We start from the raw sequence: 119,789 nt of genomic DNA, 5'->3' as shown, positions 1-119,789 counted from the left end.
CTATTATCAGATTTTTCGAGTCGTGGAATTATTGAATTGGCTTCACCTGACAGGGGTCAATTTTTATCAAATATTTTCGTCGTTCCGAAAAAATGGATCATTCAGACTTATTTCAAATTTGACTTGTTTAAACAAACATGTTCAAACATTATCATTTTAAAATGAACTCTTTGAAATCAGTTCTTAGTCCTATGACTCCAGGTTGTTTCATGGCCTCTCTTGATTTGAAAGATGCCTATTATTCTGTCAATATTGCTTGAAGTGATCGGAAATATCTTCGATTCATTTGGAAGGGTCAACTTTTTTCAGTATACCTGCCTTCCAAACGGAATTTCATCGGCGCCAAGAATTTTTTACCAGGCTTCTGAAGCCTGTTTTTACTCCCCTTCGAGAATTGGGGTATAATTCCGCAGATTACATTGATGATATTTAAATGCAAGGAGATGACGAGCCTTGTTGCGATGATAATGTATGTGTTACAGAAAAACTATTAGTAAATTGTGGTTATGTTATAAATTCGGTTAAATCGGAAAAGAAATCTAGTACTCAGAGAAAATGGATTTTGGATGAGTTCCATTACTTGGAAAGTTTTTCTTGGCCAGGCCAAAGTCCATAAGGTTGTGAATGAATGCAGATTATTATTAGATACTTCATAACCTTCAATACATCACATAGCCAAAGTTGTCGGAATTTTGGTTTCTGTTTTACCTGCTGTTGTTGGGGTGGAAACGAGTTGCCGGAAACCATAAAACTTGAATATTTTGTGTACAACGTGATTTTTGCTAGCTTCTATATTGAAATCACCGATAACTACAATAGGAACATTCATGAATGGTGTTGCTTGAATGAGTTGTTCAATGAGATACTTTGTTACATGGAAGTTACGAACTTGCTCTGGAGTTATGTAGACAGTAGCAATAAGTAACTGCATAGAGCTAGTACGGGTGCAATCAAGTATTCCAGGTTGGGAATTGGTAGATGCTTAAATGTGAACATAGGTAACGTGTTACGCCAGTAAAATGCAATACCACCATGACATTTCCATTTCCTTGTTGATTTATCCAGAATGTGATTGTTGTAGGAGTCGATAGGGTCAGCACGTGATATCAGAAAATGATTGAGGGAATAGAAATTGCCGTCGTCTGAAGGACGACTCCAAGTTTCTGTGAGGGAAATCATATGTGCATGTAGAAAAATATCGTCATTCTGAAAATCATTGATATGGGCAGCCTGCGATTGTATGTTGAGATAAGCAATAGTAAAGGCCATGTAAGAAGGTTGCTGTAATATATGTGCATGAGGAATCTGTAAACTGTTGTACATCTTCATATCAGCAAGATGGTTCATAGTTTCCTGATAAGCCCGTAATTTATTACTATCAAAATCCAGTAAGAAAATACCCTGGGGGCTAGAAACTCTGCTTAGAACTACATACAGTTGGCCATCTTGATATCGACCTTCACAAGATATCACTACTTCAGATTAAGTTTGACCTTGAACTTTATAGGTCGTACATGCCCATGCTAGAACTAAAGGGAATAGGTATCTAGATAAATCTGCTTTAGAACGTAAATTGAATTTCCCTTCTTCACGCTTGATAGGGACAGCTGATCTGTTATGATGGAGGAGAGCCATTTGCAATCTAGTATGTGAACCAATGTTGGGGTTGTCAAACTCAATGAGAATGTATTTAGGAGAATAAATACTTCATCTGAGAAATCAATTGGGATGGGAGGGATGAACCCAATAACATTACCCTGTGCACCATTTACCAGTCCATCTTTGACATTGACATTTTTGGTAAGCATAACTCTAGCATTCAGGCAAACTTCTAATGTAGTCGGCAATCCAGCTGTTGCTGCATGGGTACCACGATCAATTGGCTCTTTGATAGGAAGATGAGTATTTCCCTCTTTGCAAGTGTCTTTTGCTTTAACAGTAACAACAGGAGTTTGCGTTGCATAGACTGTATTAGCTTTTTATTGTGGGTCTCAACTCATTTGTTCGTCGGGAAAATGTGCAGAGCCTCTCTAGGTTAGGAAATATCATCACGAGAGATCAATCTCGAAGAAATCATATTGTGATCATTATGAGTTAAAGCATTGACTCTAGTCCGGTTAAGTAGCTATGCAAAAGACTTGTCTTCTCTTTGCCGCATTATTTCGCTGAGTTCAATTCTTTTGAAAATCGAACCGTAGCATGGCGCAAGATATGAAGGATTGGCTTTAAAGAGACTTGCCTGAGCATCTGGGGCCAATTGCAACATATCACCAATAACAACTAATACAGTGATGCCACCAAATAGAGAGTTGTTACCTTTTATTTCCATTAGGCGTTGATCTATATAGAGAAGCATGTCATAACCCACCATAGAAATCTCATCTATTATCAAGATCTTGAGGTTAGCAAAAGCAACTTGGAAAGAGTGTTTGGTTTCAGGAGGGTAGTAGGTTTTGAAACGTTGATTCACTGGCAAATGAAATGCAGTATGAAGAGTTATGCCTTTGATGTTGAAAGCAGCAGTGCCAGTAGGAGCAGTCAACAACACAGTAATGTCATCTGATAATTCATCTGTGTGATGATGGAATCTATGACTAGCAGTATGATAGATAGTTGTTATCAAATGGCTTTCCCCTGTTCCACCTGGTCCTGAAACAAAAATGCTAAAGGGCTCAGGACATGGACAGTCAGGGTTTTTCTTATGTTGAGAAAATTCAGTTCACCAGGTGACGAGCAGTTGGAAGATATTACGTTGTTGGAAGTTCAACTGCTGAGCCATGAATCTCAACTCCTGTAGAGCAGGGACATTATCTTGAACATGAATAGATACATGGGAGGAACCTAAATCTACAGACTGTTGACCATGAGGTTGAAAGGCAATTAAAGCTGGAGATAAGCCTTCAACCATAGCATCGAAGTCTTCTTGTTGTGATTAAGAAGCCAGAGCATTCCAAGGGTCATTATTCGGACCAATAGTTTCATAAGCATCAAGAGCATTATCTATGTCAATAAACCATTTTACAGTTGCTAGCCGCCATTTTGTTAGGGTACTTTTGTCCCGTATTGTTGGGTCATTTTTTTCTATTTTTTAAAAACTGTCCGTGATGTGTGTTGTATCATATTTCATCTGTCCATGGATGGATTTTGACAACTTCAGCAACATTCAAACTGCGTGAATCTCTAGTTTTCAGTTATGTAAAAATAATTTCTCAAATTTACAACAATGCGACATGAGAGCGATATAAAAATCGGTGGTCAGTTTTTGCCGTGCGCATAGAAATCAAGGGTACTGAACTTTGAAGTTCGTTATTTTCAGAAATAATTTTCTAAAAAATCCTAGCATTTCAAGAACTATGCGCATAAATGCCCCCTTTCAGGTGAACTTTGAAATTTTAAGATATCTTGCCTAGTTTTTTTTCTATGGCACTTTAACTGCAGCGCGTGTATTGTCATTCCGAGATTCGGCGCTGTTTTCTTTGCGTGTATTTCAGTATATGGGTGTTATTTTTTCACTTTTACTACACTTGTCTCTACGGAAAATGGTTTTAATTGTTGGTACGAGTATCAGGTTTTAATATTACGTCATTTATGCAATATAATAGATCGAAGACATTAGAGATGTTGGAGTTAAAGGGATTTTTTTACCAGTTTTAGCAGCGAGACTGAACGGCATTTTGATCACGTATTCGAAGTTGCGCGCGGGAAGAGAATATATGGGCCTATATTGAGATGGAAGAAGAAAAGAAATATAACACACAAAATCGAGTATGATGACCATTTAAATCAGTAGTCTATCAATAAATTTACATAAAAATCTACTGAAATTAGATGGATGGAGAAGTGGTCAAAAAGCTGGACAAATGGGTTGGGGCAAATATTCAGCTACTTTCTATGAATACTTTCTATTAAGTACACACAAGATTGATTAGATTGGGAAGAAAATATAGGAGAACGTTTTCTTGCTTTGGTGGTGACATATCAAGTATCAAGTCCTAATGTCAGACACCGGTGATAAAAAGTAAAAAGTGACATCTACCATCACAAAAACGCAAGAAGTGTGTGGATTGCATTTACAACAAAAGAGTGATATTTTGGGTTTTCTTGGGTGCATGTACGTAAGCCTCTGCCTGCTGTAAAAGCGGCTACCAATACAGCCATTACGAACTAGCGCCGGAGAACGGAATACAGTATTAATGCCGTAATATTAAAACCTGATACTCGTACCAACAATTAAAACCATTTTCCGTAGAGACAAGTGTAGTAAAAATGAAAAAATAACGCCCATATACTGAAATACACGCAAAGAAAACAGCGCCGAATCTCGGAATGACAATACACGCGCTGCAGTTAAAGTGCCATAGGAAAACAAACTAGGCAAGATATCTTAAAATTTCAAAGTTCACCTGAAAGGGGGCATTTATGCGCACAGTTCTTGAAATGCTTGGATTTTTTAGAAAATTATTTCTGAAAATAACAAACTTCAAAGTTCAGTACCCTTGATTTCTATGCGCACGGCAAAAACTGACCACCGATTTTTATATTGCTCTCATGTCGCATTGTTGTAAATTTGAGAAATGATTTTTACATAACTGATACTAGAGATTCACGCGGTTTGAATGTTGCTGAAGTTGTCAAAATCCATCCATGGACAGATGAAATATGATACAACACGCATCACGGATAGTTTTTAAAAAAGAGAAAAAAATGACCCAACAATACGGGACATAAGTACCCTAACAAAATGGCGGCTAGCAACTGTAAAATGGTTTATTGAGTTACGGTCAAACTGTTCACGATGTAATGTTACAATATCCAGGTATCTAGGCATTTTTCCATGAAAGTTGAGGTGATTAGGTCACTGTCTTCATGTCTCCAAGGAAAATACAGCATCAACCTACTATGATAATACCTCTCAGGTTATTTCTGTACTGAAAATTTATGAGTTCGAATTACAGCAGGCTTAGCGCGTTGAGTTATGTGAATTTGTTCAATACGGTCGATGGTTTTAATAAACTGCTTGCTTTCAGGGTTCCAAGTGTGTCGAAAACCTTCTATAGAACTATAGTATGATTGATGATAGGTTTAGCATGGTAAAGATGAGACGCAGTGTCACGAGTTCTGTAGGTGATGTTAGCTGTCTGCAAACTAAAGTTTTTGATGCTGGGGGCTTTGGAAAGGAGAATCCACACTTTTTACTTGTTTTTCAGCAGGATGGTGAATGAGTGTTTCTCGACTAGTATGACCAAAATAGACATTTGTTCATCATCATCAGGGATCGAAGCAGTGATGTAAGAATCAACATATTTCTGTACTTCTTCATCGTTTGAGTCAGATAGATGTGAAGTATTCTTTATCCAGAAAACAGCATGAATATGAGGAAAACTGAAATGAGGATATATGAAAGTAAAAGATGCAATAATCACAGTAGGAAGTGTTAAACAAGTAAAAATTGAAGGATAACAAATATCAGTTTCATTGGAAATGAGATTGAATAATGGTGTTTGAGAAATCACCTCGCTGTAAGAACTCAACTCTATATGTATATGCTGAAACTGTGCCAATAGGACCATCATCTTTTAGTAGCAGATGTTTGAAAAACAGCTGAACTCTGTAATCAAAGTGACGAGCAGCTGTTACAGGATTCTGGCGCAACCACTTATTTTCTTCTTCCCATGTCATAGCATTGACATCATCAACAGACAGATAAGACCCATACTGAGCTGCGATGATTTGTATTACATAAGGCCACTTGAGGTCAGCAGCAGAAAGTGTCAGAAAGAAGGTAAAGATGCCTAGTTGCCGAACCATAGCCAAAAGGTCATAAAACATCTTCTTCAGTAAGGAGGGGATCCGTGAATATTTTTCAGAAACTGATAACCATCATCAGATGATAATTTTAGGGTTTCTGGCTTTTTCAAAGACCCAGTCCTCACATCTGTTTCCAGTGTTACTTGATTATTTCTTCAAATGGCTATAGATATACAATCATTAATTTGCTTCATCTCCGTTACATGTTGAGCATAGAATAGGTATGGTATACACCTGGCAAATCATTGATTATATCCACACAAGCGTGCTTTGAAATATTGCTTCAGTGATAATATTAAGAGGCTTTTGATGCATCATGACCAAAAACTCCATTAGGGAAGAGTTGTGGGAAAGACAGAACATCACTGGCAGGATCATCGAGGATGCTCAGAGGTTTCTGTGCTTCTCCTGGAGCAATTTCTATAATTTCGTTTCCTTTATCGGTAGATGTTGTATCAACATTAACTGGAACATTGACAACTGTTTCAAGTATTGCATTTTGCTTTCCTCTAGGAAGAGCCATAATCTTCATGAAAGGAATTCTTTGTGATATCATAGTAGCTTCCAAATCAGATAAACCTTTGAATTCATCACTTAAAGGTGGAAGATCTAATTTGTTGGCCTTTGCTCCTGCAGGCATACATCCCCTTTTAATACTGTTATGGCAAGTATGGCAAATATATGTCAAGCCATCAGAACTAGGCAATGCATAACGGATAAGACACTCCTGTAATAATGTATCAGGAGTGTTAACGTACTTTGAAGCACCAAAAGGAATGCAGGAAACTTTATACATCAGCATATGACAACAAATGCAGACTAAGGTTGGTCAACATGAAACAGAAGTTTCAAAGGTTCCCATACTAGAAGAATTGAACGTATTAATATTTTGTCGATATGAGCTTTGAAGCATGTTTTCTACTTTGTCCCGTTTACCATTCTTTAAGCTTATTTTCTTCGACTGTAAGTGTAGTTCCTTTTCCTTTTTTTGTTGAACAAGATCAGATCTGGTAAGGTTTTTACTACGTAGTTCCACAATGCGTTCTGCTTGACGTTTAGCAGAATCAGATCTGGATGACTGCCGTTGTTGTTAGTCAGCCTTTTTCTTTTTCGCATTTAGCAGGATCAGATCTTGTTTTGTTTTTACTACGCAGTCCGATGACACGTTCTGCTCGACGTTTAGCAGGATAAGATCTGGATGACTGCCGTTGTTGTAAGTCAGCCTTTTTTCGTGTTTAGCAGGATCAGATCTGGTTTTGTTTTTACTATGCAGTCCGACGACACGTTCTGCTTGACGTTTAGTGGCATCAGATCTGGCTTTCATTTTACTCAAAAGCTCAATTTTTTTTTCTTTTTCACGTTAAGGATCATTTCGAAGTGTTGATCATTTCGATGTGTTGATCGGCGAAGTTTGTCCAAAATTGTCTCCCTTGTTTTATAATTGGTATCTAAACGTCTAATCTTTTTACGTAGGGCATCTTTGGTACAGTGATTATCTTGATTCTCTTGAAAGTGCATTGAAGTACTGTGGGCATGTTGTAATTCCAACTGGTCTGTAGATATGTGCTGAATGGCTTGTAGAATGCCTGAAAATTTAATGAGGGACATGAAACTTAGAATTTCAATTAGTCGATTTTGTGTGCAGGTATGGAAAAAGACAGATTTTTTTAGCTCGAATACATGGAATAAAGAAATGTGAGAAGAGTATCACATATTGTTCTAACAGGATATGAAGCGTCGGTGCAAAGATTTTTGTAACAATATGGCAAGAAAATGAAGGCAATGTGAATTGATTGATATTGAACAAAGATACAGCTGAGATTGAGTTGTAGATGTGGAATTTGAGGTGTTTGGTATTATGTACTGCATCATTTGCCTAAAAGAAAATAAATCAGTAAACTAACTAGGAAAGACCCATATGCAATCTATGAGGACAGTTATTTCTTATATTTACTCAAGTTACTATTCACAGAGAGTACCAGTACATTAAAAGAAGTAATAAAAACGTAGGATGCTGAGATGATAGATGACAGTGGTTGATAATGTGTACTATCAATATTAGTTATAACCTTCTCTGGGTAAGTAAGATAAACCTTGAGCTAAAAGAAATCATCTTATTCAGAAATCATGATTCAGTAGGTTCTATAATGGGCATAGTGGTAATGGAAAGAATAATGAGTTACACTGATATTGCATTGAACAAAAAATAACTGATAACTTACTAAGAACTACCTGATGCTGTTTTCGTAATTTATCCTCTTCTCTTTTTTACGTGGGCTTTTTGATTTAAATTTCGGCATCGTTGCTGCATGAAGGTTGAAGAAACTGAAGTGGAGTAGTTTTGATTAGTTGTGCCTTAAACCAAACTACTGTATTCTGTAGCGTTAAGCTATTATCCATATAATTTCTACCTTTCTAGGCACATGGTTTAACTTCACATCACTATAATTGGGAGGTGCAATGGCAGGTTTTCCCGCCAGATGGCGTGACGAATACTCAGTGTTTCGATGTCAATCAAGATCAGTTCATATTTGATGAACTTCAAACTGAAATTTTAGGCTCCCGAATCCATACATTATCATATGACCCCACAAATATACTTAATATTCATTTTCCTACTTAGATGTCGGTGTAGTTTCCATAATATCTGATAAGAGAAAAGTCCATTCGGTTTTCATTGAAAAGTAGAAGAGCACGAAAGACCGAGTAACTACTAGCGAAACCGGCGGATTCTTGCTTGTCACAGGAGTGCTGGTAGTTCCCCATTGCTTAATGCCAATGAATAGAGTAGTTAGGTATATTGACTGCCAGAGTAATGTTATAAAAGTTAGAGAAACTTATGTGAAAGTCATCATTACATGACAATCACCCCGAGTAATGATGACTTGCATGCACCACTTGTCATGCATATGTCAAGGTGGCAATGCAGACTTGTATTATCACTGCCACAATGCAGACAGAAGTGTTGCATGATCTTACTTAGAAAATATATATATACTAAATGATCTGAAAGTACAATTTATTGTCAAAACCTTTTTTGATCGTACGAACATTAATACAAGAACTCTAACACATTCGTTCTTCGGATATAGGCAAGTAGGAAACTTTAGCAACTTTTGAATGTAGCATTAAGACGAGATATAATAACAGTGGTAGACATAATCCTACACTTAAAGTCTAGCCGAATTGACTAGACGATGAAAAAGAACATTTGAAATAATACACGAAACAACTAAAGTGCCCTGTTTAGCGTTTGTAGTATTAAGCTTTTGTAGGCCTAGTCGAAGTACTGTCAGTACTTGCAACACAATTACAACATCTTAAGTCTAGACAAATTTTACTAGACTATCAAAAGTTATATAAAAACACAAATGAATTAATGTCAACAGATAGGAAGATATAGCAAATACATAAAACATGTCTACTATGTATGCACTTGTTTATTCATTATAGTTGTCTGTGGCGATGCTTTGGTCATTAATGTCCATCACATCAGCATTTATACTGAGTCAACTTTAACTGGTGTACTAGTTAGTGCTTCATCCATAGTGAATTCATCGTCACCAAAATCGACCATGACCAGTCTCCGTCGTCTAGGAATTTGGTCCAGTTGTTGTGACATATTAGTAAGTTTCTCTTTGAGAGGAAGCCATGCTGATTTGGAGAGATCATGTTTTCTGTTGTCAGGTGATTCATAATTTCGTCTCTTGATGGTTTCTAATATTTTGCAACATATTGCATGTTAGGCTAGCGGGTCTGTAGTTAGATGATTTGGATTTATCGCCCTTTTTGTGGATCGGTTTAAATATCCCCATTTTTCATTCCGACGGCAGTGTACAGGTAGTGAGCGATTTTTGGAATATTATCTAACTTGTCTGCTATTTCTTTCAATAGTCTGGGATCGAGCTTATATGGACCTGGACTCTTACTCGTTTTGAGGTTTTTGAGTTTCTCCAGAACTGATGCAGCTGTGACGTGTTGATCCACGTGGCCAATATTTCTACCTACTGTCAGAGGGGTAGGGTGGGGGATGTTGTGAACATCCTCAGTAACGAATACACTGCTGAAATATCTATTAAAAATCTCGGCTTTTTCGGTGTTTTCCGAAGCGATGACCTCATTATGATGAATAGCTGGAATCTTGGAATTTCTTGATCAATGGCTTTTTCACGGTTTGAAAGAATTAGATCTAAAAGGCTCGGTTGTTGGTTTGGCCGGTACCTTGTTGGCTCATCTACGAATTGGCGAAGATAGCAGTCGTTTACCGTTTCGATAAATAGGCTTGATGCATGGTTTCTGTTTGCCATAGATGTTTCAGTCTCCCAATTTATTTCAGGGAGGTTGAAATCACCAGTAATCAATAGGTCGTCACAAGCCCCCCTTTCATCTGACATACTTCTAATCACGTTGTTTAACTTCATATTGTTTTCGGTGGTAGAATTTGGGCTCCTGTATATAGTACCGAAGAAGGGAATTTCCATCCTCCTTTGGGACCCTAATCCACTTGTTTTCGGAGGCATTTATTTTCGGGGTTATTTCGTTAATCATCATATTGTTTCCAACGTATTTACAAATACCGCGCCCGATCTCATTTAAATTATTAACAGGGGCTTGATATCCAGGACCCGGTTTCACAGTTCCGAATTAAGATTTGACTCAAGAGTTAACTCATTGAAAATGAACTCATTTTAAATCAGAGTTAACTCTAACTCACAACTGTGGGAACTGGATCCAGGTAACAACAGAGAGTCCGGATTTACGTTCTCTCCGAAAGGGCTAACGCGCTCGACGGTTCTTCTATTTCGCGTAGAAATGTGACCGAGGTTTCTAACCTATACATAGTGTTTTCAGCCACGTGACACATTCCAAATCTTTGAAAAGTCATATCTCGTGTAGCCCCTAACCTCCGCGTAAAATATCGTTCCCAATGTCGGCAAGTCAAACTAACCTACGTAAAATTTCTCTTTCCCAATGTCGGCAAGTAAAAATAACCTACACTGATCTCTGGCGCATTGATTCTTTTTTGTGATAAGTCTCATCGTCCTACTTTTCCGTATACGCACATGTACTAAAATGGATACTTGAGCCGGGTTTCACATAAAAATGTCTGTGGATATAACAATAAAATTTCGTAACACAAAAAAATATTTGCCCCAACTACAATGCAGGAAGATTTTTAAAAAGGGCAGGAGCAGATACAAAAAGGGCTTTAACCAATATCTCTGGAGAAGGCTAGCAGTACTGTCCCTGTTATTTCCGACGGCTAGCGGTACTGTCCCTGTTATTTCCGACCCTCAAATCCAAGGCAGAAAAAATCCCAGAGAAATATCAGTTCAGCATATTCTTCAAATAACTATACCGGTAAATACATCTTTATTTCACAATCGGAAAAACCACAAATAATCTTTTAATGAAATTAGAACAATAGCGTTTACTGCAACAATTCTAAACGTAATTGAGGTTTTAAGAAAATAGAAACATGACTTGATAACAATGAATTCATAACAGAAAATCTTATTGCTAAAAAAAGTCAGAGAGTTTGTTGTATACGAGTACGTATGAAAATATCGTCAATAGTAGGACGAAGGGTGAATGGGAATTTTTTACAGTTTTTAACTGAGCCCACTAGGAACATTATGGGGATGGTTTCTATGGCCTTATGAAGTATTTTTGTCTATTTTTACTGGAAATACGATTTCTAAAAATCCACTAAGGTCATCTAAAATATTAAGCCCAATTACCTCATTCGCCATTTTGTTAAATATGCATTGCTATAGTAACGACTTAGCAACTACAAGTGGGGCGAATGAGTGAAATTTAAAAACAAAAACGATATGGCCTAAATTTCATTATCGATTCTGTTTGACTGAGTCGTTTAGTAACCTGACAAATTTCAAAAACGTTTCCTATTGGTGGAGATTTCATTCATCGTCATTGAGTTTTGCTTGTCATCGGTGGTGAAACGAATATAAAAAAATCTACATTATCAAAGGTAAGTTTTGCTTTACGGAGCCTAATCGTATATTTTGATATTTCTAAATACAATGATTATTATCATATTGAAATTCATTTCACATTATCCGAATACATATTCTTATTTCTATATAGATGGAACCGTCTGAGTTAATCGCTGATCTAGTTTCTGTAAGCTAGTGCGAACTCGTTAAAGGTTACAGCAGATACAAGATAGGCGCAAGAATTCGTTATCGGTGGAGCAAAAGGTGGTGGTACGGAAAAATAGTCGATACTGATATAGTTTCAGAAGATAAAGATAACGATGTTCCCATGACAGTTCTGTTAAAAGCTAATTGTGGAGAATCTCATGAAAATGTAAGCATGTTTAATTATATCGAAAATATTCCACCATCTCCTAAGATAGCAGAGGAAACTGAGCGTCCTGTATTCAAGGATATAACAAACGTCTGCTTGTGCGAATTGAAAAGTTGCGAAGAAGTTTTTGCTGCATGTAACTCATGCAGACCATGCTGTGTTATAACCATTTTACTCAGGAGAATTGCCCAGTTCGTAACCCTCAACCTTCGGTGACAGAAGATTCGTTGATGAACGTCGAAATATCCCCAGAAATCTATATAGTAGAAGGTGAAGAACAAGAGCCAATATCACCCCTCCTTCCTCCAGAAAAACCAACAGAAAAACGATCAAAGGCAAGAAGAAAATTAGTGAAAGAAAATAGAAATCGAGGAATTGAATACTCAACAGAAAAAAGTGACATCACTAAATCAATGCAATTGGCGATACATGCAAGACGTTAATAGTTTAATCTCCACTTTCGACAACCTAAACCCTACAACCAGCATTGTTCAGCTAGCCAAATTTATTAAACTCGGTCTGCCATTGTCCTAATATTTCTTCGATTAATGTTCTGTATATTTTCAATTATGTTTTAACTCATCTGTAATTAGTGTTAATTATGCTTCATTTTATTATTTGTTTATCTCCTATTATGTATATACTTGATTTTCCGAATTTGTATCAGTTGCAAACAATGTTTTATTAATGTTTATGCTGAATAAAGATTGAATTGAATTGAATTGCAAGAATATAGGAAGATGTCTGCAAAAATCCTATGTTTGCGATAGTATCACTAACGAACGCACAGAGCAAATCTTCCTCTCATATTGGCATAAAGGTGATTTGAGGGAACTGCGCCATTGAATTAAGTCTCACATTACATCAAATGAACCCATGAGACAACAAATAAACAGTCGAAAGTCCAGAACCATCAAATACTTTCTTCCAGATACTGAGGGCCATCTGCTACCAGTATGCAGAATCTTGTTTTTCAATACACTTTGTGTCAGTGAAAAGGTTGTCCCGACGGTACTTAGTAAAACTGACGAAACTGGTGCCCTTGAAGATGAGCATCGTGGTGGTCGAGTTGCAACTCTTGCAGCACGAGACAATGTATTACGTCAATGCGTCGAAGGTCACATCAACAGATTCCCCAGAACAGAATAAAACTACTGTAGGAGAGACACAAAATTTCAGTACCTTTTACCAGACCCCACCCAAAGAAAAATGTGGGAATTGTATGACCACGAGTGACAACCAGAAAACAAAGTGTCTTTCTCATACTATTGCAAGGTCTTCAAATCTATGAAATTGAAATTTCATTATCCCAAGAAAGATGCATGTGGTTTATGCGAATCATATCGTAACGGAAATGAAACAGAGAAGGCCAAACTGAAGGGTCAATTTGAAAGCCACATCAGTGAAAAGGAGAAAGTTCGGAATATCAAATTGTCTTTGAAATGTCATGCATCATTAAATGACAAGATAACATCTGTTCATTTGATCTACAACAAATAATATTCCTACCAAAAACAAACCGCTCGTTAATATTCTACAGTAGAAGATTATCTTGTTATAACTTTACGATATACGATGTCAATTCGAAACATTGTGAATGTTTTTTATGGCATGAAGGCATTGCTGGTCGAGGTTCAAACGAAATCGCCTCATGCGTGTATCAGTACTTGAAAAGAATTGACGCATACTCTGTACGCCATTTATTCCTTTTTGCTGATGGATGTTCCGGGCAGAATAAGATTAGTATTTTATCGTGTATGCTTTTGTACTTTGTCCAGAATAGCGTTAATGTACAACAATGTATAACAATACATTATTTTGAACCACACCACGGTCAAAACGAGGGCAATGCTGTACACAGAGTTGCGTCGAACGCGCAATAAAACGAATTCCGGAGATTATGACACCGAGCGAATTTTTGGCAATAATCAAAATGGCACGCTTGAGATCAACAACTAGCGTCACTCAAGTGGATACTGGCGATATCCTGAACTGGAAAGATTTGGCGAAAAATCTGTCCATTCTTCGCATTCGAGAGGCCAGCGATGGTTGGTTGGAAATTGACTGGAAAAAGTTTGCGAGTTGCAAGTGAACAAAGTTCACCCAGCATAATCGGATTCAAGATGTCGCATCATGATGACGTATTCGCACCTTTAGATCGTAAGTCGAGACGAAACTTCGTAGAGATGGTCCCATATCCAATGCCGGCGTACGATGAAAAACCGAAGTTGAGCGCCGGCAAGTTGAATGATCTGATGCGTTTATGTCAGGGAGAAATGCCGGTAATCAGTAATTCGGATACAAAAGCGTTTTACCAAAATCTTTCCCACAAGAAATTGAGAGTTGAATTGTTTGTTTCGAAAATAAATTTACTTTTCGTGGATTTCCTGTGTTTTGATACTTTTTCTTTCTAGTAAATGATAGATATCATTTTAAGATACACATTTCCATACACAGAAAGGACAAATGAAGGACGAATCGGAGTATTAATTTGATTCCTGTTATGACAAATGGGTGAATCGAGGGCAATTGAACCATCAATGCTAATTGGTTGATTTTACGAAAGGGCGAATGGGACATCTATATTCAATGAGACCAAACACACTAAATTCATGTCCAAAATGATAAATATTTGTCATGTTGATAGAAATTATCAAGATTTAATAAATGGTACCAAATAAGAATTAATAGCATACATATTTACTTGATTTTAGCGGTCTGAATTCAAAGAAGAATTCAGACACGCAATAACCCAAATGTTCTATTACCCCATTCGCCCCTTCGTCCTACTACTGACGTCATATCAGAAAATCTTATTGTTAAAAGTCAGAGAGTTTGTTGTATACGAGTATGAAAATATGATATATCTTTATCAAAGTGACATGTGTATATAATAGTTCATTTGCTTACAATTGTTTGTTTTTATCACCCCCAATAGGTATCTACAAGTCGTTTGGATAAAGCTAATAAAGGACCATGGGTCCAGAAGGATCAACTGAGTACATTTTAGTTTTGAGCACAAAATCGATTTGTTCTTAGATTTGCAACAAAATCAGAAAAGTTACAACCAAATTTTCAAATGTTCCATAAGATTCTTATACAAAATGATACTTGACAGTTTGGTCAATATAAGCATAATATAAAAGCTGTATAAAATGAGAAACTGGAGGTCCAGAGACACGATGCCCACTAGCTGAAATGCTTGATAATCTGATCATTTTAATATGCATGACCCTGGTGATCAAATAAAAATTCCATACCAACATTCCGGTATCAGGACAATTGCCCCCGGACAATTGCCCCCCAAATTAAATCTTCTTAATCTTAAAGTAACACAGATATTTACACAAATTAATTAGACAAAATGAACTAATTCTAGCTAATTACTCTAGGACAGCTTTAAAGTTTTTGATTGGCTAAAGTAACACTAAAACTAATTCCAATAAATTAGCCGACGTTAACGATTGCACAAATAAGTGGACCTATTAAGTTTTCTTTAATTCGGTAAGTGAATTATCATTACGCAAGGACTGATTTAAAGTTTTTGATCTGCATACAACATCAGTAATTCTATATCTTATAAATCTATATTCAATAATAGACAAATCAATTTCTAAGTAAAGTATTTAGGTGGTGTTAATACAAATCAAAAAGGATTTTATTCGGGGGGCAATTGTCCTAGAATCCAACATTCCATATCAATTCCAACCCTTTTTCCCTCCTAATGACAAAATAGCAGCTGTGTCAGCTAGTCAGCAATGGCATAAGCCGAAAAACTGTAAATATATGTAATTCAACATTAAAGCCTACTGGAGGAGAGAAAAAACAACAGGTAATCTTAATTCGACTTGAGATGTGTTCTACCTATAACAGTGCTAACAATCATTATTGAATATAAATACCGGTACAAAAACCAAAATCCTACTGTGATATTTCCTCACAAACCTTTTCCCATCTATGAACAAATAATTTGACCAAAACAGACAATAAAGGTCCAATGGCCCTGTGGCTCACCATCAAATCATAGAGTGTATATTGTCAAAATTATTACACTAACTATGAATTAATTTGGATTGCAATCGAATGTAGGATAGATTACCGAATTAAAACCATCAACTGACGACGATATGCTGAACAAACTCTTCAAACAACAATCTTTTATTCTTAATCTAATCACTTCATTAATTCTTAGCCCCTTATTACACGATTAATACATACTAAGATATTATTATACTCGCAATTTCCAGATTTTATTATCCTTGAATTAAATCAAAATACACGCCCAACGCACGACTTCTCCCAGTCTCATATGAGTTTGTTTTTAACAGCACACGTGTGATAACTATGCTGTACGTTCTCTACTGATCGCTCCACACGGATTTCCGTAGTACGATAGCTGTATATATAAGGGTATAATGTGTGCAGACTAGCTCCCACCTCTAAATCAGTTGAAAAAACTGACTGTTGATTAGATGAAAAGCTGAGAGCATTCCACTGCCCGCTATTGTCTACAGACTATTCAGTCCATTATTAATTTATTACCGCTCACAATTCTACCTAAGAACGTACTAAAATTGAATAGATTAGAGCAGTAACACGGTTCACAAAAATCCTGGTTAGCAGGTCTTTTAAGGCATTGACAAGACAAATCTAAGCCAAAACTCCATTGGCATCGCCATACTTGCTATTTGGATACTGAATTGAATAGCCTACTTGTTTATAATCGTAACACCGAACAAATAATAAGCTAACATACGATACCTAGTCGAATGAAATGCTCGCCATTGGGTTTTCCCAATAGGCTTTCCCAATTACATCAGAAGTTCCTGGAATTTCCTGTATATCTAACAAACAGCCAATCACATTCAATGTACCTCAGGTAACAAGGTCAACTCGGATGAATAGAAGCGAGAAAATTTAGGGGGTTTATAAAGTGAGGGCCTATAGGTCGAAAAGTACATCCAGATGAGTCGCACAAAAAACGGCAACATTTCCAGTAAGGATTGAACTTTTATATATTTCAATTCCAAGTATGCAAATTCTCATATGTGAAAACGTGCCATTACTTAGTGCTAAAAAGCAGGGTTTTTACATGTTTATCAAGAATAAGTCCCCTAAAAATAACTCAATCACTATGAAATTTTTGTGGGCTCAAGAACTCATTAAGCCAAACCATGACACCAAAAATCAACACTATTCGTTCAACAGCCATGTTTGTGCCTTGTTGAATCACCGATACTCTATTCATTTTCGATGAAAACTGCTTCACCAGATCGTTTGCATAGGCAAACCTCATCCTCCCCCGGCAGGGATTCGAACCTGATGGCATCGAGATTGCCACGGCACGAAACCCTGCCATAATCGACTGTGTGCGCAGATACATGCGCAGTTCAGATGATGTGATTTTTAGCCAATCAGAAATCCCGTTTTATTTTAGCCCGGGTTTTCCCATTTATAGTTCTTCCTTGAAATTTGCCTCAACGATTATACAACAAGCAATCTGATTGGTGCCGCCAGTTTTCGTTCGGAAAGCTGCGCATGTACCTGCGCACCCGGTCTACTGATGCAGGGGTTCGTGCCGTGGCTGAGTGTAGCGATGCCATCAGGTTCGAGTCCCTGCAGAAGGAGGATGAGGCAAACCTATGGTTCGCCAAAAAGTGATCGCAATAGTCATATGGGGCTTGAGTTCTACTTTAAGAATTTATGTTAAGAATCTAGCTTAAAACCGATTAAAACAATGTGACATTTGACCCTTAGAGGCTAGTTTGTGTTGCCGTGCAACTGAAACTGGCAGTGTCCTGAAGTGTTGATCGACTATCAGCTACTGTAGGCAGGTAGAATATTTTGTTATCATTGCTAATTATCGAATTGACTTGACACCAAACTACAATGTTTTGTGGAGTTAACCCTTTGGTGCCTTGAGATGCTGGAAGCGAATGTCCAAACGACGAATCGTGCATGAAAAAATCTTTTTAGTGTCCAAGCGAAGATAGTTATGAGGACTGGACATTCTGAAGGGGCAGGTGATAGCGACTTAGGTGACTATTCTAATCAAAATAACACTGGAAATGGCTCTGAATGAGACTATCATGAACACTGATACCGAAAATGAGGATAATAGCGATGCTGGGGGGTAGCAACACTGACAGTGACCTTGATTTACCCCCTCATCCCGAGGAAGTGATAATGATAATAAGGATGATATAATTTACCACCATTGTGATGAGCGACAAAAGCTGGGAGAGCTGATCAGAGAGAAAGTAGCATAGACAACTAAGGAACATTTTTTAAGTTGTAATAGCATACATTTATTATTTAGCTGAAATGAATAAAGCTTGTTGGTAACTGCAAGTGATTGTTCTAATAAAGGTAAGATACTTTTCAAAGAAAAAGTTCTGTTTTCAGAATTAAACCCAAAAATTTTTTTGGGTGTTTAAAATTTTCCAGCAGCCCCCCAGATGTATAATTTTGGACAGTGGATTCTAATTCTGCTAGAAGATACCTTTTACCTGATACTTGGTTGAATACTGTAGCGCCAAAAATAAAAAAGTAATAGCAATTTCATTATCAGCTGTTTTTGTCTTTCATAAAAACAAAAGAAATGCTCAGGCAGATTAATAGCTTTACCGGTTGAAAGCTCAGGCACCAAAGGGTTAACATTCTCTACTACATATCTATGGAACACATGTAATGAAAAAACATAGCATGTATTCCACTGTGGTATTTTTAGTTACACACTATGTTAAAATTGCTATTACCCCCCGGTATGCACCGAATGAATACTTGCTACAATGTAGCTTATTTTACAATGTGCCCAATGAATTCGCCAAGAAGCAGCTTGTTTGCTGCACTTTGCTTATTTGTAATATAGTTCAAAATCATGTCAAGAGATGGAAGGGCCGTATTTAGCAGGGGGCAGGGACAATTGCCCCCAAGAAATTTTGGAAAAATGCTCATTTATTGCTATATCCTATAGAACTGCCCTTTTATGGATTCTTCTGCTCTCTAAAATTCAAATCTTAGGTACAGCTATGGCGCACTAACAAGATGTCTTTTGAACTAGATTGAATTGAATATGATTAATCAGACGCTGATAATTACAGGCAAAAAGATAATGATTCAAGGTAGGTCAGCATGATTTTCAAGTTGTGACCAGTTAAGTTGAATCAAGGCATGTCACACAGAGACATAAACCAGCCTCTATATACAATCATGGATGTATATACATCCATGATACAACAGACAAGATAATGGTCCTGGCATGATGTGCACGATATACATAGAATTAAAAACCATTCCAACATGAAATATAAAGTAATGATACGTATTTACAAATTGCTGTTATTACCAGGATAAGTGCTAGTAACTATCAAGTAGTACAACATTATTTACCGCTTTAGATGACCATACATAAACGGATTTGCTTCTTTTCTAGTTTATCAACCAAATTGGCAATTCGACATACTTTGATGCTATCAGCATTTCCCAGGCTGAAAACTCTGAGTAAATCATAATGATCACGCAGTTCATTTGCGCAGCTGATTTGCTGGATGGATATTTCAAGCACTTCTTTTGAATCTGAGACGGTAGCCTTCACTTCGATGTATTGTAACTGTTCATCACCATTGACATCTTTGAGAGAGAGCACAAAATCATAAGGATGTCCTATTTCATCTTGTTCGTTCAACCAGGTAACTTCGAGAATTTTTTTATCATTATAAGTATCCAAGCTCTTCAGGTACTGATGCACAAGTCTTTCCCCAAGATTTCCGATTTCCGGTTGGTCAGCTGCTTTATCGAACACGACCTGTTCTGGAATGTTTGGAATGTGTAATTCTTCGAATAGAGTCTCATCTCGGATTTCATAATGATCTGAAAATAGTTCAGTGAAAATTTACAATAAATCCACTCTAATCATCATCGATGCATGCAACCTCGTCAGAGAATCACATTTTTTTTCTTAACCCATTTACACTCAAGCCGCCCGTAGCCACCCTGCCTATTACTCCTTAAGCCGCCCGCATCCGCCCGCCACTTTTTTCGTATGCTGCACAAAAACAGTTATAGTGGGATTTGAACCCAATGGCTTATGATAAACGAGACACCCAAGTCCTCAAAATACCATACAGAAATCAACATCCTTCCATCATTTTTCGAGTATTTGGAGTATGAACATGACAGATCTGAGCGCTCACTTCAAATCCAAGTAAGTTTGGATGAATTTTGGGGGCACAATTTTGGTGGTTTACCACAATCATAGAACATGTCAGCAGCTATGATTTTGTAATTGATTGTGAAAACGTTACCTCGTTACCAATTTAATATGGAAATACTAAGTATTCTACTATTCCAACGCCCCCTGGTGACCATATTCAAAACCCAATGACCTTAAAACTCATCATAATCATAGAACATGTCATAAACTACAACTTTGCAATTGATCATGATAACAAAATATGTCTCGTTACCAATTTAATATGGAAATACTAAGTATTCTACTATTCAATGCCCCCTGGTGACCATATTCAAAACCCAATAACCTTAAAACTCACCATAATCATAGAAAATGTCATAAACTACATCTTTGCAATTGATCAAGGTAACAAAATATGCCTAGGTACCAATCTAATAAGGAAATACTAGGTTATTCTACTATTCAACGCCCCCTGGTGACCATATAGAATAACTAATGTCCTTAAAACTCACCACAATCATAGATGATGTCATGAGCAACAACTTTGCAATTAATTATGGTAACAAAATATGCTTAGGTATCAATATAATGTGGAAAAACATTTTCCCACCTACCAATGAGTACTGATGATACCAAGATGGCCGCCAATTGCGTCACAAATGGCCGATCAAAAATACCTGGCTCAGGTATAAAACAACCCTTTCCAAGGAATACCCATCAAAAATTGCAATGAGAAATGGCAAACCAGTAGGAAGCTACAGGACTCAGAATTTGGGCCAAAATTGACATTTTTGGGCACTAAAAAGGTCATAGGACGGCCATCTTGAGTCCGATCGACCCAATTTTTCTTATGGTGATGGGCCCTGGGGGGATTCAAATATATATGAAAGATCAAGGTAATTGATTTAAGCGTCTTCAAAATTTCCCTCAAAAAGTGTAAAAAGTGCTGATTTTGACGAACAACAATGGCTGCCAGTCGGCCATCTTGAATCTGAGAGGGCCAGTTTTTGGGGTGAAGATGTGTCTAGGGTAGACACATGTATAAACCAAATATCAAGACATTACCTTGAAGCGTCTTCAAAACTTCCCAAAATAACTAGATTCCGTCTACGGACGGACGAAAAGTGAACGCAATAGCCCGCTGGGACTAAAGTCCCAAGTGGGCTAAAAACCAATGACCTTGAAACTAACCACAATCATAGAACATTTCAGCAGCTACAATTTTGTAATCGATTGTGATAACAAAATATACCTCGTTACCAATTTAATATGGACATACTAAGTTATTCTACTATTCAATGCCCCTGGTGACCATATTCAAAACCCAATGTCTTTGAAACTCACCACAATCATTGAATATGTTATGAGCTACAACTTTGCAATCGGTCATGGTAACAAAATATGCCTAGGTACCAATATGATTAGGAAATACTAAGTTATTCTACTATTCAACGCCCCCTAGTGACCATATGGAATAACTAATGTCCTTGAAACTCACCACAATCATAGAGGATGTCATGAGCTACAACTTTGCAATTGATTGTGGTAACAAAATATGCATTGGTACAAATATAATATAGAAATACTAAGATATTAACGCCAATGACCTTGAAACTCACCACAATCATAGAACACTTTATAAGCTACAACTTTCTAATTCATTGTGGTCACAAAATATGCTTAGGAATCAATATAATGCCGAAAAACTTTTTCCCACCTACGAATGAGTACTGATGACACCAAGATGGCCGCCAATTGCGTCATAATTGGCTGATCAAAAATACCTGTCCCGGGTATAAAACATCCCTCTCCAAAGAAAACCCATCGCAAATTGCAATGAGAAATAGTAAACCAGTAGGAAGCTAAGGGACTCAGAATTCGGGCCAAAATTGACACTTTTGGGCACTAAATAGGTCATAGGATGGCCATCTTGAGGCTTATTGACCCAAGTTTTCTTATGCTAATGGGCCCTTGGGGGATTCAAATACATATGAAAGATCAAGGTAATTGATCAAAGCGTCTTCAAAATTTCCCTCAAAAAGTTCAAAAACGTGTAAAAAGTGCTAATTTTGGCGAACAACGATGTCTGCCAGTCGGCCATCTTGATTCTGACAGGGCCAGTTTTTGGGCTGAAGATGTGTCTAGGGTAGATACATGTGTAACCCAAATATCAAGACATTTTATTAAAGCGTCTTCAAAACTTCTCAAAATAACTGGATTCCGTTTACGCTCCTTGCCACTACGAGATATCTCGTAGTAAGCCCGGAGTGAATGAATTCATTTTTTTTCTGTTTGGCAATGTGGATAACAACATAAATCGAAGTCTGGCAACTCAGATAAACAAGTAATTTTAAAAAAATCAATAACTAACTTTTTTTATCAATTCTTTATTTATTTATGAACATCTAAAAAATCAAATTATATTACGTGCTTATTTTCACATCAAAGTTTATAAGGCATCAAACGCTTATCAAATACCTTTCCTAATTGGAAAGAAATGATTCACCTCACTGTGAATCGATAATAAACATAGTACGATAGAAATTATAGCATTGTTGTCATGGCATTTCTTTAGTTTTGTACATGGTATCTCCTGAAACAAGGGGTTACACATAATGCTGGTTTTCCAGGACAGACATCACAAACGTAACGTGTTTCTTTGCGGTTACCATCTCTTCTGCAAATGCGACATGGCTTTGTGGGGTATTGCTTTCTATCTGATGGGGGAACACATGAAGATAGTGAAATGCTGCTGGAACATCTGGGTTTAGGGGAGGGGGAACTAATGCAACTGGTGCCAAGGCGGGGGATGTCGCCAAGCAAATGTTTGACGATGGCTTCACGGAAAGCTAATATCTGAATTGAGTCATTTGCATCATTGTACATCATATGTGCATTGACAATGCTCATTTCTAGTATGTGCAAGCCAATCTTTTAACCAACTACAAGTCTCGTAGCTGGCAACTGGTATAAAACGTTTACCCCCACTGCCAACTACGAGACTCGATTCAACTCTGTTTTCACCATATAATAGGTGTAATACATGCATTAAATGCAATAAAAATCAATATATGTGGTTTCCGCCTGCTTTTCGTTGATTGGTGAAATTGGCAATGTTGAGAAAAAAAAATTTTTTGAGTGGCAGTCAACGTGTTAAGTCCCAAGTGGCTAAAAAAGGCCTTACCATTTGCAATGTATATTTACATTGCAAATAATGACCTTCCCTCGCCATGCATTACGTCGCAAATATGTGGTTACTACAATAGCGGCTGTGGGGAGTCATTACGCCGCTGGCGTGTAGCCGTTCATCTGGGCTTGTCCGCTTGAACTTAGTTTCAATTCTCACTCACAGATGGAGGAGGTTTAGTACCTCAAATATTGAATTGATTTCAATTGAATAATGCCATCGGGTTCAAATCCTGGTGAGGGGTGCTGCATTATCTACTGTAGTGAAGAAGTTAACCCATTGGGTATTCTAACAGAGAACAGACGTACTTTAAATCTGAGGGTAGAGATTTGAGGAATTTGATTTGACGGCGTATTTGTTGTACGAGAAGAATATTACAATTCTCTATAATATCTTACCAAAATTGAGCCTGAATTTTCGAACGCTTTGTGGGGTTTTATCATAATCGACCAATTCTGAGGATTTCATGTGTTCCCAGGGGTGTTCTCGACTCGTGTCCATTGCCAAATCTGAATGATTGTTGGTTGTGGTACTCTGAACAGAGTAACCACTCTGAAAAAAGATCAAGATATCCACATATAAATAAAGTGTTTGGTTTCTATATCTACTGTACTGTAACCTATCATAATAGATTATTGTAAATTACATATACCCATTAAGATTATCGCTTTACGAAGCAAAAGCCTAAGAAAGTACAAGTCTTAGACATGTTCTAGATATGTTTCTGATACAATATTCCCTGAATGAAGTGTATATTGATATTCGAAGGAGGAATTCCTGCCACTCTTAATTCAGGAAATTACTACACTAGTTTACAATATTTATTTTGACAATGATAGAAATATGTAAATGATAAAGAATACAAGCCCAAATGAAATCCTAAATTCACTGAGACGCTAGAATTCACTTACTAATTCTGCACTATCAGCTGATCTTGGTCGTTTAGCCGGACGATCAATGTCTGTTCTGTCATTGTCCCGTTTAATTGAACCAGCAACTGCACTGCTACTGCTATCCTGTGCTGAGCTTATCATTTCGCCTGAAAGTACATAGGTCATCTATGATAGAAATGCAAAAGCAGCCAAAATCATCACAATCTATTCATAATTAGGCACCCAGGGATAGAAAGCCCACTTGGTGAAATGCAATACAAAATAAACAGTGCTGTATCAAACTAATATTTGATCTCTAGATTTTCAGAGTGGAAATCGTCGTATTTGACCTCAACGCGAGGTTCGAAATCATTCTCATCTGTGAGAAGCGTTACGGTCGTTCACGTCAGAGTGGAGAACAATGCGATAGACCTCGATGTGAGGTTTGTAACCTTACTCGCCGGTATGAGAATCATCGGACTTAGCCTCAGCGTGAGGACCGTGACTTTTCTCGTCCGTGAGAAGGTCGTGTCGACCTCAGCATGAGGTTCGTAACCATTCTCATTCTAACTCAATTCACATTTATGGCCCCATGCTGTGGAATATGACCCGATGAAATTTCTCAATGTCATATAATCTCAATGAAATTTCATTGATGTCAAATGCCATTTGAGATTGTCAAATAAATCTAAGAAAGCACAAAACTGTAGTTCAACCGTTTTCATGAGTTATTTAGAACCTAGCAGGAAATTGTATCAGCTACTTTTCATGTATGGTTGAAGCCTGCTATGATAGTTGACAGCTGAGAAATTTGGCAATAGCTTTTTCTTGCTTCTGTATTTTCTTCTTCTTGGGCTAATGATAGGAAATTACCGACTGGAAACCGCCCATGAAATATTACAATTTTTGTAGCTAAAATTTGTATTTCCGAGTAGTACTTACCCCTTCCTATGGTGGGAATGATGGGAAATACAAAAGAATTCTGGGGTTGTCGCATAGAAGGTTGAGAAGTGGTAGGAACCATTTCTGAGCTGGCTAATATGGAGCTACCAGAACTATGTTGCAATTGACTGATCTCTCTACTTGATCCAGCAGGCACCGGAGGACTGGTGTGGGAGGGAACGCACATGTATGCATCCCTGACCAGTCCAGAGAGAAGGCATCGACCCCCATGCTTCCACGTCTGAAAACGGGAAATGAACAGCGGACACCTCCGATTGAACTGGGTGGCAAACAGATCCAGCAGAGGATTGCCGAACATGTCTCGAACCCGATTGGCCACTTTTTTGGTGGTGGACCCATTCTGTCGCAATAGCTTGACCTTGACAAGAAAAAGCATCGGCCATCATGTTCCTTTTCCCTGCTAGATGTGCCACAGTCAGGGAAACGCCCTTTGTCTGGCAAAGAAGAATTTAGGCTGACAGGTCCATGTGGGTTTCTGAGTGAGCGCCCCCTTGATTCTGAAGGTAGGCCTTCACTGTTCAGTTGTCCGTGGCTAACCAAAGGTGGTGGCCCTCCACTCTCCTGTGAAAGAACTTCAGAGCCTTCAACACGGCCAGAAGTTCCAGGAAATTTATGTGGTTGGTGGCCTCTTAGCGAGACCACTTTCTGGCCTTGACTTCGTTCTCCAGATGCGTCCTCGACCCTTGGTGGCTGGGATCCGTGAATACACGAACAGGAGCCTACGACTAAGATTCATAGTTGCCGCCCACCAACGAAGGTCTGATCTTAGATCCGTTAGAGGTACGGGAATCAAGGTCTCCCAGCTGCCCTTCGACCGAGACCAGTAGACTTTCCAAAACTGTTGCAAGCGCCTGCTTCTGAGGCGGCGTAAGGGCATCATCAGACCGATGGAGCTAATGGAGCCTAGAAGCCTTGACCAGTAACGAGCTGTATTCGGGGTTGCGGAAACTCCCGCTACAGCTTCTTGAAGTTTGGCTTGAGCCATGGATGAAAAGACCTTGCCGATTCGAAGATCGAAGTCCATGCTGAGATACCTGAACTGTTGAGCCGGCGTCAGCTGAGAGTTCCCCGTTTACACAGAACCCTAGCTGGTGAACTAAGTCCAAGACTGAGGTCATTGCCTCCCGACATTCTTGAGCCGAGTTTGCGACTACTTACCAGTCGTCGAGGTAAATGAACAGTCAAACACCCCTGGACTGAAGCACCTTCTGAAATGACTTGTGTGAAGTCAATGTATATGTTATATGTAAAGTTATTTGTTTGTATAAAGTGTAACGGTAGTTGGTCGTTCTTTTGTTCGTTCTCTTGTCAGTATTCCAGTATTCGGTAGTATTGTGTTGTATTGTTGTTGTTGTCTGGTATTGTTATTTTCCCGCCTCAAAGTTTATTGGCATATCCGTTTCCGGGTTACTCCCGCATTTTGTGTAATATTTTTGGCACTTGGTCGTTCGAGCTCCTCGGAGTATCAGTGCTTGTCTGTGTGCTTGCTATATTGGAATCTCCCTCAGTCGTCATGTAAGTTTTGTGCAAATTTATATTAATTAATTATTGTAACTGTTTACAACATTTCCTACCCTTATAATATTTGTTTTTGTAGAAACGTGTAATATTCGTCGTTTGTTTTTTGTCGTCGTAATTTGAAAATAAACGCATCAATGAGAAGTATCGACTGACTTCGTTTGTCATCTGCAACACTGTTTATGACGAGGGAGATGGCATCACTTGACGAGAAGGTTAAATCGAGAGCGGGTTTCAAGGCCAACGTCACAAAAAGAAGCAACATCCTTCGGAAGGCGTTAAAAGAAGGGCTACCGTATGATGATGTAAAGAAATTAATCGACGACGTTACACAATCGTGGGAAAAGTTCGAAAACGCGCACGACGCCGTTCATTGTCTGTATATCGAAGATGATGACATTGAAAATTCATATATGTATTTCGATCGGGAAGAGAAAAAGTATCGCGAGTTGCTAGAAAAGGCAACCAAAGTTCAAAGTCCTGTGGTTTCGGATTCCGTAGCTGCGTCAACAGGTAATAGTGATAGTGATCTTGCTGCGATGGTAAAAAGTCTAAAACGAATGGCTTTACCACAACAAGAAGTGCCAATTTTCGGCCATGATCCTATTGAATATTGCTATTTCGTAAAAGCTTTTGAAAATATAATCGAAAGTAAAACCGATTGCAGTAGCCAAAGGCTGTATTATCTAATGCAATATACGCGCGGTGAGGTGAAAGAGTTAGTGCGAAGCTGCATGGAGCAACCACCAGACATCGGGTACTCAGAGGCGAAGCGTTTGTTGAAAGAACACTACGGTAACAATTATATAATTGCATCAGTACTTGTTGATAATTTAATTGAAGGCCCGGTGATAAAATCAGAAGATGGTCAAGCTCTCCATAATTACTCTATGAAACTTATAAGTTGTAAGAATACTTTGGGTGAAATAGGCTACTTAAGTAAGGTTGAAAACCCAGATAATCTGCGCCGAATTATAGCTAGACTCCCTTATGATTTGCGTAAAAAATGGCGTGTCAAAGCAGATTATATCACTACGTTTAATGATCGCGAAATTCGACTTGACGATATTTCTAATTTTGTTCAAGCGGAAGCTAGAGTGTTAAATCATCCGGTTTTCGGTAAGCTTTCCGATGGTTATAAAAGATCCGATTTAAGTGGTCAAAGCTCTTTATCCAAAGGCGGTTATCGAAAACCTAATAATCCAGTCGGACAGTTGGGCCAGCGTAATTTTGCTATCAGCTCGTATAATCAATGTATGAATCGTAATCAAAATCAACGAGTTAATCTCGATACTATTAGAACACCCAGTTCTACGGTTTGTCAATTGTGTTCAGTTAGTAATCATTCTTTGTCAAACTGCTACAAATTCAGAGGGTACTCATATGACCAGAGGGTTAAGGTATTGAAGCAGAAGCGGTTATGTTTTTTATGTTTAGGTCAAAACCATATCGCGCAGCAATGTCAAAGTATGGAATTCTGCGAAGTGTGTCACAGTCGACACAACACGCTATTGCACAGATACACTTTGTCGCCAAACGTTGTCAATAGTAGTTCTGTACCTTGTTCAAATCGGCTTACGGAAGGAATGATTCACCACGATAATCGTAATTCACCACAGCCATCGACGGCAACTGGCAATGTGACAGAAAATGGGCAAAGTTTATCTGCAACCAATCAGTGCGTTAAACAAAATATAACACGTCGCATAGGTTTGCCAATAGTGCCAGTGAAAATCAAGGGTTGTGGTGGGTTCGAATTTATTACATACGCCTTGTTAGATACCGGCAGCACCTCTACATTCTGCAACGAAAATCTGATAAAAGATTTAGGATTTATTTACAGTGACTTGCGTCAAACTAACCTATCGTTATCAACTTTGACAGAGGCTGACAATTTGACTCAATCTTATGTAACTGACTTGAAAGTATTGGACTTAGACGGAACATACAGTACGGAATTGACAAATGTATTTTCGAGACCTTCTTTGCCTATGTCTGAGAAAGACATTCCCAGACAGTCCGATTTAAACGGATACTCGTATTTAAGCGGTGTTGTTTTAGCTGACGTCAATGCTTACGTTGGGCTAATCGTAGGTAATGACAATCATCATGTGTTAGAGCCCTTAGAGGTCATAAGTAGCACCAACGGAGGGCCCCACGCTGTCAAAACTATATTTGGGTGGGCTGTCAATGGTCCTCTTGGTGGGAGTACATGTGTAACCAACAAAATGGCCTTTAGCATAAATAGAAACGAAGATAGACGCGACAGCGAACTGACGAGACAATTTCAGCTATATTGCGACTTAGAATTCAATGATCGAATTTCGGATGATACTAAATGCATGTCTCAAGAAGACAAACGGGCTTTAGAGATTATGGAATCATCCGTCACTCTAACTGACGATAAGCATTATCAAATAGATTTACCCTTTCGGGATGAACAGATTAATATGCCCAATAATAGGGCTTTGGCTTTACATCGTTTGAAAAGTTTGAAAAAACGTTTTCTCAGCGACCCTATGTTGTTGAAAGAATATGCCGATTTCCTTGATAATATGATAAAATCTGGATTCTGTGAGAAAGTTCCTACAATTGACTTAGATCGAGACGACGGTATGGTCTGGTACCTACCACATCACAATGTATATCACCCTACAAAAAAGAAAATCAGAGTCGTGTTTAATTGTTCATCGAAATATTTGGAATTCTCGTTGAACGATCATCTTCTTCAAGGCCCGGACTTGACGAACTCCCTGCTTGGAGTTTTGACAAGATTCAGGCAAGAAAGAATAGCCTTTATTGCGGATATTGAAGGAATGTTCCACCAAGTCCGAGTGACGCCGTCGTTGTGCGATGCCTTACAGTTTTTATGGTGGACGAATCGTAATTTAGACGCTAATCCAGATGAATACAGAATGCGCGTGCATCTTTTTGGTGCAACATCTTCGCCTTCTTGCAGCAGTTTTGCTCTTCGAAGGTGCGCATTGGACAACACAGAATTATTCGATGCTTCTGTAACTGATACCGTTCTGCGTAATTTTTATGTAGACGATTGTTTGAAATCCGTCGGGACTGTTCACGACGCAGTAAGACTTTTGAGCCAATTGATCGAAATTTTAGCTAAAGGGGGATTTCGGTTAACTCAAATTTCATCGAATTCTCGACAGGTACTTGAAAGCGTGCCAGAGACCGAAAGGGCAAAAATGATAAAAGATTTAGATTTCAATATTGAGCAACTGCCTATGGAGCGTTCTCTTGGCGTATTATGGGATATGGAGTCTGACTCTTTACTTGTTCGAGTTAAAATCGACCATTCGAAGCCCAAAACTGGACGTGGTATCTTATCTACGGTCAGTTCCCTGTATGACCCTATCGGATTTACTTCACCTATATCATTGCCCGTAAAATCATTGTTACAAGAGATGTGTAGGATTAAGTTAGGGTGGGATGACATAATTCCCGCCTGGTGCGATGAGTTTTGGTTGAAATGGCTAAACGAATTACCTAGTTTAGAAGGTTTACGCATCGGTAGATGTTTTAAACCATCAGGCTTCGATGATCCAATATCCGCTCAGTTACATCATTTTTCTGATGCTGCTGAGATTGGATACGGTGCAGTTAGTTTTCTGAGGTTATTCGATGGCACGACGGTGCATTGTAGTTTCGTGCTCGGTAAGTCTAGAGTGACGCCTCTGAAAACCGTGAGCATTCCACGACTTGAGTTGGCCGCTGCAGTTTTGTCAACGCAACTCGACGGCATGATACTAAAAGAGATCGACATACCTATCGAAACCTCATATTTCTGGACGGACAGTACAGCAGTCCTCAAATATATTCGAAACGAGGATAAACGGTTTCAAGTTTATGTAGCAAACAGGGTGTCAGCAATAAGAGAACACTCTAAACCATGTCAATGGCGCTTCATCGATGGCTGCCTCAACCCAGCTGATGACGCTTCTCGCGGTTTAAAGCCAACTGAACTTATTATCTCGTCGAGATGGTTAATGGGACCAGAGTTTCTTTGGAGAGATGAATCTCAATGGCCCAAACAGCCAGATGACGTGAATTTTGATATAGACCCTTCCGATCAAGAGTTAAGAAAGACGGTTAACACGGTTGAGGTGGACGAAAACCATCTACTTAACTCATTTAGTCAATTTTCTTCTTGGTACAAACTCAAGAAATGTGTAGCCTGGATCCTGAGGCTCAAATCTCGACTATTGAGTAGAGTTCGGAAAATCGACTCTGTGGTGAAATCCAATCGTATAACAGTTTCCGAGTTGAGACGTGCAGAGAATGCAATATTAGGTTACGTACAAAAACGGTATTACCCTGACGAATGCAGTCACTCTCTTAAAAGGACAAGTTCCCTTATCCCGTTAGATCCTGTCTTGGTTGACGGACTCCTTTGTGTAGGTGGCCGTCTCAGGCGCTCGACATTACCGGATAAACGTAAACACCCAATCATAGTTCCAAAGAAAAGCCACCTATGTACATTAATTATTGATTATTATCATAGAGTGTATGCGCATAGGGGGTGTGAGTACGTCTTATCAAACATTAGAAAGAAATATTGGCTAATTAACGCTAAATCGGCTATTAGGCGTAGATTAAATGCCTGTATTACTTGTAGGAAACAAAGGGCTAAGGCTGTAGGACAAAAGATGTCTGACCTACCAGAAGATAGGGTTACTCCGAATTTACCCCCATTTACAAATGTGGGGATCGATTGCTTTGGGCCGTTTCTCGTCAAACGGGGCCGGGCGCAAGTTAAACGTTACGGTTGTTTGTTTACGTGTCTCACCTGTTGGGCTATTCACATCGAAGTTTGCCATTCTTTGAGTACCGATTCATTTATTTGTGCACTCCGTCGGTTTATCAGACGACGCGGTAACCCCTTACGTATCAGGAGTGATAATGGTACAAACTTTGTTGGAGGCCAACGGGAGTTAAAAAAGGCGGTATCCGAATGGAATCAAGATCAAATTCACGAGTTCCTTTTGCAGTGTGAAATTGAATGGGTTTTTAATCCACCAACTGCCTCACACATGGGTGGTGTGTGGGAGCGAATGATTAGGTCAGTGCGCGAAATTTTAGGTTGCGTATTAAGTGAACAAATCGTAGATGACGAAGGGTTGAGTACCTTGTTCTGCGAAGTGGAATGTATTGTAAACGGGCGTCCACTTACTGCAACATCGGATGACCCCAACGATTTAGACGCACTATCACCTAATCATTTGCTCTTACTTCGATATGGGCCTGATTTACCACCTGGGAAATTTACGGGTATTGATAATTATTCGCGAAAACGTTGGCGCCAAATTCAATATCTCGCTGACGTGTTTTGGCGTAGGTGGTCAGCAGAATATTTGCCGCTACTCCAGTAACGTTCAAAATGGTTTGAGTCGCGTAAAAACCTCTCGGTAGGAGACTTAGTCTTAATTGTGGATAATCAAGTCTTACGAAGTTTATGGCCTATGGCACGTGTACTGAACACATATCCAGATAAAGAGGGTCACGTTAGGAAAGTGCGTGTTAAAACAAAAAATGGTGAGATTATACGACCCGTCCATAAATGTGTTTTCTTGGAAGGTTGCGAAAAGTAAATTTAAGACGTTTTCGCTCGTTGAATTAATAGTAATTCACGTTTTTCACGAGTTTCGTTTGATTAAATTCCCTTAAGTAATTTAATGAGGCCGGGAATGTGAAGTCAATGTATATGTTATATGTAAAGTTATTTGTTTGTATAAAGTGTAACGGTAGTTGGTCGTTCTTTTGTTCGTTCTCTTGTCAGTATTCCAGTATTCGGTAGTATTGTTGTTGTTGTCTGGTATTGTTATTTTCCCGCCTCAAAGTTTATTGGCATATCCGTTTCCGGGTTACTCCCGCATTTTGTGTAATATTTTTGGCACTTGGTCGTTCGAGCTCCTCGGAGTATCAGTGCTTGTCTGTGTGCTTGCTATATTGGAATCTCCCTCAGTCGTCATGTAAGTTTTGTGCAAATTTATATTAATTAATTATTGTAACTGTTTACAACATTTCCTACCCTTATAATATTTGTTTTTGTAGAAACGTGTAATATTCGTCGTTTGTTTTTTGTCGTCGTAATTTGAAAATAAACGCATCAATGAGAAGAATCGACTGACTTCGTTTGTCATCTGCAACAACTTGACTGACTTGGTGAAAACCCACAGGGCCGTACTGAGGCTAAATGGAAGAGACCTGAACTGGAACTGGCGGTCTTTCCACTTTATCCTGAGATATTGCCGAGATTTTGGGTAAATTGGAACCTGATAATAAGCAGGACCAATGAAACTGCCCCTTGATCCGGACAGAGCCCATGAATCACATCCCTGGGTTTGGTCATTTGGAACCTTGGAATGTCTGATCTGAGTATAATCCGTGGTTAATGAAAACGTTCCAGGGCAAGATTCACCCCATAATTGCGTATCTAATCGAGCCCATTCTCTTGAAACAACAGAACGATTCACGTAAAATGTTTAGATCAGAGTCCGGAGGGCAATAAGTTCCATTGACTCACCGACCATAGGAGCTGCCCATGTTTGACGAAAAACTCACTTATCATGCTCTAAATGATAATAATAATAATAATAATAATAATAATAATATCATTGCTCTAAATGGCATGTCCCCCGCAGGTTCGGATAAAACTGAACGGGAGAGAGATACAGCATGACTAACCGTGTTACGAGTCAGGGAAGGTGACCTTGCGCGCTTCTACAATGACTCCAGCTTCAAGTAGAACGACCTCTTCCAACAACCCTGGAGTTTTTTTCGATTTCGAAACGTCAGTCGGACGACTCATGTGCCGATGCTGACCGAACCAGAAGTTCAGAACCCGGTGACACCTGGACCGGACCGGTGCTTGAAGCCGAACCTTATGTCTTGTGCCGGCATCCTGACTATCGCACACTGATACCTGGGTAATGCCAGGGACCAGTTCAGAACCGGTCGTCGGAACCTGAACCGGATGAACAGGTGAATGACCGGCGAATATTGGCAAAAACCATAGGAAAGGGTACAGTACTTGAAGAAAATATAGCCTTTAGATACTTACCGCTGTCAGATGTGGGTAAATGAGTTGCATTCATGACTGGTTGATGGTGTCCTGCACCACCATCAGAACCAACTGATCCACTAATCAATGCAGGACCACTGTAAGTTTTGTCTGTGTTCCTACTGTCAGCAGTAGTAGCAGTTCCAATACCGTATGGTGAAGCTGTACATGCAGTACCACTAACCAAAGGAAAACCACCGGTTTGATCCATCTTACTATGGTCGACATTACCAGTGGGCAATTTGTCTTCCCCTGGTCTTGGTGGTGGCCACATCGTAGATGTTGGATGGGGAACATTTGTATCTAAAATAATGTTTAAAATATATCAACATCAAACAATACTATCTATAACAATAACAAACTAGATCAGACTGGACACCTCTACGCTTGGATCAGTGACAACTTGTTTGCCAAATCCTTAACCTACACCAGAGGCCCATTTCAAAGAACAACATCAAATTCATTAGCCATGACACAAAATGAAGTGTTAAGTTGTTTTATGACTCTGTTCTTGAGCGAGTATTTCTTAGTGTTTAGTCAATACTAATACCAGAAACGTTCTAGATTAAAATGAAATGCAGTGACCTTTAAAGAATAATTATCAAATTGTGTGGCAGAATTTGTTATGTTACCATTCAAAATTCCTACTGAAATACAGTTTTGCTATCGATTGTATACCACTTTCGAGTTTTTAGACAAGGAGTCGTAGTAGTTGATCAGTGACAGCATAAGTTGTGGGGTTGTTCAGGGGAGGATCTATGCAAAGCCAAAATGGGGTCTGGAAAATTTCAGTGAAATTTCAATGCAATTTTCAGGCACGAAAGTGACATTAAAGTGAAATCTAAAAGAAAAAACGCCCCTAAAAATTGTATTGGAAAATTGGATCCACCTTTGTCCGCTGACAGAAAAAGGTAAATCGACATTCAATGAAATTTAAGCGGAGCATAAAAAACGATGAAAAAAAAAATAATAATAAAACGATAAAATAAGATGGAGTCTCTTACTGGTTGGGTTCTTGCCATAGCCTGCAGGTGGCCCCGGTGGCCAATTACGCAATACATCACTTTCTGCAGATTCTGTTGCAGCTTTAATTTCTTCAGGTTCGTTGATCTTGGTTGGAACTACAAACAATTACAGGTATTTATTACTAAGTATCAGTAAAATGTCAACTGGGTTTCCAGAGCCGTCAGAACGGGGGCGGCAGGGGCGGTCAAAGCCGCCCCACTTTTTTGCTTAACAAAAATGGAAAATTTTTTAATGCTTTTTCAAAAGCACGCTGTACCGCCTAGCAGCTCGCCGTTCTCTGTACTAGGTGGTTGGCTCACGACTTCTCATGCTTTTGTGAATGAGACCATGAAATGGCCCCATGACGCATGTCCGGTGATTGAATCATCAAAATTTTTCAGGGGAAGGGCCCAAGACTCTTCAGAAATAAGCCTCGCCACTGAAAAATTCCTTCCGACGGCTGTGGTTTCATAGATGTGGAAGAAAAATAGTCCCTGGGAACATTTTGAAATTTGTCAGTTCGGTGGTTTCTCATTGTTACTATGGTGGTTGTCACCCAGATTGAGGATTTATCCCTAGGGATAACTTTAATACTCAGTCTATGAAACCGGGCCCTGAACATTTTATGTTACAACGAAGCAAGCACCGAAGATGCAAAGCCAGGTTTTGGGGTTTTGAAAATTTTCTTATTGGAAGCCCTATCACAGCATCTGAGGTTATAGAATAGCTAACCAGAGCTGCCAACTTTCAGGGACATCCTAAACTTTCAGTATCTAAAGCTTTTTAACCATACATCAAGCATTATCTTGTGCCCAGGTGGAGAGAGCTGCATCCTGGACGAAAGTTTCATTAAATTCACAGAAAATATTCAGGAAATCTAATTCTACGTGGGAAAAAGTTATGTACCTACTGCTAGCACCAGTGTTCACTTGCCTTATCATATCACTACTATGATGTATATAAATTGCCTGTACAGCTAGCAAAAAGTAGCCAACTTTCCATTGAAATGAATGAAATTATAATAAAAGCTGTGACAGAAGACAATTGTTTAAAAAATCTGTGACATTTTAATACTTCCCGGGATAGCGGGACAAACTATAAAATTCTATGACTGTCCTGTGAAATACGGGATGGTTGGCAGCTCTGCTAAAATTCACACTAAGTCACCATGTTTTTAGTACTGGTCGCTAAATTTCACAATAAAACTGTTGATATGTAAACCCAATAAGAAAGTAGTGGTATTTAGAAACACCCTGGTATTTAAGAGTTAATTTTTTCTTGGAAGAGCCTTGGTGGCCATATTAGATGAGTGAGAAAGCTGATTTTCAATGGGTGTAATTCATGGACCTACCCATAACACATATCAAGTTAAGAGAATTAGCACATTATTCCATGTGTGTAGAGCGCCAACAAGCAATTCAAGATGTCTGCCATGGCGGCCGCATTGGAAGTACGAGAAAGCAAATTATCAATAGATTTTATCCCTGGACCTATCCCATTATAGCCACCAACTTTCAAGAAAATTGCACATAATTTGAACTGTGTAGATCGCTAACAATAAATTCAAGATGTCCACCATGGCTGCCATATTGGAAGAGCCATCTTGATTCTGATCACAGCCAATTGTCATGCCAATCTTTGGGGTACATATGCAGCTAGGGTAATTACATACACCAAATATCTATACCATACATCAAAGCGTATCGAGAATGTCCCAAGAAAACTAGATTCTGTCTATAGAATTCTGTCTTGTTATTATGACAATCAAAAAACTTGGCTTATTAGCATAATACAGGATACCGTATGAATGACATCATCATCAAAAGCCAATGAGAGCAATAATGGAAGTTTCCGCATAGAACAAATTTTTGTGTTAATTATCATGTAACTTGAACATATGTATGATGGAAATTCTATGAAGTTAAGTTCAACTTCATTTTGATTCCCAAGGAAATCTGGCATGCTACTTTCTATCTAAATATGAGGACCTTGGGATCTGTTTCAGAATTACAGGGCAAAAACGTACCAGGTCTTTGAATGATTGGTGGTTGAACAACTGGAGGATCAATAAACCATTCAGTTTCACCACTGGGAAGATTTTCGTCCAGCGAATTCACAAAATAAAAGTCTTTGAAACTTGTCTTGCTGTTATTCATTGTCAGAGGGATGAGCTCGGTCAAGAAATCTCTGTAATAAAGAAATTTTGACACGAAAGTAAATTCATTCTCTGCAAGAAAGGGTAAAAACATAATGAGTAGAGTGGCATTGTTCTCTGCAGAGTAAGCTGGTCTCTTTGATTATCAATGAAAACCGATAAGCTGGTAACTATTTAACAAAACTCATCTCGAACTTGGAATAACGTAGTTATATGTTCAATGTTGAATTTTTAGGAAGGCTTCGACTACGACAATGCAGAGGCGTTATTACAAGCATCCGATTTTTGCGATAGATTTCGTGAATGATTTGGTCCGATCGTGCGATCAAATCGAACTTTTGTAAAAGTGACAATGGTTTAGTCTGATCACAAGATATAAAGTTAAGAAAAGGATTGTATCTTTATCAACTACCCGGTGCCGCCATCTTGGAAGTCAAATCACCAAATCGCTCGCGGAGCTAGTTGGTCGATCACAAAAATCGATTGGAAAATCATGTTCATAACAAGAGGCCCATGAGCCTTGAAGCATTGGTAGATTATACTGTGGTAAGTTATTACAGGGTTTATTGCAACCCAAATTCAAGGCCATTTGAGAAGCACTTTCAAGGCTTTTACCCTCAAGAAAAACCTTTTACAGCAATATATCCTCGCTTCATCCATTAAAAAACTATCAAAACAGCTTTAACAGGGTTCATTATGCCACTGCCATTCACTGCCCATGTTATGCAAAATTCACTGGCAACTGCAGCAACATTTAAAGAAATTTGCAAATTTTCTAGCCAGTGACCAAATTTCCATCATTATAGAAAAACAATCACAAATCTACAGATTTGCAACATTTTTAAAATTCAAGGCCCCAAAATCGATTTTCAAGACCAAAGGACTATGAACCCTGAATTAAGAGGTTAATGTTTTACATCTGCCAGCAAATGTTCAAGGCCTCAGGATTTCAGGCCTGCCACAAACCCTGTAACATGATTTTATTCTTCTGAATCTCAACGAATAGCTTTGGGATTTGCCAGCATGAGGCAACAAGCTCCAATACTAGTTACACATGGAATTGCCTTCAGCAAATTCACACAACTATTTATATTACACCGAAAAGTTGACAGATATGAGCACACCAGTGATATGGCGAAGTTATGAATGGGCCCTACAAGAGCCATAGTTGCTGAAGGGGAAGGTGTGAGGCTAAATCAACACTGTTAAGAAGATACAATGAAAATGGTACTTTTTCAGATTAGTAGCGCCTAGTGCTGGTGAGACACTCAAGGGTCTGGCCATTCAGTTACCTCTTTATTGCCAAATGATACAATCAAAATAAGAATATGGTTTCCACAAGTGGTTGCAGTGGTCAGCCCATGACACCAGCTTCAATGGCAAGTATACAATAAATTGCCCATGGGCAAAGTGTGGTTTACCTTGAAAGCTAGAGGTTGTTTGGAGTAAGGGCATTGCTTGAAAAATCTTTTTAATTCGTGACTTCGAAGTTCTAGAAGTTTATATTGTATTTTATCTTTCTTAAAGAATTATTTCTTAGCAATTAAGACCAAAGATAAACATTTGTGTATGGTCTACGTCCAAAATTTCGTAGGGTACAGGTAGGCGTGGCAGGGAAACTATTTTATATTTTCAAAAAAATATTTTTCACAATATGAAAAAAAATATTCAAATAAAATTCATATGATGTCACATATCAAAGGGTGGCTGAATATTGAGTCTTGGAAACGAAACCTCTTCCAATGTATGGCCGCGGAAGCTGAAACACCCGGGCGTAATATTAGATTGTTTTAAATCCTGGTATTTACCACAATATTCAGACCTCGACCTATACCTATATGAGCGTGTGTTTGTGTGTGCAACAGTCTAACGTTTAGCACTTCCGTGCACGTGGAGGCCTTGTGTAGTGAACGTTTGCTTCACTTCAGTCTCAATCAAAACAATCACCGGGTATTAAAATGAAACAATACCTATGGCGATATGTGAAATAATTATATTCTCACCAGCAATGAGCATATAAAATTTGCACATATACGGCACCTAGTCCAATGAAACGTTCGCCATTAATGGCTTTCCCATAATTATTTTAGGAATTCGCCGGAATTCCAATCACATTCATTCGTAGAGACGACGCCCCCCCCCCCCCAATCGAGGTCATTGGAATTTTATACGCGAGAGCTAAGAATTTTCCCGCCAAAAACAGTTTTTCATCGAATATAAACAAAGTTGACCATGTCATAGACGGTGGTTCGTCATGTCTTCAATCGCATCGATTATACGTTGTTTAAGCCGAGAACCAATGAAATAAATGCTCACATAAAAAAACGTACTGCCATTTTACATTAATTGGCTCAATGCCAACCTCATACTGCTGACAAAGGTAAACCAAAAATGCCAAGAATTTTATCAAAGACTGTATTATACCTGATATTGTTGAAACTGTCTTGATCACCGAGGGAGAAAAACTTGGACAATTCTTTGTTGAGGTCATTGTGTGATTTCAGGTCAGTATCTTTGATGAATAATTCTTTTTCAGTGATTCGACACTTTTCGTTCTGCTTATGGGGCTCAGTTTCTATGTTCTTGATTGTGTATACCACTTCTAAGGTCCGAACCTGTAAATGATTTGAGTTTCTTTTTTACTCTTCATGGAAAGTTATTATTTTTGCTTTCATTATTTGGTAATCTATATTATTGAAATTTCTGGGCCCTTTTCTAAATGCCAGAAAAAGTAGGGGTCCTGGGACACCATGCCCATTTGGTGAAATGCTTGACAATCTGACATCAATTATCAATACCCCCTGTTGAACGAATGAAGTAATCGATCAGCTTGGAATTCACAATAATCATAGAGTTTTTGCAGGACTTTGACCTTGCAACTTTAAACTATTGCTACTATCGCTTCAGGATCAGGGGTCCCTGACATTTTTTACTTACCATCAGTATCCTAGGCACCATAAATTTATTCAAACTAGATGACGCAGTACTCCTCAAATTCTACGTGCATGGATGGTTTGGAATGGTTTGAAATGTTCACCAAACTAACAATTTCAATACTCAATGCCCCCTGATGAACACGTACAGGAACAAATGATCTTGAAACTCACCATAATCATAGAACATGTCGTGAGCTACAATTTTACAATTTTGCGATTGGGGTAACAAAAGATGCCTAGGTAGCAATATAGTATGGAAATATTAAGTTACTCCACTATTCAATGCCCTTGGTGACCGCATACAACAATATGCGAATGCATCTAAGCCAACTTGGCCAGGTGCTAAAGTGAAATCATAGTAGGCCATCTTGGATGACATCATGACCTAGTTAGGTCATATGATAGGTCAAACAAGTTGACATATTCTTCTATAATACCAAATTGTCGTACCGACTGCTCCATCGTTACTGCATGTATCGCCCTGATAATTTGCCTGGTGGTAGATTTCGTTGTGTTCTATCGCTGGGACGTGGTTTTCAATGAAAATGTATTCTAGAATTTATGTGGTGGGCCATTAACCAAATTTTTTGTAGTATATCCCACTATTCACAGAGGGCATATGGGTCTGCTGGCATAGCCTCTGACTTGAGTTGTCAGTTGATACAGCATGAGTTACTGCTGCCTTCGTGACCCGGCTGCTGAGTCACGAAACAGTTTTTCAAATGTAACAGATGATACAAAATGAAAAAGCAATTAACCCACTCACTGCAACCTACGAAGCACTGCTGCCTGTTCAAAGCAATAAACTCACTTACTGAAATCAGCCAAGTGAGGCGGGAGCATGTGTGACTGAACATTTTTGTTTTGAACGCGGCATCAGACATAACAGAATTATTCATACCAGATGCAATTTTCGATTCTACATAGATGGCGGTAGCTGATGGAACTTCACGATAGTGGGTCACAAAGCAGTCAGTGTTCTGTCAGAGATCGTAAAAAATTTGTTCTGGCGTGATTTAAGGCAAAAGCAAGTAAATGAAAAATATGACAACTTTTATTTTTGTAATAAATGTATTTGTGTAATTTACTTAAACGTGATGGAAAAAAATTTCCCGGATTTTGATTTAAATGAAAAACGTATCATTTCTGAAAAAACATAACACCGTAATTTCACTTTAATTTACCTAACAATTCCGGGAAAAACAGGATGGTTGGCAGGTCTGCATAACAGTTGCGCTTTAGTGGCCAAAAAGATCTTGATTTCTAAGTGAAACCAAAGTGGAAGTCATAATTGTAGACTTACCCGTAAGTTGATGTTTCGCTAACATTCTATGAGTCTATAAACCACGCTTAGAAATAAAAGCTACAACATGCTTAAAAGTGCTCATTCTAACAAACAACAATGGCAGCAAGTTAGCCATCATGAATCTAATCAGGCCAGTTTTTGGGCAAAGGATGAAGCGAAATATCAAGACATTTAATTGAAGCAATGGGGAGCAAAAGCCAACGCAATAGTCTGCTGGGACTTGGATCTGCCAAGAAGAATTTTCAGCTCACACACCCACTGGTTACTCCTGAGAAATTGATGCTTCCAATCATGCAGATGTTCAAAAAACATAACATAACAGAATGCTGCCAACATGATAATAAGGTGCCCCTCCCAAATGGCGCAGGAGCTATTAATAGTGAGGCTTTGTTCACACTGCCAGCCAATCAGGAACAGGTCATTCGCGAGTGCCAGGGTGCAAATATCTAAAAACGAATTAGCGTACACTCGTAGTTGGAAGCGAATGTGTTTAAAATTTACAATAATTTTGCCAGGAATAATTTGTCAAACAGCTTCAAGTCGAAAAATTGGCAAAGTCGGCCGAAATTCCAAGGTCCCGATTTTCAGTTCATTTTCCTATCAAAATCTGTCTCAAAGTCGGATTCTAGAAGTTGGAAATTCAGCTAAGTCGGCTAGAATATATGTTCCGACAGCTTCAAAGCAATGCATTTTTCAATCTTTAAATCAGACCGCTAATTTCAGTTCTTTTTAAAGAGATTGTCACTGGCGCGCAGTGTATTATACACCTGTATATCGAATTTTCTGTCCACTGACACTTGTTAAGGACATGTTTACAATAGTAGACGGCTATAGAATAATGTATTCACCCCATGTGACTCAGTTGTTAGGGTTTAGGGTCTTAACCTGTAGCAAACTCAGATTTTTCTTAGAAAACTCCGAAATCCAACTTACTAATAATTGGAATTTTTCTAAGTTGTCCAAACATGTCCGACTTACGCCAGTTCTACTGTGTATACACCGATAAGGAGACCATATTTGCCAAACATTTTGGTGAGCTAAGTAGGCTAATCATAATCAACCCAGCATGTGAATCCAACATTCAGAATCAAACACATGTGAGTTTTACATACCGCTACATCATAATGACATCATACCTCATAAAACTTCATAATCTTTAATTTGGCAGCAATTTTATTGTCGACATGTTGCTGGTATATTTCACTGTATCTGTTCAGGAGAAATCGTTGAACATGAGGAATTATGTTATGGAGATACAGCTGCATCGTTGGGCATGGTTTAATGTGCTCAGTTATCTGCTGCGTTTCAAGACATTCTGACAATTTTACAACTTTGCAAGCTGCCAAAAACTTATACACAAGCTCTTTGTTAATTCTGTTAGCTGAAAAAAGACAATAAATAAACTAAGCACCACCAATTTTCCATGATTTCCCATCTTAATCAGTACAAAAATATGAAATTAACTTACCAGTGTTCCTGTTTTTAGATTTTTTCGACTCCAAATCAATGAAATAGATGCCCTCTTTATTGATGAAATATTTTTCCAATTTGTGATCAGCGAACATCGGTTTTACATCTAAACTGACAAACTTATTGTGTTTCACAGGAATAATGGCCTTTTGCGTGAGCATTATCTGCATCTCGTCTAAACGTTCCATGAACATTTCTCCTTGATTAAACAAGTGGGTAGCGATGTGGCTCAATCCGACGAGTACATCATTCCTTATGCTATCTCTGCCTAACAGTGTAATGCATTCCAACAGCTCAACGTAGTGCTTCCTGTACGGTTGTTCATGGACTTTACCTTGACTAATGAAGAAGTCCTCCATTCCTTGATAGAACGAATCAATCATTGGTAGAACTTTTAACTCTCCGTGAAAGTCTTCCAATTCAATGGCATATTGCCGGAAAAGATTGGTTGGATCAGACCAACATACTTCTACGCAATATAAGAATTGACCCCTTACATACTCCTCTCCATCAGAAACAAAATCAGTTTTGATCGGCACAAATATTATAGGATGCTGGGTGAACAATTCGCGCATAATAAAAATACTAAGGTATTTTCCCAGATAGTAATAAACTGTTTTGATATGATGTAGGTTTGTGACAAATGTTTTCACCTTCTCAGTACCATCACGTCTGCACCAGCTGATCAAAAGGTTCTTTACCATTTCAGCAGTTATGTGTGAAGACATACCGAGGTAATTTGATAGATCTGTAGCATTTGATTCTCCAGTATTCAAATATGTGACATGGCAATCAAAATACTCCTTTGACGGCCGATTTGGCACAAACAGTTCTTTACCACAGAACAGCTTTTCTTCACATTGCTTACTGGGATTGGGCATACTTGTAAATGTGGTTATAATGCCAGGAACCCAGGCTAGATTTGTCAGTTGCATACCAAATGTGGATTCAACCTGTTTTATTTCCTCATTGGCTTCATTCATCACACTAGTCTTTAGATACTTATTCAAGTGGCTGAATTGTCGCGATAGCCATTGATACAGCGTTTTCATCTGCTGCATGTGAGAGACTTCTTCCTCATTGTAAGTGACGAGGGAATAGAACTCATCACAGACATAATCATCAATTTTGAATGGTCCTAATTTTCCATCTAATAATGGTACAACAGCTGCCCACTCTGACTTTTCCTAAAATAAATAAAAATAATGTGCAAAAAACTTATTTCAAAATAACATTTTTCATCCCATATTTTCTTGGCAATAAGATAAGGGCAGTTGTTAACCCTAAATTACATAGATTTTTGTATTTCATTATATGTCAATTAATTTGTTTTAACTGCTGTTATACTCCGAGCACATGTAGTTGCTGTACTATGTATTAAGACTTGCAAAATGCTATACACACACATACACAAGGTTTCCAGAGAAAAATGAAATACTGTATTTCCAACAAGTGAGGAAACTAAGTAGTTGGAAAATACCATCTTACAGGTGAATCTTGACACTAAAATTTCAAAATAATTGGTCAAGTGGTCAAAATGTTGTTTCAGGTTGGCAAGCTTTGGGTCAATTTAGCTTAAGTTATCAAGTATAATTTTCTATAGGGTTTTGCGCCATCTATGACACATGTTTTATCACATAAATCCACGTTTTTCTCATTTCACTGCAGTCTCAGATATAGATCGTGTATCGATTCTATGTTGTACTATTTATAGCCGCAGTAGGCTATTGTGCAATAAACCAGAGATCGACAAAACAATACTCAAAGACGCTTATACGGTCTGATTGAGTTGTCGATGTCCGTGACAAGACCGACTCACAACCTACCCTCCTCCCCCAATTATCTCAATGGATTTACACAGATCTCAGAACCTGACCAGACAAAGAAAAAAATATCGGATTTCAATCAAATGCGCAAACCATCATAAACTGTCACACCGAAACTTGAGTCTGTACAGGTCTGAACCCCCACAAAATTTTGGGTTTCACTATTTTTTGTCAAAGAAAATTTCTTGCTCACACACATATAACTATGATATAGATATAGACACTGTTATCAAAGAATTTTTAAAATACAGAAATTCATCATTGTGAATAAACTTACTAATTCAGCTAGAGTGAAACACTTTTGACGCTTCCTGACAGACAAATTTCTGAGAACACCAAGACTCGCAAAGAATACAGTCCATGTCTCTTTATCATGCCGAGATGGGGGCACTGGTAAATAACACGCATCTAACAAAACCCATGAGTAACCTGTAAAGTAAATAAATAATCAATAGATTAATAGATTATATTCAGTTTTTCAGGTTCCTTTATGGATTATGACATATCTATGGGCTGATTTTTACTTTAAACTTATTAGAAGTATCTAACCCTTTCACTGCATGCGCGATTGCAGTGATTGCAGTGCAGCGCCCCGTATTTTCCAAACTAGAGGACCAAAGCTACTGAAGCTCGAAATATAAAAGCTCGACAAACTAGGGGTCCAAGGGCACCATGCCCACTTGGGAAGTGGTTTGAAACGCTTAACAATCTAACAATTTCAATTTTCAATGCCCCCTGGTGACCATATACAAAAACCAATGACCTAGGAACTCACCACAATCATTTGTAATTGATTGTGATAACAAAATATGCCTCGTTACTAATTTAATATGGAAATACTAAGATATTCTACTATTCAATACCCCCTGGTGACCATAACCAAAACCCAATGACCTTGAAACTCACCACAATCACAGAACATGTCATAAACTACATCTTTGCAATCGATCATGGTAACAAGATATGCCTAGGTGCCAATATAATAAGGAAATACTAAGTTATTCTACTAATCAACGCCCCCTTGTGACCATATAGAATAACTGATATCCTTAAAACTCACCACAATCATAGACGATGTCATGAGCTACAACTTTGCAATTGATTGTGTTAACAAAATATGCATTGGTACAAATATAATATAGAAATACCAAGATATTGTATTATTCAACGCCCCCTGGTGGCCATATACAAAAACCAATGACCTTGAAACTCACCACAATCATAGAACACGTTATGAGCTACAACTTTTTAATTCATTGTGGTCACAAAATATGCTTAGGTATCAATAAAATGTCGAAAAACTTTTTCCCACCTACAAATGTGTACTGATGACACCAAGATGGCTGCCAATTGCGTCATAATTGGCTGATCAAAAATACCTGTGTCAGGTATTAACTTCCCTTAAAATATCCCTTTCCAAAGAATACCCATCAGCAATTGCAATGAGAAATGGCAAACCAGTCGGAAGCTACATGACTCAGAATTCGGGCCAAAATTGACATTTTTGGGCACTAAAAAGGTCATAGGATGGCCATCTTTAGTCCGATCGACCCAATTTTTGTTATGCTGATGGGCCCTCGGGGATTCAAATATACGAAAGATCAAGGTAATTGATCAAAGCGTCTTCAAAATTTCTCTCAACAAGTTCAAAAACGTGTAAAAAGTGCTGATTTTGGTGAACAACAATGGCTACCAGTCGGCCATCTTGATTCTGACAGGGCCAGTTTTTTTGGCCTGAAGATGTGTCTAGGGTAGATACATGTGTAACCCAAATATCAAGACATAACATTGAAGCGTCTTCAAAACTTCCCTAAGTGACTGGATTCCGTCTACGGACGGACAAAAGGAAGAACAAAAATTGAGCGCAATAGCCCGCTGGGACTAAAGTCGCAAGTGGGCTAAAAATTAGGCACGGCAGGCCTATGGATTGAGAATGAATGCGATTAGAGCGAATGAGAATTTTGAGAAACGAGTTGAAAGTATAATTTTAGCCAGGTGCATTCAGTGGCGTTAGAGGTGCAGCGAATCCAGCAATATTTTAACTACATGATGTTTTTTTTTCTTTGAATACCACGTTTTTGGAGAAATGAAGTAAATTTGCCGAGGCAATATTTAGAACCGTCCGAAATCGGCATTTGGCTGTAGCAATCAAAAATTGCTTCCAACGCGCCGGGCATTTTCAATCCATAATATCGATAAAACGTCAGTACGTAATTAACAGGTCTTGGCTTGGTTGACGTTGATGTCTGGATTAGTACGCAGTAAATAAACTTGGCGGGAAGTATTTCTTATGGGCCACATGCATTATTTTCATATCATCTCAATTTAAGAAAAACACAAAACAAAAACTAATCTAAGGACCATGGGCCCAGATGGATCAACTGAGCTAGTAGGTTTTACTTGAGCACAAAAATCAATTTTTTCTCAGATTTGCAATAACGTATAACGATGAAATCATGGTGCACTGTATAGTAAGCATCTTCAACTTTGATGATATACAAGGTAAGGGGTTTTCCCTATGAATCACTACCGGCAGAACGATCTGTTCTACGTGTATGTTCTTGATGACATCACTGGGAAAGCACTTCACTGGAGGGCTTTCCCAATGTCATTCTCGAGTCGACACAGCAGTTATCTGTAGTTATGTGCGGTCGACACAAAACTACCCTAATATTGTTCCCCATAATTAAAATACTTTCAGATATTCTAACATGAAAATCAGTGCAATTTTTGTCAAAACGCCTCCACATAGACCATAGGGCGGGATTGAGTGGAGAAGGGCCGAGGTGGTTTGGTGATTTTTCTATTGTTTTATTTGAAGAGCTTCTTCCATTCTTCTAGATAACTATATAAATTGGTTGGAGGTTTTTTGGAGGACAATACAGTAACAATACTGTACTTCGCACTGGGTAATAATGCTGTACTCAGCACTGAGTAATAATGCTGTACTCGGCGCTGAGTAACAATACTGGACTTAGCACTTTAATACTGTACCGAGTACTGAGTAGTAATACTGTACTCAGTGCTGAGTAATAATACTCCACTCGGTGCTGAGTAGCAATACTGTACTTGGTGTTGAGTGGTAATACTGTACTCGGTGCTCATTAGTATTACTGTATTCAGTGCTGAGTAACAATACTGTTACTAGGTGATAAGTAATACTGTACCCCGCACTGGGTAGTAATACTCTACTTGGTACTGGGAAGTAGTAAACTGTACTTGGTACTGGATAGTAATACTGTACCTGGCACTGGGTAGTAATACTGTACTTGGTACTGGATAGTAATACTGTACCTGGCACTGGGTAGTAATACTGTACTTGGTACTGGATAGTAATACTGTACCCAGCACTGGGTTATTATACTGTACTTGGTACTGGATAGTAATACTGTACTTGGTACTGGATAGTACAACTGTACCATAATACTGTACCTGGCACTGGGTAGTAATACTGTACTTGGTACTGGGAAGTAGTACTGTACTTGGTACTGGATAGTAATACTGTACTCAGCACAAAATTGTAATACTGGACCCATTGCTTGGTAGATATACCCAGTGCAGAGTAATGATTCTATATTTGGCGCTTAGTAGCAATACTGTGCTCGGTGCTTGGTAGTAATATCGTACTCAGCGCTTGATAGTAACATCATACTCGGGGTATCGAATTCCATTCGTACAATATTGTATAGGTGGTGCATAGGTCTGAATTTTAGGCCTAAAATCGCTCAACTGATATGGTAGGTACATAAGCAAAGAATCTTCAAATTTATACTTTGCCTTACAAGAAAGCTGCTCTGAGTTGATTTCAGCAACAAACAATTGCTGCTAGTCAGCTTGTCTTGACTATGACTGAACCAATTTTTGAGCTAAGGCAGGTTCATGTCAAGATCTAATCAAAACTTCCCAAAAAAACTGGATTCTATCCACATATGAACCAATTAACGAAGTGAGAATACTGGCCAAACGGAAACATTCTGCAGAATTATTACTGCTCTGGTGATCAATGAGACGGACCTGGTAAAGATCTTTGTAGATCCAATACATTTTCATAGTCAGGTGTGAAGTGAATAGCATCCGTTGAAGGGTTCTTCATTCCTCGATTCGTTTTTACAGGTACGCATCCTAGCAAACTTGATAGATTTAGAATGTTTGGTTCTTTCGACAGTTGAATTTTCAGGTAAATGACGTAACTAATCAGTGTATCCTCATCTTTGTCCTGAAAAACATTTAATTTAATCTCCTACATTACTGAGAAAACCATGAAATGTTCAAACTAGGGGTCCAGGGACACCCTGCCCACTTGGTGAAATGCTTCACAATCTGACAATTCCATATTCTCTGACAATTCCATATTCAACATTCCCTGGTGAAGGAATACAGTAATCGTTCAATGAGTTTGAAATTCACCACAATCAAATAACCTGTCTTGAGTTACAGTTTTGCAGTCGCGTCTGGTTACAAAATATCCATAGGTACCAATATAAATAGGAAAATTGTATGTAATTCAATATTCAACACTCCCTGGTGGCGAGAAAAAAAATCTGGGTAACCCCAAGTCCATGTGGGGAGATGAATACTACGACAATGTTAAAATTGATCAAATATCAAGTTAAATCCTGTCAATATTTTTCTCAAAAAATCATTTTTGATCAAGAAATGAGGACTGATGACACTAAGATGGCTACCGATCAAGTCACACTTAACTGATCAAAGAATTCATTCAATATGTATAAGAGCCATTCTCAAAGTATCAATAACCATCACGAATTTTAATGAAAAATGGCCAACCATTTGGGAGCTACAGGAGGGCACAGAAAAGGTCACATGATGGCAATATTGCGTTCAATTGACCCAATTTTTGTTATGCTGCTGCACCATGATAATACATAATACAAACATATTGAAAAGATCAAGATATTTCATCAAAGCTTTCTCAAGATTTCCCTTGAATACTTCAATAAAGAACCATGGGTCCATTAGGATCAATTGAGCACATTTTAGTTTAGAGCACAAAAATCGTTTTGTTCTTGGATCTGCGATTATATATAAACAGCTGATAAAGACGAAATCATCATGGTGCACTGTGTAGTACGCATGTTCAACTTGATATACAGTTGATATACATGGTACTGGGTTTCCCTATGAGTCACAAGTACATGGTAGAACAGTTCTCTGTAATGATGTCACTGGCAAAGCCCTTCTAGAGGAATTTCCAAGTGATGCCCTCTGAATGGCTTTCCCTGTGATGTCATAAAACTAGGTCAAGTATAGTAGAATGGGAAACAATTTATCAAAATTGTGCACATTTTCTCCCAGTACTTCCAAATAGCTTAGAACTGATGGACGAAACCTGCTATATCAATTCTGCTATCTATTTTCCACCTATTGACAAAATATCAGCTGTGTATATCCATTGGTTACAATGTGCCACCAAGAGCTAACAGAAAGTTACTCTCAGGAGCATTCTATAAGGATCAACACAGTTGATCCTAAAATTGTGCGATTTTGGCAAACAACAATGGTTGCCAGTCGGCCATCTTGAGTCTGGTCGGGCCAGTTTTAAGGCAGAAGATGCATCTGTATACCAAAGATCCAGACAATCCATTGAAGCGTCTTCAAAACTTCCCAAAATAACTGGATTCTATCTCCGGAAGAAAAATAAATGCAATAGTCCGTTAGGCCTAAGTCCCAAGTCGGCTAAAAAGCATGCTAGTACATAATAGCAACATCAATTGAATTCATACATGATTCATTCCCAAGTTCTCAACTCTCTCCTAAATTCATGTTTAGACACTGTTAGATTTTGAAAATTTCTGACTTCTCTTATAATCACATACCTTCCAAATGTCTGACTTAAGTATAGGCACAATGTGATGATTTATAACATCTGGTGCATTCAGATGTTTGACGCCGAGTTCTTCAAGCATTCTTTTTATCTGTGGATTAGCTACTTCATCAAGACATGACAATATCGCCAGGTTTAGAATGCTTACATCTGGGGGATAATCTGCGAAGATAAATGTATGAGTTGAAAATGCAACAGGCTTATTTTACGGTATATTCATAGATTTGTAAAATTTCGTATATTTTATACGATATGTTATGTTATGTTAGGCCCGTATATGATATATTATATCCAGTACTAAGTTGATTGATCAGGTTCGATGCTTTGCCCAAAAGTTTACCTCCATAAGTGCACCTTCGACTAGGTTTCGATTTTGCATTGGAATCTTTCCCAGCCATCTGAGGAAAGAACACAGTTCCAGAGGCTAGCGATATGAGCCGCCCGCAGGTGAGCGGAAATATCTTCATTGCCCGAATCTGATTAAGAATTGTCGAATTATCTTGAAACTCATCCAAACTACGATGAATACACACCAACCATTTGGCGAGACTGACTATATCATCTGTAAACATAAACGAAGAAAAGATAAACGTTTCTTTATTTCCTTAACGTTTCTATGGTTAATTCGTCATTCATAATTGTCATTTTGCTTTAATCATCACTATTTTGGGGGTCCATTAGCACTGCTTATGTAAAATAGTATCCGTTAAACCGTCACTGCACAAATAAATATACAACAATGGGTGCTGCACTGTTTATTAATCATGCCATACTAGCTCATAACAGTCCCTGTCATCCTCACTGAATTGAACCTGATGGCATCGAGACTAGCCGAGGTACAATAAATTGCCCATGGGCAAAGTGTGGTTTACCTTGAAAGCTAGAGGTTGTTTGGGGTAAGGGCATTGCTTGAAAAATCTTTTTAATTTGTGACTTCGAAGTTCTACAAGTTTAAATATTGTATTTTATCTTTCTTAAAGGATTATTTTGTAGTCAAATAAGACCAAAGATATACATTTGTTTATGGTCCACATCCAAAATTTCGTAGGGTACAGGTAGGCGCGGCATGGAAACTATTTTATATTTTCAAAGAAATATTTTTTCATAATATGAAAAAATATTCAAATAAAATTCATATGATGTCACATATCAGAGGGTGGCTGTAAGTATGGCCGCGGACCGGTGCAGTAAGAAATCGGCGTATTAGATCATTTTAAATCCTGGAATTTACCACTACAATATTCAGACCTCGACTTATAGCTATAGTTTGCTGCTTAGTATTTTCAGGTCAAAAGAAATTACAATTTATTACAAATTCTATCAAACAGAAAACACAGCGCTCTTCTGCTGATGAAATGTCAGACGCGCCAGCAAGCAGCGTTACAGTATCACTATAGTAGTGTATACTGTACGGGCGTGTGTTTGTGTGTGCAACAGTCCAATCTAATGATTTCCGCGCGCATGTGGAGGCCTTGTGTAAGTGAATGTTCGCTTACACTTCAATGTCAATCAAATCAATCACCGGGTATTAAAATGAAACAATACCTATGGCGGAGAATAATTACATTCTCACCAGCAATGAGCATTTGAAATTTGCACGTATACGGCACCTAGTCCAATGAAACATTCGCCATTCTATGGCTTTCCCATAATTATTTCAGTAGCGCCGGAATTCCCCGTATATCCCAAAAACAGCCAATCACATTTGATCGTAGAGACAACGCCCCCCCCCAATCGAGGTCATTGCAATTTTATACGCGAGAGCTAAGAATTTTACCGCCAAAAACAGTTTTTCGTAGAATTTTAACAATGTTGACCATGTCATCGACGGAGTTTCGCCATGTCTTCAATTGCATCGATAATACGTCGTTTAAGCCGAGAACCAATGAAACAAATGCTCACATAAAAAAACGTACCGCGATTTTACATGAATTGGCTCAATGCCAACTTCATATCGCTGACAAAGGTAAACCAAAAACCTTGCCACAATAGTATAGCCCAAGCGTGCAGCTTCATGTGCAGCTAGGATTATGTCATTACCAGATATCCCTCAGCGATTTTACGAGCAATCAGAATGCTGCCGTTAAGTTTTCTTGTGGCAAACTTGCGCATGTACCTGCGGCAAACCTGTGCATGTACCTGCAGGACACACAGTCTAGTATTACAACACAGTATAGTATTACAAGTATTACAACTACCTAATTGCACGTGCTTATTCATTCATGGTAAATATAGCCTCAGTGCAAAGAATGTTCAACAAAAAAGTTTTAAGAACTTGCGAAGAAAAGCGAGAAATTTAACTGCAGTACTTTTAAATGACACATGGACATGTTATTTTTTTGGTCATAGGCCATGCGTGTACAGACCTTCAGTGAAGCTGTCTTTCTTCTCCCATTGTTGAGCGATTGACTTTCCGATGTCAAGTATATGTTGACTTGACAACATTTGGACTCCAAGGCTAAGTAACATTGCAGATGATATGAGAGAAGACACGTCCGCGTGTAAATACGACAATCCCAAGTGTTGAAGCAGCAAAGTAGGAGTAATTACTTCATGTACCAATAGATCTGGGCATATGACCATCTGCGATGGTAATTTCCATTCAATTTCTTGGTCTGTAAATCAGAGTGACAATGAAAAATAGCTATTTCACATGATAAATATAGCACCGTTGTACAAACGAAATGCTACCTACTAGCATTAGGCTGTGTAGGAAGACATGGTCTACCCCTAAGCTTTTGATGGATTTGAGTAGCAAGTGGGTGAAAGAACGGATCCACAATTTCCTCTTCCAATGGTACAAACTGTAAGTATCTCATAACTGCTCTGACATCATCAACACCTGATGCCAAAACCTGAAATTATAGAAAAATTGGGTGAACATTTACAGGAAACTCATTAATAACCAACTCCCCTCTGAATAAGCAGTTCTTTATTTTTTTCAGATTCAATAAAATTAAATTGGATTTATGTTTGCTGAAAGAAATTTGATTGAATCTGCAATGGCTAAATCAAGGTCATCGATGCCTAGTGCTGATTTGAGTAAAATATTTTTTCACCTCCCCCCAAATTTGCACAAGTGTCAACGTTTCTGTAGTGCAGATAAAGTCCAACCAAAAATCAAAATAACTAAAGATTTCACGCAGTAGAAATTTAAAATCCATTTTCCATCACGAAATAAAACCCCCGGAAGTAAAACAGTTTTTGATATTGCAGTCATACACGTGGATACTTGCTTGCTAATATCTGCAGCAAACCAAACAAGGAAGATGTGTGTCGATATGCTGAACCCAGTAACATCGATAAAAATGGATTACTTATACTTTATCAGAAATAAAATGCTTCATAGAAATATTTTTAGCTTGCACAAAGCACTAATTCAATAAATCATAAATTGGACAATATGGACTTCACTAACACAAAAGTCCTAAAAAATCCTGTGTTCGCACGATAAAGAATTTAACACTCCTGAATCCTGTTCAACAACTGTGAGTTCAATTCAGAGTTGAAATCATTTTCAAGTTAAATTCAAGTAAAACCTACCCCAGAACTATGGAACTGGGTCCTGGTCATTTTGACTCGAGGCTTTTCTTACAAATTGGATTCATAAAGCATGACATGGACTTGTTGAGATACTGCATAGTAACATAGGATGTTACCAAGTACGATAAGCTAATATTTTCATAGCTAAAAAGATCCCTCTGTGCCCTCTGAAAAACAAGGTATTTTAAAAGTACAGTTTACCTTGAACGACTCCAAAGCCTCAATAAAAAGTTCAGGAATCTCATTTCTGAGCCATTGGTTCCATGAACTATCACGATCAACATCTTCTCGGGAAGATGGAACGTCGAAGTCACCTACATAAAAATCAATCCATTTATCATTATACAGTACTGGTGGTGGAGCTAACACTCAAAACCGTGTTAAACCTTTTACCTGCTAACAGTTTCCCTCCCTATATTGCAAGGGAAAATTTGAGAATTTTTGAAAATAACAGATATACCACCATATTGCGTCTCATAAGTTAAAGGTACCAATATTTGACATTGTTTAATAGGTGCTGACATATCTCAATAGATTTCAACTTATGAACAATTTTGGGGTGCTTGCCAAATAGGGTGGGTGAAATATACGCTGCATAGCAGGATAGATACGCTGAAGGGGTTAGTTGGTGATAAACTAAAAATGATGGATTGCCATATATGTCACCCAGTTATGTTAAAAGTTATGAAGCCATCCTGAAAGAGCTACATGATTTTCAATAGGTAGAATCGATAGACCTAGCCTATCACAACTCTAGGGTTTCAAGAAAATAAATTGTCATTTATGGTGTATAGAATGCATGAGAAATTCAAGAAATTCCCATGGAATTTTGGGACTTAAGATGGCTACTAATTGAGAAAAAATCAACTGATTAAAAAATCTGTCAAAGATCTCTTCTCACATTATCACACTATACCCATTGCTATTTCATGTAAAAATTGCAAACCTTAAGCAAGCTACAGACTGGTAATTCAGGCCGAGAAAGGTCACAGGACAACCATTTGCGTCTGATTGACCCAATTGCTTGTATGATGATGGACCCTAGGGGGATACATATGCAACATCAAGAAAATGGATCAAGACTTCTTCAAAATTACCCTTGAAAACTTCATTATGTGCAAACAGTACTCAACGAAATAGTGTAATGACGAAAAAATGGCAGCCAGTCAGCATTCGGGAAACTGATTGGGCCAGATTTTCATAAGTCATCTCTTGTAGAATACATTATACATGTACTAGAATTGTGACCAGAGAACAGAAAGAACCAATTTAGAAACTTCTAATGCATTCACAGATGTGAAGTGACAGAAACTAAATAAACAAATCTGACAGTACAACAATAAAGGGTACCAGTAAACACAAAAATCAAAACTATAATAGCACAAAGGTGTGAGGAACATTATTTTACTAAGTAGTGATAGGGAATGAACAACACTTAGTACACAGGGATGAAAACAGGAGGTATTGAAATCCGCGGAAATTTTTAAACATTATGAATTTACCTTTACACTATATAACCTACTGGAAAACATTCAATAATTCACTGACGATATATTATTCCTAATTGAAAAGCGATCGCCGTACTGAACGCAGTGGCGCTAGCAGTCAGTACTGAGGCATCATTATGATAAGGCATGTGAACACAGTGGCGCTAGCAGTCGGTACTGAGGCATGTTATGTTAAGGCAAGAGAACACAGTGGCGCTAACAGTCGGTACTCGGGAATTCTTATTTCAACGCCGGCGCGGTCCATTGCTAATGGAATAGCGATTCTCATTTCCTCGGCTAAGAAAAGGGGGCCTCTGAATTATTAAGTTACGGATTCTGAAATTCACTCCTGGACACAAACCAATGACACAATGATAATCCGATAAGGGTATCTTTTTGAGTTTTATTATTTCAACACACAAGAAGAGATATTAAACTATTTAATTTGCCATATTATACAGTATTACAATCACACGGGATCCAGATCACGCAGGAATCAGTTTAACCGTAAACTTTCAAACAATTTAGATTAAACTCGTTTAAGAGTCCAGTTTAACCATCTCTCGTTCTGAAACTATTTTCACTTACAACGGAAAATGATAGTTCTAACAAAACATACACGAATTATAGCCATGAATTACAGGTTAAGGACAAAGAATGTAAGCCGAGCAACAATTCAATTTCTACTATACCGCCGACACTTCTCTGCTAATTTCTGAAGAATCTCATTTCGATCAGCCCTTTTGGCTTTGGCCTGGGCGGCTGCTGCATGAACGATCCTAGCTCTTTTCGCTGTCTCGATATTCGATTCTCTTGCTTTTCGTTTTTAGATTGTTTCAGTTTTCCGTGCTTGGATCGCTTTTAAATGAGATTCCCGCTTTTCTTTTGTTTCTTCGAGTTCTTGCTTATAAACTTGTGCAGCTGAAGCCATGTTTACATTCAAACCCGTGGGACGGATGGGATCGCGGCGAATGTCATTTCTATTGAAAAAATCCACAGCCGACTTTCCAGCCAACGAATACTTCACTGTCTGTAAGGCACTGTATGTTGATGTATTCAACCGGTTGGATGTAGTATCCACAATATTCGACATTTCGCTGAATGAACTTTCAACTAGTGGGCATGTGAAGCAACTTAGGAGCGCAAATACCATTTTTGAAAGATAAGGATATGCTTTAGCCATGTGCGACCACCATTTGTCTATAGGCACCGGTATTGACTCGTCAGAAATAGGTTCTGGGAGTGTCTTGTCAGCCGTGTAACGGTGTACCTCAAGTTGGTAGCTGTCAACCTCATCTGAATTCAGAACATGTGTTGCTATATTTGGCAAATCCTTTAGATATTTCAAGGTCAAGGTATGACCGCGACATGCTGGATCAATTGCAGCTATACGTAACAGTGTCTTACTGTTAAGCGGTAGTTTCTTTGCCAAATATTTAGCACAAGAGATGTAGGCCTTTCTGACTTTGTCGTAAAATTCATTGACAAGTGGATCTTTTGGATTCTCACTGATAAGTTTTGAGGCTTTGTCTCCAACAAACATTTCACTCGGTTTCATCATACAAAGATCAAAATCGATACTAACTAATTTTCGATCATCGGCAGGGATCTTGTCAGGCCGAATAAAGCAACAGAGAAATTCCCGGAATACACTGACTTGTTCATCAATAAGCTTATGTATCAACGGCTCTCGCTTTTGAACTTTCAGAACGTATTTTTTCAGAACAAGCAAAACTGAAATCAGGAAATTCAGGTACATAACTGTCCGTTTTCGGTCGACAAACAATCGATCGGTAATTCGATTTTTTCTTGCTTTTCCGTCCTCAGTAAGTTTCTTGTTTTTACACAGTTGACTGTATCTCTTTAATGCGATCTCGTGCAGGTTCTGAAATACCCAAGCGCCGATAAATTTCTACGCAACGGGCTTGATATATAACGCGATCACCTGGATTCAAAAAACCGAAGTAGAACACTGTGTAGGCTTCTAACTTACGTTCTAAATCAACAGCGGCATCGTGCAAAGACAGCCACCTGGTAACAACATATCTTTCGGGCATCGTGAAGTTAAATCCTAACAAAGAACATATTTCACGAAGGTAATCATCGCGCAAGTCAGGTGACCATTTCAAATCATTGTACAGATCTGTAATTAGCTTTTCGATCACTTTATCAAAACAATTGGTAAACTGTTTTGACGAATTGTGTACGTGGTGCGACGAGTCGCCGTCGATGTTTAGAAGGTGAGGGACCTTATCACGCAACCTGGTCTCGAACCCGGATCTGCAGCCACGCATGACATTACATGAATCAACGAGAACGGACATTAAATGATCATAAGATATCTGCTGACGGTCCAACTCGTCAATGACCTCGTTAAAAATACTTTCACTTTTAGCTGAGATGACCTCAAGTGAAGAGACATGACGAAACACGATTTTTTTCTCGACGGGTGAATAAAAACTGGCGAGAATAGAAAGAACTTTTTTCAGACTTAAACTTGTTGCTTCATCGATGTTGAGAGAGAAGAAGTTCTCATTTAGTTCTTCATTAAACTGATCTGAAAATGTCTTGGCCAAGCCATGTTTCATTTTGTACGATGCTGTAACTCTGGAAATTTGTAAGTGCGACAGGGCATTTCTGTCATTACATAAGGCTTTAATCAGATCTATCATATCCGGAACAATGCTAAATGACATGTTTTTGTCGGCAATGAATGCAAGCAGCATAGCCTCAGAATGAAGAACCCGGTCCTGCACTGGAATGAAAGGTTCAACTTTCGGACGACTGCTCTCATTTACAGTGGATGGTGAATCTTTAAATGCTTGCCAAAGACCATACGTTTTCTCCTGTTGTGATGTTGAAGACCCTGCAAGGTAAACATTGAGGACTCAATCGATTGTCTGTTTTTATTTATTCTTAGACCGAATGTCTAGGCCTCAAATTATTTGATCTAATTTCATATCTAAAAGCTGCAAATAAAATTCTGCAGCCGGGATTCCTGCAGAAATTTTTTCCACAGAACAAACTAAGGTACCGACTGGGTAAAATTTTTTGTTCAAAAACAAAGGAGGCATACCTGGTAGTTTGTAATTACTTCTTCTGTCTTTATCTATATCTTTGTTTTTTTGCTTTTACGTGATCAGTAATGGCAACCTTTCCCCGTGCACCATAGTTTATTTCGCTGTTGCACCAGATGCATAATGCTCTTCCAGCAACGCTGATTTTTCTTATACATTCAGCGAGGGGAACATCATCGATAACGGTCTCTAACCAATTCCATTTCCACAGATTTTTTAATCCTTCATCAACCCCCCCTGATGGGTCTACAGAAGAGCACCTGTCTATGATCTTACGACCCATGACGAACAAACTGCTAATAGCACCCCAGCATTCAAAACAAAACTACGGCGCGGGAAGCTTAATACAATAGACAGACAGGTAGACGCGGTGATACGCGCACGCTAATAGTTATCACGTGAGATTATTGATTTTCTTTACACACACAATCTGATCGTACATCGTAGCGATATAAAAATAGAACGCTTTTACGGTTCGGTTCGGTAGGCCTATGTTACCGCAAACGATGTCTGATTCAGAGAGAATGTCACAGAGTCCACCACCCCCCCCCCATTTCTCAACGGATTTGCACTGATCTCAAGAATGATAAAAATGGGCCCTTTTCCGCGGTTCCGCGGAAGATTTTCATCCCTGAGTACATGTAGAGAATTAACTGGTATCGTATAGTTGATTTTTCTCAAGAAAATAACTGATCTGGTGGAGTAACTGGTGGAGTACCCGGCATTTAGATTAATTAGCATATGCTAGAGTTGTAAAGTTTACAAATACATGTTGATTCGGGTGTCTCTTGGCTTTATATCTGTCGTTATACATGTTTATGCTTTTAATCACAGGCTTAAAAAGTTTGACTTGTATACGTACCTTGTATTATGAATCGGAAACCATAACTCCGCAATGGTAAGTAGGCAAACACATGCTGCATATTTGGCACAACCTATAAGTGAAGATTCAATATCAAGATAGAGTTTTATGTACCAGTTTCCATATTCTAGTTGAGGACAACAAATATGTTTTAACACCCCTAGTAAAGAAATACATAAACAAATGACACTTAATTTCGCCACAATAATAGGTTATGTTATGAGTAGATTGATTGTGGTTACAACACACTTCCTTTGTTCAAGATGGCGGTCGTATATGTAAACTGAAGATAATCATTCTAAACCAGTGTATCCAATTGGGAATCTACAAATACTTTTACACGCTGCGGGAGCTTATCGGGACCGACGTGCACAAAGTGGCAAGTTTGATAAAGATAATAGTACTCTAAACGAACGAACAAAATATTGATAATAGAACTCTAAATGAATGAACTAAATCTTCACTTAATTCACAATTTATTTATTAAAAAAAAAAAGAAAAAGAAAACCCGAGAAACTATACGCCGTAGTGAGAGGAAGGAAAGTTAGCATTTTTGATGACTGGAACTCTTGTAGAGATAACGCAAAAGGCTATCCAGATGTCCGATATGCCGGTTTTGGTAATCTTATATAATCTTATATAATAATACCGAATTGTTGTACCGACTGCTCTGTCGTTACTAGACGTATCACCCTCAAGATTTTCCTGGTAGTAGATCTCGTGTTTTATCGCTTTTGGCGCGGTTTCTGATGGAAATGTATTCTGGAATTTATGTGGTGGGCCATTTACCAAATTTTTCGTAGTCTTTCCTAGTGTTCACAGAGGGCGTATGGGTCTGCTGGCATAGCCGCCACTGACTTGAGTCGTCAGTTGATACAGTACGAGTTACGGCTGCCTTAATGACCCGGCTGCCGGGTCACGAAACAGTTTTTCAAATGTTATAGATGATAGTAAATAAAAAAGCAATTAACCCACTTAGTGTAACCTACGAGGCACTGCTGCCGGTTCAAAGCAACAAACTCACTACTCAAGTCAGCATTGTATTGGGCTGAGGCGTTAGCGTGTGTGACTGAACATTTTTGTTTTTTACCTGTTACCTGCTGCACCCGTGGGTTCAAATCTGCAGTATTGCGTAGAATTCTCATACATTATGAAATGAACATACCGGTACCTAACATATTTGTTTCCTATCTATACTTCTGTTTCGGGCGTGTTCAAATCTTCAGTACTGCGTAGAATTCATACATATACATTATGAGATGATCATATTGGTACTTTACATATTTATTTCTATCTATAGTTCTATTACCTTGGGCCTCCATGGGAAGAAGAAATTTTCAGTATGTGATTAAGGGCCCCAGTATCCTCGGGCACAGGTCAAGTCGGTCCCGAGCACGGGTGATCACACCACATAATAGGCCACTTAAAAATGCTCCTACTCAGTTCGCGTGCAATGAACTAATAGGTCGGAAGTACCACGTTTAAAAAAATCACCCGTGGTTTCCACAGGCTTTCCGCTAGTATTGATAAAGCTACTATCTTTCTCAATCTTGAGGGTGTCGAACATAAGGATATCTTTGTCTACTCAAAAAGTTAGTTATTGCCGAACACTATGTTGCTTGCAGAATACTGTCACACGATGGCATATGATATACCGAAAGAAATTATTCTTCAACCTGTGAATGATGACATTGGTGCATTCCCTGCTACGTCTGATGATGGTCGTAGTGATGATGATATCGAACCGGAAAAAATGCCAGATGACTCGTCCTGCCCCTTTTGCAAGGCACACGACACCTCATTTATGATCGAATGTGCATGCTGCCACAATTGGGTCCACTACAGCTCCCCAAATTTACCGACATACCAACTATTCGTACGCCACTCCACTACAAGAAAGTTTCAGTGTGCTTGCTGTACAGAAATCTGCAATGAATTTCTGTCAGATGTGTGCCAATTAGAGTGTCATCTCTCTGTTCAAAATGAAACAGGTCATTGAATACATGCGCGCTTTTACATACCAGCTTAAATGCAGTCACTAAGAATGAATAGCAGCTTATTGGAACACTGCCAGTTTCCTGGAAAACGTTAACTAGGCCACACGTTAAGGCATGTTTTCAGACGATGCACACTTGACTTCCACATAAGTAGCTCATACATCGGAAGTGGGTGGGTCGGTCATTTTTATCAAAAATAAAATTTACTTTCAATGAATCCCAGAAAAAAGTTTCCACTCAGTTCCTTTGAAGTCGGGTCGGTCGGGTTACGGCAAACAGACGATTATTTTGGGATGGCCTTATAATGAACTACACATTTCAACACCAGGCCACTGCCACGTGAGAACGAAATTTGTACGCCGATCAGTCCACCAGTACAGTGTTTTTTAATGCAAATTAGTATTGTTTAAAATTCATCTGCATATCGATACAAATGTTTTTTCGTCAAGATGACCCCAGACGTATGCATAATTAATTTTAGTTCAAATATTTTCAAACAAATCTTTTTCTATCAATAGATTATCCTTTATCTAAAGATAAACGGCTTTGTTGATTTTTGTAAGCTACACGTGTTACTAAAACGAGGGCGCTATCATCACAGCTCCGCAGTAAATATTGCGCATCAACAAGGAATTTTTAGCACAGTACAAGATGCTTATTAATCTTTCTCATCTTTCTCTGAATTTTAGTTAGAAACAAGAGCCCCAAGGGGCACAATGGCCAGCCTGTCAGATTTGCTTTTTATAAATGATGTAAGCTGTGGGTTATATTTATCAATATACACTCCCTGCTCAATATCATTTACATAGTAAAATCGTGTGTTAACACAGACAGCAGGAACGAATGTAATATAGAAATACTAAGTTATTGTATTGTTCAACGCCCCCTGGTGGCCATAAACAAAAACCAATGAGCTTGAAACTCATCTCGATCATAGAACATGTGATGAGCTACAACTTACCAATTGATTATATTAGCAAAATATGCTTAAGTATCAATTATGATGTGGAAAAACTTTTTTTCCACCTACGAATGAGTACCGATGACCCCAAGATGGCCGCCAAGTGCGTCATAATTCCTGGTCAAAAATACCCTCTCGGATATAAAAGATCCCTTTCCAAAGAATACCCATTACAAATTGCAATGAAACATGGCACACCATTAGAAAGCTATGGTACTCAGAATTCAGGCCAAAATTGACATTTTTGGGAACAAAAAAGGTTACAGTACGGCCATCTTGAGTCCGATCGACCCAATTTTTTCTCATGCCGATGGGCCCTCGGGGGATACAAATATATACGAATGATCAAGGTTATTGATAAAAGTGTCTTCAAAATTTCCCTCGAAAACTTCAAAAATGTGTAAAAAGTGCTGATTTTGGCGAACAACAATGGCTGCCAGTCGGCCATCTTGAATCTGACAGGGCCAGTTTTTGGCCTGAAGATGTGTCTAGGGTAGATACACGTATAAAGCAAATATCAAGACATTACCTTGAAGCGTCTTCAAAACTTTGGAACTCTCACGAACTATCTAGATGGTTATCTCTCGACCTAAGTAGCTTCAAGACCCATCTCAAAACAACTTTGTTCCATGCAGCATACCATTAACTCTCGGAAAGCGAATTGTATTTAACATTTTTTGGCAGAATAAAATTTGATTGAATTTGCAATTCGGGCACATGGCTAATTAGCATATCAAGGTCATACACCCGATTTGGTAAAACCCTTTTTTTCGCGAACCTTGCGCAATTGTCAAGGATGAATTTTCTGTAGAGCAAATAAAAATTCCTCCCAAACACCAAATCAACTAAAGATTTCATAGAAATCGATCTTGAAATACAATTTTAAATCTTAAAATAAAACCCGGAAGTAAAACAGTAGACGATACCGCGGGTTCACGTGAACACCTGATTTCTGTAAACGAAATGTTGGTTGTGACAAAATTGTTCAGACGGTTTTAGGTGGTAATAAGTACGGAAACATAACGACCATGGTCGACTTATTCGATGAAATCAGGCCTATGTGATATCCAAATTTTGACTTTTGTATTCTCCAGACCTCCCTGATATAGAAATAAAAAATTTTGGTGGTACGAAAGTGCAATCACAGCGCCGACGGGGACAGAGCCGTGTCAGAGATCGGCGGAGTGAAAATTGAGGTGGACGAACACGAAGAAGTAGGCTATTGCGCTACTTGAATCACGAAAACACCTGGCGCGGCCCCGACGCTTTTCGTTAAGTAATACAAATATCATGCAATGGGTTTTCACAATCTACCGCTGGTATTTACCGGATTTCAATATCACTCCAAAATTCAAAGAAACCTCGAAATATCGAACCGGAATACTTCCGGTAGATATCCGCGGCTGCCCAACCGGGAAACTTATTAGTTTCAATAGATATTGATAGGATCCATCATCTTCACCCGTCAAGGGATTCGAACCCACTAAGCTAAAGCCATGCTAGAATCGGGTCGCGCTTGTAACAAACCACATTAGGCTTCTGTGGAATTTCCCAGTAAATGGGCCAATCAGCGAACACGTAGCGAACGCGGAAGTATTGTCGCGTGTTGATACATGAAGTCATGCGCAAAAGCGCCAGTAATGAAATCGCGATAATTCACGTGAACAGCTGCTGATATTTTCAGATAAACCAATCACAGGGAAGACACAACCTCCTGATTGGCTGATAAAAATTGAAATTTTCCCGATTTAACTTTCGTGAAAAATGCAGAAAACATTTTTATGAGACCCTATTTCAAAATTCTGCTCGCTACGATTCCGAGAATGGATTACGCTTAAATACGTGATTTGTTCGAATATGCCCTCACTTGGCAAGCAAAAGAGCCTTTTGTGTGGAAACCATGTCATTTAAATTCGCTCCATTTGTATAGTAATAGGCTCAGCCTACGGCTGGCCTAAAAATCGGATGACAACAATTAATTTCATTAACTTATTAACTTTTTAAGTGAGGATCGGAAGATTGTATTAGTCATGTGAAACACGATGAACCAGTTTTCGGAACACAAATCTTAGCTGCTTACGCGCATGAGAAGTGCTTGTTTTATGTCTTTGCCTAACTTAAATTTCATCAAAAAATGTTTTCTAGGCCTATGATATACAATACAATACAAGTAGCGGCACACCTCAATGAGTAAGAATTACTTTTTTTTAGAAAGGAACGATCACCACAGCCATATCGGTGCGCAAAAGACAAGGGATATCCCGATATTACATCAGGCGGGAAAATTATCATTATTTTACAGAATTCCTTCAATTTCTTCTTTCAGAAATAAATTCATTCTTTCTTTTAACAAACTCAGGAAAGCGCAACAAATTTTAGACTGACTGAGCAAGTTACAAAGCTATCTAATGTCAAATAACAGAGAAAAGTGGGAAATTGCCAATTGCGTCACACTTGACTGATCAAAGGACCTGCTATGCTTAAGAGCCTTTCTCAAAGTTTATGCATCACAAATTTCAATGAAAAATGGCAAACCATTCGGAAGATACAGGTCTGGAAATTCCAGGAGAAAAAATGACCTCTTTAGGCATAAAAAAGGTCATACGACGGCCATCTTGCTTCAGATCGACGAAATTTTTCTCATTCTGATACCCCATGGGGGAGATACAAACATGTGTGAAAGATCAAGATCTAATCAAAGCGTTTTCAAAATTTCCCTTGAAAACTTCACAAATGTGTAAAAAGTGCCGATTATGGTAAACAACAATGGCTGCCAGTCAGCCATCTTGATTTGGATCAGGCCAGTTTTAGGGCAGAAGATGTATCCAATCTAGGATAGATACACTGTACATGTATCAACCAAACATCAAGACAATCCAATGAAGCGTCTTCAAAACTTCCCAAAGAATTGAATTCCTCTCAGTGCTTCATCTAGCCAAAAATAGAAGGGCGGTCCGCCCCACCCCCGAAAATAGCCGCCCTTGTGCCCTTCAGATGTGTCCCATGCTCGCCCTTGTGCCCTCATCACTTGCCGTAGGTCCGCCATCCTGCCCTTGTCAGTCACGAGTAATGAGTCAGGGCTTTCAAAATAAGCCGACGCATCTGACTGTTAGTAAGTTTCCTGCGACGGCTATGAAATATCTCGTATGATATCAACGATAGTAGCTCATGTGATCAGTGGTTATATTCAAATGTACTGCAGTCAGGGCCAAATTCGGTTTTCGTATCTAGTCGACTAGTGGTCGGAACTAATAACCGAATGCGCTTGATTTTCGAACTATTTCCGGAATATAGTTCCGACTAACGGACATTTGGTTTCGTTTAGTTCGACTATAGTCGACTAACTCAGATAACCGAAGGTGGCCCAGTGTGCATCGTGTGAAAACGTGCCTCACACGCGTGGCCTAGTTAAAGTTTCCAGGAAATTGGCTGACTTCCAAACTACTGCCAATCATTCTAGCGACTGCCGTTGTAAAGCTGGTAGTGTATATTCGATGGATTGTTTCGTTTTGAACACATCGTGATGCTCTGGATCTTTTTATCTAGACTATTAGACAAATTTTATATATACAAGGTGAAAAACTTTGTTCGGTGAACTCGCACAGACAATTAGTTTGAGTAGCCTAATAGCAATAATGTGTTCTTAAGCTGGCTGCTTACCAATTATCAATAGTTACTTGCCAATCACTAACACTATCAATTTAAACCAATTAATTTGATATTTCTAAGATTAAAAACATGCAATTTCATGTAGGCCTATACACTATTGCTGGCTCTTTTTCGCTGTATTTGCTACTTGAGATTGCTTTTTTCTGCAATTTTTTTGTCTGCAACTGGTTTTCCAAATCATTTTGAAAGCCCTATCTAGATTAACTTTTGTTCATTGACAGGCATAGGTGTAAGGATGTACTGTGGTCAAGTGTGTCACTCATGGCAAAATCAGAGTTAAACATAGTTTCTAGTCCTCAATTGTAGTAGGGGTACCTACTAGGAACATTGCAGGTTGCCCCTAAAACGGAAGTGAGTGCGTTATTATGTGCCCTTGCTCCGATGGAATCACGCACAAAAATGCCCTTATTTGAAATCAGCACCCTGCCCTTTTTCAATGCTAGATGAAGCACTGTCCTCTCAAGACGAACACTATGATGGACGACGTATGTTAAGTGAATGCGATAGCTCGCTGGGCCCCAAGTGGGCTAAAAACTGCTTTTTTAACTTGGTTGAATGTGTTCATTAGATTTCAAGATGTCAGTCACACATTCACACAAATGTTGCTGTCTTCTTGAGGCCTTTTGCACACAAAAGTTTTTCCAAAATATTGGATTAGAACTGAAGGAGAGGACCTTGTAATGTTCAATTAGTGACATGGAAAACATTAAATCCAAGAAAGCTAAAAGTGCACATTACCTTAGTAATTAAATCTTTGTGGTGTAGTTTGAAAGCTAAGGCTATTTCACTTGATTCGATATCGACTCCTGACTTAGCCTGAAACAGTAAGAAAAACCAGTAAAAGGTTAGTCTGTAACAATTACATACTGGAAGTACAATAATAATGCAGTGGGCCTATATTTAGGAAATTCAAAATCAGTATACGATTCTCTATAACATTCTCTATTTACAATTATAGAAGATAATATTCTCTACTTACGATTAGAGTAGATAATATTGTTGATGAAAATTCAAGAAAAGGATGTGTATGAGAAAATGCACAATTTACCTGCAAAGAGATTTGAGAAGCATCCAATTGTTTTTTGACGACCAACCACTTTTCGATTCCATTGGAATGTCTGATTTCAACCACATCCATGCCAACATCACGTCGTGTCATTTCCAAAGTAGAATTTTCGATCTAAAACGCATGAACATTTAAAACTACAGGTCCAGGGACACAGTACCCATGGGAAATGGTTTGAAATGCTCAACAATTTGACAATTTCAATATTCAACAGCCCCTGGGGAACATGTACTCTAATCCAACCATCCTTCAAATGAATGAACCCCAAGCTCATCCCCTCAATTGTTGCTTACTAAACTCTCTGATAAAAGGCTTCAGCTTTGGGTAAAGCTTTATGAAGTGCATGTATTTTAGGCTGAAAACTGCCCTTGGCTTTTTGGCCAGAAAAAACGGTACTTCAGGCTTATAAGCATAATCCAATTTTTTCAAGATCAGAACCAAATGGAATGATTAGGTTGCATGACAAAATATGCAATTATGAGCTTAATGCCTAGGTTCACAAACACACACAACTTTTTGAAGAGAAACTGAGTTTTCTCAACTTCTCGATTTCCTAACTTTTAGCCCAGTTAGGAAAAAAAACAAAGTTGTGTCGAAATGTTAGTTCTCACACGCACACGCTAGAGATGGATCTAAGGAGATCAAAAAGATATTTGCGAATATGATTTTTAAGTCAGTTTTCCAGCAACCGTGGATATCATGCTGGGTGTTGGGGGATCCTGTAACTGCCCGAGACCAGACATTTCAAAAGACGATCCAGTCTCATGTATCAACTATCAACTTTGTATCAACTATCTGCGAGTCACTATAATTTGATTTATCAAAGGTTTTATCAAAGGGTTATTCTTAAATTGTAGAAATATATTGACCGCTCTTACCAGAAAAGAAAGAATATCAATATGCATGCAAATATACCGCAAACGTATCGAGTTCAAAATAGTTTCAATGGTTTTTGGAGCATTAAATGAGGTTTCCCTCTATATTAAACAAGTGCGGTCTTTTCATAGACCTAGCCGATGTCTGAGATCTACAAATCAAGTTATCCTGTCTCATGTACCTTTCCATACAATTTTGACGGTAAAAGAGCTTCTGCCTCAGCTGCTCCAACTTTATGGAACAATCTACCTTTTAGTTTATTGTGACAGACATTCATAAATGACATTAGTTGAACAATCTTTTGTTTTCTGAACGACACTCCAGCCTGTGGCGCCCTCTCGGTTATGTTCTGGTTGTGGGTTTGTGTGGTCATTCATCGTATTGATTCCGCGAATGGCGGTAACGTACCTAACTGTTGATGAATAAATATTTGGTTATTATGAAATATTGTTTGTCGCAGGTGAGTCGGTTTCTTGTTTGTATGAATGCCTTGTTAAATGTGTATTGATGTTAAAAGAATGTTGTATAAGTGTGGTCATTCATCGTATTGATTCCGCGAATGGCGGTAACGTACCTAACTGTTGATGAATAAATATTTGGTTATTATGAAATATTGTTTGTCGCAGGTTGTTGGAGAGGCCGTGGAGTAACTTCTTTTCTACTGGTGGTTGGAGCCAAGGCTGTACACCCCCAACAAAGCCGCCGCGACGAGGTACCAGCGAATCGTCGGATTGTCGAATCGAATGATTAATATTACATGTTCGACCCCTGATTACCCCTCACGATCGCCGGAGGAGAAGGGCGTTCACATTATGCGGCAGCACAGATATTGATGAAGTCTGGCGTGATAACTTATTATTCTAAACAACATTATATTGAAATGTAATATGCCCTCGAATGCCCCCGGCCTGTACCAAGTTTGAAAACAATCGATCAACAACTACGGCCTCTAGACTGTTAACGTAGTTTTTCATGTCGGCCCCCTCGTGGCTAAAATTTAAATCAAATCGACCGAATTCTAAATAGCAGGGCTGCCAACCTTTCAAAATTTCATTTAGGGATGAATGGCAGATTAATTAGGAACATTGAAGGTTTCAATAGGAATATATTGAAACCGAAGAAATTGTGACTTTTTCCAAGTAGGAATATTTTGCTTTCAATTAGGAATACCTTTCACATGCAATATATGAAAGCTGGATATGAAAATATGGAATTATCTATTAGCAAAATAAAAAATCAGCAAATTCTACAGAATGTATTTTTTCTTTATTATTTTATGAAAGATAAAAATCAACAGTGTTTATCAAAAATATACAATAGACTAAAAAATAAGAACATAAAACTGGCATAAATTGTCAAACGAATTACATAACACTATACAGCTGTCATGCGAATGTATCAATTTCCAGCATCAATTCCACAATACTGTCCTAGAGAGACTCCATGTACAGAACTGAAAGATACAAACAGTAAAAAGTCTCTAAATCTACATGCAACTCGATGGTGCTGCCATCTGCCAAATATGCGAACTAAAAGTTTACTTTGAGATGCACTGCTCAAAAGCATCTTAAATTATCTTTTTAAATCAAACTAAAACAAGAGTGACAACATTAAGGTTCAAACTAACAAAGCAATTGCTTACCGAAACATTTCAACCACAAATAACGAGTCCACACGTTGAAATCTAACCCGGATCTTCGAATGCTCATCGCGCTGCGAAAACGAGCTAATTACCGCAGTAAACCGATTCTTCTCCGAAACGATGCGGAGGAATTTGACAATAACAATCACATTTTGCCACATGTCATGATATTTTCACAAGAATGATTTAAAACAACGTATTTTAAAACGACTTAACTTTATTTTGATTCTTGTAACAAATTAAGAAGCTGCTCTCCTACTACGAAATAATCGTGCGCCATGCGTAGATAAAATCAATAACACAGCTACTCTCATACACACACACACACACGCGCGCGCTAGTAAGCGCTGTTTATCGCCTAACCCACGTACACAGTATATATAGCGACGCACTCATCCACCGCGCGCGTGCACATAAATTCCCCACCTATTCAATTCTGTTCTACCAAGTCATCATATTGTGTTACAACGCGCTGGCGGGTGGAAAATCGGACATCGCCGAAAAAGGAAAATAAAAATCGGAATTTTGTATACCCGATCGTATCGTCGGAATTTCTTCACGCAAATCGGGAGGATTCCGAATAATTCGGGAGGGTTGGCAGCCCTGAAATAGGGTTCTACCCCAAGTGATACCCTAGTTGTGTACTAAGTTTTAAAACAATCGGTCAACAATTGCGGCCTCTAGGCTGTTAACGTCGTTTTTCATGTCGGCCCCCTGGTGGCCATAATTTAAAACGAATCGACCCAATTTTAAATAGGGTTCTGGCCCAAGTGATATCCTACTTATGTACCAAATTTGAAAACAATCGTTCAACAATTACGGCCTCTAGACTGTTAACGTCACTTGCGGCGGCGGCGCATACAGACAGGGGTATATCTATATGCCCCCTCTCAACTAAAGTTGAGCCGGGGGCATAAAAATAGACTAGAATGAGGCAAAGCGTTGAATACCCCCGGCCTGAAATTCACCGCCACATGTGAAGTTACAGGGTTTGTGGTAAATGCGTTTGCCATATCGTGGCCACAATTATTTCTATAAGAATGATATTACACAACATGTATACTAAGTTTTAAAAAATTGGTCAACAGTTGAAGTCACTAGGCTATTTTCCCCTGATGGCCATAATTCAAATTGCATGGACTTAATTTTAAATAGGGCTCTGCCCCAAGTGATGCCCTAATTGTGTACCAAGTGTAAGAAAAATTTGTCAACAGTTGTACGGCTTCTAGGCTGTTAACGTCATTTTTTGTCGGCCCCTGGTGGCCATCATTTGAATCAAATTGACCAACTATTAAATAGGGTTCTGCCTGAAGTGATGCCCTACTTGTGTACCAAGTAAGAAATAAATCAGTCGACAATTGCAGCCTCTAAGGCTGTTAATGTTGTTTCTCATGTCATGCCCCTGGTGGCCATTATTTGAATTGAATTGACCCACTATTAAATAGGGTTCTGCCCCAAGTGATGCCGTACTTACCAAGATTGAAAAAAAAAATTGGTCAGCAATTGCGGCCTCTAGGCCGTTGACTTCGTTGTTCTTGTAGGCCCTAGGTGGCCATAATTTAAAACGAATCGACCCAATTTTAAATAGGGTTCTACCCAAACAACAATTGGGTGTCTAGGCTGTTAACATCACTTGCAGCGGCGTATTCAGATGCAGGAAAATCTATATGGCCCTCTCAACTTAAGGGCATAAAAATTTAGGTTTCAAAAAACATATCAATAGAAACACTTTCCTGAGGGTCAGTTCGATTTCTCTAGCCGAACATATTTTTGGGATAGCCTTGTTGGTAATGAGTTATACATACCTTATTGATAATACTGAGACTGCGCAGACGATGAAGGAACAGTAATAATGATGGTTTAATATCATGGAAACGATGCGCTAATGAAGCTGTGTATGCATCATTCTCCGGATCTGTCTTGACTGGTAAATGTATCTTGGTCATCCATCTTAAATAAAAAGCATATGATGTTGATTTGCATTATGCAGGCAACAGTATGAAAAATATCAGTTGAATATCCAATTTGGAGACTTGTGACAAATGTAAGCAGAAATTGCTAGCAATAATTGGTAGCAAATGCAATATCTCACCCATCACCCATAGATTAAATAATTAACAGGGATTTACAGGATTTTTCAAAGGGGGGAGACATTCAATATTTCAAACTAGGGTTCCAGGAACACCATGTCCACTCGGTAGCGGTTTGAAATGCTCAACAATCTGACAATTCAATACTCAACACCCCTGGAGAACATATACAGAAACCAACTACCTTGTAAACATAGCACGTTCATAATATTCATAAATTCTGAGTGCTCCAACTAAATTCCGGGCCAGTGTATTGAAGTTCTGGGCTAAACTTCACCCATGGTAACTTTTGATTTTAACAATAATTTTTCATTCCATGAGTTTACAGACATTATATTTTATTTGCAAAATTCAGCTGATTTCACATAGCTTTGATGAAAAACCATTAATCTCATCAAATACTCCATTTCTATTCCAGTTTAATAAACAGTTTATACCATTAGAATCTGCAGAATCTCACTTTGTCTTCTTCCTTTTAAGGCTAAAGCAATAGTTTTCCACAATATACGTACATTTTAAGTTAGGTACTAATTCGGTACTGTCTCGATATACAGCCGACATCCATAGTAATCATTATATACGTATAGCCATATCTGAAGGGGTTGAACTGGCATTTTTGTACACATACTACATATATGAAGTAAATAATTGCTTACTTGTTAGCTGTCTCTGGTGTTTTATCTTCAATCCAGTGAGGTAAAATATAACCAGTTGGTCCACTAGTCGCATCGAAGCAGACATGAAATCCATTGCTATGGACTTCAGGTTTATCTGTTATTCTGAAAACTGACTTGAAACCAATGCCTTTCTGACCTATAAGATACACAATTGCTTTTCATAAAATGGCTCAATCAGAATGCATTACGTGATTTTATTAACTGAACTGATCTTCTCAATCCTTCCCTTAATTTCTATGATAGAGAGACACTGATATTGATGGCATCTATATAGTAAAGGTCAATCTAGTTAGAAGCATATGATTGCGCCACTACCAAAAGTTTCCAACTCCAAATGCCCATAGGCCTATTTGGATTTCTCGAACCCCAAATATGGCTTAATGCTGTTGGTCACAAATTCACCCCTTTAAGTACTGACAAATTCATACTCTAAAGCACAGGATTTGACAATTTTGGAAAATTCCACCACAGTACATTTTCATTGTATAATGGTGACTGCTAAAGTGTGTCTTATGATTTGTGATTTATACACTGCAATGTTATGTAGACACGCTGAAAGGGTTAACAAAAATCACAAATACTTGCTTCTAAAAATCACATAAAGCAAATGTCTTCAAAGAATGTCCCTTGATAAACTAGGGTACTGCTTACAGTTAACTTACGCCTAATGAAAATTGCGCATCATTTGCGTGTTCTCGTTTATCATTCCAATTGAAGCGCATTGCATACACAATTGGAACGGGTTATAAAGCCAATAATGCCTTTAATATCTTTCCCAATACCCCAATCAATTTCCATTTCAAACGTAAACGAAACGGAAAATAAACGTAGATGATTCTAATCTGTACCGTACAAACTCATACAATATTAATACATTGCTCATACAATGAGCAATACTTCCCTGCATACGCATTAACCCTTTCCGCGCTGACTTATTAATACCCTAAGTGCTGGAGAAAATGCAAAAATTTGGGAAAATGTTGAATAACGGGAATAGCACTAAAGTGCACTAAAGTGCGTCTACACCGCGGCGCAGTGTATCCTTAGGTACTAATATTTCATTATGTCTGACAGATGCTGTCATCTTTGTATTGAGATAAAAACTAAAAACCAATTACATCAATACACCGCAGTGCAGTGTACTAGCAAAATCCATTACCGATTCATACACCGCACTGCGGTGTAGACGCACCGAAAGGGTTAAGTAAAATATATATTGAAAATTTAGAGACATTTTCCCTAGATTAGATAGACCTTAGTATAATGAGCTTGCCTTATGACAATTCAGGGATGAGAACGCCGACCTGTAAAATCCGCGGGTTATTTTTCTTGAGTGACATACGCGAACCAGCTGACGGCGTAGCCGTCAGCACTAGCGAGCGCCGAAGGCTATTTCGGGGGGGTTTGGGGGCCCTCCCCCAAGAAAATTTTAGAAATTAAATACGTTTTCCGAGCACTTAGAGCGATCTCGAACCCATGAACGACTATTATATTTTGGAAGGTAATGGCTAGTTCCAATGTGGTACATCCTCATTTGATGACATTCAGCATCTCATGCATTACGGGTCGAGCCCTGAATTATTGCAGTAAAAATGCGCCGATGAATGCTCACTAAAAATCATCACCAAGTAGTGTATAATATCCGAAAGCGTTCGCCACAACAGTAAGTAGACCTATATACGTTACTACTGTTGCTGTGCGTGCGTGTCTGCAACCGATCGATAAAATACATACAAACTCATCGTAGTACAAATGTACATACAAAATCACTGTGTTGCAATGAATATGCATTGAAATGCGATACTTTTACGTGACGATAAGTAAAACAGGCACTGAACGCTTTTAAGGTTCACCTGATTACCGATCGCGCCGGACCAATTGAGTGAGATCATCACCCCCCCCCCCCATATTTTTACATCATTTTTGGACTATTTGGAAAATTGATATTTTTCAATACTGAAATCCGCGGGAAACCGCGGATCCGCGGGGAATTCTCATCTCTGACAATTGGTCAAAAATAGTGGTCTGTAGTGTTCACAAGAAAACTGATGCACAGATGCATACCAGACCATTACTAAGACCCATGGGTATAACATAAGCCCGAATGGCTTAAAACTAGGGGTCCAGGAACACCATGTCAACTTGGAAAGTGGTATGAAGTGCTCGACAACTTGACGTTTTAAAATTCAACGCGGCGTTGTGAACATTGGCAAATACCAAGATGTTAAAGGATGTTGACCATTTTCCAGATATGAAAGAAAACTGATGAAACTGAGATGGTTGCTGGTGTATTATTAGTGACTGATCCAATCAGTCACTAATAATGATTTCAATCAGGCTAGTTTTTGGGTTGCAAATGCAGCTAGAAACATACATAAACCAATAGTTTCCCATAGGCAAAGTGGTTTACAACCTTTCTAGTATCTAGATGAACATACAATAATATTTACCGTATATGTACCGTAATTATATCATATCGTAAAAATTAATACTATTTTTACCGAAGAATTATTTTCATGGTTATTACGGTGACAATAAACAGCCATAGAAGTCAAGTATTTAAACCCACAATTTACCACTGAAATGACCTTGACTCCCTAGTATTTATCAGGTAAGGGAGATATTAACCGACGAGGTATGACGAAATTTAAAGAGGTATACACAGAGTAGCACACTGTCGCACAGTCTGACACACTGCATGCAGTGCGTCTATACCAGTGGATAAACACGTGCCATGTGAAGAGCGCTGATACCGCGAAAACAGATAAAACAAACAAAATAAAGTAATTATAACGATTACCAATGAAACTAGGGGTCCAGGGACACCATGCCCACTTGGGAAGTTGTTTCAAATGCTCAACAATCTAATAATTTCAATATTCAATGCCCCTGATGACCATATACAAAAACCAATGACCTTGAAACTCACCACAATCATAAAACATGTCATGAACTACAACTTTGCAATTGATCATGGTAACCAAATATCCCTAGGTACCAATCTAATAAGGAAATACCAAGTTCTTCTTCTATTCAACGCCCCCTGGTGAATAACTTATTAGAATAACTTATGTCCTTGAAACTCACCACAATCATAGACGATGTCATGAGCTACAACTTTGCAATTGATTGTGGTAACAAAATATGCGTAGGTACAAATATAATATAGAAATACTAAGTTATTGTATTATTCAACGCCCCCTGGTGACCATATGCAAAACCCAATGACCTTGAAACTCACCACAATCATAGAACATGTCATAAACTACAACTTTGCAATGGGTCATGGTAACAAAATAGCCCTACGTACCAATCTAATAAGGAAATACTAAGTTATTCTACTATTCAACGCCCCTTGGTGACCATATGCAAAACCCAATGACCTTGAAACTCACCACAATCATAGAACATGTCATAAACTACAACTTTGCAATTGATCATGGTAACCAAATATCCCCAGGTACCAATCAATATATGTTAAAATCATGAAATGTAGATCTAAAAATCGACCTCGACTTATACGCTGCGTAGACTTATATGCCAGTTTTTACGGTAATAATTTAAAAGCTTTGCCTTTAGATGGAACTATTTCCGCCTTATCACAGGTGCACTCTGCCGCCGTGATTCCCCTATTCAACGATAAAAACTTTCCCACGGTCTTACTATCGGCATTTTCTAATAATAATTTAGGGAAATATTTTTAAAAAGTAGTAGAGGAGCAGAAAGAGGAATTTTGAGATTCTCATTGACACATTTGCTCTGCTCGGGATATTGTTATTTTGTGATAGGGGGGTCATGTACGGTTCTGGTGATGGTCGTTTCCATGGTAACAGGTGGTGCGAAAATGGTTAAACGCCCCCAATTGTCAGCCGAGGGAACTAAAATTGCATCATTTACTAATCTGCGAATAAAACAAAGAGTTTTATAGGTATGGAAGTAATTCTTTTTTCATTGTATATAGATTTATCAGGGCTTTAATTTCATATATTCATATCGCGAAATTACGTACAAGTCTGCGACAAAATCAAAAAGTTTCATCCAATTTGAGAAAATTTTACGTTTTTTTCAAGACACGTTTTTTTCTCATGGATTTTGTATTAAAGCTCGCTTCCAAAAATTCTAAATCGTAATTTTAGACATTAATCATTATTGCGGAATTATATGCTTCACATTTATATCATTCCTTGATGATTATTTTAAAAACTTTGGACACAGTGAATGTAGCGCATCACCAAAAATACGACCATTGTTGGTTTATAATAGTACGAACATTTATAGAATGGAAAATCAAAAAGCCACATTTTAATAGATTATAGTTCAATGTGTCTAAAATCAAATCATATCATATGCATTTAATTATATTTATGTCCTTTGTTATCGCACAATCCTGGTACTGAATATTCTATAATAAAAAATGCTACTTCTTTTAGTCATGATTTTTAGTGTTTTAAGAAATAAATAACTGTAACTGCTGTAAGAAATGAAATGCACTCTTATAGTGTTTCAGAATTGAAATGGGACATTCATTTCATCATCACCTACCATCTGTTACTTCTGTTACTTGGTAACATTGTACAAATAACATCTTTAATTGTTGTTAAATTTGTTGAAACTGACCGAGGATTTATGCATTGATTCAAGTTATCTGCTGTTGATAGTAAAGTATGCTCTGATTGCCGGACACGGAAAGCCAACCTTTTAAATTCATAGCATGTATTTGATGGAAATTGTCTAAAATGAAACTTCAAACATAATTTGGTAAGTAAATATCACTTCTTCTCTCTTTTTCGATGAACTACAAAATTAATCATGGAATGGATTATAATACCTATGGGCCTATGATTTCACCAAGAACCTTAAGCCTAGCGCACATCGACACTGCGATTGGAGACAACTTGTTGCAAGGCAGTTTTCGGCGCATGGCTGGATACGATCAGTTGCTTTAATGTGTCGATGTGAGCGAGCTTACGATTGGTAAGCGTCGATCTAACTCCAGTTCCAGCCAGTTGCCCATGTTCTACTTTTGAGCAACTGGTTGTACTCAATCGCAGTCATATCCGTCGATGTGCGCGCTCCGGATCTCGACGATCGACATGCACCATGCAGTTGCTGCAACTGACCGGTTGTAACTAGATTTCGATGTGCGCGGGGTAATCGTTCGGTAGCAACTAGTTGTCTCCAATCGCAGTGTCGATGTGCGCTAGGCTTTAGTATCTGATGTACAGCGAATTTGAGTGAATGTGTCTGGGTTGTTGGTTACACTAGGATCGTAGGGCGACGGAGATCTCTTTGGAGGCAACCACTGCCAGGACTGGGTGAACCTGATAAGCTGAAAAAATATAGGCTTTGTTTTTCAAAAGAAAAAGAATTGTCCGCATTAATGTCCATTTCAAATGGTTAGGCCGATATGATATACATGTATAAGTCACAAAATTTTTTGGTGAACCTATGCCTGATTGGGTTTCATTCATATTTTAATGCTTCCTATACCCAAATTTTCATCTAAATATTTCAGTGCTTAAATGTTTAGCCGAAAGGGGAACCTATGCCCAGATTTTCATTTATAATTTAGCTCTTAAATGTCTGTCTAGCCCAGAGGGGAACCTATAGGCCTACCCAAATTTTCATCTAAATATTTCAGTGCTTAAATGTCTGTCTAGCCCAAAGGGGAACCTATGCCCAAATTTTCATTTATATTTCAGTGCTTAAATGTTTAGCCCAAAGGGGAACCTATGCCCAAATTTTCATTTATAATTCAGCTCTTAAATGTCTAGCCCAAAGGGGAACCTATGCCCAAATTTTCATTTATATTTCAGCGCTTAAATGTCTAGCCCAGAGGGGAACCTATGCCCAAATTTTCATTGATATTTCAGTGCTTAAATATCTAGCCCAGAGGGGAACCTATGCCCAAATTTTCATTGATATTTCAGCGCTTAAATGTCTAGCCCAGAGGTGAACCTATGCCCAAATTTTCATTGATATTTCAGCGCTTAAATATCTAGCCCAGACCTATGCCCAAATTTTCATTGAGATTTCAGCACTTAAATATCTAGCCCAAAGGGAACCAAATTTTCGTTTATATTTCAGTATATATACAGTCAGTTGTGTATAATAAATATACATGTGTAATTTTATTTACAATTTATATTTTGCAGGAAAAGTATGGAAATACCAAAACCAACAAAAATGAATATTCTGAAAGAGATTCCCGATGCACTTTTTCGCATCCCGGTGAAAGTTGAAGATAAAGAAAATATGGACCCATGTGTTTACCACCACCATCAACCACGAAAAGAAGCACGCAACATGATGTGACTAAACAAAAGTGTCTACTTTGCGAGAAAGAGAGATATAAGAAAGATCGGAAAATGCATATGTTTGATTATGCACAGACAAGACAAAACCAGATTGTATGAAAAAGCCAAGGAGTTGGGTGATGAGCATATGATCAGTAAACTAGTAAGTCATATTGGGAGTCCAAAAAATCTAGAAGGATACCATTACCACCCTCCCTGTATGGATAATTATTTAAATAAACGGGCAAGTTCACCAAAATTACCCGATGCGGCATTTACCAAGCTCTGTGATTTTATAGACGAACAAGTAATAAAGAATGGAGATGCGTTTAACTTAAGCGGCTTAACAAGTAGATTTGCTGAGATGAAATCTGACGAAAATTCTCTTAATGAAAGTCCAAGTATTCGGTCAGCACGTCTTCTAAAAAAACTATCTAATAGGTATGGAGATTCTATTCAAGCGATACCAGTGCAGTATAAACGCATGACCATCATATGTTCGGGATCCATAACTGTGAGTGACCTGTGCACTCAATTGATGAAATTGCAAGATGCACATGAAATAGAACCAGCTGAAAAAGTGAAATACCCACGTCAATTGAATTTCAACTGTGATTCATTCACATTGGCAAAGCACATCCGATCATTAATGAAAAAACTTGCAACTACCTTCAAACAAACAGATGTGAATACAATGGAAATAAGTCTTGATGAAGCAAGAAAGCGGGTCCCAGTTGAACTGTACAACCATTTGGCTTAGATTTTGTCAGATAAAGATGCTGGAGAGTGTTTATCAGAAAGTGAAGAATTGCAAGTTTTGTCGACAGCTCAGCATATGATGGCACAGGCTACATGCCTAGCGATGCCAAAAAATTCTGCATTAACATTGCATGTTTTGAAAACCACAAGAAGCAAGGAAACAATAGAATTACTCAATAAGCTTGGTCATGCTATCAGTTATGATTCGGGTCAACGTATTATTACAGCTGAGGTACAAAGTATTGGAGAACATAGTGTTGATGGACGTTTTGTTCCTAGTGAGTTGAAGGAAGGCCAATTTCTCCAGACAGCTTTTGATAACCTTGACTTTAATGATAAAACAAGCGATGGTTCCACATTCCATGGGACAACACATGTGTTTTACCAATATGGAAATGATACCAAGGAAAGTTGTACTGTGCCGGTAAAGAAGAAGAGAAGGACAATTTCACCATGTCGTTTCTCTGTACCTGAAAGCAATGCCAGTTTGAACGATAGTCGCAAGGCACGATCTATGATAGATATCGTAGTCGACACTGCTTCAATGGGAGAAGGCAGTCTATATGGCACCAGCCTCATTACAGATGAGAGCTTCCTATGGTCACTAATCCGTTCAGCTTCACGTGATTATGATAAAGAAACCGCATTGCTAAGTTGGTCATCATTCTTGGACTGCCTGCATCCTGAATTGAACAGGCCAACAACCGTAGCATATGGTCCGATGTTCCCACATTCGCCAACATCGCATGCTGTTGTACACAAGTCACATGATTACTTGGTAGACGTCACTGTGAACCTGGGCCAACAGGATACAGTCGTAACTGCAGATCAGAAGATTTATGATATTCTAAAAGGCATAGTTCATAAAAACGAGAAAAAGTATGAAAATGTCATTGTCAGACTTGGTGGATTCCACATTGCAACAAATTTCATGGCCAGTATTGGTACATTAATGAAGCAAAGCGGCTTTGAAGCCATCCTTTTAGAAAATGACCTATGTAAAAGTGGAACAACAGACAAAGTAGTGTCCGGCAAAGATTACTATTCAACCTTAAAGTACCATTTGAATATAGTTGAGTAATTAGAAAACATGCTTTGGCAGTCATTTGTCGGAGTAACAGGCAAAAATATCCATATGAAACGTATAGAATTGCTTCAGAAGAATTGTTGTGAAAATGAAGATATCTTAAATTTCAAACGTATGTTTTGTGAACTTAGATCAGAAATCGAGGTGCTGAACGAAAGATGGACAGATCATTTGAAAAATCTAATTGAAGCAAACATGACAGCAAAATTCTGGTTAATGTACATAGATATGGTACACATTCTATTGCGATACATCAAGGCTGAGCGTTCAGGGGACTGGGTAGCACATCTCACGGAAGTCGAGAGAATGATCCCATACACTATCGCTGCGGGACATACCAACTATGTACCAGCATTATCACATTATATTGACGATATGAGAAAACTTCCAACAAAATTCCCTGAAGTTTACCGACAATTTATCAATGGAAATTTCACAGTCCATCACACCACAAACAAATGCAATGGAGTTTGGACAGACCTGGGTCTGGAACAGTCAATCAACCGCCATGGAAAGAATCACCTGCTCAAAGGCTTAACAACAAAACCAGTTACCCAAGAGAAATATGTCCAGTCTGTCCCATTCCTGGCAAAGGTATCGAAATGTCTCAAGTCAATGGTCAAAATTAACACCAACATATCTACAAAACATCATGCCGACACAAAAAAGCAGACTGGAAAAGATAACAATGCTGTCAAAAAGATAATTTTTTCCTTCAAATCCCAATTCATTTCAGACTACAGACCAAAGCAACATCATCAACATCAGTTCTGGAGAGGTTCTGTTATCCTCCGATTTGGCAAATGCGCGAGACATTGGTATATCTTCTCTCAAGTCCGCTAAAAACAAAAACCTCATGGCCATCAAGACTCCTGCACTTATGACATTCTCCAACTCAAATAAAGTGTCTAAGGTGAGCAAGGAGAAAAAACTAGTCAACATATACCAGGATGAAAGTCTCGTCACACGTGCATTATGCTTCATGCCCGAAGAGGAAAGTAGCACAGCATTAACACATGAGTGGACAGACTTCCCATCATCACTCTTTGAAAAAAATGAGAATGGTATACAAATGAGAAAAGGCAATAAAAGTGACTTTACGAAGAAACTACTTCATGACCTGCCAACATATGAGAGCCTTCCACCTGGTAACAACCAAGCAACCACGTATATAATTGATGCCATGGCACTTATCCACCAGTACGAAAAATTAAGCGCACCGGATTTTAAAAGTATGGCCGAATCATTGATGAGAAAATTGTTCGTAATCATGCCAAAAAACTGCAAGCAAATACATCTAGTAGGCGACCGATATGATTTTGGAGAGAGAAGTTTGAAAGAAGCAGAGAGAGACAGAAGAAAGAAAGGAAAAACTTGTAAAGAATACTGTGTGCGAGACAACCTAAACGAGACTGGAAAGTGTTCTTGAGTGTGGATAGAAATAAAGCTAACTTGCTGGACTACATCGCAGAATACATTATCAGAAGTCACGATGTAATCCCTGATGGGATAGTATTATATATCGGAGGATGTACAGCTAGTGATACAACCTGGGCCGCAACAAAACACAGCGTCGAAGAGCCAATAGCTTTCCAATGCAAGGGCCACGAAGAGGAAGATACCAGGATTTTTGCTCATCTCCGGTATTCGACTGAGACGCTGACAGTCAATCGAGCAGTAATAAGAGCCACGGATACCGATATAATAATGCTGGCCCTGTACAACAAGACCAAATTGGACATTGGTGAGCTGTGGGTTGAAAAGCTGCTAGCTAATACTTTCCTCCCCATCCATGAGTATGTCAACCATCTCTGTATGAATGAAATCGATCCCCATAATGCAATGGTTACGTTACTTAGCACGTACGTTTTGACAGGATGTGACAGTGTCAGTTACCCGTTTCGAAAAGGGAAGTGTCGATCAGCAAGTGTAGCTATAAAACTTATTGGTAAATTGCCACATCTGGTTCACTACATGGCAAATAAAGACCATAGCCCAACTGATGAGATTTTTGCCGAAGCTGTTTCTATCTTTGTGTCGTTGTATGGTAAATCTACAGAACATTTTAAATCATTAGATACTTTGCATCAGCATCTTTTTGCTTCGAAATCGTCAGATCTACGTTTTTTACCACCAACCGAAGATTAATTCAGGCAACACACGTTGCGATCACTTTATCAGCTACTGCTTTACAGGGAATCAGTAGAATATCAACCTATCATCCCAAATCCGACACTCTTTGGTTGGAAATTTACCGATACTGGCACGATGGCACCGGTGTTAATGACAAAGACGGCAAAACCAGTGAAAACGTCTCGCAATGTCTGTAAATGTACTGTAAGCATGTGCACAAAAAACTGTTCTTGTGCTCGGGCTAATATACCGTGTACAGTCGGATGTTTCTGTTACGGGTCGGAATGTTGTCGTTAATTTTGCAGCACATGCCAGGAGTTTTTGATAGCTTGACTCACTATTAGTTTTATTTTTCACCAATTTGGTGGTTACCGAATAGAACAAATTAATAATTAATGTGGAGTGAACCCCCAATATACCGCCCTCCCATTTACCGCAACCCCGCCTACCGCCAGGTTTTCCCTATGTACATCTCAAAACAAATACATAGTAAAACACCCCTAATGTACTGCCATACTCTCTATACCGCCAAAATCGTTCTGCACCGATGTGGGCTGAATATCGGGGGTTGACTGTATTGCAAATGAGATTCTTATGACAATTCTACCGAGTTGAGTGGATTACCGGGACCGGTTTACTGTATATTAAAACTGATATTTCAAGGAGATACTGACGTTTGCGTAAATCACTGGAAAAACCAAAAATGGTTGTATTTTTGGTGATGTGCTACATTCACGCTTCTCCAACTTAAAAACGTCACTGTGTCCAAAGTGTTTAAGATAATCATCAAGGAATGATAAAAATGTGAAGCATTTAATTCCGCAATAATGATTGTCTAAAATTACGATTTAGAGTTTTTGGAACCGAGCTTCAATACAAAATCCATGAGGTGGTGCCTCGAAAAAAACGTAGAATTTTCTCAAATTGGATGAAACTTTTTGATTTTGTCGCAGACTTGTACGTAATTTCGTGATATGAATATATGAAATGAAAGCCCTGATAGCAAGATAGGACCTGGCTGCTCCTCTACTAATGGTGATTAATTTTTAACTTGTACTTTTATAATGTAGTTCTAGAATGTAAAGCGCAGTGGTTAAGATTTTATAACTGCATTATATAAGAAAATATATTATTATTATTATCATTATTACAAGGCCAGTGCAAGAAACTTGTAGACAGCGAAGGAGTTTTGAAGTTTTGGACCAAAACCTCAGCGGATCAGTTTTACTTGCTTCACAATAAAAACAACCCCATAGATATTTTGTGCCGCAATTTAACAAAGACCTTGGCAGGTTGCCAACCAACTGTTGATAATATAGGCAAACCAAAAAGCAAGATAATACATCAAGAGTATTGAAAACTTCCCAAGTGGGCTAAAAACTATTTGAACATGAATGTATGGTACCTACCAATATAACCATATTTGTGTTTTCCTTTTGTACTGTTACCAACATCGCACAATGCTTTCATGTGTTCCGGTTTAAATCCACATTCATTATTCAGAATTGTAACAGAATCATTGTCAATGATAAACTGCATCGACGGAATGAAACGCTTTGACTTTGTTCTCTCTGGATAGGCATTATCATCAGCATTCTGAATCAACTCTAGCACAAAATGAGTGTCTCTCGTATACAAATCCCTTGACAATCTGTAATAGAACCAGAAAAATTCCCACCTGACAAAACATGGCTTCACACTTCATTTCGAAGATTTTAAACCTATTATGATTGACGTTCTCCTATCTAACAAGTGATTTTGTCCACCAAAAAAATTCACATATTCGAACTAACCATGTTTATGTAGGATAGGTCAGTTGAGTTCTAGTTAATGTGGATTCACATGAAATACGTAGATAAGTCTTCATAGTTTTGGTAGGTTCCACCGTACTATTTTATATGTCTGGATAGATATCACCGTATTCCTCTATCCAATGCCCGCTGGTGAACATATACAGAAACTAATGACCTTGAAACTCACCATAATCGTAGAGCATGCCAGTGCAACTATTTTGCAATTGATTACGAAATGTGCATAGGTACCAATATAATGGAAAAATTGTATACATGTCAATATTTAACTCTTTAGAACAAGAAGCGCCTCACATGGCCAGCCAGAAATATTCGCTTTTTTATAAATGATGCTATCTGTGGGTGGGTAACATTTGTCAAAATGCACTCCTACTTCAATCTTATCTACACAGTACAAGATTTTGTGTTTTTATAAGTAAAACAGACAGCAGGAATGAATGCCTAAGATCAATCTTTTCCCCTTGTCTTATTGAATCGAATGCGGAATAAAATATAATTGAATTTGATGTTATTTTGTTCAATAAAACAGAATTGATTTGGATTTGATATATTTTATGCAAATATATTTTGATTGAATTTACAATTCTCTGTTTCTGCTTTTTTACGTTGACGTGATCACTTTTGGCATCGAATGTACACGGTGGGGACAGGGCGATGTGTCTATTGAGGGGACGAGCAGATGAGTTCTCGGAACTTAGCTGCTGAAAGTCCTGGTTTCACTACGCTGTTATCAAGATGGTTCCACTCAAGTGTAGTCCCAACGAAACACGAGTTTTTGTACTGGTCATTTTCTATAAGCGGGACAACGAACCCGCAAATGTTTTTTACTATGTATCTTTCAACCGGGTTTGAGCTTTCGTAATCGTAATCAGATAGGTGCTTTGAACAAGGGAGGTTCGAAACGGTATGACAAACTTATCGGCGGGTAGCGCTGGAACTGACCCCTCTACGACCCTGTAAAAGAGCACTAGACGTGATTGCTTCCTTCTTTCGGCTAGGGGTGGGAGGTTTAGTGACTGTAGCATTTCTGCAAACTTTGCACAGTTCTGGAGGTTTCGACATAAGAAATCTAGCGTTCGAAGGGTTTTTCCACAAATACTTTCTATATGGTCGCTCCATTTAAGGCTGTTCGAAATGATGATGCCCAAGTACAGGTTGTTTGAAATGACTTGCAATACAACATCATTTAGAGAGTACATGTAGGTAGTCCTTTCACATATCCGCAGGAAGAAGCATTTTTTTGCGTTGAACTTCATGCCCTACTTGATGGCCCATCTTTCTAGTGCTTCTAGGTCCTTCCGGAGCTAGATGTGGTCAGCAAATGATTTTATTTGCCTGTAGATGAGACATTCATCAGCAAATAGTCGAATTTGTGAAGTGACTGATTAAGTCATTAATATGGCAGAGAAAAAGCAGAGGACCGAGTACGGTGCACTGTGGTACGCCGGAATCGACAGTTGTTTCTTCTGATATCTCGCTGTCGAGTACTGCCCTCATCTTCTTCCCCTTGGATAGAAAGTTTGAGATCCAAGAGTGGAGGTTTCCATGGATGCCGTAGTGGGATAGTTTATGTAGTAGCTTGTCGTGCGGTACCATGTCCGTCGACTGTGGTAACCAGCTGTGTCTCACATGAGTGGCCGACACGGAATCCATGGTTTAGTGGCGTGAGGATATCAAATTGGATATCATAATGTCAGAAGAGTTTAGAGTTGCCATTTTGTTTGCCGTCTTGAATGGTCTTGTTTACAAAGTCTCACTCGGTACGATGAATATTGCGTTTACTCTTTTTGGAAGCTACGAAAGACTTTCCAGTTTCCAGATTTCTAAGCCTTTGTCAATAGTCTTTTTTCCGTTTTAGGAGCTTGTGTACTGCTGGGGTCAGCCACGGGAGGGAGTTTCTTACCCTTGACGTCTTCGAGGGTACATTTTGATTTATTGATCGGAAAAGGACGGACTTACAGTGGTTCCACATATCTTCGACGCCTCGATTTTATTGATGTCCTGCTAGATCGGTGTTTATATCGTCCCAATTTGCTTTATTGAAGTGATAATGTCGTCTGGGTCTTCTTCGACTTGTTTGGGGTTTAATGTCAATGTCTGTATGACCATGTCGTGGTCGGAAAGGCCCGGGATTGACACAGAGCTTTTGACAAGTGATGGATTATTTGTAAAGACGAGATCCAGTATTTTGTCATCCCTTGTTGGCTCTTCATGGACTTGGGTTATTTCAGCTGTGGTTATGATATCGATGAGTGCCTTTTGCACAGGCCTATCCTGACTGTTTGCGGCTACAGTTAACGCTTCCCAGTTGATATTCAGGCAGTCACCAGCCAGCAATATTTGCTTCCCAGTAGTGAAGATGGTTTGCAGCTGTTCTTCTAGTGACTCGACATGTCTGTGGTCCCGGTGAAAGAGCCAATGGGGATGTTTCTCTGTTATTTCAGGTCGACAGTCACCCATACAGACTCACTGGTTGTTTCGATTGGGTACAGTGCCGAGGTTAGGTCCTTGTGTACGAGGACGAACACCCCACCACCCAGCGAACTACGATCCTTTCTGTAGACATTGAACCATGGGGGAAAGATCTCACTGGATTTTATATTGGCGTTTTACCATCACTTAGTGGCACAGATAACATAGGGCTTGATGTACTCTAATACTGCTGCAAACTCTGAGGCATTAAATGCTGAGCTTGAGCCATTCGAGCGGCTTGAATGGTGGCGCTTCGATGTTTTGGGGGGTTTACAGTGCGTCTGGGTTTCCCAGGCGACTTTTGGGCGGTGCTATCATGCTTCCCTGCTGGTGCGCATGGGCTACTTGCTTTTAGTGGGCTGAAAACTTAGTTGACCGAGTCGATGGTTATGTATTCATCCTCTATTGGGTTGTAGTAGTTGGATGTGTCCACTTCGTAGCTACGGAAGACAAAACTGTCGCATCTATAGCTATATACGTTTGATTCGCAACAGCCGCAAGGGAAACACTCAGCATTTTTTGGGGGTCGAGGATTTGACTCCACGTCATCTGACTCGGTAAGAATCACATCTAGTACACAGGGGTAAGCTTTTTGGGTTTTTTTATGAATTCAAGCACACGGCTAATCAGCATATCGAGGTCATCCATCCGATATGAGAAACAAGAGCCCCAAGAGGCACTACGGTCAGCCATTAATATTGGATCCAGATTTTACACGAGTATATACAGCATTGCAAAACACACATGTAAGAGCAATGGCGAGCACATTAAAGACTTTATAGTTGGGAGAACAATTATTTAATGTACCTTTCTAAACTCCGGCCTAATCGTTCTTGTTGAACACGCATTAGTTTCTCTGCATCTTCAGACAAAAAAACTCCCATACCAAACTCATCTCGTCGAATAATGTTGATGATTTCAAGACGTTCTTGCTCCAGAGCTGTCATATGTGCCATCTCATCTGGTATTGCAGTTTCATCACGATTCAATTTTTCTGGTTTGTCAGGTTTCAATTCGCTATCTCCATTTTCTTCCTTGACATCGTTCAGAACATTTTCGTCAGATTTGATGACAGAATCAGTTGCATGCACCAGTTTGTCTGGAGGAAAAAGAAAGATTTTTATTCCCAACACCCTTGTGCAGCTATAAACCCTCTACTTTAGTGATCAATGCTCTTTTCATTTCGAAACACTGCCAATTCCTGAATGATTAGTTTTCAAGGTGCAACAAATTCCTGATGAATGCGATAAAATTAAATGCGTTGTGTTGTCATTTTAAACCACTTTAGTACTACTGATCAAATTTTGGTTGGGTTCACCATATGCCCATTTATGACCGACTGAAATTTGAGTTGCTGCAAAGGCTATTGTTAAACCTCATAGGATTGACGGGGTTTATATATGCTTTACTGTGGTATATAAAACGCTCTATGGTCACATTGCTTTCAAATGTGTGTATAGATGGAGCCACTCGTGAACTCTTTGTAGATAAATGCATAGATGGCACCACTCACCATATCACGTTGACATAAGTATATTTAAGTGCTTAGAAACTACACATAATGGACAGTTTTCAGTCATATTATCAACCAATATGAGCAGGAAGGGGGAAACGTTTGAGATGAGGCGCATAATGTTACAAACGTGAGGACTATAACAATTCTACATTTTTATTTCAGGTCAAAATTCACCAAAAAGCCCAGGGTTTCTGGGTTTCTGGGTAATCTTTTGGTACTACAGAAGCTCATTGCCGACATTTATAGTTCAATTCAATTCCATCCAAAGTTTAATCATCATCGAATAATTGGAATGCAGGGGGAAAACATTTGCATCAAAGATCGGCCAATTATAACTTGCTTAGTTAAGAAAACTGATTTTGATCATCTCCCAAAAAACAATTTATTGACCAAAATTCATGGAAACTAACCAGCACCTGCATCATCTTCAAGATTTACTGCTTTCCTTTCTAACAATTCTGGTTCATCCGAAAGTTCTACATCATCAAGGATGCTTTCATAAGTATCACTATCACTCAGACTATCACTTTCTGATTCAGAATTCTCTTCTTCAAATGACTAAAAAAATCAATAAATTAATAAACGAGGTCCATTAATGTTAATATGGTAATAATTCATTCATGGTAAATTCTATATCTGAAAGTATTTTGATTGCTATTTTGAGGTTGATGCCTTGACATGTAGTTATGATTTTCTTCAGGAATTGTTGAATTTGGGAATATTTTTTGAAGATATCTAGATTACAATCAAACGAGGGTATAAAATATGATCACATTTATACCCACCATTCCAGCTTCATCATCATCTGTTGTAGTAGTTCCTGTAAATGGTAATCTTAGACGATCATCAAATGCTTGAGACCATTCATTCACACCTAAAGCCATTCCAAGTCTGATAATTGCATTGTGATGGGCCACTGTCTGACAGCTTTCGACAAGGAGCTGTTTAGATTTGGCATCTCCTACTACTTTGCTGAATGGTTCTAAAAAAACCTAAAAAACAATTTTCATGAAGTAATCATCTAAAATCTCTTAGTCCATCGATGTTTATGTAGCTTCACATAATCAGACTTACCTGACAGGCAACTGCTTCAGCGATTCGTTTTGGCAATACGCATAAACAATCTCTTACAAATGCTGCGGTTTGCATAGAATCTTGCGACTGATACATCATCGTTTGCGCACCTAATATACATTGAGAATCTATAGATGAGCTGCTATCAAATATCAATATTGTCTTTCAATTCTAACCATTATTTTTGCTGGTCTCCTGAGTAAAGCTATCGAGAACTATTGACAGTTTTAGTGGACCTGACTTAATAAACCCATGCTCCAAGACGTGCTAAAAGCTATAAGTCAGTAAGGCATTGGGTTGTCTTAGTTCCAAAGTCAAACCTCATTAGAAATGACATCAAATAATGAAGCATTAGAAACATGGGCAAAAAAATATACACGTAAGGGCATGCTAATGACATAATTCATTTGGGAATCAAAATCTGTGGAGTACATATCATGTGCATATAAGCTTATTCTGAACATGTAGGTTTAACATTAAAAATCATGTATACAGTAGGATGGAAATGGTAAAACTTTGCATGGGCTTTATGGCGAAATATGTCATAAAATATAAGCAACATCATATCATACCCAGTCTTTTTCCATCGCTATTCTGTATGTGATGCAGGGCAGTAGCCATATGATTAGCTAACAGCGACAGTGGAGCTCCAGCCATTCCTTTATTCTTTACGATTATTGACACCAGGTGACCACATGTCAAAGTCGCATCAGCATTTCTTGCAGCTTCCAGGAAAAGTTCGACTGAAGTTGTCGATGTGATTTTAATCAGAACGCCTGGCCCTACTTCTAATGCCATGATGTCTGAAATTATATCAATCATATAATTTTCATATAAAGACATTATATGAACATAAACATACATTATGTATAGCAGGCTTCAATTAAATGTATTCTGTACCGCCTTGTTTCAGATTTACGGATTATATGCTATTCTGGAATATGTATAGGCCTACTATGGGTCAGATTACTGAAGTTGACAAGATCGTTAGTAATAATGGCCAATACACTAAAGATGCTCCCTAGTGAGGTTGGCTGATATTGGAGATAGGAATGAAAGATTCTGATGATAAATTCTCTTGGGATGATCCTGATGATAGTGCATGGTTGGCCTGACAATCTGGATGACCTTGGGGGGTCACTGACCAAGGGGTCAGAATCTGAAGGTAACCTCCAGTTTGCAAACTTGGTATCACTCAAAAGCTTGTGAAAAGAGCTTTCATAGGATATACACTATTATGGGGTAATCCCTAATAATTCAATTCAATTCAATATTTATTTATCATGAAATCTCGCACAATTGTTGAAAAACAGAATAAAATTGACAAAAGAAAAGTGGTGTATATAAAATTTCTCTGTAGGTATAGGATAACAATGAAATAGAAAAAAGATTAACACTAATGCAAGTTACCAAATTTCAAAATATTCACATGTATGGAAAAAAGTGGATATAGAATAAGATCGTGTGCAAGGCTTTAAATCCTTGGTCTACAAATTTGCCTACGTAACGAGCTAATAGATGATTAGAAAGTAAAATCCCGAATTGGTCGTCCTTGTCGAGACTTCGAATGTTGGGGAATATGTTACAAATATTGCTATGAAGTTCATCTCTCAGATTTTCCCATCTAGAGCACACCATAATAAAATGAAATTCAGTCTCAACTTCCCTGCATATGGTGCAAAGTCTATCTGCTTTGGGCATTTTTCAATGCCTACCCCTCTCAATAAGTGGTGGATGAGCGCTGACTCTTAGTCTGGACAAGGCAGATATATAATCTTTTTGAACAGCTGCAGTATTGGAGGTTTTTCTATTGACCTTAAGTATAAATTTGCAAAATTTGAATAGAAGTTCATTAAGGTCATCATATTTTTCAAAAGTTTCTTCAATTGGAAAACTGCTATTTCTCTTTTTTCTGATCGACCATGATTCACACCCATAAAACAAGATGGGAGTCACTAGGGTATCAAATATGCAAATTCAAGTCTAGTAAAGCGATATCAATAAACTAGTTTTTTTCTCATTAAAACAACCATTGGGCATGCCTAAAATAAATACCAGAAATTCAAATATATTAAAATAAATTTATTCTTTTATAGATTACCATTAAAACTAAGTGTTATTCATTGATCCTGGCGATATAAAATTTCCCAAGCCCTAACCCACAGAAATGAGGGCATAAATCAGAAATTGGCCACGATAACTTTCTGCTCAACCACTCTCTGTTTATTATGCCCTGCATAGACTTAAAACTTTTGAACATTTTTCCGGGGTCAACTCCAGGTTACATAAGGTATACTTACGATGACACAATGATCGGTTTAAGAATGACACTTCTGTCGATCGACCTACATCATTGACAACATGTGATGTGTGATGTTACGTAAACAGCATGGAGAGCATTTTCTCGAAAGGGCATAGCAAACTACACCACTATTTTTAACCAGATTTAATCCCAAACAAGACACCCTTTCTAAAGCAGAGTTTTAGGCAATTTCTAAATAACTGACTTTAAAACAACTTAAAACAATTGTCAACCAAATTGGAAATCAACCGGCATCAACTGGCAAACTGATCACATAAGGAATTTCCTAAACACAAGAGGGTTTCCTACAAAATAGCCTACTTAGTAAATGATTTTGAATTAGATCAAATGGAATGTGTATGTGCGTGCGCATGCGCCTTCCAGCTACTTAGCTCTGTTAAAAGTGGGTCGATCTTGATGAAACTTAAGTGCAATGTTAGTAAGGAGGTCTAGTTGTGCAATGTAAAGAATGGGTTCAGTGCACCACCTAGAGGCAGAACTAGACACTAACTAAAAACTGTTTTTCAGCGACATGACCATGAAGATGACCTAACTCAGAGGGGTAAAAATTCAAAAAGTTGTCTTTACAAAAATTAGCTATTGGCTCTAGATACAACATATCCAAAATGCAATGGGAACCGACGCACGGTGGGCCTGAGCCTGAGCATAAGAACCATGACACCTATTGCTTGTACATGTATTCATTTAATACATACCATGAGAACTGCCATATTTTTGTATGAAATGTTTCAATGGTCCAATATCTCGTTGAGGCTGGAATACAAGTGACCAATTACACCATTCATCAAGATCAACCAATAGTGGGCAAGACGACAGGCAAGCAAATGCTCTCTCTTTTGTCTGCTGACCTAAGATACCAACTTGCTTACTTGTAGTTGGCGAAAAGTAAGCTTGGCTGAAAGAAAAGGTAAGAAGTTGAAAAAATATCTCACATCGTTGTAAGGAATTATCGCAAAACATGGTAAATGACCAGACACAAACCTAATATCTGGGCATAGAGAACATTCATACAGGACATTCGGATCACGGTTCTTCTTCATGTGATGTTCCCCCTTTGCGAGAACGCTACCCATCGGGCCAAACCCTAGAGTCTGGATACTTTCCACACGATAATGATCACAAATAGCAGATTCAATAACATCATTCTAAAAAATGAAAACCACATTCGTTTCAAGGATTTCCTTGCCAAAATCATCATGAAAAAAATAACTTAAAATGGACTTAATTTTGGTCAGTGTCATTTAATGTTCATAATATCAAGAGAAAATGACATAAAATAGAGAAAATGACATAAAATTAAGGGCCAGTTGGCCGTGTAACTCGCTTGCACTGATGGCTGAACAGTTAAAATTAACCATACATTATAATCGTATCACATATTATAAGTTAAAATATGATGGCCTTTTGGTCACCAGTGAACTAAGCACTTCGTAGCATTGACATCTTGGATCAGGGAATATTTCTGCATAACCGCAGAAATCTAAGAAAATTACAATAATAAAGGGTGTCTCAGAAAATGTGTTACCGAAGCTTGAGGGTTAATTATTCATTAACTGTAATTGTAATTAATTTTTGGGAGGTTGGTAGACCTCGACGTTTGCTCGAGTACAGATTATTGAAATGCAATGATACACTATGCATGGCTGAGCACTAGCACATTTTTGAACAACCATGAAAATGGTGTCGACCATAGAATGTATATCAATATCACCTTAGACCTGTCATTGAAACCACATTGACTCATTAAATCCAAGACATCATTTAATGTTGCATGATATATGGAATGGCTGGCTGAATGTCCATGACCAACTGTTAAGCTAGATCCTCCTAATTCTTCAAATATCTGCAAAAGGAACAAATACCCTCAAAATAGCTTGATTGCTGAACATACATCCACTGCACCTAGTTATACGGAATTCCATGTATAGACATCTTAAATTAAGGTGGCATCTGAAGCAAATTTCATGACCTTCTTCATTCCAGGACAAAATGGAATAGAGTTATTTAATAAATATAATCCACACCGAGAACTAAAGAATCTTTTATGTATGAATGACTCACTCGTTTAGCGTCTGGTTGTGAGTGGAGAAACTGCAGGAATGAACCATAACCCATCAAACTGAATTGCCCGCGATTGAAATCTTCACACAGTTTTTCTTCTACTTTGCTCAACATCGTCAATGACAATGTTCCTTGGCTAGTGCATCGACTTAAATACCGAGTGAAACTCTCAAGCAACTTTTCTGAAAAGCACATATCGAAAATTAAAACATAATGGATCTATCATAAATTGAAGTATATAGCTGGCATGATTGCAATAAACAGTACGATTGCATAGAATGTATTACGAGACTGAATTGGTTTATATGAATAAAAAAAATGGGATGGTCTTCGGGCTCCATGGGTTCAATCAGACTTACGTACTGTTAAATATACAGAGCAGTAAACTATTTGTGAAGAATGACTGAAACGAAGAGTATGATGTTTGATTCAAAGTACCTAATGGAGGTGGAGGTAACATTGGATGCAACTCTCTTTCTTCATTATATTCTTCTTGAATACCTCTAGTCGGGAACAATCTTTCAAGAATGTCATCGGTAAAGCCTTGACTTCCGACGCATATTGCTAACTGCATGACATCTCTCAACAGTTCATCTTCACGCAATTGTTTTATATACGCAGTCAAGACATCACGACTGCGACGTAAACTGCGACTGTTATCTTTCGCCGCAAGGGAAGCCATAAGAAGTGTAAGTTTGCCATTCAGATCAGACAATAACTCTTGTGAACTCATCTCTAAATATCCGCGTCGGATTTCATATTCAGATGAACTCTTCTTAGTCTTTGACAGGAATTTGTCTCGAAAGCTTCGAAACGCACTTTGAATATCTTCTTTCAGTTCATCTTGAAACATAGTGAATGCTTCACGGACCATTTTAGCCTCATCTCTGGTTGCTTTCTTCAAGACCTGGTAATCAAATAGTGAAATGTCAAACAAATGAACAATTTGGTAATGATATGAACTAGGGGTCCAGGGACATCATGCCCACTTGGGAAGTGGTTTCCAATGCTCAACAATCTAACAACTTCAATATTCGACGCCTCCTAGTGACCATATACGAAACCCAATGACCTTGAAACTCACCACAATCATAGAACATGTCAGCAGCTACGATTTTATAATTGATTATGATAACAAAATATGCCTTCTTACCAATTCAATATGGAAATACTAATTTATTCTAATATTCAACACCCCCTGGTGACCATATGCAAAACCCAATGACCTTGAAACTCACCACAATCATAGAACATGTCATGAACTACAACTTTGCAATTGATCATGGTAACAAAATATGCCTAGGTACCAATATAACAAGGAAATACTAAGTTATTCTACTATTTAACGTCCCCTGGTGATCATATAGAATAACTAATGTCCTTAAATCTCACCACAATCTCACCACAATCATAGACAATGTCATGAGCTACAACTTAGCAATTGATTGTAGTAACAAAATATGCATAGGTACAAATATAATATAGAAATTCTAAGTTATTGAATTATTCAACGCGCCCTGGTGGCCATATACAAAAACCAATGACCTTGAAACTCACCAAAATCATAGAACAATTTATGAGCTACAACTTTCCAATTGATTGCGGTAACAAAATATGCTTAGGTATCAACATTATGTGGAAAAACTTGTTCCCACCTACGAATGAGTTCTGATGACACCAAGATGGCCGCTTATTGTGCCATAATTGGCTGATGAAAAATACCTGTCTCATGTATAAAATATCCCTTTCCATAGAATACCCATCAAAAATTGCAATGAGAAATGGCAAACTAGTAGGAAGCTACAGGACTCAGAATTCAGGCCAAATTTGACATTTTTGGGAACTAAAATGGTCAAAGGATGGCCATCTTGAGTCCGATCGACACAATTATTCTTACGCTTATGGGCCCTTGGGGGAATCAAATTTAAACAAAAGATCAAGGTTGGTCAAAGCGTCTTCAAAATTTCCCTCAAAAACTTCAAAAATGTGTAAAACGAAGACCAAATGCAAACGAAGTGCTGATTTTGGCAAACAACAATGGCTGCCAGTCAGCCATCTTGATTCTGATAGGGCCAGTTTTTGGGTCTAGGGTAGATACATGTGTAACCCAAATATCAATACATTACATTGAAGCGTCTTCAAAGCTTCCCAAAATAAGTGGATTCCGTCTACGGACAGACAAACGCTACAATAGACGGATGACGGACGAAAAATGAACGCAATAGCTTGCTGGGACTAAAGTCCCAAGTGGGCTAAAAATTGAAATAAACTGACCTGCATAGCTAAAGGTAAACTCTTAATTACAACTCCCATTTCATAAGGATCAGCAGTATGGTTGACTTCTAACAAATGTGACATGAAACCTTCCATAGTGACTCTCTCCTTCCATAAACTATTCTTTGTGCAATAGTCACGTAGATGCTTTATAACATCAAGAGTTGAAATTTCAAATGGTTCAGCTTCGCTAGGTCTCACTTTGAAGTACTGATAAACAAGCGGCTGTCGGGCAAGTGGTCCGAGTTGAAGATCTCTAAAGTTGCCTTCCCCTTGGACAAATTCCTTCATGCAATCTTGAAGATCATGCAAAGTGGCAATTGATCGCACCATCATGTAAGCCTGGATATATGCACTAACTTTTCCTTGGGTTCGATTCAAATTTCGGACACATTCCAAGTCTGTAATATTTCGTAGACCCACTTCGCGGAGATGATATCTCTGAATCCTTTGTAAAAGATGCTGTTCAACAAGATGTGAAGATACAAATTGATTTGCTTCAGAAAGCCGTGCGATGCAATCTTCGGCTATTGCATTTAACTGATCTCGATTGATGTGGTGCTGTTGTCTATAGCAAGTCATCTCTTCTGACAAGGAGCGTATAGGTTCATAATTGAAACACTTTGGTGGTCCTATTGTTTGCGTTGAAGTTGAAATCACCTTCAAAGGCGATGATGTGTCATCAAATGATATGTATTCCAAGTCAGGAATACTGTCAACACTACTCTTCCTATTCTTTCGAGCAGTATTTTTGCTATTATCAGATTCACCTTTATTCTGTTGAGATACCAACATATCATTAATGCCACAGGCAACGGGTCGACTAGAGTCAGGTGTCGATGGCGATGATGGTTGGAGAGATGTTGGTTTATAACCCGTATGCAATGATGAACGCTGTAGGGCTGATGCAGGTACCCCTTGTGGTAAAAGAAATGCTGGTTTGACATTTATTGTTGCCCAAGCTGATGCTGGACCCGTTTGTGTAAAAGGAGATGCTAATGTACTAACGGTATCTGCCTGCGATGGATATGTTTTGTGAGCTGAAGCTGGTACCTCTGATGATAAGGGAGATGCCAATGTATTGTTTTTTGCCATCGAAGATGATACTGAGCCTATTTGTGTAAAAGGAGATGCTGTTGAACTATCTTTCTGCAACGGATTTGTCTTTAGAGCTGATGCGGGTACTCCTGGTGGTAAGAGAGATGCTGTTGTACTACCCATGTGCAATGGGGAGCCCAGTAAAGCTGATGATGGTATTCCCGGTGGTAAGAGACAGGATGTTGCTGCGACAGATTGGTTTATGAAGGTTGGTGCTTGAAATGGTATGAATCCAGATATGGTTCCTCCTCGTACAAAATAACCAACAGGTTTTGATGCTGTGAGAGTTGTAGTTGGACTTAATTCCATGGATGATGAACTACTCTCTGAATCTGTACGTTTTATCACTAATGATACTAATTTCTTTTTCTCATCATAGGTAACAATGTCACTTATTTTAGGATAAATGTTCTTCATCATTTTGATATTAAAATCTTTCGCTGCGACTGGACCAAATTTATTAGTATATTCTCGCCACAAGTGACAATGCTGAATCTGTTCCGGATGATGAGATTTCACTATTTTGTAGACACGTTCCTTCATGATCTTAAAACTGTTTCCTTCTGGGGCTGCAAAGAAACCATCCATATCAGAAAATAACTAGTTAAAAGTGAAACTAGGGGTACTAGGGATTGGACATCATACCGATTAGGGAACCGAAGTCGTACTGAAATGGTTGATAACCTTACTGTAAGAATTCAATGCTTCCTTATCAATGTATCCAGAAACCAATAATATCAAAATGATCATATTACAACTTTGCCATTGATTGAAATTATGGTAGGCATAACAAAATATTCTTAAATGCAGGCAAACGTGCTAAACTGGATATATTTCATATCAAGCTTCCCCTAATGAAAACATTTAGACTGGGTAATGACTTGCTTAACTTGCCACGGATCTTGAGGAATACTTAACCTCTTCATTACCACTGGTGACGTATATTTACGTCGCAAATAATGACCTCTCGCCATGCATGACGTATATTTACATCGCAAATATGTGGTTACTACAATCGCTGGCATGGTGAGTCATTACCCCGTTGGTGTGTAGCCGTACTATATGCTTGTCCGCTTAAAGTTAGTCCAAATTTTTACTCATAGATGGGGGATTAATACCTTTAACAGCCTCTAGTACCGAATTGATTTGAATTGAATGATGCCATTGGGTTCGAATGCCATTGGTGAGGTACATTTTCTGCCATAGTGAAGAGGTTAATCTTCTCTGAGACAAGTTACTAAGGAAGGAAATTTCAATAAGAGCCTTATCGAGCACTATGACCAGCCATGACATGCAATTTGTGGGTTTTGTACGTGACCAAATACAATTTCTGCTTCAATGTAAATAAAACAGTACATTCAAGTTTTTAAAGTACCGGTAACACAGAGAGATGGCACAAGCAAATATTTCGATCCATTCTTTTTGTTCTGCATCTCTTAAATTAAAATACACGTGCAGCGCATGTCTCCTAGTCTCATCTGTGTTTGTTTTTTTTTACAGCAAGCGTGAGATAATTATACTGTACGTTCTCTATTGATCGCTTCGCACAGATTTCCGTAGTATGATAACGATATATAAGGGTCTATGCGTGTAGACTAAATCAGTGATGAAAAAACTCACTGTTGAAGGATATCCAAAAAGACTTCACTGAAAGGGGTTAAATGAAGAGAAGTGACTCCATGATTTGAAAGTCTAACAATATGTTTCCATGCCTACATACCATACTTCAGTTGGTAGGCATGGAGACATATTGTTAAACTTTCAAATCATGGAGTCTCTTTTCTCTCGTGAACCCCTTTCAATAAAGATTTTTTGGATATCCTTTAATACAGTTTAAAGTGGATTAAAAAACGATGTTTAAGGTCGACTGCCTGTGTCCTTCCTGGTCCTACTAAGACCTTTATCAGGTATGTACTACCAAAAATGAGCGAGCTACGCCACCCGGTATGCTCTCACGTCAGATTGAAATAGACATTAGCTACGATGCCTTATGGTCTCCAACCATAAACCCTTTTACAAACGAGGAATGATGGCACAAAGATGGCTGCCAATTGCGTCATGCTAGACTGATCAAAGGAATCTGTCTGATGTTTAAGAACCATACTCAAAGTATAAATATTTCTCAAAGTAGGCCAAAATGACCTTTATGGGCATAAAAAAGGTTAAATGGGGAGATAAAAATATATGTGAAATATCAAAATAATTGATAAAAGTGTCAATCCATTGAAGCATCTTCAAAACTTCCCAAAATAACTGAATTTCACCTATGGAAGAATGAACAAACAAGAGCCCCAAGGGGCACAATGGCCAGCCTGTCAGATTTGCTTTTTATAAATGATGTAATCTGTGGGTTATATTTATCAATATACACTCCCTGCTCAATATCATTTACATAGTAAAATCGTGTGTTAACACAGACAGCAGGAACGAATGTAATATAGAAATACTAAGTTATTGTATTGTTCAACGCCCCTGGTGGCCATAAAAAAAAACCAATGAGCTTGAAACTCACCTCGATCATAGAACATGTCATGAGCTACAACTTTCCAATTGATTATAGTAGCAAAATATGCTTAAGTATCAATTATGATGTGGAAAAACTTTTTTCCACCTACGAATGAGTACTGATGACCCCAAGATGGCCGCCAGTGCGTCATAATTGCCTGGTCAAAAATACCCTCTCGGATATAAAAGATCCCTTTCCAATGAATACCCATTACAAATTGCAATGAAACATGGCGCACCATTAGAAAGCTACAGTACTCAGAATTCAGGCCAAAATTGACATTTTTGGGAACAAAAAAGGTCACAGTACGGCCATCTTGAGTCCGATCGACTCAATTTTTCTCATGCCGATGGGCCCTCGGGGATACAAATATATACGAATGATCAAGGTTATTGATAAAAGTGTCTTCAAAATTTCCCTCGAAAACTTCAAAAATGTGTAAAAAGTGCTGATTTTGGCGAACAACAGTCGGCCATCTTGAATCTGACAGGGCCAGTTTTTGGCCTGAAGATGTGTCTAGGGTAGATACACGTATAAAACAAATATCAAGACATTACCTTGAAGCGTCTTCAAAACTTTGGAACTCTCACGAACTATCTAGATGGTTATCTCTCGACCTCAATAGCTTCAAGACCCATCTCAAAACAACTTTGTTTCATGCAGCATACCATTAACTCTCGGAAAGCGAATTGTATTTAACATTTTTTGACAAAATAAAATTTGATTGAATTTGCAATTCGGGCACATGGCTAATTAGCATATCAAGGTCATACACCCGATTTGGTAAAACCTTTTTTTCGCGAACCTTGCGCAATTGTCAAGGATGAATTTTCTGTAGAGCAAATAAAAATTCCTCCCAAACACCAAATCAACTAAAGATTTCATAGAAATCGATCTTGAAATACAATTTTAAATCTTAAAATAAAACCCGGAAGTAAAACAGTAGACGATACCGCGGATTCACGTGAACACCTGATTTCTGTAAACGAAATGTTGGTTGTGACAAAATTGTTCAGACGGTTTTAGGTGGTAATAAGTACGGAAACGTAACGACCATGGTCGACTTATTCGATGAAATCAGGCCTATGTGATATCCAAATTTTGACTTTTTTATTCTCCAGACCTCCCTGACCCTGATATAGAAATAAAAAATTTTGGTGGTACGAAAGTGCAATCACAGCGCCGACGGGGACAGAGCCGTGTCAGAGATCGGCGGAGTGAAAATTGAGGTGGACGAACACGAAGAAGTAGGCTATTGCGCTACTTGAATCACGAAAACTCCTGGCGCGGCCCCGACGCTTTTCGTTGATTAAGTAATACAAATATCATGCAATGGGTTTTCACAATCTACCGCTGGTATTTACCGGATTTCAATATATCACTCCAAAATTCAAAGAAACCTCGAAATATCGAACCGGAAAACTTCCGGTAGATATCCGCGGCTGCCCAACCGGGAAACTTATTTGTTTCAATAGATATTGATAGGATCCATCATCTTCACCCGTCAAGGGATTCGAACCCACTAAGCTAAAGCCATGCCAGAATCGGGTCGGGCCAATCACAGCGCTTGTAACAAACCACATTAGGCTTCTGTGGAATTTCCCAGTAAATGGGCCAATCAGCGAACACGTAGCGAACGCGGAAGTATTGTCACGTGTTGATACATGACGTCATGCGCAAAAGCGCCAGTAATGAAATCGCGATAATTCACGTGAACAGCTGCTGATATTTTCAGATAAACCAATCACAGGGAAGACACAACTTCCTGATTGGCTGATAAAAATTGAAATTTTCCCGATTTAACTTTCGTGAAAAATGCAGAAAACATTTTTATGAGACCCTATTTCAAAACTCTGCTCGCTACGATTCCGAGAATGGATTACGCTTAAATACGTGATTTGTTCGAATACGTGATTTGTTCGAAAATGCCCTCACTTGGCAAGCAAAAGAGCCTTTTGTGTGGAAACCATGTCATTTAAATTCGCTCCATTTGTATAGTAAAAACCCAATAGCCCACTAAATTTAAGTCCCCAGGGCCCGGTTTCACGAACAGGGATTAAGTCCGTAATTCGAATTAATTTCTCTAGTTCGAATTAAAATTTTGAGGTTAATTTTCGATGCCCGTTTCACAAACGCGAATTAACTTTAATTCGAATTAGTTCAACCCGGAAATCTAATGCTGCCACTGAGCAGGATTAAATCGACCAATTCGAATAAGTTACTACGAAAATGGCTGCTGCACTGTTTTTCGGAGCGAGACTCGAACGCAGAAATCGACAAAGTTTCGAATAAGTTGACAATTTTAGTGAGGAGATGCGAATGAGATATAGATTTGGAAGACAAAGCATTGAATATATAAAACGTTTAATTGGGGAAAGTATTCAAAGAAATACTCATCGATCAAATGCGATTTCACCATACCACCAAATCCTCGTCACTTTGAGATACTTAGCGACGGGGGCATTTATGAATGAAATTGGAGACACATTTGGGATTTCAAAGGCATACGTGTCGAGGATCGTAGAAAGGGTGTGTGCGGCGTTAGTAGAGCACATGGATGATTTTATCTGCTGGCATAATGCCGTTGAACGAACTCGGCAAAAAAGAGAATTTATTGAAATCGCTGGTTTTCCCGGTTGTATTGGCTGCATAAATGGGACTCACATCCGCATACAAAGGCCGAGTGAAAATGAACCTGCGTACATCAACCGCAAGTCATATCCATCGATAAACATTCAAGCTATATGCAATAGTAATGGTAAATAAATCGTCTTATTCATAAAATTGATACGTTGCTATAAAACTTACAGCGGTGTTTCCGCTCTAGCTAAAACGATATTAATTTTTAAGGACTATTCCATTCTGGCCACGAGCCGTTACTTAGAATGACATCAACGACACAGCAATATCAAAGCAATTGTTTGCAATTGCAATCTTTTTTAGAATTCTTCACAAAGACACTTTTCACAACTAATGACTTCACCGGTTGTAATAATCAAACCTATAATTCTTTCTGGAATTTAGGTTAATTCATCAAAATCGTAAGCAATTGGCCAGGTTCTACGAATGATGCGCACATATTCAACAACTCAGCACTTGGCAGGTAGGCCATCGAAGTGATCCATGGTTGATGTCATCTATGCCTGAAGGCTAATTCAATTTTATAGGCACATGCTAGTCTTATGAAAAATTAAATTTTAGACACCTTGAAATGAATCATCGTGGATTTGTTAGAGATGGTGTGCTTTTAGGAGACAGTGGTTATGGTTGTAAACCGTACCTAGTCACACCCTACCTTGCGCCTTCAACAAGAGGACAAGATAGGTTAGTTTTGAGATCCAACATTTTAGAGCATATACGATTATATATATATATATATATATATATATATATATATATATATATATATATATATATATATATATATATATATATATATATATATATGTATAATGGTTTGTTTTCCTATCTTAATGGTCATGTTATAATGTTGCGCACAAGAAGACTAGGTGTCTCATTGAAAGGACATTTGGAGTTTGGAAGAGGCGATTCCATATTCTACATGGTGAAATTCGATTAGCGCCGAGGAAAGCCTGCACTGTTATTACAGCATGTGCAATTCTTCATAACATCGCTATAACGATGGGAGAACCCGACTTAGATGTGGGTTTTAATTTTGATGACGAAGTTGGTGAAAATGATGTAATTGATGCCGCAAACGCACGACAGACGGTCAGAGAATTTATCGTCAGCGAATACTTCGACTGAGAGAAATGAAAAGCAGAATTTCTTGCAATAAATGACTAAAAACTATTTAAATATATTTAAACATATGAATTAAATCTTCCAACAATATTTCAAAACTTAAACGTTTATAAGTTAATTTAATTAATATAAATTCCTGTTTACTCTTCTTGAATTACAATTTCCACTGTGGTTTCTTTCTGCAATTTAGCGATCTCTAGCTGCAACTTTATGTTCTCGAGGTTCAACTTCTGACACGCTAACTTGATTCTCTTGTTATCTTCGATTAGATTCAACCATTGCTGATGATTAATGTCAGCTGCAGTTATACGTTTGGTGTTGTTGACTGCTGTAGTGCTGGTGGTTGTATGAGTGGAACTTGGTACTGGTAAGACTGCTTTCAGCGGATGATTTTGGTGACCGTCAGTCTCTTCGATCTCATTCTGATCGAACCCTAAAAATTGTAAATTACAGCACCGGTGTTAAAGTGCATAGAATAAATTAATAAATATATGTAAACAATGGGATTCGAACATTGAATTGCCGAGCAATAACGCCTACGATTAAGTGTTAAGCAAGCTCAAGCACACGCTCTCTGAAGAATTGGACTGGCCCAACGCTCAATCTGAACAAGTTTACCGCAGAATTTCGGAATGAATATATGGATACTGAAGGATGATATACTATATGCTAGACATAAAACATTTTGTTCAAAGTGATAGTGCACAAATCGAGGTGAGTCATTTAAAAAACAACAAATTTTCGACGTGAACTAAAGACATGATTTGAAGACGGGGGGATAGGTTGCATCTAAAAGCCACGGAACCTATCACACCCATCCGCGAAATAATAGAATGCTCAAATATTCCTGGAAGTTAGCAGATGTAAACAAACAAAACGCGAATCGAAAATAAAAATTATAACAAAATGAATAAAGTTCCAAGGTCGGAGATATGAATTGAAGCTATTGTCTTAACGTGTTGACCTACCTTTACTTTCGATTGGGTTGACAGCTGATATACCATCTCAATTTGGCACTCCATCAAAAAATTCGACTATCGCAGTAGTTGCCTCGTCCAACGATTTTGGAGGTGGCCCACCACCGGTTTTTGCGGCTACGTTTTTCATGGTCATCTTCTCTTGTTTCGCCTTTTTCTGACAGTTCTTCCAACAAATTTTTACTTCAGGGCCTATTCTCGTGGCGACTCCTAAACTAGAGACGGATCTTGCAATTTCGCTCCATTTCTTTTGTTTACTTATGTTCGTAATTCCTTTCGCGTAGTCTAACTGACCATATAAAGCACATCGTAATTGTTTTTGACTAGGTCTACTATCATGTTCTTCTCCTCTCGAGTGAAATTTTGCTTACGCTTGAGATCCGCGCTCTCCATTTTTCGACAATGTATTACAAGGAATGATGCATTATGGGTAGCTAATTCTGAATTAACTTCGGAGATAATTCGAATTAGTTAATTTTTCGCTAATTCGCGTTTGAGAAACAGATTTAATCATCGAATTAACTAATTCGAATTAAGCATTTTTGATTCGAATTATCACCTAATTCGAATCAAAAGTTAATCCCCGTTCGTGAAACAGGGCACAGTGGGCTAAAAAGGAGAAACTCTTAAATCAATTGAAGATTAATCAAGAAATTAAATGAATTAGCATAAAAGACTTACACATAGTTGCGCCAACATTCTGAGAAGTTGAAGGGTACACCCCTTCCTCATTCACTCCACTTTCACTTTCACTTTCACTTTTTTTCGAACATCGTCCCTAAAATTAATTTCAAACAAAAGTAGCAATTGGCCAACTTTTTCACTGCCATTAGTATTTCGATACAGGCCTAAGCTCTACTCATACTTCTAGACCTACCCTAGGATCCATTGGCAATGGCAAAGGCTCGTCGTCTTCCCGTTCATAATCTGACATGATACACAATCTTCAGTCCCTGAAAAAGGCATAAAATAGGCATTACTGGTAGTTCAAAATATTGAAAGAGCTAGGCCTCCCTAATAAAGCTTTTTATAAGAACTTTTGGATGCAAGCCCAATGAGCTAAGCCACAGCGGACTGTGGTTAGGCCTATGCTATGATCTGAGATCGAAACTATGATTAAACCAAATAATTATTGTAATTTATCCGGCTAAGAAGTATTTTGAATATAACCGGATCTGGTCAAATATCCACTTCCACGTTTCATATGCTAAATAAATACTCATTATTGGAGAAATTGTAGATACTATTATGGTAATATTACCCATTTGAAAAGCTATAGGTTAATTCCTGTAGGACCCACGTTTCATTGCTGTCGAGTAGGCCTGTGCTATCGGGATTCCTTTAACAACCATCGAACATCCTTTTAGAATTAGAGAGCTAAAATGATACTAACCGGTTTTAAATGACCCGTAACCGTCTTTCTACTGCACCACCCTCAATTTGTGGGAAAAGTACACAGAATAAACGATTTTAATCGCTTCACACCCAACTATTCCGGTAAATGAATACTAAGTAAAACGTCGGGCTGCCACATTTCCGTGTATATCAAAAAACCCACCAACTGCGTACGCACATATAGCACATGTCGCAATAGTTGTTGATTTGCGGTTAGCCCCATCTATCGTAGAACCATAGCATAGAACTTTGCGATTTCTTTTTGCGACAGCGCCACGGCGCTGGAGCATATTAAGTCGATCGAACCATCTGGTGTCTTCCAATACCACCACTTAGTGGGCTCAAATTCAAGTTCAAATATACTTTATTGATACTCATCATATATACTTAATTGTTACTTTATTCAATCGACGTCCCGCTAATGATGAATACTATTTTTAGAACCCCTGATTTCAAAATTCAAAAATATAGATTTATATGAACCTTAGGTCTATCTTGTAATTAACAAATTATTCGAAAGCAAAGATCTTGCATTCGAGTTTATTCATTTTAAGCAGTTTCTTTATTTCAAGCCCCGGGTTGATTGTCTAAATCTCTTTGCTCATCGTGACTTGTATTCAATTAAATTTTCTATTCTCATTCTACAATTTGTACGTGAATACTATCAACGGTAGCATTTGTTTCTTTTCGTTTCGTTTTTCATAATGATTTTGTAATTTATTTAAATCTTCATTTTATCGCGACGGGTGCTTCCGCTTTTAAACTGTTCGTTTATTACTTCCGATTTTCTAATCTTCATTAATTTATTCATTCTTTATGACTTCTCTCTCCAAAATCGGAATAATTGTATCCTTAGACGCTTTTGATCTTGATTTTTAATGACTTTGCAAAACCACCTGTCGCAGTATATTTCCTTTTAGAAATATACCTTGTCACATGAGAGTTTCCGCCACTTGTTTGTAGTGCGCATGCTCCCCATTCTGTTTGTAAACACAATCTACCGCGTGCGCTACACTCGTTGTAGTCACTGCGTTCTCGGCTAACCTTCGTACGAACAAAACCGCGTCAAATATACCCGCCAACCCGGGCATCTTTTCTACATGATGAAAAATTCTTAAATAGATTTGTTGCCACCGCCCTTCATTCATATTTCAACTCATAAACTTTTGGAGGTTGTTAAACTTTCAGATGATTGTACACGCGTGCTTGAAATGGAACTCATCAACAGCACAAAAAAAGTCTTTTACTGTGTTAAATCTAAAACATTTTGATCGAGTAAGAAAACGCTGTCCAGGTTCATGATCAGATTTTCCATCCGATAAGTAGTAGACCGTATAGTACACATATGTATCAGTGTAAGTACATACTTTTATTACGTACGCGCGCATCATAACTCATATGGTGGGCGGGCACCAGGCCTACACTTGAACTTGAACTTGAACTTATATTTATTGCGCCGTATATAACATTTATACATAGGATAAGACATGCAATAAATTTACAGGAAAAAACATTAAAGAATGACATTAAATAGAGAATACATAATACAGAGTAGCATAAAAAAAACAAAAACTTATACAAGAAATAATTAGAAAAGCGCCCTCAGTCGCAAAGCTGAGGAATAACTATGAAATGGAGTCGAGTCTTAGCTTAACCAGTTTATTGACCAAATCGCACACGATTGTGGAAATTTCGGGATCGTTGTTATTGTAAGACATCAGAAAAGCGAATTTATCAAAGTGAGACAGGGTCCTGAAATCGGTTATAAGTGTCCAAATACGTGAAAATATCAGACCTGGCACTGTCGGAGTATGAACAGTCGATCAGAAAATGCAGTTCATCGTCAACAGATTGATCTGAGCAAAATTGACAGATCCTATCGGGAACCGGTATTGGAGGTTTGTGATGTCGTCCAGTTTCGATACGGAGATGATGGGACCCAAGGCGTAATTTGGAGAATTCGCGGCGATTTGTGAAGTTGTTGGCAACAATATAATTTTCTATAATGAAGCGTGATTTAAATAGTTTGTAGGATCGGAGTTTTGGGTTTTTGTTTGAGTCGTTAAACTACAGCGACACAGTTCTCGATTGCACGTGCATTTGTTTACAAATACAGTAGAGCATGCGCACTGCGAACAAAATGGTTGAAATTCGCTTGTGAAAGAAAATCGCCTGCGTTAGGGTCAAACGCCTCAAGAGGGTGAGAAAAGGGTCCAGAGGGTTAGAGTTCGTTTTATCCCTAGGGTTAGGTTTAGAGATAGAGGTTAGGGGACCAAACCGAAGGTTTGGAGACCCCACTAGTGCACGGGCAGCGGGTTATCCCTGTAAAAAAGTAGTAAGAGTTAATTGTTGTAGTGAGGCGGTCTACGGGACGTTCATGCCTCGGGGCGTGTTCGTGTCGAGTCGTCGTATCCAGTCTTGTTCGGCTGCTTCGCGGATCGGTCTCGTGGAGCCTGGTAGGTGTTGGAGACCGTACACCCGAAAGTGTTCGCGGGTGTGGTCGACTTGGTTGAAGTGGTCCGAGACTGGAGTCGAATTCTTCGTTCTGATGCGTGAGACGTGATGCGTGACGCGTTCTCGTAGAGACATTCCGGTTTGGCCGACGCACAGCATGTTGCACTTGGTGCATTCGATGCAGTATACAATTTCACGGGTCGCGCAATTAATTGTGCTGCGGATCGCGTGCATTTTGTTGTGGCTGCGGCAAACGGTTGTTTCTCGGACGAGTGGACACGTACGACATCTCGGTGTTCTGCATTTCTTGGTGCCTCGACGTCGGGTTGACGGAGTTCTTTGAGTAGACCTGGGAAATAGAAGAATTGGAAACAACGGAAGTATTTCTGTTACGATGCGGTGAAGAGGGGACTCGGGGAGGGGGTGGCTCCGGTTTGAGCTGCGACGAAGTTAGGAGATCTTTGAGACTCTTGTGCTTGGTGTAGGCGGTGACCGTGGTTACCTCGTCCGACCGGCCGGTGGCCGTAGCCAGTTCCGTAAATCTGGTTCGGATGTTACGGGCTAGGGTTCGGTTGGCTTCGGAGTGAGGTAAGATAAGCGGTAAACGCTTTTTCGGCGGTTCGTTGGCCCGTTGTTGTTCTCGTAGATCTCGTTCGGCGTGGTGCCGTAGAGCTTGGCTTTTGATGTGTCGCAGTTCGCGGTCTTTGTAGCCACGACCTCTGAGTACTTTAAGGACGGTTCCGGACGCTGCGTGTAGGTCCGAATCGTTATTGCAGATGCGCCGGAACCGGAGAATTTGACTTTTAACTAGGGAAAGGGAAAGGTGAGGCTATATGTAGTTAAAACAATCGGTGGAAGTTCGTCGAGTTTAGTGGTCTAGCGAGGATACGCTACGCGGACCAGTGTTCGAGTTTCACTCTATTTTTTCTCTTAATTATATTTCCACTTTCGTTGAATTTTTTAACTCGTAGACCTTTATGCGTATGCGTTAGAGCCACTGAATTGCAATTAGACCTAAGCCCCCACTAGCCTACAAAAGGTGGTTGTGAGACACGATATAGTCACACCCGTCGCGATATACTTTCCGACTGCGAATGCAAGTGGACAGGCGACCAGTCTATCTTCGGAATGGGACAGGCAACCGGTCTATGCATTCATCGATGGTGTTTTTTCTTTTTAATATATTGAAAACCTTATTTTATCTCGTTTTCGTGTAAAATTCCAATCAATGCCTGGGCCCCATAAGTACGGAAAATTTCAACCACGAAATTGCCATGAATTGAATGTGGAAATAAAGTTTAACGTTAAGAAGTCTTCTGAAGACAAAAATCCTGAAAAAAAAATTATGCAGACTCTGCATTTTAAAATTGGACCGCCTATGGCTTTTTGCATAGAAGTGTAAACGCAAAAAAACAACAGTTTACACAGTGCCTTTTTAGCCCACTTGGGACTTTTGTACCAGCGGGCTATTGCGTTCACTTTTCGTCCGTCGTCCGTCCGTTCGTCCGTCCGTCCGTCCGTAGACGGAATCCAGTTATTTTGGGAAGTTTTGAAGACGCTTCAAGGTAATGTCTTGATATTTGGGTTACACATGTATCTACCCTAGACACATCTTCAGCCCAAAAACTGGCCCTGTCAGATTCAAGATGGCCGACTGGCAGCCATTGTTGTTCGCCAAAATCAGCACTTTTTACACATTTTTGAACTTTTTGAGGGGAATTTTGAAGACGCTTTGATCAATTACCTTGATCTTTCGGATATATGTGAATTCCCCCAAGGCCCATCAGCATAACAAAAATTAGGTTGATCGGACTCAAGATGGCCGTCCTATGACCTTTTTAGTGCCCAAAAATATTAATTTTGGCCCAAAATCTGAGTCCTGTAGCTTCCTACTGGTTTATCATTTCTCATTGCAATTTGTGATGGGTATTCTTTGGAAAGGGATGTTTTATACCTGAGACAGGTATTTTTCATCAGCCAATTATGACGCAATTGGCGGCCATCTTGGTGTCAGCAGTACTCGTTCGTAAGTGGGAAAAAGTTTTTCCACATTATATTGATACCTAAGCGTATTTTGTTACCACAATCATTTAGAAAGTTATAGCTCATAACGTGTTCTATGACTGTGGTGAGTTTCAAGGTCATTGGTTTTTGTATATGGCCACCAGGGGGCGTTGAATAATGCAATATCTTAGTATTTCTATATTATATTCGTATCAATGCATATTTTGTAACCACAATCAATTGCAAAGTTGTAGCTCATGACATCATCTATGATTGTGGCAAGTTTTAAGGCCATTAGTTATTCTATATGGTCACCAGGGGGCGTTAAGTAGTAGAATAACTTAGTATTTCCTTATTATATTGGTACCTAGGCATATTTTGTTACCATGATCAATTACAAAGTTATAGTTCGTGACATGTTCTATGATTGTGGTGAGTTTCAAGGTCATTGGGTTTTGAATATGGTCACCAGGGGGCGTTGAATAGTAGAATAACTTAGTATTTCCATATTAAAGTGGTAACGAGGCATATTTTGTTATCACAATCAATTACAAAATCGTAGCTGCTGACATGTTCTATGATTGTGGTGAGTTTCAAGGTCATTGGATTCTGTATATGGTCACCAGGGGGCGTTGAATATTGAAATTGTTAGATTGTTGAGATATTTGGAACCATTTCCCAAGTGGGCATGGTGTCCCTTGACCCCTAGTTTTATAATGAGGCACTTGCATCAATAAAGTTTAATTTAATTTAGAGACAGTGTGGCACCAGCGTTTGTTTTTGTTTCCTGTTTTTGGAGGAAGCGAAGGTTAGATCTATTTCCTAGACGTGGGTCCAAGTTCACGATTGATAGAACACTATATCCGTGTTGACGCGATGTAGAGAGAATCCCACAATTATAACGAAAAAGTCCGAAAATGAAACTTCGAGATAGTAGTATATTTCAACATTTCGACTGTATCCTAATAGTCATCTTCAGGAATAATGAGAAACTACAAAAATTATGAGATATATATATACAATCCAGAGACAAAGAGACTATTTCAAGTAATCAGAGATGATACAAACTAAAGGAAAATTAACGTAGAAACAGTTACACGCTAAAATAGATTAAAGGGAAGCAAACTAAGGGGTAATTATAAACAACAATAGTGAGTATAAATATAAATTAGAACTTGAAATCAGTAGTAAAAAGACAAACTAGGGGGCACTTAAATTAAAACAATGGTGAATACAAGTTGAGAGACTGAAATAGATGAGAGAACAGATAACAAATAATCAAGGGGAATCAAGTGTTGAGTTTAACCAGTTTACAGAGGAATTTAGATATAAGTTTATTATGGGGTGAAAAACCATTGTTTAGGTTTACAACGTTGTTAGAATTTTCAATTATTATGCAGATTCCAAAATATGTCTTTTAGTTTTATCGCTGCAAGGGTAAATTAATTCGGCATTAGCGAAATCAAAATTGTGTGAAGTCTGAAATACATGACTAGCAACTCCGCTTTCAGGTTTAAAGTTTTTTACATCTAATTTATGCTCTTTTATGCGTTGATTAAGATTCCGACCTGTTTCTCCTATATATACTTTGTCGCAAACTTTACAAGGTATTTTATAAATTCCACAGTTTTCGGTTTGTTATTAATAAAAATGTTACTAAGTTTATTATTGTATTTAAAGATAAGTTGTTTATTTAGTGACCGAAGAGAAACTTTAGAATTCTCGAGGAAAGGTACATACGGTACAATAATACTGTTTATCGGTAGCCAAGTAAGGAGTTCTAAGGTTGTTATTTCTAAAATGCGTAGTACGAGCTTTAAGGAGAGCTTTTTTCAATATGAAATCGGGGTAGGCAAGTTTTTTGAGAGATTGGTTAATATGTTGAATTTCATCGGGTAGAAATGAGGGGTCGCAAATTCTCAAAGCGCGAAGAAATAATCCTTGAGCTAAACCGAGTTTAATATCCGGAGAAGTAAAAGAGAAGTAATGGAGGTAGGATTCAGCGTTGGTAGGTTTCCTATAAACCGCGAATTTCAAAAAGGATCCACAGTTAAAAATCAAAACATCCAGAAAAGGTATTTTACTATTAAATTCCCATTCATATGTAAAAGCCAGAGACGGGTAAAGGGAGTTTAAATATATAAGAAAGTTATCAACATTGAAGTCAAAGGGAACCAAAGCCAGAACATCGTCAACATATCTGAGCCAGATTTTAGGGTAAATATCAGTATAAAGAGGCAATATTTCAGATTCAACATGTTCTAGGAATAAATTAGCCAGAATAGGACTAAGAGGGTTTCCCATAGCGATACCAAATGTCTGTTCGTAAAAACAATTGTTGAATTCAAAAAAGGAGTCCGTCGTACAAATAGGGTCCAAGGGGTCATGACGGACTTGACGTCACCGCACGAGAATACGTCATCAATGACGTATCCAAGCGGAGCGATCGGGTGCGAGTCCCTGTCCAACCGAGAGTTGACGATGTCCTCAGGATCGGGGAGATGACGAACAAAACACAGTTCATTTGCATGGATGAGAACTGAACTCTTTTACTCAATAGCCATTGTATTCATAAACAATGCTACGTAATACTACATCATGACGACTTCCAGTGAGTTATACTGTACTCACTGTAACCACGTCTGTAATACATCAACGACCGGAGCGGATGTATACGACGTTTAGTGACCTCTCGCGCACTCTCAACGAAACAAAAAACGAAATTGTTATTATGGGTCAAAAGACAAATTATCGTATTCATCAAATTAACCGAATTACATCAACTTCAATTAGCGACGAAAGACATCGCTGGTCACACGTCTAAACTACTGATTATCGTGTTCCAGCCCAAAACAAAAACAATCAATGGCACCAATCAATCAATTACTCAATTACAAAGAAAAAATAATTTGTCGAATATTTTACATCTAATTTATTATAATAATCAAATCTCTAGGAAACCATTCTGCATAGATTTAGTTCTCCAATAACAAATTGGACACTGTGCATCTCTAGGTCAGAAAGCCTCAAGAATACTTGGGATCATTGCATAAAATTGAAATAATTTATGCTGGAACAAATTAAAGACAGGAGATTCAATCTTTTTGTCTCCTCGGTGACAACAACTGTGGAACTGGGTTTTGGGTTATAAGCCGGTGTAATTCGACACAGATTCAAGATGGCGACTCCACAAGAGGGCGCCACTAAACGATAGCTTTTACCTGTAAACAAATTTTCAAACCTTCATTTAGACAGAGCCGATAGAATATGCCCCACTTGTAATACTTTAGGTGACGAATCCCATTTTCTGTTTGACTGTACCTTACTTAACGAACAACGCAAAAACTTTTTGAATTTGAATACCTTTAATACCCTTGATATTCTGAAAAACCCAACGGTCAACTTAGCTAAATTCATTAAGACCGGCTTAGATGTATATAGATCCCTCCAATAGTATATATAGTATTGTAAATAGTTGATGTATATAATAGTATATATAGTATTGTAAATAGTTGATGTATATATATATATATATATTCGTTACGTTTTCATTCTCTAAATTTTAATCACTTTAGTGTTGTTTTGTAAATATTTGTATATACATGTGTAATAGTTTTCCTCCATATACCATGGAAATGGTTGGAGTGTAAATAAATCGTAATCGTAATCGTAATTCACCAACGTACGACATCAGGAGCGCTCCGTCGAGGTTTTGAGAATCACCAAGATATCGTGGGTATCCTCGGTATCATCGGTATCGCAGGTAACCTGGAGGCTCACAGGCCGGGAGACAGGTATCCTCGGTATCGTAGGTATCGTTGGTATCACAGGTAACCTTCGACTCACAGGCCTTGAGACAGGTATCCTCGGTATCGTAGGTATCGTTGGTATCACAGGTAACATGGAGGCTCACAGGCCGTGAGACAGGTATCCTCGGTATCGTAGGTATCGTTGATATCACAGGTAACCTGGAGGCTCACAGGCCGGGAGACAGGTATCCTCGGTATCGCAGGTATCGTTGGTATCACAGGTAACCTGAGACTCACAGGCCGTGAGACAGGTATCCTCGGTATCGTAGGTATCGTTGGTATCACAGGTAACATGGAGGCTCACAGGCCGTGAGACAGGTATCCTCGGTATCGTAGGTATCGTTGGTATCACAGGTAACCTGGAGGCTCACAGGCCGGGAGACAGGTATCCTCGGTATCGCAGGTATCGTTGGTATCACAGGTAACCTGAGACTCACAGGCCTTGAGACAGGTATCCTCGGTATCGTAGGTATCGTTGGTATCACAGGTAACCTGGCGGCTCACAGGCCGTGAGACAGGTATCCTCGGTATCACAGGTATCGTTGGTATCACAGGTACCCTGGGGTCCCACAGGCCATGAGACAGGTATCCTCGGTGTCGTTGGTATCACAGGTAACCTGGAGACTCACAGGCCGGGAGACAGGTATCCTCGGTATCGCAGGTATCGTTGGTATCACAGGTAACCTGAGACTCACAGGCCTTGAGACAGGTATCCTCGGTATCGTAGGTATCGTTGGTATCACAGGTAACCTGGCGGCTCACAGGCCGTGAGACAGGTATCCTCGGTATCACAGGTATCGTTGGTATCACAGGTACCGTGGGGTCCCACAGGCCATGAGACAGGTATCCTCGGTGTCGTTGGTATCACAGGTAACCTGGAGGCTCACAGGCCGTGAGACAGGTATCCTCGGTATCACATGTATCGTTGGTATCACAGGTACCCTGGGGTCCTACAGGCCATGAGTCAGGTATCCTCGGTATCGTTGGTATCACAGGTATCAGAGGTAACCTGGAGGCTCACAGGCTGGGAGACAGGTATCCTCGGTATCGTAGGTATCGTTGGTATCACAGGTAACCTGGAGACTCACAGGCCGGGAGACAGGTATCCTCGGTATCGCAGGTATTGTTGGTATCACAGGTAACCTGAGACTCACAGGCCTTGACACAGGTATCCTCGGTATCGTTGGTATCACAGGTAACCTAGAGGCTCAAAGGCCGTGAGACAGGTATCCTCGGTATCACAGGTATCGTTGGTATCACAGGTACCCTGGGGTCCCACAGGCCATGAGTCAGGTATCCTCGGTATCGTTGGTATCACAGGTATCAGAGGTAACCTGGAGGCTCACAGGCCGGGAGACAGGTATCCTCGGTATCGTTGGTATCACAGGTAACCTGGAGACTCACAGGCCGGGAGATAGGTATCCTCGGTATCGCAGGTATCGTTGGTATCACAAGTAACCTGAGACTCACAGGCCTTGAGACAGGTATCCTTGGTATCGTTGGTATCACGGGTAACCTGGAGGCTCACAGGCCGTGAGACAGGTATCCTCGGTATCACAGGTATCGTTGGTATCACAGGTACCCTGGGGTCCCACAGGCCGTGAGACAGGTATCCTCGGTATCGTTGGTATCACAGGTATCAGAGGTAACCTGGAGGCTCACAGGCCGGGAGACAGGTATCCTCGGTATCGTAGGTATCGTTGGTATCACAGGTAACCTGGAGGCTCACAGGCCGGGAGACAGGTATCCTCGGTATCGCAGGTATCGTTGGTATCACAGGTAACCTGAGACTCACAGGCCGTGAGACAGGTATCCTCGGTATCGTAGGTATCGTTGGTATCACAAGTAACCTGGAGGCTCACAGGCCGGGAGACAGGTGTCCTCGGTATCGTCGGTATCACAGGTACCCTGGGGTCCAACAGGCCATGAGACAGGTATCCTCGGTATCGTTGGTATCACAGGTAACCTGGAGGCTCAGTTACCTGTGATACCGAGGATACCTGTGATACCGAGGATACCTGTCTCCCGGCCTGTGAGCCTCCAAGTTACCTATGATACCAACGATACCTACGATACCGAGGATACCTGTCTCCCGGCCTGTGAGCCTCCAGGTTACCTGTGATACCAACGATACCTATGATACCGAGGATACCTGTCTCCCAGCCTGTGGGAACCAAGGGTACCGGTGATACCAACGATACCTACGATACCGAGGATACCTGTCTCAAGGCCTGTGAGTCTCAGGTTACCTGTGATACCAACGATACCTGTGATACCGAGGATACCTGTCTCATGGCCTGTGAGCCTCCAGGTTACCTGTGATACCAACGATACCTACGATACCGAGGATACCTGTCTCCCGGCCTGCGGGACCCCAGGGTACCGGTGATATTAACGATACCTGTGATACCGAGGATACCTGTCTCACGGCCTGTGAGCCTCCAGGTTACCTGTGATACCAACGATACCTACGATACCGAGGATACCTGTCTCACGGCCTGTGAGCCTCCAGGTTACCTGTGATACCAACGATACCTACGATACCGAGGATACCTGTCTCCCGGCCTGTGGGACCCCAGGGTACCGGTGATACCAACGATACCTGCGATACCGAGGATACCTGTCTCACGGCCTGTGAGTCTCACGTTACCTGTGATACCAACGATACCTACGATACCGAGGATACCTGTCTCACGGCCTGTGAGCCTCCAGGTTACCTGTGATACCAACGATACCTACGATACCGAGGATACCTGTCTCCCGGCCTGGTATCGTCGGTAACTGAAGGATCAATGGTAACTCCCAAGCAACCTGAGTATCTACGGTTTCGGAGGTACCACAGGCAATGTGGGAGCTCTCAGGCGTGAGAGAGCTATCCTCGGTATCTTCGGTTTCTGGGGTATCGTCGGTAACCGAGGGATCTTTGGTAACTCCAAGGCAACCTGGGTATCTACGGTATCGGAGGTAATCTTGAGGCTCCTAACACTTCGGCAACTCCCAGGCACAGGGTTGGGTTACGGGTACAGGGTACTGACAGGATCTTAAGTATCAGTGATACCTTTGGTAACTTCCAGATAGTGAGTCTAATTGTCGTCCAGTAATTTTTTCTTAAAGACAAGGTCTAAGTCAAATGTTGGGACAAACTCGTTGATAATCCAGTGACGGTTGTCGAGTAAAAAATCCGGATATGCTAAGGATTCAACTGTATGTTAAGACAACTAACCACGAGTGATACTGATGACTGACAAATTGTGATTACTTAAGTCATTACGTATTCGTAAATTTATTGTCGGTGAATAGACAAACATTCTTAATAACATGATTCTACACAAAACGATGATTTAGACTGAAGAAGATACCTTGTTTCTCATGGCCAGCTTGTTGATGAATGAAGTACAATTAATAATTTTCAAAAACAATAAAACTGGCTGGGTCAGATCAGATCCGTGACAGTGAATCGCTTGAAATAACAGTGGGTGTAAAATTTGTTTATCAATGTCGTTTAATCTTAATATCGTATATTTCAACAATGTATCGGGATTGTGTAAAGTGGTCTGACAACAACAACATGGTGGTCAGTGCCTTTTTACAAAAATAAATCGTGGAATCGAAACAATATACTATTTCTAACACTTTTTCTTTCAAATATCGACAATCAACGGGTAGACTATTTCAGACTTAGGAAACTTGAAAAACAGGGTATCTTAATTACAGCCTAAGTATGGCTTAAGCAAATAAATGTTTTCTACAAAAATGAGAGAATGACCTTCACATCTAATTAGACACAATCGTATCATAATCAAGTATCAATTATGTGCAATGTAGCGGTATTTACAAAAATCAAACCAAAGCTAACCATTCTCATTCATTAATCAAGTAAAGGAATCTAAAAATGTAAGAGAATATAACAAATACCGAGAGAATTCACTATTCGACGACTTAAATTATAAGCCGAGTTTAGGCAAGTGAAATGTCTGTTCATAATTCGCATGGTTGAATATGACATGATAGTTCAGCGTTCCTGTTCAACTCGCGACCAACATATTTCTTGCTAAAATGAAATTACGCCGTAGAAATATCAGAGTATAGGTATTTGATTGACAAAAACATCCAGAAAAACAACAGAAATCACCAGAAAAGCAGGTAAAAGAAATAAACAAAGAAGCGAAGTGACTTGCAAACCCTGTCACTTGATGACAATCCCTAGCAGAGGAGCGTATATATACAGGGGTATAGTGCATAAGTTCGTGCAAGTGCTGCGATCTATAGGGGACATTGCTATGCAATTGATAGATGCAATTGATATAGTCTACAACAAGCGGCACAGGCACATGTGTTTGTTATAGTCTCGATCGGGATATCAATTTTTTTTGTTTGAAAAAAAATTACAACTGTAATACATGTGTATCTTTTGAACTGTGGGATGAACTCTTTTTAACTCATGTTGATCAAGCTTTATCTAATGGAACTTTTTCGCTTACCCTAACAGCCAAAAGTTTTTGACGAAAATGAAAAATACCGTCATATATAAACATATTTTTACTCGAAAACATTGGTGCTCTTTACATGTATGCCAACTATAAACTTTCGACAGTTTTTTACTGGTGCGTCTTAGCAGCAGCCTAGTAATGACTCACAGAGTACGAAAATGTAAAAATATGAAAATAAATGACAATGAGCTTATAGTAGTTTCGAATGGTATGGTATGATAAAACTCAACTTGGCTTAATGGTCAATCGCTATATGTATCATAGTGATGATACCGCCAAGAAGTGCACGGTTTCACTACGAAATAATCCGTAAATCCTTATGTAATAAATAGTTCCCTACGTCCCCAACCACTTGAACACGATTTGAAAGTCGATTTATTGGTATGTATGTGTTCAATTGATTAATTTTATTTTATAAGCCTACACGAGAACGACATGAGCATTAATGTGTGATATAATCACGTCCGTGATAGAATGGTTTAATAGAATTAATCAACAATATATCATCATTCATCACATTTGATGTGGTAGACTTCTAACCCTCCATCACTGAAAAACCATTAAACGACGCACTTAATTACGCAGCCGTATTTCAAAATATAAGCAAACTGGATAGAGAATGTATAATGCATGTAAAAAAATATTGCTTTTTTTGACGGAAAGTATCCACGGTCTAAGAAAGGAGCCGCTGAGAGTTTATTTGATGTGACTATGGGTTGTTACGATGGAGCTGAATGTTGCGAATGTGTAGGATGTTAAAAACTGGGTATTGTATCCATCGGCTTATACATAGACGATAGACTTGCTGAGGAAATCGAAACGGAGAAAAAACCATGTAACTGCCGCAAAAAGAAGGAATGCCCGTTAGATGGCAAATGAGAATGCCCGTTAGATGGCAAATGCAGGTCAAGAGGTATAATCTATCAAGCCACATTTAAATCTGAGTCAGGAAACATATATTGGATTGACAGATACGGAATTCCAAACTCGGCTAGCTAACCATAAACAATGATTCATGAAAAAAGAGCAGAAGCTGAGTTAAAAT

General features: G+C 38.8%; 1 protein-coding gene and 1 pseudogene across 3 annotated transcripts; both read right to left on the bottom strand.

The window, feature by feature from the left end:
• Window positions 1-11,172: 11,172 nt before the first annotated feature.
• Window positions 11,173-106,117, bottom strand: LOC141900295 (uncharacterized). 3 transcript variants are annotated; one of them, XM_074787112.1, is made up of 36 exons: window positions 105,986-106,117; window positions 105,470-105,545; window positions 105,274-105,370; window positions 96,247-97,913; window positions 94,411-94,879; window positions 93,973-94,154; window positions 93,623-93,754; window positions 92,893-93,056; window positions 92,607-92,806; window positions 90,161-90,391; window positions 89,589-89,698; window positions 89,300-89,506; window positions 88,925-89,072; window positions 87,806-88,097; window positions 84,125-84,366; window positions 72,420-72,576; window positions 71,479-71,623; window positions 67,138-67,269; window positions 66,828-66,905; window positions 59,463-59,535; window positions 54,238-54,350; window positions 53,189-53,348; window positions 52,860-53,108; window positions 50,834-51,055; window positions 50,486-50,655; window positions 48,663-48,864; window positions 44,926-45,077; window positions 42,821-44,009; window positions 42,489-42,733; window positions 39,535-39,725; window positions 36,982-37,142; window positions 34,955-35,071; window positions 33,951-34,253; window positions 24,431-24,558; window positions 23,918-24,071; window positions 11,173-20,010 (listed from the first exon to the last, which is right to left on the bottom strand). In XM_074787112.1, exons 2-36 carry the CDS (start codon window positions 105,524-105,526, stop codon window positions 19,535-19,537), a joined length of 9,015 nt encoding a protein of 3,004 aa, XP_074643213.1. In that variant the 5' UTR covers window positions 105,527-105,545; window positions 105,986-106,117; the 3' UTR covers window positions 11,173-19,534. The 3 variants fall into 3 exon arrangements, with proteins under 3 accessions (XP_074643213.1, XP_074643214.1, XP_074643215.1); XM_074787113.1 differs by having other exon boundaries at window positions 88,931-89,072; XM_074787114.1 differs by lacking the exons at window positions 93,623-93,754; window positions 93,973-94,154; window positions 94,411-94,879; ... (2 more) ...; window positions 105,470-105,545; window positions 105,986-106,117 and having other exon boundaries at window positions 92,607-92,664; window positions 92,781-92,806; window positions 92,893-93,045.
• Window positions 86,517-87,316, bottom strand: LOC141900833 (uncharacterized; annotated as a pseudogene).
• Window positions 106,118-119,789: the final 13,672 nt, after the last annotated feature.

The sequence above is a fragment of the Tubulanus polymorphus genome, chromosome 2, assembly GCF_964204645.1.
Source record: "Tubulanus polymorphus chromosome 2, tnTubPoly1.2, whole genome shotgun sequence".
In the NCBI taxonomy this organism is placed as follows: Eukaryota; Metazoa; Nemertea; class Palaeonemertea; order Tubulaniformes; family Tubulanidae; genus Tubulanus; species Tubulanus polymorphus.
Note: the sequence above shows the minus strand (reverse complement) of the source record. Positions and strands in the feature narration are given on the sequence as shown.

Bases quoted from the DNA above. Each gene is read 5' to 3' on its own strand.
- LOC141900295 (XM_074787112.1), bottom strand. From the start codon at position 105,526: ATGTCAGATTATGAACGGGAAGACGACGAGCCTTTGCCATTGCCAATG. The intron at 35,072-36,981 runs GTACGTTTTTGC...AATTGTTTGTAG, and splicing joins ACCAATCATTCAAAGACCTG to TTCCAACCAAGATCAACGAA. The intron at 24,072-24,430 runs GTAAGTGAATTC...ATCTTTTTTCAG, and splicing joins CAGCTGATAGTGCAGAATTA to AGTGGTTACTCTGTTCAGAG.